The 127245-nt window shown below is 41.1% G+C and overlaps 10 protein-coding genes across 13 annotated transcripts; 7 read left to right on the top strand and 3 right to left on the bottom strand.

Moving 5' to 3' along the window:
• The first annotated feature begins 14323 nt into the window (after positions 1 to 14323).
• tinagl1 (tubulointerstitial nephritis antigen-like 1) lies at positions 14324 to 38604 on the top strand. Its single transcript, XM_026156016.1, has 12 exons — positions 14324 to 14784; positions 17218 to 17528; positions 19258 to 19324; positions 25177 to 25269; positions 25362 to 25476; positions 29017 to 29143; positions 29339 to 29489; positions 29575 to 29761; positions 30671 to 30716; positions 31532 to 31655; positions 34449 to 34494; positions 35503 to 38604. The coding sequence occupies exons 2-12, from the start codon at positions 17225 to 17227 to the stop codon at positions 35668 to 35670; spliced, it is 1428 nt and encodes a 475-aa protein (XP_026011801.1). The 5' UTR covers positions 14324 to 14784; positions 17218 to 17224; the 3' UTR covers positions 35671 to 38604.
• Positions 38605 to 40946: 2342 nt separating this feature from the next.
• LOC113014685 (lens fiber membrane intrinsic protein-like) lies at positions 40947 to 43081 on the bottom strand. Of its 2 annotated transcripts, none has more exons than XM_026156362.1 (5): positions 42772 to 43081; positions 41946 to 42154; positions 41594 to 41743; positions 41361 to 41495; positions 40947 to 41244 (listed from the first exon to the last, which is right to left on the bottom strand). In XM_026156362.1, the coding sequence occupies exons 2-5, from the start codon at positions 42118 to 42120 to the stop codon at positions 41183 to 41185; spliced, it is 522 nt and encodes a 173-aa protein (XP_026012147.1). In that variant the 5' UTR covers positions 42121 to 42154; positions 42772 to 43081; the 3' UTR covers positions 40947 to 41182. The 2 variants fall into 2 exon arrangements, with proteins under 2 accessions (XP_026012147.1, XP_026012146.1); XM_026156361.1 differs by lacking the exon at positions 42772 to 43081 and adding an exon at positions 42587 to 42716.
• A 2109-nt stretch (positions 43082 to 45190) lies between these two features.
• ubqln4 (ubiquilin 4) lies at positions 45191 to 53854 on the top strand. Its single transcript, XM_026156359.1, has 11 exons — positions 45191 to 45489; positions 46906 to 47057; positions 47236 to 47384; positions 47484 to 47746; positions 47904 to 48062; positions 48225 to 48447; positions 48602 to 48741; positions 49173 to 49256; positions 50822 to 50937; positions 51016 to 51181; positions 52402 to 53854. Exons 1-11 carry the CDS (start codon positions 45346 to 45348, stop codon positions 52552 to 52554), a joined length of 1749 nt encoding a protein of 582 aa, XP_026012144.1. The 5' UTR covers positions 45191 to 45345; the 3' UTR covers positions 52555 to 53854.
• A 2241-nt stretch (positions 53855 to 56095) lies between these two features.
• Positions 56096 to 58809, top strand: LOC113015258 (ras-related protein Rab-25-like). Its single transcript, XM_026157206.1, has 5 exons — positions 56096 to 56389; positions 56924 to 57119; positions 57348 to 57541; positions 57720 to 57800; positions 57889 to 58809. The coding sequence occupies exons 1-5, from the start codon at positions 56353 to 56355 to the stop codon at positions 58011 to 58013; spliced, it is 633 nt and encodes a 210-aa protein (XP_026012991.1). The 5' UTR covers positions 56096 to 56352; the 3' UTR covers positions 58014 to 58809.
• Positions 58810 to 64707: 5898 nt separating this feature from the next.
• LOC113015041 (zinc finger protein 385D-like) lies at positions 64708 to 82049 on the top strand. Its single transcript, XM_026156942.1, has 8 exons — positions 64708 to 64864; positions 66987 to 67102; positions 73559 to 73666; positions 74202 to 74364; positions 75836 to 76084; positions 76171 to 76352; positions 78098 to 78199; positions 78541 to 82049. The coding sequence occupies exons 1-8, from the start codon at positions 64855 to 64857 to the stop codon at positions 78781 to 78783; spliced, it is 1173 nt and encodes a 390-aa protein (XP_026012727.1). The 5' UTR covers positions 64708 to 64854; the 3' UTR covers positions 78784 to 82049.
• A 2284-nt stretch (positions 82050 to 84333) lies between these two features.
• sgo1 (shugoshin 1) lies at positions 84334 to 88573 on the top strand. Of its 2 annotated transcripts, none has more exons than XM_026155671.1 (9): positions 84334 to 84838; positions 85379 to 85587; positions 85736 to 85779; positions 85871 to 85932; positions 86158 to 87024; positions 87153 to 87284; positions 87444 to 87614; positions 87904 to 88018; positions 88110 to 88573. In XM_026155671.1, exons 1-9 carry the CDS (start codon positions 84694 to 84696, stop codon positions 88267 to 88269), a joined length of 1905 nt encoding a protein of 634 aa, XP_026011456.1. In that variant the 5' UTR covers positions 84334 to 84693; the 3' UTR covers positions 88270 to 88573. The 2 variants fall into 2 exon arrangements, with proteins under 2 accessions (XP_026011456.1, XP_026011455.1); XM_026155670.1 differs by having other exon boundaries at positions 87835 to 88018.
• A 242-nt stretch (positions 88574 to 88815) lies between these two features.
• Positions 88816 to 97991, bottom strand: kat2b (K(lysine) acetyltransferase 2B). The gene is made up of 18 exons (XM_026155669.1): positions 97324 to 97991; positions 96375 to 96501; positions 96135 to 96280; positions 95957 to 96043; positions 95674 to 95855; positions 95392 to 95583; positions 95121 to 95224; positions 94862 to 94987; positions 93976 to 94109; positions 92829 to 93037; positions 92609 to 92735; positions 92399 to 92509; positions 92162 to 92305; positions 91946 to 92060; positions 90977 to 91007; positions 90708 to 90771; positions 90532 to 90616; positions 88816 to 90269 (listed from the first exon to the last, which is right to left on the bottom strand). Exons 1-18 carry the CDS (start codon positions 97522 to 97524, stop codon positions 90076 to 90078), a joined length of 2379 nt encoding a protein of 792 aa, XP_026011454.1. The 5' UTR covers positions 97525 to 97991; the 3' UTR covers positions 88816 to 90075.
• A 2455-nt stretch (positions 97992 to 100446) lies between these two features.
• LOC113014257 (ras-related protein Rab-5A) lies at positions 100447 to 106071 on the bottom strand. 2 transcript variants are annotated; one of them, XM_026155673.1, is made up of 6 exons: positions 105880 to 106071; positions 102425 to 102645; positions 102041 to 102192; positions 101803 to 101925; positions 101228 to 101321; positions 100447 to 100796 (listed from the first exon to the last, which is right to left on the bottom strand). In XM_026155673.1, exons 2-6 carry the CDS (start codon positions 102588 to 102590, stop codon positions 100681 to 100683), a joined length of 651 nt encoding a protein of 216 aa, XP_026011458.1. In that variant the 5' UTR covers positions 102591 to 102645; positions 105880 to 106071; the 3' UTR covers positions 100447 to 100680. The 2 variants fall into 2 exon arrangements, with proteins under 2 accessions (XP_026011458.1, XP_026011459.1); XM_026155674.1 differs by having other exon boundaries at positions 102425 to 102642.
• An 892-nt stretch (positions 106072 to 106963) lies between these two features.
• Positions 106964 to 112290, top strand: otud6b (OTU deubiquitinase 6B). Its single transcript, XM_026157060.1, has 8 exons — positions 106964 to 107232; positions 108359 to 108507; positions 109868 to 109969; positions 110210 to 110410; positions 110900 to 111020; positions 111112 to 111173; positions 111284 to 111390; positions 111653 to 112290. The coding sequence occupies exons 1-8, from the start codon at positions 107163 to 107165 to the stop codon at positions 111735 to 111737; spliced, it is 897 nt and encodes a 298-aa protein (XP_026012845.1). The 5' UTR covers positions 106964 to 107162; the 3' UTR covers positions 111738 to 112290.
• Positions 112291 to 112366: 76 nt separating this feature from the next.
• On the top strand, positions 112367 to 118840 carry lrrc69 (leucine rich repeat containing 69). The gene is given in 9 exon segments (XM_026157061.1): positions 112367 to 112762; positions 112896 to 113022; positions 113117 to 113186; positions 113323 to 113488; positions 113491 to 113567; positions 113817 to 113910; positions 114000 to 114089; positions 114091 to 114180; positions 118646 to 118840. Coding segments are annotated over 9 exon segments (1131 nt in total). The 5' UTR covers positions 112367 to 112405; the 3' UTR covers positions 118706 to 118840.
• Positions 118841 to 127245: the final 8405 nt, after the last annotated feature.

Below are 127245 nucleotides of genomic sequence, written 5' to 3'. Positions count from 1 at the left end.
ACTTGGGGTAATGGAAAAGATGATCATGCTCCGCATCAAATACGTAACATTAGTTCACGTTAATAATGAAAATAGTTATTTGTACTTTTAAATTTGTACATTTAAAATTAGACTTTTAAAATAATTTATTAAAAAAAAACCACATAATTGTGTAAAAAATGTCGTAAAGCATATTTTTTGTCATATTTTGGCAGGCCATCCTCTCCTATCAGCCACAAGAGGGCGACATTATCCGGCTGCGAAAACGCTCCGCACGCCTGCTGTGCTGCGTCAATCGTGTTCCCACGTCAGTGTTCCTGTGTTACCGTCTCCACGACTGTCTTATTTAGCTTCTGGATTTGTTTCCTCCTTCTCTATCTCCTATAGAAATGGCAAACATGGAACTGTTAGTTTTTCAGGGTAATAAACTCGTGTTACAGTGCAGTGAGATCACAGTTTATTACTGAATGTGGAAACAGCTGTTGACAAACGAATTTAAAGTCTGGTACTTTTGTAACGGGTTTCAAATGATAAGAAACACCAGTGACACTGACATGAATCTATCAGTATGAGGATGAACTCCTGCTGTCGGCTGTTTAATGGGATTTGCTGATGAGGACGCTGTGATGCCGTCCAAAGAGAAAGCAGACTTTATTTCCATGACATTTGTCAACACAAAATGTAAATTCCTCTTTCCTGGTTTTGTTAACTTATTCCTCATTCTGTCATTTTCCTTTCTCAACTTCTCTTTTTTCCTTTCTGCATACTCGGTTAATTCCAAAAAACAACCTTTCAAAATGTTCCCTGTAAATTTCACAATCTGGCAGGAACACCTGGGGCACCACAAAGGCGAGGTGCCATTTAACATTTACCCTACATGCCATTTTTGGACGTCACATTCAAAGAATCTTCTAGGGAAAAAAAGAAAAACAATCCTAGGAAGGTCTTACTAAGAACCCTACAAACTTCTTCCTGGCACCAATACTTAATTCGTTACTAACATTCCCAACATTCCAGGATGTGCTATCCTTTTGGTCCACATTCCAGTGCAGGACACCGTATCCCTCTAAGAGAGGATATGGGGACACCCTTCCTGGAGACAGGATAAGATAATGTTGTGTCTTTATTTTTTATTTGCCACGGTCTCACGAAGCATACAGGGAGACGGCTGATAAATCTGAGGAAGGAAATGAATACCATTTTAAAGAAAACACTTCAACATATCCTAAGGGTTAATGTTTTTAAAAATTATGGTATTTTTGAATTAGTTTCATTTGGTGACACAGTGGTTAAAAACTAGTCCTGTGAGCCTGACCACTCTATGAAACCTCATTAGCCATACAGGTTTAGCTTTAGACCATCCTTAAAAATAATGATGATAAATGGAGCATTAAACTGAGCCATAGTTAAATATCATGTTGTCATAATGAAAACACACAGCCGGGGGATAATTCGGTGTGTCTAGACAGTGACAAGCTCAGAGAACAGGATGCAGGATGGGACCAAAATGGGGCCAAATTACATCCCAATGAATGGATTGGAGGAGACAGAAAATTATGCCAAATTGCTGTTTTGACACTGTACAGCCAGGGAATAACATAACATAACAGGTTACTAAAATAAAAGAATTATTCTCATTTTCACCTGATTGCTTTGTAGTAATTATGCCTGATTTCTGCTCATTAGATCTATCGGGATCAAAACACTGCAGCCTGGCAAACACGAGGCCCAAGCAGGTGAGACGATGTAAGAACTGAGAAATGTTGGGAGGCGAGTTCAGTCTTTCCACGCAGATTCAGAGGCAGATATGAAGGATACGAGGAGATCCCTCACTGTAGTTCTGCTCAGTAAGGACAAGGCTGATACTCTGAAGTCAATTTTTAACACTGTTGTTAATATTTAATGATGATTGATGATTTTACCCACTAAAATCATCATTTGCGTCTACTATACCTTGAGCTTTCTCTTTACCCATGACAGATATTCTAAAATGTTTATGTAATTGTGTAAGAAATTATGTTTCATAAACTATTTTCACTGCTTTTGTGGGCATGCAGTGGCTAAACAATGGAAAGTGAGCTCATTAAATAAACTGAAGTTTTATTAAAAATCAATAATCATAATAATATGTACATACATAGTGATACCACAGCACAGTGAATGAATAAACGAATATGTATTTCCTGCTTTTTGCCTTTTCTTCTTCTTCACTTACACCCATGTCAGGATATAATGAAGACAATCTGCTTTCAATATATCGAGCATTATATAATAGTATTAAATTCTAGCATGCATGTTGCATGTTGATACCTACCGTTAGTGAATAAATCATAAGAAAAATACAATTATCTATTTATTTTATACATTTTCTTTTGATTTTCGGTTTCCCTGATAAGTTGCTTAGTGGGAAGTAGTTTATACTGGAGAAAATCTCATCAGTAACACTAAATCCCTGTGCAGCTTATTGTGATTTTCTCAGCACAGTGTTTCCCTTTAGATCAGATTACCCATTCTTCTGTCTTCTGATTAGCTGTCTCTTGCAGTCAGGTTTAAAAACTAGTTATGTGGGGTTCATGTGCTCAGGATAAGCCCTGTCTTTGACTCAAAGTCAAGCCCTTTAACACTGACCTATGAATCATTCACTCAAGAGATGAATCAGTGTTGAATCTACACATAAAACACAAATTAGCAAAGTGTCCAAAGATACAATTTTAAAGTGGATCTTTAGGCACTTTGTTACTCACAGCCTGTTGGGAAAAAAAACAACACATAATTTGTTCTCATTACTTTAGTTGAATGTACAAAAAATGCTCCAGAAAACAAAGTTCGACAAGCATAACATTTTATTTTTCCATCAGTGAAGTTATTCTCAAGGAGCCATTATCCCAAAACTTAATGGTCTTAACCTGAAAAAAACAAAACAAAAGAGGAAACTGGACAAGTAGAAGAGAAAAGAAGAAAACTATTTACAGCGGATAAACAGTATCTGAAAGTCATGACCTGAAAAAAATAAAAATCCAGCAAAGATCGGACACAAGACCTGAGAGATGCATCCTTTCAGTTTGGTATGTCAAATTATACAAGAGCTGGATTTATGGAGTGATCAATCCAAATGTAATCCCCCCCCCCCCATAAATCTAACAATAATAAGTTTACAGCCATGTGTGAAACATGGTGGAGGCTCTATCATGGTCTGGGCACTGCATTTTCACCAGGGGAGAGCTTGTCAAAACACACTGCCAATGCAGTAAAAGCATATGCATGCTTATGTAACAGTGATAAAGTCTTACATAAGCATAGGAGTGGCTAAAACTTTTGCATGATGCTGCATACACAAGGCAGTAGAGTAAAGAAAGAAAAAAAATCACAATAGGTCCAATTTATTCTGCTTTCACATCAAAAGCATGACAGCAATCCGGTCGTTAAGTCTGATGTCACTAGTCGTGTCTGGGCCTAAACTCCGCTGCAGGTCCATATATCAAACGATCACTGTGGCATTACTGAGAGTTGAAAAACTGTCTAAAGTCTTTCATCTTTAATAAAATGATCAGCGTTCTGCTCTACCAGGTGTAACAATTGAGTCCAGGCATCCATGAAAACGGAATTTATGACATTTAACGGAGTTGGAAGTTAGCAGGAAGTTAGCTCGCTAGCTTCTATCTAAATACAATATAGCATGTCCTGACTGCGGGGTTTTGGAAACAAAGTAAAACGTACAGCTCTGCTATCACTTCCAACATAAATGAAGACGGAAAACTAAACAGCAGTGACGTTTGTAGGGTTACTGAAGTTTGGCTAGCTGGTATATAATAATGTGCTACATGACCGCTAGTGACACAGCTATGTTAGCATAATATAAACAAGCTAACTTTTTTTCCACTGGATAAAAGTTAACGTGAGTGTTCTCGGTGGTCAGGAACAAATATAATCGCATGGCAGGATGCTGTAAAAGGACCAAACTTCAGCCAGGAGAACAACTGAGATAATCCATCCACAATACGAGGTTAGTCATTCATATACTGCTGCATGGGCTGGGCTGTAGTTACATCCTAAGGTTTTAAAAACTGAGCTTAAATAAATGATTAGCGGTAATAAAAGCCGAGGGAGGTCAACAGTGATCACTGACTGTTTTAGGAGCTTTTTGAGATTAAATAGAAGAAAATACAAAACATTAAACATGTTAACAACACAAAAGCCATATTAAACGCAGACTACTTTAGGCCCGGAAGTAGGATTCATCACGTCATCACTTAACGACCGGATAGAAGAATCCCTGAAAAGAGGGACTCTTTCTTATCTGTGCCTTCACAACTGAGCAAGAGGCTACTGTAACACATAGTTATTCACCATGCTCCATGCTCACTGTGCCTGGGAATATGAAAGTGTTGTGGAGCGGGAGATGTTTTGAACGACAGTGACACAAAGCAAACGAAGACAGATACAAAAAGTTAAAGATCAAGTGCTTGAAATGCTAACAACATTTTGAAAGCCAGCGTTGTGTGAAGCCTCTGTGGCAGCAGCGTGCTCAGTCTCCACGTCGTGTGCTGCTGAACTGAGCTAGCCTGATATGGACTCAGTGATGGCCATGTTTCCTATTCCCAAAACATACTGCAAAAGGAAAAAAAAAACTCCAGCTCACAAAGAAAGGCATGAACATTTGCTTTAGTTACAGAATGCTCGTATTGACGAAACAGCACTGTTGAAACAAAGTAATCGAAAGAAAGGGCTGTGCCCAGACTTGGAGAACAATGGAAAAATGCTGCTGGAGTATCTTGATAATAATGAATCACTATCTGAAGCTTTTCCTGATGATGTCATGGCGTAACTGAGCTCTTTTGATTCTGTTCAGGGTCAGTCAGCACAAGTTGGGAGTCCCAAAGGGATCTTAGTTATTCTCAGTCACTCAGCACAGCTGCTGCGTGTGTGCATGGCATATTGTGATGCTGTGGAGCAGCATCGTTCATGTCAACATTAAATACAGCAACTATACCCGCACGCCGTGATTTATCACTGTTAGTTCAGCCGTCATAGATTTAACATTTGTGTCTGGCTCATTCTTTAGTGGCAAAAGTTTGTTTTCCTAAAATCATTTTAAATCATTTCAATTAAAGTTATGAATCTATTCACCATCGGGTTTTTACACAGCTCTGAGCATCTATGGAAAGACACATGCGAGCACAGCTTTTATTTTTATTGCTCTTGCCTCATCGGACAAACCCAGAAACCTGAACTACTTCCGACCATCTTCCTGTGAGAACACTCTCTTCTTTTACTTTCCTTCTTCACTGAGTGCATTTAAGAGATTCTGGGATTCCTAAAGGAGCCATGTAGGGGCATGTCGAGGTGGAGGACTAAATCAGAGAAGAGACAAGAGGGATAGAGGAGGGGTGGGGGGCTACAGACATAAAAATCTTGCTAAGATAAGACCTTCACCAGTGTGCCTGCCCTTTAGCGTGTGTCTGATCATATCTGTGGATTGTCTGTTCTGAGGCTCCTCACCACACTCGCTTTAACTCAGCGCTGTCAGCAACTCAAAACCTACTGATGGATAACAGGTGGAGTCATCAGATAGCGATGGTCCCTGGGGAGCAGTGGCTATGGTCTCTTAACAGGATTAATGTGGTGGTTTAGCAGACAATGAGGTTTCAGCTGTGCAAAGGTGAGAAGTCAGAATCATTAGATGCAGCATAAGTGAACCTTGCAGCTCTGTGAACCTGCAGAGATAATTATCAGTTGATTCCCATTCTGAGGTTCTGAAAGTATAATTTGCTTTCACCTCAGTATGACAAAGGTAATAATCTGCTAATACACCTCTGCTGGTTTCAGCACAGTCCTTCTACAAGTGTCTGGTCTTCACTCGTTACTCTGGCTCAGGAGTTTACTCTGTTTCTCTCTGCCATCCACCTCACATCACCTTTCTTCTGTTTGACAGCCATCCATTGGCCACTTTCACTGATGAAATTCCTCTTAATTTCAGGAACTCTCCAGTATGCGACACCCTTAGTGACACAGACATCAACTTCTTCTTCTTCCAGCTTTTATCTCACGCGATCCCTAGCATCCTCTTCTGTCACACCAACTCTCTGCATGTCCTCCTTTCCTACGTTTCATGAACCTCCTTTGTGGTCTTCCTCTTCTCCTCCTTCAGCACCCTTTGTCCAAATATATCCACCATCCCATGAAACTGCACAACCAGAGGTGTTCCTCTGATATATTCATTTCTTGTACCTCACAATGAAAATCTTAATCTGCAGCTCAACCTCCTGTCTTTTTTTTTTTTTTTTTTACTGTACTTCAGGTCAATATTATAATCCTTGATGGCAAACATTTGAATACCAAGCTGATGTCATTTTCCGTTTACATCATTTGAGTTTCAAGCTGATGACTGAACTTGTTCCTCCTCTCTCTTGACATTTATGAGACTCCCTTCTTATCCCAGTTCTCCACTGTTTGGCCTGTTTGCGCCCGCATCTCCGTGTTTATGCCCCATGTGCAGTTGCCTAACACAGAACATGAAGCTGAATGTTGCAGGAATGTAACCTCGAGTCTTTGCCAACTTGTTGTAGCCTCTGACGGAGACAATCTTGCTTCTGTGACACTGACAACTAATGACAAGCTCGTACTGTACTGCTGCCTGCCTGGCATATGTTGATGTTTGTGTGATTATTTTACATGCTCACTGGAAGTGAAGCTCCATGCCGTCCTGTTGTGCTTTAATACGAAATATGAAAAACTTGCTAAATTCTGAGAAAGGAGTGGGAGACATGTACAGAGATAAAATTACCAGAGAATGTCTAATAATGGCCTAAAATAATACTGACAAAGACACCAAATTATCCTGAACCATGAACTCTTTCCTCCGTCTCAAATCCCTGTTGAGACCTGTGAAAGGCTTGTGTTACACTTACAGGAACAAGATCAGATGAACAGATAACAAACATAAGAGAGCTGAGGAGCACTGCTGATGCTGCTGCCCACATTGTTTGCCCCCTGAACTCTTCTCTGCTCCAAACACAATAAAACTCTTCCTTTGGACCAACCTACCCGATCTTGATGGAACAAATATTTGTGCTGCATACGTGTCATTCTGTGAGTCTTGCAATTCGAAAGCTTTTCACCAAAATTTTAGTCCTTGTAAAAGGTATTTTCTGACTTTTTGACAATTTGTAGGGCTACATTTAGTAATCAAGAAACATTACTACTCACAAATTTGTGTTACTTTTTTCCTGCTCCTTGCAGGGTTTATTCTCATAGACTGTTACTTTGTTTCCAAGACTGTCATTAATAAAGCAACAAATCACAGCAACGGTCATTCCAAAGGACTTTGTTTTGTACTCTATAGTATTTTAGAGAAAACCCCAAGAATGAAGTGACCTTGTATGAGCAGGCACTTTGAGACGGTGGGAAGGAAAAACTCTCTTTTAACAGGAAGAAACCTCCGGCAAAACCAGGCTCAGGGATGGACAGCCATGTGCCGCAACCAGTTGGGGTGAGAGAAAAGAAGAAAGACAAGACAAAAAAAAAGAGCATAGAAAAGGACAGAACAAAACACTGACTAAGGGAAGAAGAGGAAGAGTTAATGATTGCTACAGTGGTATATAAACATGTGGGGAGTGACAAGAGGTGAGTGGGGACGAGATGCTTGATGCATCGCAATGAATCAGAGGAAGTCCCGCAGCTGTCAGGGTTACCTGATATAGCTCTAACTATAGACTTTATCAGAAACAAAAGTTTTAAAGGTTAATCATAAAAGTAGAGGAAGTGTAAACACACAGAACCAAGGCTGGTAGCAAAGTTTTGGTTAATTCACAGAAAATGTCCTATTTTCTCTTTTTTTCCTGCTTTTTTTCTCTGTGGATCCACTAAAATAGAAATTTCTAAAGTAAAAACTATTTGTTTTCTATTTTCCAGTGGGGTGCATTAGAGTCTTTGGTGGGCCCATTCTGGCCCTGGGCCTGTTAGGATAGCCTGTAGCAGCTGGGTTCAAACAGGAGGCTTGAGGCAGAGGTGAGATGATGAGGCGATGACCAGCCATGTGTTTGTTCAGCAACATTAAAATTTCAGACACATAACACAAAATAAAAAAAATGTAGCCCAGTGGTGGGACTTGTTTCCAACAACAGCCTCTGATGTTAACTGGCAGCCCTTTATAAACTGCTGCTATCTGGCCCTGAAGACATACCACTATCTGGGGTTATATACTGAACTAAACTGCACACATGTTGCTTACCTAATAAACTATATTAATATCAAATCAATATTCCAGACAACCATGATAACATCCATTAAATATTGCCCACTTGGCCCAACGACAACAATCCACAATCTTAGTTTAGTAGTTAGTTTATTGTACAATCAACATTAAACTAATGTAGCTGTTCAATCCCTTCTTCACCATTAAGAGCAAACACAGGTAAGATAATCTTATTCAAAAGGTAAGTGTTAAAGTGTTGGCTTCCACCAACTTAACCAAACTCTTCGTACTAATGGAAATTTTCTTTCCTAGGCAGACATTAAACAGTACCAGCTGGAAGACTGCCCACAAGGAAAACCTATAGCCAAATAAGCAAAAAAAAAAAAAACAAAAAAAAAAAACCCCACAAACTTTTATATGAGTGCCCTTTTCTTTAATATAAATATTAAAATCACTCATGTTTATCTGACTAATAAAGACGACCTTCTTTACAGGCCTTATGTTTGACACTGGTGCTGTAGAGGCTCTTGGGTAAATAACAGACAGCATTAAATGGGGTGGGGTGAGTTTTAAAGTGCTTTTCAGTGACAGCTGCCACTGTAGGTAGGCTTAAGTACCCCTAAACACTTCTTCTTTGCGTGCTTTCAGTTTGGTTTGTGATAATTTGGTTTGTGTGAATTTAAGTGTCAAAGTAAAAATGTATTTTGGGCCGGTGAGTGAAGGTACAAACTGAAGTAATTCAAAGGGAATATTGTTTAAAAGCTGGAATTTTCAAAGAGGTCCAGAGAGCAGCCCTGGGATGTATTCTCCATTAGTAGAGATGATTGCCTTCAGATGGATGAACACAGGGATGGGTGACAGGTATTGAGCGAGGGTCAGTCCCTGTGGAGATGCATAGATGGAATATGGCTGGGGGAGGGTTTGGAGGAGAAGGGTGTATAAAGGTCCACCTGAGGCCTCCCTTTTTCTTTTTAAACACCAAAGATGACATCATCAACAAGGGAAAGGGGTGTGTATTCGAGGGTGCGTTTCCTCTCTACTCACAGCGGACACAGATCTATCCAGCTCCTCCTTCGCTATCCCCTGTTTTTTTCCTTACTTTGGTAGGAAAAAAAAATCAGTTTTTATTACATAAGATGTAGCGCTTGCAATACAATGTAACCAATTAATCCATGATATCTGAAAAGCTCCATGAAAACACTTCTCATGCATCAGGATTAATAAAAAGGAAATAAAACGACAAGCCCCTGCATGCAGCCTGCAGTCACCTCCACCTTTTCATGTGGCAAGAAAAATGAAGGAGATTTTTATTTGATTATACAGAAACACCTCGAGGCTACGACTTTGTTCCATAATATGTAACTGTTGGCCCTGAACGCATTTAAAGTGACTGCAGGTCCAGATCTGTCCCATATTTAAGCAGGAAATGTTTGATTCAATAATCTTTTTTTGTTAGCATGTGAACAGTTTCATGATTTTCATGATTCATGATGCATGAGCCACACATTTTCTTGCACTTTGTTCTATAGAAAAGTGATTATCACCGCTGAAATTCTGCTAGACTTGCTTATTCCAGGACATAAAGACATATGCAGTCACTGCTGAATTGTATTAAGCAGAAGTTACTCTGCTGACATTAAAAGAGCTTCTAGATTTTCAGCAGTTTAGTTTTTAGTCTAACTGAATGATTCAGAATCTCTCAATCTCAGTCAGCAATAATCAATATGGAAGTCAGTGTTTTCACAATCAATATGAATCAGAGGTGACAGACATGTGAGGGTAACAGACAGGCTGAACTTTACATCCTTCTGTCGTGCCAGCGGGGGGGTCGCTCCGATTTTCCTGACTGTGAGTCTGAACAGCTATTTGATTTGATATGATTTGTTTTTTCCAGATATCTGTGGTTCTCCTAATTTGGAGACATTTCTTGGTAGCTATCAGATATATTACCAAGAAATTTAGGACAGTGAACAAATTTTATTGGGAAGTTTCTCATTCCCCTCAGGAGAAATTTTTGAGCTGATTGTAAAACTTATATTTACCTCCATTTGTGGAGAAATTATTCTAATTTTAAAAATCTCTGGAAAGAGCTCCTCAGGTAACTCTTAATATGAGTTTTTTTAAAGGGCTTCATATTTGAGTCAAATCAATCTAGTAATGGGAACATGGACAATAGTTGCTGTTCATTTAAAGTCAATCGTTTTCACATCCTCTTTCCACAGTTTACACAGTTAAAAACTTAAATGTCAGTAAATGTCTTCCTTTTTCACCCTTGTTGCTCCAACACCAGCTGACCGTGAGCCAGTGTTTTAGTGCAAATGGAGATATAGATCCCTCCAGATCTGTTTTACACGAGCAGGAATCTGAGACTGAAAGTGACCCGAACCAGTAGAATCATAATCTTCAAGCTCTGTAAGATACGTAGCCACCGAACAAAGATACGTCCAATGCTCCCTGTGCAGCTGCAGAGAAGAACAAACAGTACAGTGAAATTCTTCCAAGCGTCTGTGCTTCTCATCAACACTGACATGTGGGTGATTTTTCCATACACCTACGACTAACTGCCTCAAAAACACCTAGAGACACTGCTGACACACTCTGTACTTCGCTGATGTGTGCTGCCAGCACGCCCATTCTTGTTTACTATCAACCACATGTCCTGCTCCTTCCTGGAACAGGAAATGCTCCAGAGAAATGGAGATGGATACATGTCCACTCCTTCGCAGGGTCAGAAGTGCAGACCTCCACCCCGACACAGTGCAGCTGGTATATCTGGCCTTGCTGCGTAGTGTCATGGGAGGATTATGAGGCAAAGCTCAAGAGGGGGATTGTTCCTCAGGATGAGCATGTGTGCATGCGTCTGTGACTGGCTGCTGTCATGCGCCTGTCAGCTCCAGCATCATTGATTCTTCCTGAAGGTTCTTGTCAGGAAAATACAGAGCAAATCGCTCAAAATGCACACACAACTCCTTTTTGTGAGTGCGTGTTTGATTGTGTGTGTCAGCATGTGTGCAAACGTGCTGCTTTCCCCTTGACTGCGCGCTCTGACAGCTCCGTGAGTATGTATAGCCTCTATTGTTAACACGTGTGGCCTCAGCCTCCACAGTTCAGTCTATTTTTGGGAAATGACCTCACAAACAGAAGCACTGCTGATCGGTTTAGGGTTGCTTTTTTCTGCTTTTTCCTCTGACAGATTATGTGTCACGGTTAAACATCTAGAGGTCTTCTTAAGGCCTGAGTCACTGCAGTCTGGGTCAGGCCTTTGTGTTAAATGTACACGCGTACACGAGGCTTGCAACACACCACCTACAGATCTTGTGAAATACATTTCCAACAACAACCGTCCAAGATGATTTAGTATCCTCGCCTTCACTGATGAATCACACGCAAGCTTCCTCATCTATTGATGCCTGACTCAGGGGTCTTATTTTCAGGGAGGTCCACACACACACACACACACACACACACACACACACACACACACACACACACACACACACACACACACACACACACACACACACACACACACACACACATGCACACCTTCTCTTGGAGATTGCTACAGTCAAGCTTTTGTATGCTACTCTGCAGCTACCAATATGTGTGCAAAACAGCATTCCTTGCATGTTAGCGCCAATGAGTCAGTCATCACTAAAAGGCAAACAGCATGTACAGTAAAGAGGTATGATAATGACTGAGAAGGCGATGACTGTGAAACAGAGGTATACATCGCTCTGAGCACCTTTCTTCAGAAGGTATGAGGTTGTGTAAGAGATGTTATAGCTATAATTACCGAGTTGTCTGGAAAGCAGAAGCAGAACGGCCTCATCTTTGCTCACATCAGTGACAGAAGCCGTCTGAAAGCTTTTCAGATATGATGTGTAATTTAGAGAAGCCGCTTTGAATCTTGGGGATGACTGGCACAGGCTGGACAAAAGACTATGGCGTGCGCATAGACACGCTCCAATCAGGAAGTAAAGGCTGACAAAAATCTCTGAAGTCAGTAAAAAATGTTTTTCAAAGAAACTGTAAAAGCCACGTTTGGCTCACATTCAAAGATGCCCCAAGCTATTTTTCAAAATGCAACATGAATTGCTTTGTTTTAGTGGTGATTAACTTTGTGTTTTATTGCTTTCTAAATTCTTAATTTTTCTTATGACTATAAATGTTAATTTGCCAAGTGAGGTAATCCTACAGCATATTATGTAATAAAGAAAACCATCCCAGTGGGCTTTCTGCTGAGGCTTACCCGGATCATTTTTTTAATTAAATTATTTAAATTAGACAGTAATCACTTTTCTCTACAGTCTAATGTAATAATAATAATAATAATAATAATTTGTTTTAGTAAACCAGTTAATATTTATATTGAGAGAGGATTAGCTTATTTGTCTTATGAAACAGTTATTAAATTATGCTGAAGTTTCCCTTTGGACTGATTATTTGATTAAGTTAACTGTTGCAGCTCAGCAGCTAACCAGTGATGAGTCTAGAGCCCTTTTGGCCATCTAGGCAAAAGTTTACAGTGGCCCCTCGGACCAGCATTCACCACATTTATTTAGTAAGTAACCTGATGCAAACATTACCAAAAACAAGAAGAGTCTTATGAAAAAACATGTAAAAAGTACACTGTAAATGGCAGAGACCATTTATTCTTTATTTTGGTAATAATAATAATAACTTTATTCGTATGGCACTATTAAAAATCATATAGTTACAGTGTTTCACAGTTTGAATAAGACCACAGATTTAACATGTTCCAGCTTGCAGACACACATACAGCCTCACATTCATTCCAACACTCCTCCGTACACGCGAGCGTCTCTCCTCCACAGTAAAGGCTAAACTAGCAGCATTTAGTTATCTAACCTTAAATTTAATCATTATTGTCTCCTTCGCTCCCTCTGTCTTGCTTTTCTCTCCTCTTCCTCTGTTGACCCTCTTTCTTTCTCACTCCCAGATGGATCACTCCTCTTCATTTTCACTGAATAGCTTTTGTTTTTGTCATTGGGTTTGTGTAAACAGAATCGCACATGCCACTTGCAGCTGGAATGACCTCCTTAGGGAGGTCAGGGCTCTCCTATTGTCACAGAAAACTTTACACATGCCACTGCTGTACTTTTAATTATATCAGTCCCAAACCCTTCAAAAATGGCCTGGAGCCCTAAGTAGTTACCTGCTTCATCTGGCAGCAAGCAGCGCCTCTGTAGCTAACAGGCATCATTATCATCATCATCATCATCATCATCATTATTATATTATATATTATATTAGTAGTTGTTATTGTACTAATAGAAGGTTCTTTGATTTATCTTTTCTTACTTACTTAATAAATGGGAAACGATTGTATGTTTTATGAATATTTTTAAGTAATAAAGCAATGTTTTCATTTGTTTTTCTAAATATTCAATAATAAATGTATGCAAAGCAAAGCATAGCCTTTGTGTCTTCAGTGTTTTCTTTCATTTTCTGGGGAAGCCTCACCCACCCTGTCCAACACCATGTGGTGTCACAGTTATTGATTCAGCTTTTAGCTTATTGATCAGCCCAAAAGTGGTCAGCTGGGTCTTTCTGGGCCACAGCAACACTTCAGTAAAACCTTATTCAGTCTTCTTCTGCAGAAGCATTTATGTCATTTATGTACTTTCATAAACTTAAGGAAAGCGGACTTTCAGCACACTGGTTACCAAATATAGAAGAGGGTTAAACATTTGACAGCTGATATTCTCTGTCATTCGCTCACTGCAGCTGTGTAATGTGTCCTGTTTGTGTTCACTGCTCAGGAAACCACACAATATTAAGATTTAAGAAAATAAAGTCAAACTTTGTGTAGACATGAACTTCATTTGTTTAATAAATCAAATTCCTTCACTGAAATGATTTTGTTTGGAAAGGGGGAGATGTTACACAACAAGAGGCTGATGATACAAACAGATTCATCATCTTACAAAAAAACATCCGCAATATTTCTCACATTCCGACAATGCGTACCAAAACCGCATCTCCAGAGACTCCTCTGTAACTTTCTAGAAGATGGGAGGTTTCTCTCTGGCTCCTCCATAATTTCGTGGCTGATAGGTGGAGCTACTCAACCTGCGGCCGCTAGGGGGCGTGCAATGGCGTCCACCTCAAGTGGATTTGGCCCTGTGTGGGGATTGGGGAAAAGTCGCAGATAAAGAAGGGGGAAGTCATGGCTACTGATAGCGACAGTGGGAAGAAAATATGAGAGAAGCAGTGACATGAACAGAGAGCCAGTTCACTATGCAGGCTCCAGTCTGATAAGAAGAGGAAAAGCACGCAGAGATAGTCAACCTGTGGGAGTCACAGGGAAAGGCGTGCGTGAATGTGAGCTGCTGAGGGAGAGGCAGTGAAGCAGGGGACAAGCCAGAGGCTGGAGGGGGGAGTGGTTACGCTTGCTTGTTGCCTGTATATAGAGAAGACCGAGACTGACAGAGCAGATCCTGTGAGAGAGTTTGGAACAGAGAAAAGGAGCCTGACCTTTTACCTAAACTCTCTCTACCTGTGAGGGACTTCCTGAGCAGCACACCAGCAGTAAATAAGCTGTTTCTTACTGGATTACAAAACCAGGATTTCTCTCTAAACTCAAGGTAACAGCAGTTTCTGTTTCTCTGCACTTTTCAGCAGCAGCTCTCAGGCAGGTGCAGCCTGAGCGTCATAGTCTGGCTTACACTATTATCAAGTTACTTTAAACAGAAGAAGAGGAAACTTTTAAGCTCTCTTTCAGAGGATTGTCATCACCTTCCATGTTTTTAGTCTTTCTCTGTATAATTATTTAGATGTATTGTAGAGCATTGGTTAGTCAAGCCTTTGCTGTTATGACATATGTATCTTAAGGGTGTGTTGGGCACATTAGAGCTACATTAATATCAACGGAAGGCTGTTTTGTCTTTTTTTTTTAAATGGAGGGTTGTTGGGTTCAGGTGGAGTGGCCGCTCCAGACACCAGTAATCTCTTCACTCACCTGCTGAGGTGCAGTCCTCACTGGACACCTGTAAGGTGTTATACATGATCCAACCCACTCCCCCTTAAAAATCGAGCTTAATGTTTTTTAGTTTGAGAGAATAGTCAGGACTGTGTAACACAGGAAAAATGGTGCTGAGAGGGCTTTTATAGAGACTCACTGAAGAATGAATTATCTGCTGGGTGTTGCAACAATGTGTCAAAGTTCAGTCTTGGGAAGGAAAGTGATCAAGTCACGTGTGTAAGCAGCTAAAAGTTTGGTTCACCTTAATTACAGTTCAAGATTTGGCCCTTGTTTTTATGTTTTTGTTGTTGTTGTGGGGTTTTTTTGTGTGGGTTTTTTCTTAAAAAATATTTCTAGCCTTGGATGTTCTTTTGCTTCGCTACTGAAAAGGTTGTATGAGTTACTTTAACCACAAATCACTGGATGATAGGTTTTAATTTCTTGTTCATTAGCAGTGAAGCATAAAAATGAAAAGTACGTTGATGCATTAATGTATTTGTGGTTTATAATGTTCCCATTAAAAAAAAAAAAAAAAAAAAAAAAAAAAAGTGCTGCCGTGCAATGAAATACTGCTCAGATTTATGAACTCACTGTTCATAACTGTGGTCCTGAAGCTGCTGACACTGACTCCGCATGTCTCATCTGCCACTGTGTTATGTGTCCATGCGCTATAGTGTGTGTGTTAGAAAGTGAGCGGGTAACCCTTACTGAGGGTTCATCTGTCCTGTAGCTGAAGTGGAGGATCAGTAGCTTGGCTACAGCTGTCTGGAGCCCTGATGGACCATATGCCATCTGTGACATTACTGAAAGCTTTAAGATCTTTTTCTCAGGATCGTATGATTGAAATATTGGGTGTTAACAGGATATTTTACACAGTAATATGGACTAAATCTATAAATACTGTCTCATTTAAGTAAGCAATTGAGCAAAATACTTTCTTATCGCTTAACAATCTAATCTAATATGTGAAAAGAAGCTACAGATGATAAAGAAGAGCCTCTGAAGACAACTGCATTATGATCTCTGCAGAAGTGGGTTTTTTTTAGCTTTAGATTGACCTAAAGACATCACCAGCATGATGAGCACACTGGCTGGTGTTTTATTGCACTGCTGCTCAAAGTCTGACACAACAAAACACTTGTGTAAAGGACAAGACCTGCCCATCCCATGCTGCCATATGTTACTGTGTGTGTGTGTGTGTGTGTGTGTGTGTGTATGCACCAAGTAAAGGCACAGTCATGCAGAAAACAGCAGAGCAAAGGCCTTTTCCAGAGCTGTGCTTTATGTGCACAGGGTCCATTGTGCCGAGAGATCTGATTGGATAATTAATGATGCTGTTTATGTAAGCAGCGGGGGCGAGCCCTCCTCTTGGTCCGACCCTGCAGAGACTCCCCTATCCAGTGACCTGAGACCAACACAAACAAAAAAACAATGCGTGGGATTGTTTGACCTTTAATAATCCCGAGACCTTGAGCAGGGACAAACAAACTAAACGTGGGCATTGAGGATATTACATGTGCATATAGACATGTCAGAGAACCTGCCCATCATGCACCGTTCAACATATTTGATAACATAACTTTTGCCACTGAGACGATGTTCTCCATCACGCTGTGTGTATTTTCATATTTAGCTGCTGTTTGTCTTGGCGGTTTAAAAGGAAAGTTGAGGAAATAAATAGACAATCTCCAAGGATCACATGGGTTTCTATTTAAACCATGTGCTGCCAAGTCTGTTTAAACTTATCTTGTGTGTGTGTGTGTGTGTGTGTGTGTGTGTGTGTGTGTGTGTGTGTGTGTGTGTGTGTGTGTGTGTGTGTGTGTGTGTGTGTGTGTGTGTGTGTGTGTGTGTGTGTGTGCCTCATTGTTTATATGAACTGCTCAGAAGTTGGCAGCAGTAATGCCCAATTCCTCTGCTACACTCTGCTGCTCTTCCCCCTGCAGAGTGGAGCATTTTAAGTGTGTCTTCTTGAGCATCATACAGAGGTATGCCTTGGATAACACTGGCTTTATCCACAACTCTTAAATGTTTAATTTCTGTCGCCTCCCTGTCGCAGGTTTATCATGAAGCTCATCCTGTTGACTGTGACCGTGCTACTCCTGGTGGTGGGAGAAGGCACTGCAGACAGAATCCTTTCCAGAAGGACCAAGAGGGAGCTTGCCAGTCCACTTCATGTTGGCGGCATCAGAGACCCATTCGGCTCCTACTGCCAGAGACGAGGAGGCTGCTGTCCTGGCAGGGACGACCTGTGCACCGTGCCGTACCTGGACACGATCTGCTACTGTGACCTGTTCTGCAACCGCACGGTGTCCGACTGCTGCCCCGACTTCTGGGGTCACTGTCTTGGCGTGCAGCCGCCTTTCATTGGTATGTGAAGGTACAAATGTGTTTTGGGGGGCATCAGAAAGTGTTGCAGCCATGTGTGTGAGCATGTGGGCATGTCTTTGTTAGTTAAACTCTGTCAGAGAGCTGCAGGAAACCCCACTGACAAGCTCCACGCTGGACCACGATGGAAAGCAGCGTGACGCCCCTAATATGCTGAAAATGGATTAGAATTGCATACCTGCTTTTAAAAGCTTCAGCTTGTTACTGCATTTATATGAAGTGATCATACCAATGTTTCTTACTTGGACAGAAACCTTTGATCTTTCTAATGTCTCTTTGATTTCTTCTGTGTGATTAATCACAGAGTTACAGGGTAAACGACAGTATTAATATAATGGATTTAATAATAATAATAATAATAATAGAAAGTCAAACTATATTTCAGCATACATAATGATTATCTGTACGTTCCCTGTCCCTTAAATCATCTACATATAGCATCTGATTGTATTGCAGATTAAACTCCTGTTCGTTCACCTGTGTTACTGGTTGGTTGACTACATTTGGACTCCCTCACAGTTCTAGCACCATCCTCTCTGCCGAAGTGTGAAATGTGCCAGCAAAGGGCTACCTGAGAGCAGCGTAGGGAACAGTAGGCTTCTTATTAACCGAGACGGTGGGAGGAGGGGTGTGTAGAGGGATGAATGGAGGTCAGGAGAAAGAATGTGGGGTATGCGGCCAGACAATGGGTACAGGACTACAAAGTTAGAGAGGTCGATGCAGGTATGTGGGCCGTGCTCGATAAGGTTTGGCACTCAGGAGGTCCGACGTACAAGCATGTGCACGCAAGCATGTTTGATCACATAGTCAGCGGAGGGAAGCCACTGAAAGACAGCTTGTTATGATAGGTCTTTCCTCTTAACTGCTACTGTTTTTTCACTCGGTCTGCGCTGAAGGAATGCTATACAAAAAATGTCACGGTAACCATTGCATATGTTCAGTCTGCACACATTCCTTCTGTATTAATGTGTAACTTGCCACTTGCCGAAGCTCTGCAGTAATTTGAATTACGATAGACCGGGCGAGACAGCTGTGAGAGCATCAGTCATAGATCACACTGTCAGCACGGGGCCTCACACCAGAGGCCGGGAAAACCTGCTCACACTGTAAATTCTCAGCCAGATTATGCCTTAAATTCCACATGGAGTCCCCTCTGACAGCATCTTCCACTTTACGTAAGCTTGTCACCAAAACACCAACGTTTTAACAGTCGAGTAAGATGGGCCACTTTTGGGGTCGTGACAGCGCAGGGTGTGCAACTCACAAATTTTGTAAAATTTTTGATGTTTAATTATAGATGGAAGTGGGGGCTTTCCATGCTATCTCAGTAGAGTTGGTGCAGTGGGGCGTAAGCTGGTTAAAGCATGACGAGAGCCCGGGAAGCCTGGGAAGGCAGGAAAGAAGCTAACGCCACATTCCTACACAGGATTACTGGCTTAGAGCTCCTTAGACCTCACATATTCTGTGTGTTAATACTAAGACTAGTTGCTGTTAACTTTTACTGTGGTTGCAAGTGAAGGAATGTGGTTACTGTGTTATTAATATCAAGTGTGTATGTGTGCTTTTAAGCCTCCGTGTACAGCATGTGTCTCATTTGTGTCTCAGTGATTGAGACTGTGCGTAGCTTTTGTTGAGATTAGCGATAGGATCTTTATTGTTTAGCCACATCAAACCTGCGTATATTAAATTGCCACTCTTTGTCTTTTCTCAGGCACCTGTGAAAGAAATGGAAACACGTTCTTGACGGGGCAAACATACAAAGAAAATTGCAATTTATGGTATGTACACCCCGCCTTTTCCATGCATTCTTTCTGCCTTTTAAATCAAGGGTTTTCCCTTTAATTTCCCCCTGAAGTATCTTTAAGTTCGAACATTTTCAGGTTCCCAGTTTGTTTTTTTTACCTGTGTAAACACTAAGCATTATATAAATATGCATGTAATATTTTTTTATAATTTGGAGGGGAATTTTTTTTTTATGGATTTGGCTTTACAAAAGCTGAAAAATCTGTTTTTACCATCAAGTTTCTCTGACTCCCTCTCTGACGTACAGCGCTTGGTATTCCTAAAAGCTGTGGGGATTTGCACAGTTTAAAATGAAGCTGTAGGTTGCAAAATGTGCCTTTGCACAGCATGTGTTTCTAACTATGCTGGTGGCTTTGTGGAGTAATGTTCATTATTCATTTTTATATCCTTGTTTTGAGTGAAAATCTTTCGCTGATCACATGATCCTTACTCACATATGAGCTTTAGTCACCTGCACCTGAAACTCTGTCTGCCTCCTTCTGCCCAGCTCTGCGTGCATAATTTTGTTGAGTTTTTTAAATGCCTGTAAGAAATGTGCAGGTATAGATAAGATAAGATGACAGATAAGCCGTGTTAGTTTGTCCAAATAGGAGAAATGACTTTAGGCCTGAAAAATAAAATATCTCAGCTCATTATGATATTTTGTTTAGAGATCATTTCCACTTTAGGATTCCTTGTAATAACTTCTGGTGATTCTCCATCACACCTCCATCATAAACTGTATATAAAAGATGGCTGTAGCCTCTGGGGCTGAAATGCGAATCTGTGTTTTAATGCTGCATTCTGTCTAATGGCCAGCAGGGGGTGACTGCTCTGGCTGCAAATCCGGTTGTTCAGTGATGACGCGACGAATCCTACTTCCGGGTCTAAAGTAGTCTGCGTTTAATATGGCTTTTGTGTTGTTAACATGTTTAATGTTATGTATTTTCTTCTATTTGATCTCAAAAAGCTCCTAAAACAGTCAGTGATCCCTGTTGACCTCCCTCGGCTTTTATTACCACTAATCATTTATTTAAGCTCAGTTTTTAAAACCTTAGGATGTAACTACAGCCCAGCCCATGCAACAGTATATGAATGACTAACCTCGTATTGTGGATGGATTATCTCAGTTGTTCTCCTGGCTGAAGTTTGGTCCTTTTACAGCATCCTGCCATGTGATTACATTTGTTTCTGACCACCGAGAACACTCACGTTAACTTTTATCCAGTGGAAAAAAGTTAGCTTGTTTATATTATGCTAACATAGCTGTGTCGCTAGCGGTCACGTAGCACATCATTATATACCAGCTAGCCCAACTTCAGTAACCCTACAAGCGTCACTGCTGTTTAGTTTTCTGTCTTCATTTATGCTGGAAGTGATAACAGAGCTGTACGTTTTAATTTGTTTCCAAAACCACGCAGTCAGGACATGCTATATTGTATTTAGATAGAAGCTAGCGAGCTAACTCCCTGCTAACTTCTAACTCCGTTAAATGTCATAAATTCCGTTTTCATGGATGCCTGGATGTTAAACTCAATTGTTACACCTGGTAGAGCAGAACGCTGATCATTTTATTAAAGATGAAAGACTTTAGACAGTTTTTCAACTCTCAGTAATGCCACAGTGATCGTTTGATATATGGACCTGCAGCGGAGTTTAGACCCAGACACGGCTAGTGACGTCAGACTTAACGACCGGATAGAAGCCCAGTTGTAGAGATGTCTGTCTTGTTGTTCAACTTCAGATTTTACTCTCAATCCCTCGCTTAAAGTGTTACTTGATACCAAAAGCAGTTTATTTTGTAAATTTTGGTCCCATCTGGTGGAAAATAGTAGAAAAAGCAGGGTATTTTTAGGCTACTTGGTCTATTGACACCTCTCAGTCAAACCAAAGGATTTCATGGTGTTCATCTTTTGTATATAGTCTACAAACCACACCTGCTAAGCACTCTGTTACACACTCAGAAATGTATTTATGCCCCAAAATGCTGACTTTAAATAATTTGATAACATGTAAATTTCCCATGTAATTTTGTATGTGAGCACAAAAGATAATTAACTCGATTGCTGTAATTGAGTGTATACCAAGCATTTTTTCCCTTAATGATTAATTATTTGAATAAATACACCTTTGATTTTATATATTTGAGTTGCATTTTACTCAAAATCATTGCTTTATGTCATGTTTTTGAGGTGTAGATCCTTGTTCTCAAACTTTCTACTGCCTGTCCTCCAAAGGCTTTTCTGTTATTATAAATTATAGGATAGCCTAGTGGTAAGCTTAGACGGCCCTTATGCGAATTATTTTTCTCCCTAGGGAAGAAGAGAGGTTTGCATTTACCTTTCTACGTGACTTGATAGACTGAATCTGAACTGAAACAGTTTTCCAGTTGAGTTTGAGTCTACTTCAATAGAGATAGAAAACCACTCTGCTTGAATACATTATAATAAGTCTGTACACTGTAATACAGCTCTCTGTAATTGACTCCTTGAGTAAATCTCCTTGGCAGTCCTGCATTATTTTTCCAATTCAGTGTGTTTCTAATTCACTTTACTACCGTGACATGAAGTCAAGAGCTTCTACAAAGAGCATTGTGGATTAACTCTAAGTGACAGGAAAGTATCTCTGTCTCAGTGATTTTCAGCACCCTGAGGGGAACAGAGCCCGTGTGCGACGGCTGCCATTTTTCTGCATGACATAAGCTGCAGTCAAGGAGCTGTGTAGTAGTTCCCAAGAGTCTGGAGGGAGGTTAAGTGAGTGAAAGCAGGAGCAGCGGAAATTGAATTCCGCATCTGTCCTCCACGCTGGTTTCTCACGTCTGTGTCAATTGTTGCTCTTTAAAGTAAGTGTGTGTGTGTGTGTGTGTGTCACTCAGTCTTATCACGGGAGCAATTAAGAAAGGAATACAGTTGATGGAAGTTGATAAAAGGCGGGGGTCCTATTTTTATCTTGAGGAAAGACTTGTGGAGGTTGTTTAAAAATAGCCTCTGGTGTTCCAGCTCCTAAAAACCAACAATAATGTGCTAACTCCCCCGTTCGCTCTGAAAACAAGAGAGTCTCGGTATCACGTGCTCTCACACGTGCTTATCAAACCAATACACACAGGAGTTTGAAAATTTGCGCCACAACTTAGGCTCGGACGGATACACGCGGACATGCTTCTCCTACTCCCACTCCCTCCACTTATTAATTTCCCAAATGCGTGTCCTCCCAGCGCTTTCAGAAATCGGCTCTCGCCCTTTTCCCCCTCCCGAGGCTCTCATTAGCAGCGCCCCTGCACTCTCTTATCTGTACCGCCTATGTTTCTTTACTGATTTGAACAGGAAAGGGAAACTGTTCTAATGACTAACTGGTTTAACAGCTGCACTTAATGCACTTTGACATCAGCACCACAATCAGTATAAACGTCATCTGTCTGTGCAGCACAAAATTAATCATCCGCAGATTGGTTTTTAGAACAGACTAAGTGTCGTGTATTCAGCCTGCGCTTATATTTACTGTTGTGAGTGTTAACGTGTAATACAGTATGTGTCAGCTTTTTGTCTTGTTAATGGGATTTCTAGCTAATTTGGTTATTTACAGATCTGCTGCCATCCCGATAACATGTTATCTGTCCCGAAAGATCTGAACCTCGGCGACTTCTCCTTTCAAAGATGGTCTCTGGGGTAGCAGTCTGAAGGAACAGTTGATCTCTAATTTGATTTGGCAGCTGCTTTCGTCTGTTGGCTCGTTATGTCAGATGGGACAACAGCCAATGCCAGCATAGACTTTCTAAGTTTATTTATTTGCTCAGATATTGTAGATGCGCCGTATCTTCAGACACACACACACAAACATGGCTCTGCTCCGACTGATCTGGAAGCATCAATGGCCAGATATGGTGAGATACTACACCTTGTGTTGTCTAGCTGTTATCCATGCTCTCTCAGGCGAGTAGATCTTAAATTGGGACTGTGACGGGGAATGTTAAATATGTCCTCACATCCCTTATATTTTATATTCAGTCCCACTCTGTCCCTCAATCTCCATAAATCAAGCCTATCCCTGTGTGTTTATCGCAGACCTACTGGCACTGTGCTGCTGCATGCCTGTATTCCTGCTGGAGGGTGGAAGAGGTGAAAGGTCACAGTTGCTTTGAACCAATCAAAAGCCATCAGATGGTCCCTGTAGGATGCTGAGCAGAAACGCACTGATGTAACCTTTTAATGTAACATGAACGTGGCACATGTGTCCCAGCAGGAAAGTGAGCCATTTGAGAGGGGAATACCGTCCATGGGTTTCTGTGTGACTGAAGAGGTCAAATTCCTCTTCAGTCACACACATCGCATTTGTTTAGTGATGGTCCTGGGTAGTAAAACATTTCATGCACAATTCATGCTAGCTACATAATTATCTGAGAAACACCCCTGTTATTGTTTGGCTCACATCCTCAACACTGCTGCTGATCATGTGACTGTTAAAAACAAAAATATAGTCACTTTATACACAAACTCATTCTTCTTTCTGTTTCAATTTGATTTTTAGATCACATTGTTTCACTTCTGTTGGCTTTACTTACATCCCTCTGTCTTGTTTCACTGTGTCTTATCACCTAATTACCTGTCTGTCTCATACGCTTCCGCTGTTCCCTGCCAGACTAGCAGTTGAACTTTAGCTGCTTTAGCTTTATGTTCCTGGTTTTGTTTTAATGTATATGTCACCTAGGTTTAAATTAAGTGTCTAGATTTTACCGTCTACTCATGTGTGGATCCGTCTGTTTAAAATTGCACAGGCAGTTTATAGTTTTAGCACATTTGATGTATTTTTAAAACTGAGTTTGTCACAAGAACAAAAAACGAGTAAGCTCAATGTGTTGTATGCTACACAGAGCTATTTATAGCATGTATAAAACAAGGTTTGCACAAAACAGGCAATGGTTCTAAGACATATAAAGTGTGTTTAATATTAATAAGTAGCAATAATACATTTATCATTGAAAATCTGCAATACATTTGAGAATGCGTTTCTTTTTTGTGCTTTTCTATGTTTCATAGGGAAATGTGAAGTTGTTTTCTCCGTTTCATTTATGCAGGATTTGTGCGGGGGTTTTCTGTTTAAAATAATAATCTGAAACATGTCATGTGCATGAAAATATATTAGAAATAACTAAAACACCCACTGGTGCATACTGGATGTACAAGTAAAAAGATAATGCAGAGTGGATCTGTTTAGTGTTATCTCAGCTTTGAGGCAAGTGATTGAAGCGATAACCCAGTGAGAAATACTGCTGACTGAGGTATGATTGGGGTGGAGGGGAGCACACATACAGGAGGGCTACCTGTGCATTGCAAATTGTCAACTATAATACGCGTGATAGCGATGGGGACTGCTTGTGTGTATATATATGTGTGTTTGTTTTTTTTGTTTTTTTTAAAGCCTTTCCATTCTGATGTTGTATTACCACACACACAAACACACAAAGGCACACTTCTCGGCAGTGAGTCATCAGAAAGTAAATCCTCTGTTTCTGAGCATCTCCAAAGTAAACATCTGTGTGTCATCGTTAATATCCTGCTCACTTATTTTCCGTTTTGCCGAATAAAAACGGATCTGCATTCTGCAGCCTTAAAAGGCTGAATAATCTAAGCTTTTTATTTTTAACCATCCCACTCCATAATTTCTCCAGCCTTTTCCGGCTGCTAACATTCTTCTTTCAATTTATGTCTTATTTGGGAAATCCACTCAGCCTCTGCTCACTTGCCTTTGTTTAATAGACTTTAGTGACTGTAGCATAAAAATACACATTTTTTTCAGGCACTTGTAGTTTCTTTGAATGTCCCCTACTAACTTTTTTTTCTCTCTCCTGTAGCACATGTGGGACTTCTGGACGTTGGGAGTGTGAGCAGAACGCCTGTCTCATTGAGCCGGACATTATCCAAGCTGTCAACAGAGGAAACTATGGGTAAGAAACAAATAAATATAGACACGTACTTACAATACTCTGTTTGTAGTTAAAAACACATATGATTTCTGCCCCTTTCATATTGTTTTTAGGTGGAGGGCAGCTAACCACAGTGAGTTGTATGGCATGACTTTAAACGAAGGCATCCGCTACCGACTGGGCACACAAAGACCATCAAGAACAGTCATGAACATGAATGAGATTCAGGTACAGGACTCTTTGTTCATTGAATCATCAAATCATCGTTAGAAAATAAATATATGGGTGAACTTTCTAAAGGCTTAGATACAAAACTTCACTGATTGGACTCCTTATTTAAATCTCTCACCTGTAGTCTGGCTCTTGTCCTGCCTCTCTCTGCCCTTTCTTCTTTTTCCTCTCTCCTCCAATTAGTTGCAGCAGATTTCCGCCCCTCCCTGAGCCTGGTTCTGCCAGAGGTTTCTTCCTGTTAAAAGGGAGTTTTTCCTTCCCACTTTCACCTGATGCTTGCTCATAGAAGGTTGTGTGATTGCTAGGATTTCTTTCTAATATTGTAGGATCTTTACTTTGCAATATAAAACACATTGAGCTGTTGGCTGAGTTTTACATAAAATTAAATTAAATTCACTTAGGTGCCCTTGATATATCCATACAGGAAGTGTAAGAATATAACTGTACTGGTCGCCACTAGGTGTAACTTCTTAAACTCTGTTTCCACTTAAAAACGACAAAAGGCATAACATACGGATAACATATCATTCATCTCCTGTTTCCACTAATACTACAACTATGGAGAGAAAACCAAAATGATGTCTTTAGATATTTTCAGAATTGTACGATGGAGTGATTTGATAACCAAGTGGTTGGCGTGCATACTCAGGTTCCCTGAGCAGTGACTCGTTGGATTACCGGTTGGCTGGACCATCATGTCTTTCTTCACTCATGAATAGCAGGAAAAAAGTAACATAGAGATTTACATTCATGGGAAATAATATTCAACAGAAATCATTGGTATTGTATACATCTGCTTTTGCTTATTTTTGTATTTAAACACAGACATTTGAAATATTACATAGAAATAGTTTTTAAAATCAGAGTATATGAAATTTGATCAACGCTGAATTTAAAGAACTATTGTTTCTATTCTGTAGTCACGATAGGAACATATGCTGAATTAGTCACAAACTGTTTCCCACTTGTGTGAGTGTATGACATAAAGAGGAGAGATGTGGGTGGAAGCAGGAAGTTTTACAGACAGGTGAGAATAAAAAGAAAAAGTTACTCATATCTTTACCTTTCAACTTTTCTTTTTTTACAAGCTCTTGCACGCTTGAAACCTATTACAAACAAGTGAGCACTGATCAAAACCTGCTTCACTTAATTATGGTGGCCTGCTGGTATGTAACGGCCTCTCTGTTTGGAGACCTCAGCCTGCTCTGTCTTTGTTTACATTTTTACCCCAGAAAGATTACATAAGACGCAACCAAAACATCACATAGAGAAGACGGAAAGGATGGTGGCGGCTTTGAGAATAAAGACAAGACTTCCTCTTGGGTCTGCGCATCCCCACTTTGCCCTGCGTGCATTCATTCCACCTCGAAATTTTGTAACACCCCCTACTCCTTCCGCCATCAGCGTGTCCCTGCCTGTGCCACAAATCAGATCACAGCCCATTCACAAAACTCTCAGTCTCTCCCCTTTCCTGTTGTTTCTGCAGACTCGTGTCAAATGCACTTAATGCAACATTTTAGATGCCTTTTGGATCAGGTGCTTTTTTTGCACTTTGACCTGCCAGAGCTCCAAATCTCTGAGCAGCAGCACATTCCTTAAGATAAGATAAGATAAGATAAGATAAGATAAGATAACTCTTTATTGTCATTGCACAGTCATACATAGTACAGTAGTACAATGAAATTGGAAAAACTGTCCTACGTCGGCACTACATATAACACAACACGACACGATATGACACATCACAACGTAACAAACAACACAACACAGTATATTAACTTAGTATAAAAAAGAAGAATAAGTGTATGTGTATTGCACACTGTTATTATTGCACATTAATTATTATTGCACCTTGTTATAAATATAAATATTGTTATCGTTTTAAACATTGTTACCTCCCCCTAAAAAGTCCAGGGAGGTATCCAGTCAGGTGAGCTATTTACATTGATCAGGGCTATTGCCCTGTTGTAAAAGCTGTCCTTGAGTCTATTTGTTCGGGACCTCAGCAGCCTGAACCTCCTGCCAGACGGCAGCAGCTTAAACACCCGGTGTCCTGGGTGTGTGCAGTCCCGTAGGATGCTGCGTGCCCTCTTGAGACAGCGAGTGCTGTACAGGTCCTTCAGGGAGGGAAGAGGATGTCCAATGATTTTTTGGGCCATGTTGATGACCCTCTGGAGTGCCTTTCTGTGTGCTGTGGTGCAGCTGGAGAACCACACACCGATGCAATATGTCAGCACACTTTCAATGGAGCAGCGGTAGAAGACGGTCAGCAGCTCCTTCTTCAGGTCCATTTTTCTGAGGATTCTCAGAAAGTGGAGACGCTGTTGGGCCTTCTTTAAGACCGCAGAGGTGTTAGAGCTCCATTGGAGGTCTGTGTCTATGTGCACACCCCGAAACTTGAAACTGGAGACCCTTTCCACGCACTCCCCGTTGATGCTGACAGGCTGCAGCTCGGACTTCCTCCTTCTGAAGTCAACTACCAGTTCTTTTGTTTTGGTGGTATTGAGGTCCAGGTTGTTGTCTGCACACCAATCTGACAGCCTCTGAACTTCAGCTCTGTATGCAGTCTCATCTCCCCCTGAGATGAGCCCCACCACAGTGGTATCATCTGCAAACTTGATGACTGTGTTGTCTGGGTGGGAACTAACACAGTCATGTGTGTACAGAGTGTACAGTAGGGGACTCAGTACACAGCCTTGTGGAGAGCCGGTGTTGAGGCTGAGGGCTGAGGAAAGATGAGGCCCCACTCTAACTCTCTGTACACGGTCTGAGAGGAAGTCTCTGATCTTAGTGATGTATCAGGTGGCCGTCTGTGCTCTGAATGCTTCACTATTAAGCAGTGGAATGCACCGCGGGCAGCCAGAGTCTTTGTCAGAGAGAGAGAGATGAAGCTATCTGTAGTGTATGTTCATCACATAATACCAGGAGATATGAATAGAGTATCCGACAATAGCTGGCGATTAAATGATGGCGCACGTCTGAGTGAAAGCGCCCTATCAGGGAGACAGTTACACTCTATAACAGAAGTTTACCATCATGATAAAACCCTAATATAACCAAAGAGACTTGTTGTTTCACAAAGAGGAGTGGCTTCAGAGGGTCCTGTCTATTCTGCAACGTTAGAAATGGATTCTGGTTCAAATGGTTGTAAAGAAATCCTCTTTTTTTTTTTTTCTTTTTTTTTAAATGTGGCCTTTGATTAGTAGACTTATGTAATCTGCCCATGATCCAAGCTTGTATTACGAAGCTGCCCACAAGTATTTTAATTGCACCCTTCAGTTTGTGTTCTGCTGTGGCCAAACAGTTGCACTACACTACCTGACACCACATTCAAGCAACCCGTGCTGCTGCACGTAAATGTTAGCCTGTTTTTAAATACCGTTTCCTTTCTTTTCCCTATAAATTCATGTCACACATCTTGGACTGTCAGTTGGTAATAATGACTGTTTTTACTGAGAACTATAAATGTTTTCTTCGTGGGTTGCTGCAAAAGATGGAGTTGAAGCAAGAACGAACAAACTTCTTTCCCTCTTGCAGATGAACATGGATCCTCAGACCGACAATCTGCCGCCCTACTTCAATTCAGCAGAGAAGTGGCCGGGGAAGATTCATGAACCGCTGGATCAGGGCAACTGCGCTGCTTCCTGGGCCTTCTCAACAGCAGGTGCTGTCTTAGGGAAAATGACATCTGTAGGGCTAATGGGGGAACTGTAGGGAAATATCCTTAAAATGTGTCACATGCAAACGTGCATGAACTCTAGGAAATAGAAGTTCTTTAGTTCTCAAGTTTCTTCTTGAAGTGAAGCTTCCACCATGAAATTTTAGTTACGTGTTTATGCGTTTGCTTTGTTGCCACCAGCTGTGGCATCAGACAGAATCTCCATCCAGTCTATGGGCCACATGACTCCTCGGCTGTCTCCCCAAAATCTTATTTCCTGTGACACACGCAACCAGGGAGGCTGTGCCGGAGGACGCATAGATGGAGCCTGGTGGTATCTTCGGCGTAGGGGGTAAGCCCCCCTTCATCTCAGACAAAGTTATTACTGCTCGTGAATGAATGATGGGTGACTTACATCTTCCCATCCCTCCCGACAGAGTTGTGACAGAAGACTGTTACCCATATCAACCTCCGCAGCAAACGCCGGCAGAGGTGGGTCGCTGCATGATGCAGAGCCGCTCGGTTGGACGGGGGAAGAGGCAAGCCACGCAGCGATGTCCCAACACGCAAAACTACCACAACGACATCTACCAGTCCACGCCGCCCTACAGGCTCTCATCCAATGTAAGTGAAAGAAAGCTGCACAAAAACGTCCACTCTCGCTCACAAAACTACACTGATCAGCCATGGTGTGCCTGGCTCACCTGGGAATGAGTCTGAGATTGTAGAAGGGCAGTGGGATGTGCTTTTTTTTTTTTTTGTTTTGTTTTTTACCCACTTGTTTTCCATATCTCAGGAGGTAGGATTCAGGACTGAGGAGTTAGCTTTGTGTATAAAACTAAATTATAAACTATTCTAGTACGATGACTTAGAAAGGCTGTCTTTGAGAAACACCGCAGTGAGTGAATTACACCAATTTAAAGACAACACTCATTGTCTGCTATCATTTCAGGACCAGCGGGTTAATCCGAAATGAGATTTCCTCCTCATATTAGTGTTTCTACTTTCTGCTCAGAGACAGAAGTGAGTTACATAAGCCCTCATCCTTCAATCGAACAATAAAAACCGTAAAATATCTCTATTTTGGTTGCTAATATGGGTGGATGAATCTAAATGACTTCATGGAGACATTATCTCCGCCCTCTCTGCAATCCATGCACTAGTATCATGTAACATTTGCACAAACTGCCTCCCGAAGCGGTGTCTCCACGCTGCTGCATGGATCTTCTGCAAATCAGACAACCGCTGAGCAGCAGCCAACATGTGGTTTCACCAGAAGCTATCCGTCAGGGCTAAGTGACGGCTAATGCTTCTCAAAATCATTACAGCCTGTTGTTCCTGTCTCTTGATAGCCTGTGAAGTCAATAAGCCAGGCATTAAGACCAAGGGGCCCTGCTGAACTCAATCTTGTTATCTGGCTTTTAACTTCCAGGGGGTTGTTTTCATCCTCTCCGTTTCACTGACATGTAACGATCATTCTGTCTGTCTCACTCTCCTTTGCCTATAAATCGTTCTCTCTATCGTCTCACTTAGGAAAAGGAGATTATGAAGGAGATTATGGATAATGGCCCCGTGCAAGGTAACGCAATGCCTTTCTGTGTGTGTATGTCTTCCTTAAATATGCTTGTATTTTATTGTCAACATTGCTCCCACGTGGGTGTGACTTTTCACGAATTAAAACACACACAGCTTGAAGTATCTGACCTAGACTGATGTCATATTTAACCTTTTCATCTGAATGGGTTTTAACCAGAGTTTTAACTCTGACCCCAGTCACCCTGTCAGAAATGAGCGGCCTCCGCGGCTTGCTAGGGTTGATCTAACTTTGCTATATTAGCGCGGCTAGCTGCCTGGAGCCCATCTGGAATGCCTTCAAGTACACTTGAATAAAGGAGTCACATGTCGAAGGATGTGTGCATGTGTGTATGGGAGCGTGTGCCAACTTATTGTTCAACAGTCCAGGGAGGAAGAGTTTTGAGAAAGTCGTGGAGAGCTGCATGAGTGTGTGTGGTCCTTTGTGTGTGTCTGCTGAAGAGATTCTAATAAGAGTGAAAGTTTGCATTATATTCTCAACCAGGGAACACTGCATCTAGTGCTGATACAGCTTTAAAAACTTCTTCTATCCATAAACAGCTGCTGGAAAAACAAAGTCACACATAGCTTAGATGTGCAGCTTACACTGACACACGCACACAAACCTGCTCTGATGTTTGGGTGTGTGACTCAGGGGGGAAATCAGAATTTGTTTGGTGAAATTGCTTAATAGTTTTGGGAAATGGCTAATCAAAGTGCGTGCGTGCGTGCGTGCGTGCGTGCGTGCGTGCGTGCGTGCGTGCGTGTACTCATGCAGGTTATTTCCACCTTCTAATTCTCCGTGCTTGTTTGTTCTTGCAGCTATTATGGAGGTCCACGAGGACTTCTTTGTCTATAAGACTGGGATCTACAAACACACAGATGCCAGTTTCACTAAACCACCGCAATACCGTAAACATGGCACACACTCAGTCAGGATCACCGGGTAAGTTACCAGAATACCGAGACAATCCAAAACAGTTCATATTTTTGCCCCCATTTAGTGAACCAACATGCTTTGTCACAACGTGGCTCGGAGACATGCATATACAGACCTGATTGGGCTTAAAATAAACTCACCAGGTTTTAATTTTCTATTTTTATTTTTTTTCTTTACCTGACTCCTGTTTAGACAAAAGCTTTCACCTTATCTTCATCTTTAACCCGAGTGTGTCTGGTTTAACTGTTGCTACATGCTTAGCAGTGGCCCTATCTCTTCAGAAGTTGTTTAATAAGGATGAATCAGGGTTTTAATTGAGTCCTTGTTGGTACTGGGTTTGATTCAAAGCTCCACTTGCACGTGTGTTTGCACACAGCCAGCTGTCTGCTTGTGAATAAGCGTTCCCTCCCTTCCAGACTATTGCTCTCGGAGACACACCTTGGCTCCACTCCTTCATCTGCCCCAGACAGTCCCCCCTGCCCCCCCATCTAGTCACTTTAACAACCGCAAATATGCAGGCAGGTAGACGGCTGACGCACCTGGATTGCCTGCCCACACCCACTGCCGTGCGTTTCTCTGGCTCTGTGATGTCTCCATCATCACTCTTCATCTGGCCGTCAGACTGTCCCACTTCCTTTCTTTTACTCCTCTTAACATTTAAGCCAAAATATTCCTCTTATCATTTTAGACTCCAGACAGACTGATACTGTTTTATGGTTTGTTTGTTTTTTTTGTTTTTTTTAAATATTCTGACCTTTAAGATGAATAAACCGCTCTTTGCTTTTAAATATTTTACAGGCTGTAGTTCATCCAGCTCCCTTTGACATATGTCACTGATATATTTGGCTCAGTTTACATTTTTAAACTGTGACAGTGGTTCTGAGTAATTGGTATTTGGTAACATTTGACTGTCAGAGATGGGTAGTAATTGGAACGTTGTCTGATCGATCCCCGGCTCCTCCAGTTTTTATGTGAGATAATAAAACCCCAATTACCGGCTAATTCATCCAATGACGTGTGGGTTTGTGTCATACTGTAGGTAAACATTTACCTGAGTGTCAAAAAACAGCAAACATGCAAGTCCTGCATTATGACAGAAGCAACTTCTCTGCTTTTATCTGATAAGGATAAAACACAAATCTCTTTATTCGAAGCTTTCACTGTCTGTAGTTTTTCTTTCATGCATAAGCACATGTAGGATAAAAAGCAAACAAACAAACAAAAAAACCCCAAACACTTCTCATCCTCCAACCTGTACTTGGCTTATTTAAATCCTATACAGTTTTCTCAGTTTTCTTCAAGTGCATTCGTGTTTGCTTATCACGCTCGTGTTAGAACCACACCCTCTGGAGTGTAATTACTTCTCTGCAGCTTCATTGTCAGTAAACTGTGGAGGTATGCACAGTGTGAGATGATGGTGAGGATGAAGATACAGCCTCCTTCTACAACTACTGTGATTTCTGACTGCTTTGGATGTGGTTTGGCTGGATGGAGGCTTTAGCTGCGGTGCAGGTTTAGAGATGGATGGAGGCTGTGAAAGGCACTGTTTTGAGCTCCAAACCTGCCAGCCACAGGCTTCAGTATGTTTACATAGGCTAAATCCCATAGCTGTGTATTCATTTAAGCCCAGGGCCTGGGAAAGTTTGTGGAGATAGCATTGAGGTCCACTGTGGCGGAAAGAGCATTGTCTGGGGTGCTGATCCTGACTGCACTGGACAGAGAGAGGGGGATCAGTGCCCGAGAGGAGAGGTCAGAGCTGGGATGAGGGGCGCTGGGCAAGGGCGGGGGTACATGGGCACAGGGGCATGTCCATCATTGTCCCCAAGTGAGCAAGTGAGTTGATTGGAAGACCGATAAGAGATCAGCAGTGGTCCGATTCTGTCTGCCTGTCTCTATACCAATAAATATGCACACAAGTAAACACGGGGTCACACACTTGTATACAGGTGTGAACAATGCTCACAAACACCAGCCAGGGTCTACTTTAGACGCTGGCTGGGATGTTGTATTTACACAGCTGCTTTTAATGTGTCTGCTCCTGGTCAATGTGACGTTATAATCCACTTGGGAGAGTAGTGGCCTAATAAAGTCACTCGCTGAATGAAGCCTGGCACAGTTTGCCAGTGTTTTGGTGGCAGGCTACTGAGTTGGCAGGGCCTGAGGCCGTCCAGTGTATTTCCCAGCATTCCTTTACTTTATAAAAGATAACAACCGATTGCGGACCGGGAGTCTCTTTGGAAATGAAAGGCCGGGTGTGGAAAAACAGGATGGGAATTGGCTTTAGGTCTGTTTTGATCATGACGAGCAGAAACTGCAGGGGTTGGCAGCAGCTATGCTAAGACCAAAGTGTATGGCATGGTGGGAATTTATGGACCTTTGCCAGGGTTTCCTGAGAACAAAGCCACAGCCACCAGAGAAGGTAAAGATAAAGTTCAGTGTCCCTGTGGGCTGCTCGTTTTTTGCAGTGTTGGTGCTCTGACGAAGCTGAGGTGCTGTTCCTCTTCCCTGTGACCTACGCCCGATGAAGAGGGGAACTCCGTTTTTCTTTGTATTGGAATGCAAAAGTGCAACAAAATGATGTCCAGCTATAAATACTCAGGATGTTGTTAACAAGGGGAAAGTTGGTTTTTTTTTTTTTTTTTAAACATTTGAACCCTGCATATCTGCTTTTCACTGAGCACATCTGAGGCAAAGTAATGCATTACATGTCTTAAATTATTTTTACAGCTCTAATAAGACGTAGCTATACTTTAATTTTTATGCGCTTTAATTCACTATCATCTCTGATCTGTGCACTAGGTGGGGAGAAGAGAGAAATGTTGATGGAACATCAAGAAAATATTGGGTAAGTTTTCACTTTACACCTTCTTTACCAGTAGTTCAAGGTGGCCTATTATGCTTATTTCCAGTTCCTTATTTTTGTTTTTTAGACTTAAAATAGGGCGGCACGGTGGTTAGCACTGTTGCCGCACAGCAAGAAGGTCCTGAGTTCAATTCCAACATCAGGCTGGGGTCTTTCTGTGTGGAGTTTGCATGTTCTCCCCGTGCTTGCGTGGGTTCCCTCCGGGTACTCCGGCTTCCTCCCACCGTCCAAAGACATGCAGCTTGTGGGGATAGGTTAATTGGATAATCCAAATTGTCACTAGGTGTGAATGTGCGAATGAATGTGAGTGCGAATGGTTGTCTGTCCCTGTGTGTTGGCCCTGCGACAGACTGGCGACCTGTCCAGGGTGTACCCTGCCTCTCGCCCTATGACAGCTGGGATAGGCTCCAGCGCCCCCCGCGACCCTGAAAAGGACAAGCGGAAGCGAATGGATGGATGGATGGATGGACTTAAAATAAAAATGACTACTTTTAAATCTACTCTCTATCCTCCCACTCTAAAAGGCCGCTGTTTTCTGATTGGCTGCCCCTCTCGTGGCTTCCACAAATTGAGTTCTTATAGTGTTTGCAAGTCCTCATCCCAGCTTGAAATGATCATATAAGGATGTCTGTTTCAGGCTGATGTCAGCTCGACACAAGAGTAGAAAATGAGTTTCAAACTGAGCAGCAGAAAATAAGGAAAAGTGTAATAGGTCCCTTTTAAAAAGATTGACTGAAAAACCCTGCTGCTGTAGCACAGGCAATATGTTTTAACGATTAAACAGTTAAAGCTTCTTTTCAATATGATTAAATTTTAAAAACAGTATCTTAATTACTATAAGTGATTATTCGATATTAAAATAAAAAGTCTGTTGTAAAAAGCTGTTTTTTTTTCCCCCCTGATTGGTGAGGTGTAGGGGAAAGTAAATAAAACCTTGTCATCTTTAAGTCTTATTGTATTTTACAGTTAGTGTGATCTTATTTCCCCCAGATTGCTGCCAACTCCTGGGGAAAGAACTGGGGTGAAAACGGCTACTTCCGGATCGCTCGTGGGGAAAACGAGTGTGAGATTGAAACATTTGTGATCGGCGCGTGGGGCAGAATCTCAATGGAAGACATGCACAACCACCATCACCACCATCACCGCAGGCACATTTAAAGACACTGCAGATCTTAAAACCCTATTAAAACCTGTATTATTGTCCAAACTACAGTTGGTCTTTCTATGCAGCTGCGTCGCAGGCCATCGCATCCCCTCTACTGGCCATAAAGTGAGCCCTAGTCCTCTTTTTTTACACTTTAGTTTATTCTGGGGATCGATACAGAACCTTGTTCTCCATCCTCTGTAGCCTTTTAATAGAACGACTGTGTATCTCAAGATTCATGGCACCAAAAACTAAGACAAACTAAGCTAAAGTTCTTTCACTTTGCCTTGCAATCAGGCAACTCAGGTACCTACTGCTCCAAAGACCACACATCCCAGAATCCCCAGTATAATATCTGGTGATCATGTCATATCATGTCTGGCGACGAAGGATGTGATCTTTTTATTCTTCGGTTTTTTCTAACTCAAAACCTGTATTAACCAGACAGGCTTGGAAAAGAGGGAATCTGAGAGCTAAAATACCAGATGTCAAGACACACCCTTCTAAACCATGTAACTCAATAATATATCACTGATGACCTTACTGACATTTACCTGTCAGCTAAACAGAGGTGTAGCTTGACCCGTTCTCTTGTTTTCAGAGAGGGCACTTGTAAAGAGTTAGTAGCTGGAGGCTGTAGGGTTTCTCACACATTCCAGTAAAAAGGTAGAATCTGACACTGGAAACACAAGGTGACTTAAAAGTGTAAGATTACAAGGAAAGTCACAGTTCCTCCTAAAACTATGAAATCTTTTAAAGAAATATCAATGAAACGGGCACAATCCTGGCTCTTTAGTACGCTACTAGCAAGTGCTTAATTCATCATTTATATATTTTTACTCCTCCTTATTATGTCATTTATAAATACAGATGTGTTAACACCATGCACAGACACTGGTAATAAGCATAATTATACTAATGGTCATATCATATATATCTATTATATTTACTATATAAATGGTGAATCAAGCACTTTCTAATACCTTCTTAATCCTGAATAGTGTAACATTATTAAAAAGCGTGACCAAAATGGCAAGTTTTTGAGTTTTGAGCTACTAAGTCAAACTTTGTGGATAATTTGTCTTTTGGGGTTGTTTTTTTTTTTGTGTGGCAGAGATAAAATTAGGTTAAGTCTCTGTGACAGTTATTAAGATTTAAAAAGCCATGCTGCTTTCCCCAGTCCTAATATTTTACTAAATTAAAAACTGATGTCTGCAGAGTTTAAAGATTGTATTAATTAAAAAAAAACAGACACAAAAATAAAACAGAGTTGATCACTGCAGAAGAAAATAGGAAGTATGTATAATGTTCTTAATGTACTCTGTTCTGTGTACACTGTTACAGTTTGAGCTAAAGATGTCTTTATTCTTTTGCGGCAGTTACATTTACATTTTTTAACTACTTGTTTTACAATGTACTGTATGTAGAAATTCTCTTAACCCCCTCATGATTCTGTTGCTTTTCTTCTTCTGCATTCTTGAAACTGAACACGGTGAGTAGCTTGAGCGACGTGCGATAATGCTGCTAAAGGCCAGTCTGCGCTGCGCTGTTTGTGTTTAGCTTCGTGCATCTGATAGGTAATAAACATATGAAGCCACTTCAGAGTAACACTGTAACACGGATTCAAAGCTGTATGACTTTATGTTCTCATTATTTGTTGTGACTTTTTTTTTTTTTTTTTTTTATTGTTTTCTGCTGGAACTGTAAGATCAAACTGAGCTAGCTCCATTTGAAATATATGTTTTTCTTTTCAGTTTCATTGTTATCATAGGCTCACTTGAAAAGCAAAGCACAGCGTGTTATTACCGCATGCCTGAAATTACACCCTGGTTTGCTTCAGTAACAATTTCAAAAGGATTTTTCATTTTTTACATCGTCACGTCTTGTGATCTTTAAGGCCTTTCCGTTGATTCCTTCAGGCGTGAACTGGCGGATGAATATAAAAGCAAAGAGAAATGTCTGGATGCTCAAGCAATGTGCAATGTGGTGGAGAGGGTAGAGATTAGCAGTCAATTGCGTGTTCCTCGTTCATTGTAAAAAAAACAACAACAAAACAATCCCCCCACAAAGAATCGTTGCTTTCCAGAAAGGATCAAGAGACATGAGCTGCACAGGAGGTTGACAGTAAATAAAAATACACCAAAAACAGTATGAAACTGGGCTTCTTGTCCTGGGGTGGAAGTGATTATGTCATTAACACAAAGAAGGATCAATCAAGTCTACATTTTTGCTTGTGGACAAATCCTTTACACGGGAGGAAGGATTGATTTAATAAAAGCCGCTAGCTGCTAAATTGTTATATATAGGTGTGTTGTAGTCCTCGCTACCTGTCAGTAACAGGTCTCAGTGTGAAAAGGTGCATATCAGTGGCTTGATTTTAAAAAAAGAAACAAAAAAGCAGAGAGAGCAGTGGAATTTGACCAAAGCTAGATTTTTTTTTTTTCTTTTTCTGTTGACCAGAAACCTGTCGTCATGCTCGTTTTCCTGCATTACTTTCACTTAGTGGTTCTTTGGATTAGTTGTTAGCTTTAACCAAAATGCAATAGATGACACTGAATATATAGAAAACATAAAATATTAAAAACCCTCTTATCACATGAAGATGTTCAAAACGTTAACGTTGTGATTTTGTTGATATATTATCAAGGTTCATGTGGGACCAATTACAGTTGCAGAAGGTTCACTGCAAACTCCAAATATGTGCCACAGAAACTGATCCTACTTTTAACCAAAATGCTTTCTCCAATTACACGAGCAGCAGACTTTCACTCAGAAAATGTGTATTTAGTGTAAAATGAACCATTTCATATTCACTGCTGTGTAGACTTTTATTTATACAAGTTGTTTAAATTATATAGTTTTTTCTTCTTTATTTGCCTGTGAAATGTTTCATTATTTCTTTGTCTCGTGTTGTGTTCACTTACATAATAAAGTCTTTCTAAAACCACGTCCATGTAACTTGCCCCTGAAATATCACAGTGTAATAAAAATAGATGCATTCAGGGACCGAGAAGCGATCAAAAACACGTCTCGTTTCATACTTACTGTGCACGCGTGACTATAAGCTGATGGTGAAAGTAATGAGTGAGCAGCAATAGCAGGAACCTGGCACAGGGTGTTTAGGATGAATCTCCACACGATGTGCCGGGGTGGGACGAGGACAGTTTTTATAAGGTCGCGCTGTGTCAGCGTACTCTTCCATCTCCGAGGGCAATAACTAATCAGTCGGTGGACGACCCGGGCAAAGAGACGTTTGGCTCTTGCTCATATGCTCCATCTTGTTTAATTTGAAGCCAAAATCCACAGAACATTAAAAAAAAAAATTCAGAATAATATATGAATGTGTATTTTAATGTTTTGGGTTTTTTGTTATCTAAAAAGCTTTTTTGTCAAATGGCCCAATAAAAACCGGAATGTCTGTTTATACTACATTTGTTTCACATGTTAATATAAAGTTTTACTGTTGGTTAGACAATTGCCATCATTAAAGAGACATGACCATTAATGAATCAATGTTTCTGATCCAATAATCTAATGGATAAGATTTTGCATTAAACCTACATACATTTTGGGTACATATAAAGTACATTTTGATCTTGACCTTCATGCTATATATATATATTTTTTTAAGTATTATGACTTTTAGTTAAGTGGAGGGTCTGAATACTTCTTTCACCACTTAAAAAAATGATGATTCAGTACAAATAGACATTTCAAGCTCTTGTGTAGCATCACTTTTCATGTAATGTGGCTAGACATTAATTTACAAATGTGCTCACTATTTTGCATGCCACTTTTCTGCACTGCTTTTTTAAAAAATCAAATATTCTGATTACCTGTTGGACCCCCTTGCCTTGTTCTTGATACCTCTTTGTGCCAAAACCAAAAAAAAGTCTTCAAAATCCCCCAACAGACTGACAGCACAAGGATGGCGTGTTTGATGTGAGAAAAATAACACGTCTGCAACGTCAGATTTACTAGAGATGTTGTCACATAAATCATCAGGTTGTGTCAGTGAAACCTAAAACCTTCCAGGTGCTCTCAGTGACAGCAGCAAACATTTATGAGCAGACCTCTTAGAAGGGCGACCTCCCCTGCATTTTTGTGTTTCCACCGTGTGTAGTTGCCAGTTAATAACCTTTTCATTTGATAATAAACCTCTCTTGATTCTGGTTACAAATCAAAAACAAAACACTAATGTTAACCTTAAATCTTAAATGTGTGTACAGATAGATGAATAAAAATATGTCAGTACCCTTTACTCTGTTACTTTGTTTCACTCTGCTGCTATAAAAATGTCTTATTGCAGGACTGTATTAAGTCCTTAAAATAAAAACAAAATTGAAAAAATTGCCAAGTCATACCACAGACTGTAAACCCAGACTCTGGTGAAAGGTTCACAGAGGGTTATGAAAGAATCTGGAGAAAAGCACACAATATTACAAAGCTTCTCTCTCTACAGCAGCCACGGGTGACCAAGTATGGAAACTTGGACCAAGGGACCTGTCCACCGACTGTTTACATTTCTCCCATTGTTTCTGCGTCATTGAGTAGCCAAGCATTCATTACCTGAACAGCTCCTGCTCTCTTCCTTTCAGCTGATTCGAGAAGTGGATGAGTACCAAGAAAAAGACGGAAGCAGTTAGTAAAGATAAAGGCAGTAAAACAATCGCTTGCTGTGGACCCTGCCCTGATGTGTGCCCCGGTCTGGGAGCTTGGCGTTCCTCTCAAAATCTATTCTGCTGTTTGTAGCCTGTTTGACACACAAACACAAACAATCTCCCTCTAGTTTTCCATGAGCTGTCAAGCCTTAAGGGGATGTCAAAAATCAAAGGCAAAGCTCTGCCTTTAAACAACAGCCCAAAAAAGATCATATATTTTTCTATTACTTTGGGGAAATCTTTGTCAGCTGTATTGAATCTGATAGCTTCAGGGGGAACCCCGAGACAAGAATATTCCCCACAGAGGTTTGATGTGCTGTTCTTTGCTTTGTGGATTAATATTTTTGCATTACATACATTCCTCCAGTAGAGTTTGCTTATTAATAAAAAGTATTTCCATTAGTCTGCGGTGCTGAAAGTTAAAGGAGTGACTGTATAAAAATCTGATCTACAAAAACGACAACCTTACCAGGTATTTAATCCCTGATTTGATGTTTAATATAGTGGCCCTACATTCCTCATCAAATCTGACTAAGATAGGACTTCCGTGGTGTTTTAGTGCTGCCATCTCCTGGTGAGATTTCCACACAAAACTTAAGCCAGTAACAAATTACACTAGTAAAAACAGCATCAGTCATGTTATAGCTTTATTAGTTTCGTTTGTCCTCTATATTGTTACTGTGACTAAAAGAAAGTCTGTACTGCAGTGACTTTTTAAAAACATGCTAAACAGACCATCAAAGACCTCCAGCATCGGTATAAGACATAATCTCTTCAGTAGATCAGTCAAGGCCACCTTTCTGCCTTTCGTGTATTCGAAGAGGCAGCATGTCTTTATTTTCTCAAACAAGCTGCCTGTCTCGCTCTAGCGTGGTCCGGTTCCTCTCCTGCATTCACACATTCTGTAGGCACATATGTAGAAAATACCTGCAACAGGCCGAGATGAGGCTTTGATCATCAAATATATTCAAATGGTCGGATTTTAGGTATTTAATGGTAACTTAAGCAGTTATTGACTTTTGCAACTGGATGTCCTTTCTCACCTGCAAAGAAGGTCATGAGCATCGCCACCCAGCCGAGTATATATGACCAAGAGAAACGCCAGTCACCGAATCGCTTTCCCAGGAAGTTGATTGTCACCCCAGTGTAGATGGCCATCGCCAGGAGAACAAAGAAAGCTGAGAGGGCGATTGGGATGCACATGTCAGTGATTCTAGTGCCATTATTACTGTTTCTGTTGGTGTGTTTTTGCCGACTCAAAAGAAAGACAACTCACTTGAGACGAAAAACATGATTCCTGCGGCAAAGGAGCGGTTGAACCTTTCAAAGGAGGAAAAGTGCGCAAAGGACATGATGCCAGCAATGATGCCTGCAAAGCACGACATCCCTGAAAGGATCATGAAGGCCCTGGTGGCATTCCAGTAAGCTGGGTGAAAACAGACAGAAATGAACAAGGCATGTATGACAGGATTGTTTTGATTGTTGAGCCAAAGAAATTCAATTGATTTTATTTCACAGCCATGTCAATATCCAAAAATGAAAAACAGACATATAAATGTACACACTCCTTTGATTTGTTACAAATACTGTGGTGGTCCAATGGGCTGAAGACACCCTGGATCTCTTACCTATGCTGTCGGTCTGCATGTAGCACTTGTTGGACATGCAGTACCTCCAGAGACCCTGGTGGGCATAATTTCCAGAGAGTCGATACTGCATCCAGTAGTCCGTGGCAGTGGAGACCACTAACAGGATATTACCCACTATGGCACAGAACAGACCCCCTCCCATGAAGCTGTACATTTTGAGCAGAGATAATGGGGCCGCTGTAGAGCACCTGTAAAAACAGAAAACGATAGACATTTTTCTTACACTGTAAAAGCCCGTTTGATCAAAACCTGCAAAGAAAAGGTTAAATATGTCACAGCTGAAACAAACACCTGCAGTGTGTTTCTGCCTTTGCTCTGTGCATATGTGATAGTAGAACATTACCCAACCTAAAATACGTTAAACAGAAAATTAAATGTTCACGATCATTCAAATTATCCCAAAACTACACAAAGGCGACAGGAAAAAAAGGGGAAAGGGAGCTAATTATGAATTTTTTAGCCCAGTTTGAAAACAGCACATAAAGCCAACCAATCCACAACAAGTACACTGGAACAACATGAATCTGATTGAAAATATTACTCTATATACAATCTTAGAACAATCACATTTTTAGCTGTCTTTTACAGAAATCCAGCATTTGATTAGCAGTTAACATTACCTGTTCTTTAGAGGAAACATTACTGTGACTTGAACAAGCAAAATATGTGTAACAGCTACTCTGTGTGATGCCGCAGTTTGTTTCTCATGTTACGCCGGTTCTTCTTCAGCAGTAAGTGACCATGAACGCAAACGTGACACTGGAGGATAAACACTCAAAAATAGCAGTTAAATCTGATCCCTTACCTCGTTTCTGGAAATGCACCTTTCTCTACTGCCCGCCTTCCAGAGGTAGATAGAGTAAATACGAACAGGCAGAGGGGGAGAAGAGAGAGCAGGCTGGAAAGAGAGCGAGAGAGTCAGAGACAATACTACAACTGTAAAGTTGTCCCCTCTGATTTTTTGTTGAGGAAAGCAAAATCTTTTGCTGCCATGAGTCTCGCTCAGTGAGATACACTTGAATGAAACACCACAGGGGCCACGGTGCAAATGACACGCGTGTGCGTGTGTGTGTGTTTGTGCGTGTGTGTGTGCGCAGTCTCTGGCATTCGTGTGCCCTTAGAGAAGGGGTGTTCCTTTTGGGGGGTTTTGTTTGTTTGTAAATGGCTTGCTCTAGAACTGGGGATGTGCATAGGTATGCAGGACTGTCAGTGTCAATGCAACATGCTGAAGCAAACACTTTTCTTTCAGCTCTTACCCCCTGTGGCAGCATGTACAGACACATATAGAGGCAGCGCTCTATACAAGCCGTATCTCTGTCACAATTTAAACCTGATACAGTATATGTTCAGATCACGAGCTCTACCCTGCAGACAAGGTTATAAAGGAGATTTTTAACTAGTCTGAAACATTTTAAAAACAACTTATATGGTTCACAAAATGAAATAGGAAAAAACACACCACACACTTGGATGTTTGGTCACTGTGAAAATACTCACTGATGTAGGGAATTTCTGTACTCTCACTATAAACCTTATCACACCCACACACCCTTATCCTAAACCTACCTATGACGAACCTATGATGCTTTTTAGAAAATCTGTCCACTTTTTCTAGATACAGTTACATGTATATTGGAAAAGGGGTACATACATGAAAATCATCTATGCTTAGTCGATTGAGATTCAGATCACTTTATTAATGCCAAAAAAGGACTATTTGTTTGCATCTTACGGACACAACCTGCTCACACAACCTAGTCCTTAAACACAAACACTGTTGCATGTCAAGGCAGAGATCAACAAAGAATGAGGTCATGGGAAAAGAATTAAAATAAATACATTAAACATAAAATAAATAAACAGGACAAGTATCTAAAAATGAACAATCATAGAAAAAAATAATCTAAATGGACCCTGTCAGTGTTGAGTAATCTAATAGCCGCGGGAGTGAAGGATTTAAAGTATACATTTGATCCACTCTGGGGTACACAGAAATGGTGACCTAGGAGGAACTTCCTGAAATCAGATGAAAAATATGTTAATAATTTTTATTGCCTGCTTCATTATCTGATTTCCCAAAGAGTGAGCACAGATGTCTCTGCTTGGCCCCTGTGACTTTGAAGCAGGTGTTAACAATACTGCTGACAGAGTTCATATCCTTAATAGACAAAACACTAAACCAACAGATAAAGGAAATGTTAAAGGACTTTACCTAAAATAAATAAATAAAAAACACTGCATAAAGGTTCATCACAAGGGTTAATTAATTAACAAAAACCTATAGTACTGTGCAAAAGTATCGATCACCCTATCGTGTCTTTATATTTTGCTTCCAGAGAGCCAGACCTTCCTGTAAATTTATAAGTGGTCTTGAGCAATAATTCTACAGGCTTTCTGGAGGCCTTTCTAACTTATTCTTTGAACGTTGATGGTTTTTTCTCTCATTTTCAGTCCAGCCATAGTGCCTGGCCATTTTTTAAGCCACCTAACACTGACCTATGAATCATTAAAGCTTAAAGAGGCACCTAAACTCACGAGAGTAATCGCTGTTTTGTCTACACTTAATAGATACCTTACATATTATTTTAGGCACAGGCTATCACAAAAACACATGATTGTTTTACATTTCTATAGCTGAATCTGTGAAAAAGGCCAAAGATGACACAATTTGATCGGCATAAGACAGCAGTTTTGCAATAAAAAGTTGATTACCAAAGAGCTAAACTGCTGAAAACACAGCAGATGATGGATGAAAGTCACGTCCTTAAGGGACAGGAAAAAATCCAGTAAAGCCCTGATACAGAACCTGAGAGATGCATCTGGACCTTCACTTGATTTGTTTACTATTACTTTTCCTATTTACAAAGTTTGTTTTTTTCCGTATATATTGTATTTCCATGGACGAATATGGCTCAGCACTGTACTTTTAAAAACAGAACGTTTTGTTTCTACATGCTTTAAGTTTAAATAAATTTTGTTTTGTTTTTGTAAAGTTTGAATAGAGAAAATCGATAAATGTATGAAAGCTTGGGTGGCTTATCTCTCACCTAATACCTAAATAAATAAATAAGAATACGCCGGTCTAAAATAAAGAATGTATGTAAGATACCCGATGTGCTGCCAAAAGCCTGATTATAGTGCAGACATGTTTTAGAAAATCATTTCCGATTTTGTTTATTTGGGGGGTGGGGATGTTAATCACACGTGTGATGTTTTAGAACATCCGTTTCCTCTGGTGATACATGTGATGACCAATGATGACCAGGCAGAGACAGCGTACATACGGGAGCTTGTGAAATTCGTTCTGGAAAGAGGTTTTGACCTCTCATGATCCGGAAGCCGACGCCAAGACCCGAGCTGTTCCATCGGCGGAGTAAAGATGGCTGACCAAGGCGCCGCAGATCCTGGTAATAACAACAATAATAAACCTGAAGCCTCCGAGGGAACTATTATAAAGGTCACAGTGAAAACTCCTAAAGACAAAGAAGAAATCGCCATCGCAGAAGATGCCTCTGTTACTCAGGTTGGTTGGGTTTTGCTGGTGGGGAGCTAGCTGCTGCGCCTCTAACGTCATGCCTCTGCCCACAAGTTCAGCTAGGAAGCTAACGAGCTAGCCCTGTTAGCATTTGTCGTCACTCTAGCCGGCAACCAGGGGCTTTGTGAAATTAAAGGGGCTGTGTTTAGCGGAAATGTTGCCGCTTAGGGTAACAAATGTTCGGTGATATTAACGTTGGTGACATCCAATCGAGGAATATGACCACACAATAGATGAAATTGCGAACCGGTTAGCCTGCTAAGTGTTAGCACTTAGCAAGTTAGCCAGCCAACTTGCTAGCAGAGCCATTAGCTAACTATGTAGCCAAACAAGTGTCAGCTGACGCTTTAGTTATGCCACTACCACAAGTAGGAACCGATATAACCGATAGTTGATGTAACCACGACAGGGGTTTCGGATTTACAACATACTTTAATTTTCTGTTTCAGCCCGACGGCTTTAGCGAAAGCTAAACTTTGCTTTCCCTCTAGAACATTCTCAGTGCTGCCCCTGAGTCATTGGGCTTTCTTGGGAATATACAGTTTCTCAGTGTTACTGTTGGCTTGGCGACGTGGGGCACTGAAAGCATAACGCAGTCTTTTTAATCACAATAAAAGGATAATCTCTTCAGATGTGTTTGTTATGGCTGCGTTGCCACTGAATGGTTGTGGTTTCACTGTTCATACATGCTAGCCGTGTTCTTTAATCTGTTCATGCACACGGGCCTGTGTTTGTTTGGTGTACATAACATTTAGTGCAATGACCAGGTTACATGTATAAGTATTAAATTGTTTAAGTTGCATTGTATAATCATGCGTATTTACTTGTGTAGATTCTGTGCTGCTTTTACACAGAGGTTGCTAGGCCCCTGTGAACGAAACGATAGTAGTCAACAATTCTGGGCCATTATTAAACCATGGTACTGATTCCTTTTTTAAATTCTTCTTTTACAGAAAGCGGTCTTAAAGCTTTTCATGTTTTATCAAACAGAGAAAAGTTGATGAAAAGTAACAGGTAGACATTGACCATTCTGATTTTCTAAAGGGCTGATTGCAGTCAGGAAGGCCGATTATAGGGTGCTAGTGATTTCTTTTTCCTTTGTCCTTAAAATACTCATCAAAAGTGTACTTTATCAATGTAATTTTCACAAAGTGTTGAAAGACTAGTGGTAATCTGATAGATTTAGAGTGCATGGTCCCAGATAATGGGATATTTAGAAATGGCATCTGTAATGCCAGAGGTTTGCATCAAAACAGAACCAGATAATAGCAGCATGTCACGTGAGTAATCATCTCTTCCTTTATATTGTAATTTTCATTTCCAGTTTCTGTCTCCATCTCTTCTCTTTTTGTAAGACATTTTCTGGTTCACTTCTTATGTTTTTACTTTTTTCTTGTCTTTTAGTTTAAAGAAGAGATCTCGAGGCGATTCAAAGCCAAACAGGACCAGCTGGTTCTGATTTTTGCAGGGAAAATCTTAAAAGATGGCGACAGCCTCAGCCAACATGGCATCAAAGATGGCCTGACAGTGCACTTGGTCATAAAAACAGCACACAAGTAAGTCAACAAACATGCTGATTCAACCAAATGCTTCGTGTCTGTCTTCAAAAAGGATTAATTAGATTTACAGTTCAGTCTTTTTTGTGCATTTGGATTCATGTTTCTCTTCAAAGCACAAGGCGTTCACAGCATTACTAAGTTTGTCTTTTCCCCCCCAAAAAAATCATCTCTGTAGGGCGGCAGATGGTGGTAGCACATCAGCCTCTAGCTCAACATCCACCCAAGCAGGCAGTACCTCCACTTCAAATCCAGGCACCAACCCCTCAACCACAACAGGTTCTACTGGCTCAGCCCCACCACCCACACAGACGCCCAACATACTGAGTAAGTGCAACTTTGTGTAATTTTATACAGGCAAACACCTTTCACTGTTTGAGAAATGCGGTGTGTTTAACCAGCACTCTCCAATCTTTCCTCCTTCAGCTGGCTTCGGTGACCTGGGTGGTCTAGCTGGACTGGGCATGGGCTCGGCTAACTTCATGGAGCTGCAGCAGCAGATGCAGAGGCAGCTTATGTCCAATCCAGAGATGCTTTCTCAAATTATGGAGAACCCGCTGGTGCAGAACATGATGTCAAACCCAGACTTGATGAGACAGATGATTATGGCTAATCCTCAGATGCAACAGTTGATGGAACGCAACCCTGAGATCTCCCACATGCTCAACAACCCTGAGCTTATGAGACAGGTAAACAGAACTAAGAAGGGCTGAATGTGTCATTCAGGTAGCACAATATTAGATTCCCACTATATTATCTGCCTTTTTTTAAAGGATTTTACAAGCTCTGTTTAAAATGATACCTTGATTCAGTTGTTTCCTTTCCTGTTCTTATAACACCTCACAGACCATGGAGCTGGCCAGGAACCCAGCGATGATGCAAGAAATGATGCGCAACCAGGACCGGGCTTTGAGCAACTTGGAGAGCATCCCAGGAGGATACAATGCTTTGCGGAGGATGTACACAGACATCCAGGAGCCCATGTTTAGCGCTGCCAGAGAACAGGTATCTGTGAGGAATACTTGCTGACAAATGTTTTGTTTTTGTGCACTGTTGGTGCTTGTTGAACTTCTCACTCATTCTGTAGTATTTGTTGTCTCTTTTTTGTCAGCATTGCATAGCTAGTAGTATTCTGACAGTTGTGTTTCCAAATGTGCCTCCTTGTAGTTTGGTAGCAACCCATTCTCAGCTCTGGGAGGGAGCTCCGAGTCTGGTGCCCAGCCATCACGGACAGAGAACCGAGAGCCCCTACCAAATCCATGGGGGCCACCAACTTCTTCTAACCCTTCTGAAAGTGGAGGGGGCAGCACGGGGAGCAGTAGTACCACCGCAGGCACCACCCCAAGTGTGTCGAACCCTCTGGGCATCAATCCTGGCAGTCTGGGAAATGGTAAGCCAGAGCGAGCCTGAATTCCTTAAATTTAATATTATCTAACTATCAAATTATTTATTTGTAAATAATACTTTGATGTAGTGAATTATGTATACATTACTTTTTTTTGAATTTCTTGTCTATATTTTCTATTGTTTTCTTTTTATTGTAGGCATGTTTAACAGCCCAGGCATGCAGAGTCTACTGCAGCAGATCTCTGAAAACCCTCAGCTGATGCAGAACATGCTGTCTGCTCCCTACATGCGCAGCATGATGCAGTCACTGGCTCAAAACCCAGAGTTGGCCTCCCAGGTAAGCTTAAAGATGGATACACACACACATTTAAACATACATATAATGCACAGCCATGCAGAAAACAATTAGATTAAAATATTTTTCTGTTCAGAATGTGCATCAGACAGGTGCACATGTTTATACATAGACAAGTGGATCATAATGAACAACTCGGTTTAAATGTACTGTCAGTATCAGGTTAGCCACTGGCATTAAGACAATACAGAGATTGTCTTTTAAGCTCATATTTAGACCAGAGCAGCTTCATGATAAAGTGCTGCTGAGTGATACTAAAGACATATTGATTAGGTTACAGCATCAGTTTGAAAGCTGTGGTGAGGTGCTAAAATGAATTTACTTAAATCTTTCTATTATTTTAGTGAGTAAGCAGCATAGCCTGATGTGGAATGATCATTTTGCTTGACTGTATTTCCCTTTTTCTCTACCAGGTTTTGATGAATAACCCCTTGTTTGCTGGAAACCAACAACTGCAGGAACAGTTCAGAGCTCAGCTGCCTATCTTTCTGCAGCAGGTACAGCATATTTGTTTAGTTTAGTACCGCAGTTCTAGATTTGCATGTTTTCTATAAAAGACTGTAACAAAGAATGGAGCTGATTAGATCTGCAGGGTGGCATAATGAGCCTCAGTCTATGTATCTGCCGAGGGTACATGATGAATTATATCATTAAATAATATCTATTTAATACCTGATTTAGAAGTTAAAATACATTAAACACATTGAAATATGAGGAAATTACGTGTTTCATTTTTAATTAGAAGTGAATTTGGCAGTAGTATATCAAATGATCACCCAGAAGGGTGGAAGTGACTGTCGGTTTCATAGTTAACAGACTCCATCTGGGCAACCAAACCACAAGACAACAGCACACAAACGGCTCCCTCACAGGTGCTGCTGCGCTCACTTAGAGCAGTGCTGGCAAATGTCCCAGGTTCTTTAAATAAAACTGAAATCTGAATATTAGAAGAATCTCCTGAATAGTTGTTATTTGTTAGTTGAGTCGCTTTCCCACTTGAGTCAGTTTTTGGATAATTGCATCAATACAGTTTCTACTGTTCTTCTTTCTCACATGTACCACACAACATGTCACAAATTTACAGCAAAGTGTCAGCTTTCAAACTATTGGCAGTACTTCACAGGGTTCACTTGAGGGAACTACTGGACCTAGCATGCAGGAAATATTTGCTAACAGTAAATGTAGCAGAATATTACCTGTGGTGCTGACACAGCAGCACCATTTGACATAGCATGAACTTTGTACTAGGTAGCTGGAAAATGTTTGATGTAATTGCGTCTGACTTTTAGTCTGTGAAGGTTCTCAGTCATCCAGGTCATCGTAGTCAAAGGGGCTTGCAAAGAAAAGCGTCTGGACTTCTTTAAGTTGCTTGAAGACATTTCACCTGTCATCCGAGAAGCTTCTTCAGTTCTAAGGTCAAATGGTGGGGAGTCCCAGATTTAAACCTAGTGGGAGAATATCCCCCCACAGAGGAACAAAAGGACCCCCTGATGATCCTCTAATCGCCTGAGCTACATCTATGTCCACTGTGAGCGACCATCTTTGAACAGAGGCAGTGGTTTACGACACCAACTGTCTGCCATCTATAATCCAGCTTTGAGTTCCCTCCCCAGACGCCTGAACGCCCACTCACATCCTGGGCCATCTGACCTCAGGAATTCGCATGATAAGGTGGGGCCAGGTTTCACAAAGAGCTCACCCGAAACTCTGGCTGATTGGGACCCACACCCATTTTCACACCTTGGCTCAGGCGATTAGAGGATCATCAGGGGTCCTTTTGTCCCTCTGTGGGGGGATATTCTCCCACTGGGTTTAAATCTGGGACTCCCCACCATTTGACCTTAGAACTGAAGAAGCTTCTCGGATGAGAGGTGAAACGTCTTCAAGCAACAAGAAGTCCAGACGCTTTTCTTTGCAAGCTCCTTTGAGTCTGACTTTTAGGTTGTCCAATGCACCTCTGTCAGCTGAACAAACCTGCAGTGCATGTGTGAAAACAGCTGTAACGCTCACACAATTTAGACTGCTAATCCTGTGACAATTTCAATGAACTGTTGGGTTGCAGATGCAGAACCCAGAAGCTCTGTCAGTGATGACCAATCCACGGGCCATGCAAGCTCTGATGCAGATCCAGCAGGGCCTACAGACACTGCAGACAGAAGCACCAGGCCTCATGCCCAGGTATGCTAACACACATTTAAACATCGTTCATTTTTGAGGTGGATATACTCTCTGCTGTTAATTTTTCTTTCATCCTAGTTTGATGCCAGGTGGAATTCCTGGAATACCCACAGGAGGGGCCATGCCCACAGAGAACCCTGCATCCTCACCCAGCAGTGCTGGAACAAACATTGCCCAGCAGCAGCTGATGCATCAGATGCTCCAGATGTTTGCTGGAGGAGGAGGTGGAGGCGGAAGCGCAACGGTACACATGCATAGGAATTACAGTACTGTGTCTTGAGCCACATTTCTTTTTATATTTTGGTGGTAAAATAGGACATAGTTCCAGTGTTTTATTGAAACATGGAAAAGTATAAAAACTGAGTTTTTTTTTCAGTTTTAACAAGGTTTAAAGTCAACATTTGGGTTCACTATCTTTATTCTTCAACATAGTCTGAACTCTCTTAGGCAGCTGTTTTGTCATGTCTTCGGGAATAGATCTCTAGGCTTCTTGAAGGACATTTAAAGCTCTTCTATGGATGTTTGCTGCCTTTTGTTCCATCCTCTGTCAAGATCATCTCACACTGGATTTTGACATACCTCAGCCTTTTCTCACTGTTTGTCCTCCTTATGAAATGGCTTCTTGACAGCCGCCTTCCGTTTAGACCATATATGATGAGACTTCAGTGAGCGATCCACTGAAGGACCAGATGTACCTTGCTGGTCCTGTGTCAGGTCTTTGCTGGAGTTTTTCCTTTGTCTTAAAGGTAAAGTCTGTAAAATATCACTAGATGTCAGTAGATTGCAAATTGCAGTTAACTGAATTCAATTTTTCTTACCCCTCTTAATTCAAGTGTGTAATCATAGGTACAGTGAGCACTGGGGTACACACTACACTTTAAAATATTTGAATAATGTCAACACTTAGAAATGAATAACGAATAAACTTTGTAAAAGGTGTCCACAGCGTGGTGATGAGTCGCTGAAGCGTACTTCTGGCAAATGACAGCAATAGTGTGATGAGTTGAGGATATCCTGAACTTTTTTGTCATCAAGTGCTGCTTTGTTTCACTGGTCTCTAGCTCTCTAGTCACATACATAAACATAACTAGGTGGAACACTTGAGTTAGGTTGTTATCTTTGGGTGGATGATTTATCAGCCTGTGTTAAGTGGTCAAATAACATTCCTGTGAAAATGGTCAGGTAAAAGGACTGGACTGAAATGAGTGGAAAATCAGCCAAAGAAAAACATTGAAAGGCCTTCAAAAAGCCTTCTTGAGGACGCTTTTTAAAAGGACAGAAAAGTGGCTAAGCAAAATATAAAGAAATGGTGGCTCAAGACTTTTGCACAATACTGTACAATTTGTGAACATGTGTGCTCTCAGATGAAATGACTGCTTTACAGAAAAAAAGGGGGGGGGGAATGGACATGGTCACAGTATGGTACTAGTATAATTTGTCTCGCATCTCATTTTGTCGTTGTAGACCCAGACCCCAGAGGTTCGGTTCCAGTCCCAGCTGGACCAGCTTAATGCTATGGGCTTCATCAACCGCGAGGCCAACCTGCAGGCGCTCATAGCTACTGGAGGAGACATCAATGCTGCAATCGAGAGACTTCTGGGCTCACAGCCCTCGTAAAGACATACAGTACCTAGTGATACACAGACATGCGCATACATACCTAACTCACAAAAACACCCAGCATCTACAGAGAACCAAAATAAATTTCAGTGTATTGTCCCCAACTTAACGGAACGAACGTGGGCAGGATCTATAAGACCTTCACTCTACATCTGTTCTCAGATCATGCCCCATTTCCCATACTTTCACTCTTTGCCACCATCCAACCAGATCTCTGTCAAGAGTGCTGCCGTAGAGTTGGACTGAACCACTCTTACCGTAAAGGGTATTCTGGTGCAGAGAATAAGAGTGAAAATCTCTCCTGGAAAGGGATTCCCTACCATTTTCACTATATATTGTTTTCTTCATGTAAAACTGGAGTAGAGTGCTACAGGTTAACATTTTCATGATACAAATTGAACCCACGTGATGTGATTGGCATCTGGCTCTTTTTCCTACATGGCTACTGTGAGGTTTGCTGGTATTTAACTAGCAAATTGATAAATGAAGATTTTCTGATTACAGGTGGCAAACCTGAGTGTTAGCAGGAAGGTAGCTTGTCCACGCAGATGATCCACCTTATTTCCTCCTTTCCTTGTTCTAAAGATTCTACTTAAATGGCTGTCGTTCCCCAACAGCTTTCACTATTTATTGCAAGCTCTTAATAACATGACATAATACGTCATTCAAGATAAAAGTGCCCACTCACAGGTGCAGTGGCTTTTCCCCACTGAGGCACCATTGCTGTGCCTGCTGTCTTCCACTGCCCTATCATCAGTGAATTGCCTCACTCAGTGGGTTATTGAGGACCCTGCCCCAACTAAGAAAATTTCACGCACCATCCAGAACTTTAGCCATAATCAGATATCACATCGCAGCGTCTCTGAAGCAGAGGGCGCAGTTAGAATGAATAAGAATGAAACAAGTTTTCCTTTCGTTTTAATCTTATTCTTCATTTTAATTTCTCTTTCAAGGTGCAGTTAGTACCTAGAGGTGATTTGTCTCATCAAAATAAAATGGAAATCAAATGATTAACGAAAAATGAACGATGGAATGGCTTTACAAACAACTCTGGTACAGTGGCATCATAAATTTCTCAAATCAAGCCTAGGTTGTTTTATTTTATTTTTTTTATTTTTTTCCTTTTGAAATTCTCAGCAATGTAGTTGTGGTAACCTTGGCAACTGCTGCTATAGCTTTGCTTTGTCTGTTGACCTCAGCTGGAAAAAAAGAAAATCCATCTCCGAATTGAACATGTTGGAACTAACTTTTAACAGTACTGTACTAAAAAAATAAAACATGATTTAAAAACAGCCCACACATGTGTCAGTTGATTATGAAAGTTAATTTGTATGAAGTCATTGAACTTTGTTTCTGTTTTTTTGTTAAATGTGAAATGTTGAAATCTGTAAGATTAAATCTACTTTTGGAGGGTTTTTTTATGTTTTTTTGTTTTTAAACACAGTTGGCCATCCTTTAAGGTTTTAGTTTGGTACCACTAATTGGATGATATTTTAAATATTTTAATTTTAAATACCTTGGAAGCTTGCAGAAAAGTACACAGATTACTATTAATGATGCTTAAAAGTTCCAGGAAGTGTTTTCATCTCTGATATTAATTTAGTCAGTTAAAATCAATATTTTCACTATTTGTAAGGAAATGTCTTGTCAAAAATGAACTTACTGTATATTATTTTTATCTTTTCTATTGATTCAAATATTGTATTTCTTACAAAATAACGTGGTAATTCAGATTTTATACAGTCACAAATAGTCTGTAAGACAAACATGTCACTATAACAATAACACGCTATCTTCTTATAGAGTGCTGAGTTATGAATTACTGTGTGAGCCTGAACTGTGTTTCCTGGTTTGTATTCATATAGGATCGATTGTAGCTGTGTTCTGCTAATCACGATAATTAAAATATACTTTAAAAAAACGTAAAGGAACATTTTGAACACATCAGATCTATGAAGAAAAAAAAGGAAATGCTTGATATCTACATTGATATAGACTGGGTAATTGGTTAGGAATGAAAGGATGCCAGATATTTTAAAGGAAATAGTAATTATTAGCCTACAGGTGGCTAAATTTAAAGACACAAGTGAAAAAAAGATGTGGCAGACTAGTCAATTTGACCAAAGCTTCAGTTTATCAGGTATGCATACTGCAAATGCAATGTCAGGGTAGGCTCCTAATGAGACTGGATGGTCTCCTCTCGGATCTAGATCTGGGCATCCATGATCTGGAGAATGAGGTGCAACCTGATGGTGTCAGACGGACTGAAATAATAATAATAATGATGATAATAATGTCCAAGAGGTGTTTTATTGGATTTGGGTCAAGAAAATGTGGGTGGGGTCACTGATACCAGTTCATACATCCCAGAGGCGATCGTGGCTCAAGAGTTGGGAGTTCGCCTTGTAATTGGAAGGTTGCCGGTTCGAGCCCCGGCTCGGTCGTTGTGTCCTTGGGCAAGACTTCACCTACCGCCTACTGGTGTTGGCCAGAAGGGCCGATGGCGCGATATGGCAGCCTCGCTTCTGTCAGTCTGCCCCAGGGCAGCTGTGGCTACAACTGTAGCTGCCTCCATCAGTGTGTGAATGGGTGGATGACTGGGTGTGTAAAGCGCTTTGGGGTCCCTAGGCGGGACTAGTAAAAAGTGCTATACAAATACAGGCCATTTCCCATTTCCTGTGTACTCTCGCCACATGAGGCCAAGTATTGTGCACCAGGAGAAATCCAGGACCCACTGCATCAGTGTAGGGTCAGATGGCAGGTCCAAGGACTTTCTCCTGATACCTAATGGCAGTCAGCCTTTGTCCCTCCATGAATATGCCTCCCTAGAACATCACTGACCCACCACCAAACTGGTCGTGCTAAACATTGTTACAGGAAACAAAGTTTGTCACAGCTTCTCCAGCTGGTCTGTCAGGGTGAACCTGCTCTGATCGGTGATAAGCACAATTCACGAGTGGTGTACTTGGCAATTCTGGTTTTCTACACTAAATGCCAGCTGGGCTCCGGCTCCGCAGTCCATAGAGAACCCTCAGTCACCCTCATGAAGTCTGTTTCTGATCGTTCGGTCAGAGATATTTACACTGTCAAATACAAAACTAGATGAGGGACAACTGTCACTGTTGCCTCTCTAGTGCATCTGTTGTTAATCTCATCAACACTAAAGCAGCTGAAACTGAATAACAATCCCCGCTGCTACTTAACTGATCAGTTAAATATCCCAGAAGTTTAACTGACTTATTGCTATATGCTTATTAAATTCTGTTTAAGCAGTGTGTTACATAATAGTTAGTACACTATAAAGCACTCTTAACTCCAAGTTTAATGATCAGAAAGGTGGGGAATGATGACGTGTGTTTGCACACAGAAACCACCTTTTAAGTGAGGTCACACCACAAATGATCAGAATCAGTGCGTGAATAGAGCAGCAGAGGGTGGAGACGCTTCATGACTACCTGCCAGTGGTTCTACCTGTTCCACCTGCTCTCCTCCCTCCAGCCCTCCTTTGGGTGTCAGCTGATGAGAGCTCAGGACTGCCTGCCCTCAATCTGAAGCTACCCACTATGCGTAGATAAAGAAGCAAGCGGCTCAACCAGTTCCCTTTTTTCTTTCCATTCTTTTCTTCACCTTTGCTCTCTCTCCACATCGGAGAGAGAGACTCAGGACTGAGGCTGGATTTTTTTTCTTTCTTTCTGTTTTTCTTTCTTTTTTAAACTCTACTTTGGGAGCTAATATTTAAAGTGCCTTCAGGATATTTACTTAGCAAAGCAGGAACCGTTCGCCTCTGAGTGCAGCATGGGGTCTGATGATTCGTACAATTTTGTCTTTAAAGGTGAGTCATGTTTGCTTAAGCTGTGATTGTGTAGGAAGACATGAATGTCTTTTTCTCTGTGTATTATTGCGTATTTGTAGACAATGAAGCTGGCAGGTACAACTCCGGCTGTAGCTGCCTGCTGCTATTTCCAAGGAAGTGAATAGAGCAGGGAAAGTAGGAAGTGATCGCTCTGTATCCATTCGGCTGTAAACCATTTAACCTTTGACCTATTGTAGAAACATATAATCTACACGTTATAATCTTACAAAGAGCCTCATGAGCATGTGCATGTTCCTTATTAAAATAAACTTCCATCCATTCCAAAGTGAAATCAGCCCCAGGGGAGATGTGCCACGTCTGTGTGGTGTCATAGTGTCTAGTATCTTTTGAGGGTGACAGAAAGTCTGGATATAAAAGAATATGTTTCAGCAAGTTACCATGAGATAGGTTTATCCTTGATTTGTTCTAATACTCAGTGTTATTGGTATCTAGTTTTTTAATCAAATAAAGGATTAAGAGCCATTTCAATACCTGTTGTGTGTGTTTGTTTAGTGGTTTTGATCGGAGAGTCTGGCGTAGGAAAGAGCAACCTTCTGTCTCGCTTCACCAAGAATGAGTTCGCCCATGACAGCCGTACCACCATCGGTGTCGAGTTCAGCACACGGACCGTGCAGATTGATAACCTCACCATCAAAGCTCAAATCTGGGACACGGCTGGCCTGGAGCGCTACAGAGCTATCACCTCAGCGTGGGTACACACACATAAGCACACACACCATTTACGAATGAGTAACAGACACAATTGAGGTGGGAATTATGAGATTATCAGTGTTGGCTCACACATGTTTGCCAGTTTAAGTAACACTGATTGCACTGTGTTTAATTAACGGTCACACCTCTTTCATGCACAACACCTACTTAAAGGAATTGTTTCCTGTTTGAATGTAACACCCAGCCCATGTGTGTTCCTCCTCAGGTATTACAGGGGAGCAGTTGGAGCGCTGCTGGTCTATGACATTAGCAAGCACTTGACCTATGAGAGCGCAGAGAGATGGCTGAAGGAGCTGTACGACCACGCAGACCCTCATATTGTGGTCATGCTGGTGGGAAACAAAAGCGATCTGGACACTCTCAGGACTGTACCCACAGATGAGGCCAGAGACTTTGCAGGTAAGTTAAGTAGTGTTGTATAGTTATTTCTTTAATGTTGTTTTGGAATATTTCTAATATATGAGACTGATTTTATTTCTATGTTTTGCAAAAATTCTCATAAATGGTGTTTTCACTGCTAAATACATTTTGCTCTGTATTAATGTTTTTTTGTTTTTCAAACCCCGGTGCGATTCAGAAAAGAAAGGTCTGATGTTCATGGAGACATCAGCGTTGGGCTCCACCAATGTTGAAGCAGCTTTCAGTGAAGTTCTCACAGGTAAAGGTGTCCAGAAAGAGCATTCACACCCTCACTTGGACTTGTGTCTGTGTTGATTGCCAATCTTCTTCGTCTCCGTTTTCTCCAGCGATCCATAAGAAGGTGGCCAGCAGAGAGGTGACCCGTGGCTCCATCAGTGCTGTGACCCTCTCCAGCCCCCTTGGGCCAAGCAGCGAGGCACAGGAGGAGCGCAAAGGCTGCTGCAGGAGCTAATAACAGACTGCGGCACCTCCCCAGAAAGATCTGCTGTGTACATACTGAAGCATCACCATGCTTGACTGTCATTCAAGCGAGGCTTCTGCTTGACACTGAGCTCTCAGTGTTCAGGCGTCTTTCAGTATACCATCTGTACAGTATCTAATTTACTGAATAAGTGTTGCAAATGGTAATTCACTTTCATGTTTTATACATATTTCTTTTGATGGCTGACGGGCAATTTCTGCATTAGATGACATTTTTTCCTTTATGTTTCTAGAAATACTTTGTAATTTTTTATTGCTTTTATAAAGGAATCCAGAGGGAACGTCTTGGAATAAGTTATTTATGCTTCTTCTATTTGCTTGTACTTGCAACAAAAAGTCATGAAACATCTCCATGAGACTCGAGCTATGTGGAAATAGGAGATAAAAGGAGGTGAAATAAATAAAGTTATAGTGTTAACACACTAGCTGAATAAGACTGGTCCAGTTTGAATCAATTCATATGCTGTTAGATAAGTTAATCTTTAAAAAATTGTATTGGTGGAGTTAAATGAGGGATCAGTGAGACCGATGGTATTCCTACATCATCATAGTTAATGCTATTTTAGGACCAATCACATGTGTTGTCAGATATATGACTTTTGGGGGGTGGGACTGAAGTGGGGTAAGTTTGTCTTCACTGCTTTCTGACAAACACTGAAGTAGAAGTAAGGTAATAAAAAGAGCATCAAAATCAATGTAAGGAGCAGGTTGTCCTACTTGAAACCAAAAGTCACTGTTGATTTGTTCAATAAACTGGTGTGAGATGATTAGAGTTTTGTGACATGGTGCATTATCCTGCTGGAGGAAGGCGTCAGACGATGGGTAAGCTGTGGTCATGAAGGGGTGGGCATGGTCAGGAACAGTACTCCTGCAGGCTGTGGTGTTTAAACAATGCTCAGTTGGTGATAAGGGTCTCAAAGTGTGCCAAGAGAATATCCCCCACACCAGAGTTATTAAAGTTTTGTGTTTTCTAAGTAGTTTTATTTAATTTTTTGTTGTTTATTTTAGTTTCAGCTAGGTTACAGAGTGTACTTTCTTGTTTCAGTTTAGATTTTATTGTTGGAAAAGATTTAGTTTTAGTTTAGTTTTCATTAGTTTCAGTGTTAGTTTTAGTCTTTTATGGTTATTATTGTCTGAGGCAAGATATTGGTATTCCAATAACAACACAATGCTTTGAAAGCAGATGACTAACAGTCTTGTAAACATCTCACAAGTCTCAATAAACACATTTATCATGTGTCATCAGGCAGGTTAATAATACATTTTTGCTTAATTAACAGGTACCAAAGGTAAGAACATTTCCTTTCTCTATATATGTGTTATTTTAGTTAGTTAGTTTTCCCAGGTCACAAAATGTTTCAGTTTTTAGCCTATTTTAAATTAACTTTAATAACCTTGCACCACAACATTGCAGGATGGAGCCATGCAAATTTTGATCCTACCATCTGACTGACGCAGCAGAAATCAAGACTTGTCAGATCAGGCAAGGTTTTTCAATTTTCTGTTGTCTAATTTTTGTCTGTGTGAGTTTTAGGCTCAGTTTCCTGTTCTTAGTTGACAGAAGTGGCACCAAGTGTGGTCTTCTGCTGCTGTAGCCCATCTGCTTCAATGTTTTATGCATTTCTGCTTGGTTGTAATGAGTGGTTATTTGAGTTACTATTACATCCTATCAGCTTGAAGCAGTCTGGCCATTCTTCTCTGCCATCAACAAGACATTTGCACCCAGAGACCTGCTGCTCACTGGATATTTTCTCGCTGTAATTCCATTTTCTGTGAATCCTAGAAATGGTTGTGTAGGAAAATCCAGTAGATCAGCATTTTCAGAAATAGACCAGTATGAATTATGTCCATTGATTTTCTAATCATTTCAGGGTGCTCTAGATTATATTAGTTGTCACGAAGCAAGAGGCAGGGTACACCTTGGACAATCTGTCAGCCTGTCCCAGGGTAATGCAGAGATATAGATAAAATAATTCACTCTCACGTTCTATGGTTAATTTAGGACCCCCGGTTAACCTAAACTCATGGATGTCTTTGGACTGCAGGAGGAACCTGGAGTGCTTGGCGAGATTAATATAATATACAAAACTCCAGGTTTGAGGTATAGGTCAAGTAGTAGTTTTTCCCCAAGTGGCAGAGAGATGGTGTCACACCAGCACGATTGGTTTTCAGATCTTGCCCAATGATAGTCCTGAGATGGTCTTTGAAGGTGCTATGTCTCCTCTCAACCTGTAGATGGCACTGCCGATGTTACAAGTTGAAACCACAGCCCGAGGGTACTATAGTGAAATACATTTGTTCCCCCTCTCATTCATTTAGTAACGCCTACATGTCTCATACTCCTGTCTCATCTCTTACTATGCATCACATTTACGTTCATTATATTAAGTTAGCAACCTTTGCTGCCTATGATGTGGGGTATTAATTTACATTTTCCCCAGACTTGGTAATTTTATGTCAACGTGTCCACTCGCAGAAGATCTCCAGACTATGGATGTAATTGTACAAGCTCATATGGCACAACTGAGTGAATATAAATCTACAGCGGTGGTAGTTAATGACATTCTGGACAGATAGTGCTCTATCTCTGGTTCACAGATGTGCATGAGGAGCCTTTGCTGTGGTATGAGCGTGCGTGTGTGCTGCGTGCATGCTGTGTCCCCAAGCAAGACTTCTCTGCCGGAGATGATTTTGCTACAGTGAAATGACCACAAATGCTTTTATTAAGCTTCTCTCGTGAAAATATGATAGGAAGGCTCTGCACCAGGCAGTAAATGTTTAATTATACCTTGTGAATGGGGATATTTTATAGGCTGAGGAAAGACATCTGGTGTAATAATCCACACAGGCTGAGCAAGCTGCACAGGTTGAAAGCCTGGTCACCAAACCTGTAAATTTTGCTTCATCCCATGCCTATAAGGAAGGTTTATACTTACTAAATCTCTTTAAAAAAAGAAATAAAATAAAAAAATACAGGTTCCTTTATTTTTTCTGAATGAAGAGGGCTGAACAGTGAAGCAGCATTTCCTTCTGCTGATTGTTCCAATTTTTTCCTAGTGTGTCAGTGTGTTTCTGACCCAACCTTGAAAGTAAGGCTCTCATCATGGTTGGAAAGAAATGGATTTAGCACAAACATGTGGTGGCTATTACTCGCATGCTACTAGACATGTGTAAGTTGTAAAAAGTGTGTCTTAAACCAGGACTCGTATATATGCTAAAGTGATAAGTGCAATGGCACCTCTGACCCCAACATGGATCTGTTTATCTCCGGCTTACGATGCCCCCCTCTCCATCCCTGCAGCACTTTGTTTCGCAGGGAAATCTTGGAGTTTTAAGTCGGAGCATCAAATCTGTACGGTTTGGGTTGTAAACTATGTTTTTCTTATGACCTTTAACTCTCATTTCTGTTGGCTTGCAGTTTCTCTTCTGCTCTCCAAATCCCGCTTTCGCAAATTGTGTCTCTCACTTGGTTTCTGCCTGTCCAGAGCTCATTTTCACTTGTTTATATCCGCTTCCTGTATTTGTTTGTTTATACGCATGATCAGCAGTGATATAAGTCCTACAATCATAACACAATCCCACTCATATTTACATTTCATCTAAAGAGAAAACAAAACAGAACAAAAACCCCCAGCTGTCCTCTGTAGCCATTTTTAAAAATGGATTTTTTTCACTTCCTCACATCTAAAGTACTCCAAACACACACACGCATGCACATGACTTGAAAAATAAATTGTCAGCTTTTGAATCAAGAAAAGCAGCAATGCTTGCAGTAGAGTGACAGCAGTTTTTTTTTTTTAATGTTTATTCAGCAGGATGTTTAGACTCATTAAGGAAGACTTTTAGTTATCTTTGGGGGGGAGATTCAAATACAGAAATGCATGCTAGTTTGCTGTTGTGCAGGTGGCAGACAAGGTCATGCACTAATCAGAGGTTTAGCCCTTTAGTGCCTCCACATGTACAAGTGCCATTCAGCAAGACTGAACCTGAATGAGCAAAAGAAGAGATAAAGTGGTTTGAATGCATGTCACCCACTTACATGCTTTTCACTGAATAGCAGCATCATGTGGGCATGCTTAAAAACGCATTAAATACATAACTTGCACCTGTTGCAGATTTTTTTTCGCGCCTTACTGTGTGGGTTCACAGCTACAAATGTGCACGACGTGAAAACAACGTCTGGGCGTGAGTGTGTGTGACGGCCTACATTCCTGCATCATCCCGCATCTGTCAGCAAAGAGCACACACTGATATTTCCACATCAGCTGACATCATCGCATAAATAGAATCCAAGTCAATGCCGCTGATTGCCATGGTGATGTTGTTATGGCGACCAATCAAAAAGAGAGGTGAGCTGATGGGTGCCTGTGTGTGCTCTCAAAAAAATATAAAATAAAAAGGCGCAGTGGAGGAAAAGAAAGCTGAAAATGGGCAGAGAGGTGGGTTACTGCCTCGAGTTCATCGCAAGCAAACTGTTAAAGAGTGCTTTCATCGATCTCTGTTGAAGACCGGAGGTGTTTTAGTCTCGGCTCGGCTTATCGTGGAATTAAAACGTCCTATAATTCAGTTCTCTAGATTAGTGTTTGCACATTTGTCTGCCCCCTCGTGCTTGGCTGTATCGCCTCCCCATATACTCGAGTCAATTAACTCCTTTAAAAGCCTCTAATTTCATAACGGAGCCCGTTGTGCTTGGCTGTCTGTGCTCAAGGCCCAGCTGGGGTCACAAGATTCCTTTCCAGCATGCAATTAAACAGGTTGACAGCCACAAACGAGGCTGAAAGCCTCAGCATCGGTCCACTTAACATAATATTACATACCTCAGTTGCCATGACAGCCTCAGTGTTTGTCTGTGAGTCAGTGATGCTAAACAGCTGCAGGTGTAAAGCTATTATTTCTATTATTAATTATTTATCGATCTGCTATTTGTGGGCTGCTTCGAGCTGAGTCCAGAAACAAAGTAAAGTAGGAGTGCCATTAACAGATTAGCTCTGCTGTCACAGGTGAGCTTTCTGCCTGCTCTCAAGTTTGAATTTTTGCTTTAAGTGATGACATCTGGAGAGTGGGAAGCAGGCAAGGCTGTTCTGGCACATTAGCACAATAAAGTCTTCTATCCTCAGTCATAACACCTGACTTTTGTGTAGTTTTGCTGCTCTGACCACAGCTCCACTGATCCATTTTCTTCAAGGTGGCCTGACAAAAGTTTGGCGCCAATATTTCAGAGGTGATTTCTCACCCTGGCACCACTCCTACACTGGAGGAGAAGAAGCCACGTGGCTAAAACTAGAATGTGAAACCACGGGCTTCCAAATGTGTGACACTGAGATGAAGCAAAACTTTTCAGCCATCTCCAGCAAAAGAATGGGACAGGCAATAACAGCTAGCGCACATAGCCCCCTAAAAGCCCTCGGCTCTTTCTCAGGGGAGCACAAAACGCCTGGCAGCGCGGCGAGTGACAAAAGGGGCGTGAAATTGAGTTTATGAGTAGATGTTTCCATGTCTGTATTTTCCTCCTCCTCAGCTTTTGTTCCATGTGGCTCATGAATGGAGGCGCAGTCCACATGAAATGGCTCAGGCTGGAGATACGCCCCGAGTGTAAAGACACCGCATTTATTTGCGAACAAGCACATCACACACTATTTTGTTCCACTGAATAAACACTACTGAATGACTCCGAGTGAGGCCTGTTGCGTGCCACGCTTTTGTATTATTTATGTTCACTTAATGCCTGGTTTGTGTGGCTTCTTTTTGCTTCACTTGTTAATCACACATTTGTGTGTGCCTGTCTGTTTATTACCAATTAAAATAGCCTGTGAGCACACAAAGTCTCTCTCTCTCTCTCTCTCTCTCTCTCTCTCTCTCTCTGTGTGTGTGTGTGTGTGTGTGTAGTTTCAGGACAGCACTTGTTGAACTGACAGCCTTCCTGAGATAAGTCTCCCTAGAGTTTTTGGATTGTGGGAAAACACATGTTGTTGTCCACTTTATTGGCACAGGGAGAAAACATGTTTGGGCTCGAGGACAAGAAAGTCAGTCTGCCAAAAGATACAGTACATCTGAGCTCTCCAAGCATTTGCGGGTGCATGCAAGTCAGAAAGACAGACAGGAGCGATCCATGTTCTTTTTAAGGATGAATGATTATAGAATTTGCAAGCTCACATTAAAGTGTGCTTGCACGTATGTGTGGCAGACTGTGATGTTTTCACCTACTGTATGTGTCCGTGTGCAGTTTCCTCTCCATGGAGCGAAAGGATGCATCTAAAAATACCATAGGCCCGAGAGGAAAAGGAGGATGGGAAAGCACTTACCAAAGCAATAAGTGGAACACAGGTCTCTCCTTTCCTTTCCCGTGCGCACCTTTCCCATGCACTTTTATTGTGGATGTGTCAACTAGAAGTTCAAATTAAACCTAAATAATTTCTGTTGTTCCAACGAGTTAAAAATGTGCCTGTTGGTTTGTGGATGCTGGCACTGAGGGTGCAGTGGTGTGTGTGGGGGTTACGCAAATCCTGGGTGGTAATGTGTACCAATTAAGGTAATTTCCGGGTATTTGCCAAATTAAAACCAGACTTCTGGGAGATGTAGATACACGGACAGATTTCTACACGGATTGTGTAAAGATGAGGAGGAGGGGTGAGTAGTTGAGGAGGAGGAGGAGGAGGAGGGAATCCAGATGGGAAGGAGCAGCATCGGCGCCGCAGGAAAGAAGGAGAGAGAGGGAGAGAGACTGGAGCAGAAGACACGAAGCCTCATCTCTGCTCGGAGATGAAAGACACTTTTATCACACACTGAACAATCGGATCTCACTTGGTGCCGCAATGTATTTTGGTATGTAAACGAAGCTTTTTATTATTATTATTGTTGTTTTACATTAGTTTTTTAATAGGCTGGTAATAAGCGGAGTCACCTGTTGCTATGTTGGATTGGACGTGAGCTTCGTGAAGTCAGTCACCTGCACAGCGGTATAGACAGAGGGACTCAGCGCACAGGTTATATCACGGTGTTTTTGACTTTAAAGTCCGTTTACGCAAAAATAAGTATCGAAAATATTAGTCTATGCATAAAAGAGATGCAAAAATATAGTAACAGCATGCTGAGAGAAGACAGAAGCTACTTTACTGCGTTTCTTAGATTTCATAACTTGCATTTTAAACGGGTTTCACGATTGGGCTGTTTGATTGCTTTTGATCGTTGCCTGCAAGTTATTGATTGTCACTCCGCTGCGCTTAACAGACTGCAGTCTGTCACGTGTTTCTCAAAGGCATAATAACTTCTTTAAAGTAATCCATCCCAAAAGCAAATCAGATCAATCGCGCAACGTTGCGTGCGCGCACTCACACGTGCACCCTGCAAGACTTTAGTCAGTTAATCAGAGTAATGGCAGAGCGGATGGGTGTGTTATGATTGTGATTGCGATGATTACACACGGTCCTAAATCAAACTGTAATCAAGCTGAGAGAACATGCAAACTATAGAAAATAAGGCTCTATAATCACTCAGCACAACAAACAAGACCCTTATCAGCCATGGCCTCAACATACTCGTGCACTGTTTTTCAGGTTGCATGTGCACTTATGTACGTGCTTGGCATATATTTGAGTTTGTTTTTGATTAGACCCCCCCCCCCCCCCCCCGTCACCAAAAAGTGTTTTGAAAGGGCTGATTGCTTGCTCGTATGTGTAAAAAAAAACCCTCTAAAATGATTTATTTGAGTAAATAATTTTAAAAGCAAAAGAACAAAAAAAAAAAACCAAAAAAAAAAAAAAATGACAAAGAAAAATGAAACTGGGAAGGTTGTCAAGAAAATAATAGGCCGCATTTGTACCCAGCATAATTACAGCATACAATGCATCCCCCCAGCAAGAGGTAGAAGAATCCTGCATAGCCTTTATTTAGTCAAAGAAGAAAAGTATGAAAAGTACAGTTTTACTCAAATTCTGCAGTTTTCTCTCTCTCTCTCTTTTTAAATTTCTTTTTGCTACCCAAATTTAAGGCAAGTATCTCAAAATTTTGAATAAGTTAGATAAAGTTAATTTCTCAGTTTTGAGTTATTTTCTTCAGATGGTTAGTTCTTGAAAATTTGAGCTAAATGAGCTAAATTTTTCACTTATGGATGACAAAAACAAAACATGTACAAGGGTTCAGTATCTTACACAAGGACACTTTGACATCCATTTCAATTCAATCTAGCACTAAATCACAACAACAGTTGCCTCAAAGCACATTTCATTGTCAGGACCCAACCATAATACAGAGAAAACTCCAGCAATCAGACCACCCTCTGTGAGCAAGCACTTGGTAACAGTGGGAAGGAAAAACTCCCTTTTAACAGGAAGAAACCTCCGGCAGAACCAGGTTCAGGGACGGGTGGCCATCTGCTGTTGCTAGAATGGAGATACTGACCACTGAGCCACTCTAAGAACTTAGGAAGTTGTACTTGATTACAGTTTACAGCAAAGTGGGTGTTTCAAAGCAACATAAGATGATTTATAGCTGTTCAGACAGAAGCTGTGCCTATTTAAGTAATTTCCAGGATCTGTGAGTGAGAGAAGACCACTAGGATCAAATATTGGTATATTTTTTCCAGTTAGAAAGCCCATGAAAGCAAATTTCATGTTTTGGGCTACAATATAGCTGGACTGATCCCAAATGCACTCAAATTGGCTCAACATCTTATTTGAATTGAAAACATTAACACAAATGATGAAAAGCATTTTATGTAATAAGGTTTAAATTCAAATAAGACAAGACAAAGATGTAAGAAAGCATAAAAAATGTATCAAAACACTGCAACCAGAGAAGTTTTTGAGCACAGAATGGTTCGCTCTGGTCTATTAGCTTTTATCATCATCATCATCATCATCTCAAAGGTACCACCTCATCGCCATCGAGTCATTGCTCCATATGTTTATCTATCTGCCTGTCTCCTTCCTCCTGTGATGTCTCTCAGGTAATGTGTGCCACAGCACTCTGCCGCCGCTGGCTCGTCCCACGCTGGGCAGGACCCAGCCCTCTCCTGACCCGAAAGCCCTCCTCCCCCTCCACCTGCTGCCTGGATTCACTGACGTGAGTACTGTCAGTCATCGTAGCTGTCATGGCAACAAAGCTCTCACCACCTGCACTCTCATGCCTTTTATTATTATTATTATTATTATTATCAAAAGCAAAATTGTTCATTTTACCATACCAATGTTTTGCCTCAAGCGGAGGAGTTAATTTCGTGGAATAGTCTGCCTGCATGAAGTAAAATTTCAATGCACAGATGTATGAGCACGCTGCCTACACCTTTCCAAATATATCATCCTTAATGCAGAGAGCTGTGACATTTCCACACAACCTGGGGGGTGTGGAGCTGAATCCTTGGTATTCCTCCTGCAGAGCTTTTCTTAGAGCTGTCTGCCCCGGTGTTTGTGAAAGGTGAAGGTGGAGAGAACCAAGGCAGGCCAAGTCTAAGCCCAGAGGACTGTAGATGTGTCAGGCTGAGGGTTGATGTATGGTTTACACGGAAATCGTGTGATATCTCTTCGTATAATCCAAGGTGTTAAATGCCTTGGCTGTGTCTATAAGAGTATGCTCATAACTCCATTGAGTCTGACCAAATAACTGCTCGGAAGCAGAGCTGACAATTGTGCTTTTGTTCCTCCCTCGTCTTTACTCTTCTTTCCCATGATATGCTGTCAGATGTTTGGAAGATGTCTCAGAAGAGACACGTGAGGGTTCAAAAAGAGTGTATTTGTCTGCCTTTTGTGGCCTCTCACAGTGTAGCAGTTATTTTGCATGTGTGAGGGATTGTGTGTAGCGTCCGTCTCTTTGTCAAAAAGCCCATCTGCCACCCAGGGAGACACTGCTCTAGGTCTCGGCCCTCTTGCCTCCCATTTCACCTCGCTTTCATCCACCCCTTCCACTTTCTGTGTTGCTTGTGCTCCAACGCCCTCTTCACTTCAGCTCTCTCTTCATATGTATTTTCCACTTTGTCCCCTGCTGTCATCTTTCCTCTCGCTCATCCTCTTGTGCGCTTTTTCTCCCTTTTGCAGCTTTCAGATCCACTTCACCTTCCTTTGAACTCCTCTGTTCACTACTAAATGTAAGGCACATAATAAGAAACTTAATATTACAATATTTGTTGCTATTGCTGGGTGACCTTAATATAGCACGGACAGAAAAATGTTTTTAAATATCTCACTCATACTCTCCCTGCTGTCTTTTCCCTGTTTGTCTCTTTCTGTCATTTCTTTGATTTTACCCCATGTTCAACACATCTCCCAGTTGGCAGCCACAGAAATAGTGTAACACCTGTAAAAAGTGACTGAGCGCTACATTGTTCACTACTCTTAATGCTGAATGAGTAATGTTGGAGATTTAACTCCTTTTTTGGAAAACAAGGTTAGAGAAAGAGTATTGGCTAAAAACTTAAAATCCAGCATATCTCCACACTAAAAGCCCTCTTTGCCACCTCTGTAAACTTGAAATCTGCAATTAGCTACAGGCTATTATCTCAGTTAATTGCTAATCATTATCTCTGTAAAGTTAAAGAAAATAGTGACAGTGTCAAAAACCCACATATAGTAATTTTACTGTCAGAAATGACGAGGAAAGCAGTGAATGCCCTCACTGATGATAAGAGAATTTGATATGTGGTTAAAATATTAGCTTCTCATTACATTTTAGCATTTACATTAGCTAATTAGCTTGCCATTATGTCAACAGTTCAGTCATAACTGGCAGCCAATGTTTTTAATCGCTAATCTATTTAACAGATATTAATAGTGCTTAGTGATGTTTTGACAAAACTCTTGCTTGTTTCTTCGTCCTTGTTTCGCTTATAACTTCAACTGTTTAGCTATTTTTTTAGCTTATAATTGATAACTTTTGATTCATAATGTTAGCTAGCTCCTCAACTGTTTAACTTTTCATTTTGTTTATTCCACTAACAGTTTATTATGTTATGCATTTTTTAATCTATACTGTTAAGTTACTAGAAACATTAAAAGAGAGTAGAAGTTGAGGGACTGTAGTTAGTAGCTAGTAGCTTCAATAGTTCATCCATATTGTGCGCTAACAGTTTCCAGAGTGAGGTCCTTTAAACAAATGTTTTGTTCGTTAGAAATATTTTTCAGACTCATCTATTCTTAATGTAACCATTCACACCGACCATGTAATTTCACTGGATGTTTTGTAGCATTTTTTTTCCAAATCTGACCAATCACTGCATTTGGCAATATGTGCGCTCATAACTCAAATTAATACCAGTACTGAATGTATTTGAGATGGAAATATTAAAATATTCTATTATACCACAGACACACTGCTAGATGCTGCTCCAGGTCAATCATTCTCTGAAATTATTTCTCTCCTTCCTCAAACTCTGCCCCAACTCTGCCAACAAGAGCTCAAATGGCCCCACTGAGATCCTGAAATATGTACGAAAGCAGTCGTGGTAAAGCTTCAACTCCTGGATCAAACCATAAAATTCTCCCTGCTGCTGTCTTTTTGTGAGAATTAGATGAACCCAGAATCTTAGTTTCTTACTTTCCTTGTTTAGAAACATCATGACCAATTCATCATTGCTTGATGGTCACTTCATTTTTTTCACTGTTTTTCGAGGCTGAATTGTGCGTATACGTTACACGGCTTGGATTGGAATTTTGGATTGGAAAATTTTAGCTTTAATTTTAGCTACCTCTACAATCTATTATCATTTGTTATGGAAGCTTGTTTCTGCCACTGGGAAAAAAATAATTGACATACAGAGATAATTTTAAATTTCTGAATATCTCAAAATTTCAACTTGCTCACTATCTCAAAATGTAACAAAAATCGAGATGTTAAGTTGAAATTCGAAGGTACAAACCTTAAATTTTGACTTTGGACAACAAACTAAAATTTTCTTCAGTGGCAGAAACAAACTAACATAATTTATAAATGAAGTTTGGATATCTTTTTCTAATACTTATGTGTTAATTTTAGTTTTTCTTCTCAAATCTGTTCAGATGTACTTAAAAAAAAAAATTCAGAGCATTTTAATTTCTCTTTTGTCATTTTAGTTGAACTAATCCTGCTGTACTCCCTTTGGGTTATGCAGACATAATCTCATTTGTGAATCGCTGAACTCTTTCGGTTTTGCTGTCTTTATTAAATAAATTAAACCTCTGAGGTCCCCATATCCTTCAGTTGCTTTTGAGTGTTTGGAATGAGCTGAACGAAAATAAAATATCGTCTAGAACGTATTTTGTCAGAGAATTGTCTTGCTCCTCTGAATCGAACCTGTGGGTGTGAAGTAAGTGGGCACGCAGCTGAACTCTGACGGCCTGTGTTTTCTTCTGAAATGTGTCTCTTTATGTGTGGGTTCTTCGTGTGTGTGTATTTGTGTGTAAGCAGTGCATTCACTTGTGTGCTTTGGCCTCCATTAAACTCTGCACAGGAGTTTGTTTGGTGCCCACATGTGCGTTGTCATGACTACAGGGTTGCAGGCATGTGTGCGGATGCTTGTCGTGATTCAGGGACCTCTGCTTTTAAAACTTGGACTTCAGAAGCTTGGTTGGCTCGCATTCTTTTTATTTCTTTCGTTTTGGAAACAAAAAAACCCAGATATTGTTTCCAAGAATAAAATAATTGAAATGACAAAGAGCCCAAAAGCAGCAGCTCATTTGTCAGAACTCACTCCCTTTAGGTGTTTGACGTCAGACATTCACACATACCTGTCATGCTGGTACACAGTGTAAATCCAGGAGCATTCATCATTATAAAGTTAGAAGTCTGCTTTACTTCACTTGGCCATATGTTTCTGCCATAACTGACTCCCTGGAGCAGAGCATGTCTGACATGCTGACACCCTGTGTGCGAGGAGGTTTCTGGAGGGAATATGCTGGATATAATTGATGCTGTGTGGTGGATGTGATGCCTTTATTTAGTGTACAATCCACTGAATGTACTGCAGAAATCTTCATGAGCTCACAGTGGCAGATTTGTTTCTGCATGTGATATATGTATTTGTGCGAGTGTTTGTGCAAAACAAAACTGAAGAGGCAATGAGTAAGAAGGGCAAACTGACTTTGCTGCAGGTGCTAGTCCATCGTAGTGCCGAGTGGGAGTGGAGGGTAAGAGGGTGACTCCACGGGGAGCCGGGAAGGTGACTTTGATCAGACGCAGGCGAAGGGAGAGGGTTCAGAGGTAAGCAGATGGAGGGGTGAAGTGAGGAACGTGTGATGGAAGGTCAGGAGGAGATACAGGAACCTTGGGGCTGTGGAGCAAGGAGGGAGCGAGCGGGCTGTTAGCTGATGTTAAACTGTTCGATCTCATTCACAGAAACATAAAAAAGATGTCAAAAATACTCTCACATAAAGATGTTTGTCACACGTTACATGACAGATTTAGTCCTTTGCTTTGTTTCTTAAATTTCTACGACTTTTTGCATTTTACACATGATACACGTGATATATGTTTGTTTTTATGTAAGGTTGCTGGAGTTTTCTATAGACAAACAGCTGCAGGGAAACAGGGAGATAAGAGACTTGCGACTGCACAGATACATTCCAGTGTAGCAGCCCAGAGTGATGATCAAAGAAAAGTAGTGAGAACACACACACACAGACACGCACACCCAATGTTGAGTTTTTCACTTTTGAAGAACGTGTTCAGGTTTGGCTCTAAAGAAACAAGGTACATCTCCACTGCAGTGCTATACTGAGGGTTCTCTGGGGTTAGAGGACTAGCTGGCTGACCCATAAGAATGCATAAATTTTTACTTTTACCACTAACCAGATTTCCATAAAACCCCCACTCCACACTCCCCACTCCCCGCCCACTTTGGCTGCTTATATGGCCTCCTACATTTCATCTCAGGTAATAGTCTTGTTTTGCTCCACAAAGGCCAGTTGGGTTTTATTACACTGAGTAGTTTTGCTCATTACAGTTTCCAGCAATGTCCAGCAGTGCACAGTGTTGTGTGGTCAGATAATGGTATTGTGTTCACGCATATATGCAAAGGCATGGACAGGTTTACTGCCTCTCTCTTACACGCATAAATAAAAGTAGTCTGGGGGGGTGAAAAAGTCTGAAACTTCATTAGCTGATCTGCAATACGAGGCAACACAAACATGATTATGCTGCACGCAATTTAAAGCTATTTAACGTAGTTTTCTTAATATGGTAATGGTTTCTCGCTGTTCAGTTGGAAAGACCATTTGCACGTTTGGTGTTATGAAGTCTTCCTGGAACAGGGCTGTGTGAGTAAAACTCTCACCCCTGCAGGTTTTAAAGGTGCCTGTAAAAGGTTTTGTGTTTTCTCTGTTATGGATAGCAAAGGCTGTGGCACATGGCTTCAAGGTGGTCTGAGTGGACTGCAACAGTGATGTGCAGAAAGAAGGGCAGGGCCATTTTACCACTGTGCAGCATCCCTTTTTATTTTAACAGTCTGTAAATGTCTGGGAACTGAGGAGAGTAGCTGCTGTTCAACAGTCCTCTGTGGGGGTTTTTGTCCATCCATCCATCCATCCATCCATCCATCCATCCATCCATCCATCCATCCATCCATCCTCCCTCCACTTCAGAAATTGTACAGAGATTTCTTCAGATTCTCTGAATCTTTTGATGATATTGTGCAATGTAGATAATGTGGTATTCAATCCCTTCACAATTTTACGTTGAGTAACACTGTTCTGAAATTACTCCTCAATTTGTAGACACATCTTTCAGCAGGTTGGTGCACCGCAGCCCAGTTTTAGAGATTAGAAACTTTGCATCACTAAGATATCTCATGTTACTGCCTTATTGCCAGTTAACCCAATTACTAGCAAAAAGTTCCTCCAGCTGTTTCATTTTAGCACCACCTACTTTTCCAGCCTTTTCTTGCTCCTGTGCCAACTGTTTTGAGATCTGTTGCTATATTTTTCATGAAATACCAAATGTCTCAGTTTAACATTTGATGTGTTTTCTATATTGTGGTGTGAATAAAATACGTTAAACACAGTGCACTGAATTTTTCAGGATTGGCTTTGCTCTTCAGAGTGCTTATGGCCACAAGGGCAAAAAGCTTTACCACACGTGACCATTTGGAACATGTGGAGAAAACCTGTGGGCAGCAGACAAGTGCGTTATGCTGCAGAGTGGTGTGACAGGTTTCATATAAACATTTTGAATCCTGTTCTATCCCATGAAAACAGTTCAGTGTCAGTGTAATTAATCCCAGCTGAAATGACCAAACAGACGGCACTGTGAAAGCTTTTCTAAGTCACGTTACATCATGTCAGTCAAGATGATATGTTGGTATTTGTCTCGGGCAAGCCGAGGCAGCAGAGAGCACGTGGTTTGCTGTGTTGTTGATTTCACTGATAGATGTGTGAACATCAATATTGTTATGTTTATGGGCACCAACACCCTTAGTAGGTCCTAAAAGATAAAATTACCTGCTGATAGCATGACATTTAAAGAGGAGATCACTTTTTACTACCTAACTCAGTCAAGTCTGTTAGAGCATAATCCAAAACCAGTTCAGACATAACTTTTCACTTTTCCTTGTTGCAGATGGATCATATACATAAAGCTCTGATTGGCCCAGGCTTCGGGCTAACGTCACACTTAATAAGAAAGCCCAGTTCCTGCGGCGTCTGTCGTCTTAGATTCAACTCTGAGGTGGGCGATGCTGTGTGGGAAACACATGCTTTGTCAGTAGTTTTTTGTCTTTCAAGGTGCGCTTGTTTTTCTCACACACACCCTTACATGACAGTTGAACCACAGAGAAGACCTGCCCTTACACATGGCTGTCTTACTGGTTTTGAAGGTTTAAAGCTTTCTTACTTAATTACTGGGTCAAATGTGAACTCCCCTGATATTTGATCTTGGTAGAAAATTCTGTATCATTTTGTATTATTTGTGCCATAGCATGACTCATAAGAAAGCAACTCAACAACTGCAAAGTACTGTCACGTATTGTACGGAAATCTTTGTAAAAATGTGGAAAAAGTGCACATAGTGCTGCACTTATTTACTTTAACGACTTACCACTTGATTACTTACTACACTGGCAAAAGTAAGCAAGTCAGAGAATGATAGCTTTCTGCAGTTTTTCCATTCATATTCAAGTCATGCATTGTTGTGTAAAGTAAAGATAGCCACTTTACTGCATGAAGCAAAATCTTTTTTTTTTCTTTTGCTGTTGGGCATCAAGGCTCAGGCGTCCTCCCATTATACCGGCACGAAGCATGCGAAAAAGCTGTTAGCTCTGGACGCCCCAGATTCAAAGATCAGGACCTGTGAACCGGTCTCCAAGGAAACTGCAGTCCTGTTGTCATCGTGCTCACGGCCCTCCAGCTCTGACACAACATCAGGAGGTGAGTGCATTTCTGCAACCATGCATGCACACATGTGCACAGACATCACGCGCATGACACCGTTAGCCATATGAATGCACGGCTCAGACCTTCTTTTTCTAGTCACGACCTTAACTCTTTGATGTGATAAACCACCTGCTGCTTTGGGTTGCACGGTGAAGTGATTAAAGGTTGGGCATTATCCTCTGCTTCTTCTTCGTGTCTACATTTTCTGACCTCATTCAGTGGTCTCCTGAGATCAAAAGAGCATTGAAAATGCGTTGAATATGATCTGTGGGTAGCTCTCCTCCACTATGTATGAGTGTACGTTTGCTCAAGGGCCTTGGGCACATGTGCGTCTGCAGGCATGCAAGTGTGGCGGCGTGTCAAAGCACAGACTGCTTTCCAGCGTTTGTTTATATTTGTGCCAGTGCTGATGTGCTACTTTTGCACATGCGTGGGCGTTTAAGGATTGAAAATAATGCATTTTGCCACAGCTAAAGAAGAAAGAGGTTGAAGAAATATTCTTGACAACGCCGACAGGAGAGTTTGTTTTCGAGAAAGTGAGAGGGTGAATGATCATTTCAAGAGTTTCGAGGAAGTGGATGAGAAGCAGGAGCGCTCTCTGAAGATTACTTTAGTGAGAGAGTGGGGAATCAGTGGTAACAAACAGACACCCACTCAGTGAGGCAGAGCTAATAATCATTGTTATTAACAGAGAGTGAATCCTTAAATCTGCACACGCTCCTCTGTGGGAAAGTGGGCACCACAAAAGATAACAGAGTCAAATCATCTCTATACAAAAGTGTCCGTTTAAGTGCCGCGAGGCAGAAACTCAGGAGAAATCATTGATTATTAGTGTGATTAGAGAGGTTGATGGAGCTCATAATCATGTGTAGCCTGCTGAGCTTTTATCTTTCTCTTATCATAAAGAATTCAGGAATTTCATAGAAGTGGAAAAATCTTCACGTTTGTCTTCCTTAGTGCTCATTCTTGCCAACAGGATTTTCCCTAATGCATTTTTTTTTGGGGGGGGGGGGGGGGGGGGGGGCTTTGAAGCTTCAGCAGTAATCAACAGAAAAAATTCAAAGTTTCCCATCTGAATTTAATACCCCAACACTGTCTGACAAAATCACCACACGCGTAAGTTTAAAAGCTTTAAGGTGCTGCTGCGCTGTGCCGCTCTGTGAACAGAGCACAGAGCGAGGGAGAGCGAGCCGTGGAGAGCAAGACCTCGTAGACTGAGATTCTTCACTGGCCATAAAAGTTGATAAATGTGTACTAAATCTAGAAATTATGTTGCTAAGATGGCTACAGTGTCTTAACTAAATCACCACAAATCCATTTATTTCTTCAGTCTACAGAAAAAAAATACACATTCAAGCAAGCACATTCAAATATCACAGTTAAGAACTGAATATCTACCCAGACGATGAATATCCAAACAGTCAAATATTAAAGTATAACCTTACTTTCCCCTCCTTTGTTTTAGAGCCTTCATCGCTGAACCCTACCTCAGAAATGGCACCATCAACCAGTGGCTCCACTGAAACTGTGAAAGCACCTTCTGACCCTTCCTTGTCACCCATTTCAAGGACAACAGAGAAAGAGGCACCAAAAGATGGAGAGGCAGAAGCTCCAGGAGAGGAGACCGAAGAAGCAAAAGCTATTCGTCTTTTGTACTGCTCTCTCTGCAAGGTGGCTGTCAACTCAGCCTCCCAGCTTCAGGCCCACAACAGTGGTGAGAGGCAGTCGCTGCCACGGCCAGACTTTGCCCACATGAAGCGTGTTTCTATACTTTGTTGATCTGACTTTATATCTGCTCAGGCACCAAGCACAAGACCATGCTCGAGGCCAGAAGTGGCGATGGAGCCATCAAATCCTTCCCCAGGATGGGGGTCAAAGGCAAGATGGCTGCACCATCTGAGTCATCGACAGGACTCCAGAATAAAACTTTCCACTGTGAGATCTGCGACGTGCACGTCAACTCTGAGACTCAGCTCAAACAGGTGATCCGTGCAATAAGTTTTTTATTTCATATTTATATCCTGTTCATAGCCTGTACATAGCTTGTACTCACTACAGCCTGTACATACTTATAGTTATAGAATATTCATAACATACTTCATACCGTGTACATTATAACATACCATAATAGACCTATTTCTGTAATATACTTACATATCTATATTATTGCTAATATATATTGTAATATATCTATATCATGGCTAAAGCACTTCTGTGTTTGACATTATATAGAATCTTAAAAATGTTTTACCATGAAAGGTGGTTTATAGATTTTTAATACAAACATCAATTAATTACAATTACAACATGATTAATACAAAAAACTTTGTATATATATGTTAATATTCCGCTGCATTTGCTTTTACCTAAAAAAGAAAAAACAGAGATGCTTCATGAAAAACTACTCACATGATGAGAAATATACATTCACTTTGCTAGGTACTCCTTGCTAGTACCAGATTAGACTCGCTTTGTGTTTGGACCTGAATTGAATCTTCATGGCATAGATTCATAAAGCTGCAGGAAGCATTTTGGTCAGGTGCACAGTTGCTGCAGATTTTCCAGCTACACATCCATGATGCTAATTTCCCTTTCTACCACATCCCAAAAGTGTGCTTTTAGATTTTGATCTGGTGACTGTGGAGGTTGTTTGAGTACATTAAACTCTTGTCATGTCCAAGAAACCAGTTTGAGATGATTTGAGCTCCGCATACCTAAATGCACTCAGTTGCTGCCATGCGATTGGCTGATTAGATATTTATCTTAACGCACATTGCAATGCACAAGTGTCTGGTGGTCATTACAGGAATCACATGATATAATGTAAAGCAAAACTTCAATTGTATGGTTTAAGGAAGAAAGCAAATTTATTTAATTAGATTTATCCAAGAAGTGATCCCTTGTTTTTCGCAGTCACACCATGCAATGACCTTATTTTATTGCACACTGATTGCCAGTAGTTGTTTTGTTCCTGCCCTCGGGGAGTGACCAATGGAAGGTAACATAAGAAAACTGACTGTTGCACTAACTTACTGGTTAGTTCCTCTTGTGCATGTAAAGTTATTAAAAGGTCAGCTGTCACACAGATTTGCTATTCAAAGAGTTCAGGAAGTACAAAGCCACCGCGATCCATCGTCACTTTATCCATCATGCATTAAAGACGGGAAACTCAGGGCCATGCAAATTTTATTCTCAATCACAGTGTGAACGGCTCACACCTGTCGCTGCAGGTGAGTTAAAATCACAGATCCCTCAAGATAAAGAGCACAAAGCTACTAAGCCTTTGCTATTTCACTGAGCATTTGAATATGATGTTAGCATCTCTGTTCGTGATGTGAATGCATAGCGTTGGTCTTCACCGCCGACTGTTTAAAAGTTAACTTTGGCCAGGTGCTCATGAATATTTAGCAGCTTGCTGCTGATTGTGTGGCGCGTTGGCCACAGCCATCTGTTTGTGCTTGTCAGTCAAATTTTAAAAGATTTCCTAACCCGCCCCTCATAAATATTTGGAGTCTCAAATTCAGAGTCAACAAAATACAAACAGTCTGCCTGAATTGCCAAAAATAGGAGCTTTGATTCCTGCTTGCCTTTAATTTCTTTTTCACATTATTCAGATTACCAAGCATCATCTTCTTCTTTCACCCATGCCATCTTTCTGCTGCAGCCCGTGTCTGTGTGGGTTTATTTTGCTGCGTGCTTATCTACGTGTCTCTTTCCTCGACTCCAGCACATCAGCAGCAGGAGACACAAGGATAGAGCGGCAGGTAAACCAGCCAAGCCTAAATTCAGCCCCTACACCCTCACCCAGCGTCACCAGAGTTTCCAGGCAGTGAGTACCATGTTATTGCTTGACTTACTTTCACCCCCTCATCATTGTGTTTGTGTACATGAGTTGATCCTCATGGGCTTCTTCCAGGAAGCTCCACTCCCTACTGCCAGTGAAACAAATAGTCAGCAATAGCTCAAGGATAATAAATTTTCTGAATTCTAACCCCTTGACATGATGAGTTGGACAAAAGGGCAGGATTTCACTGGAACAGAGAGTGGATTATTAATAAAAATGCCTGGTGATAAATGGAACAGCTTGTACTTTCCTACTTTAAACTGTTTAATTTCCCAGGAAAAACAATCAACTTGATACTACTTTGTCTGCCTGTCTTTCATCCTCAGATAAGGCTGACTTTACAAAAGAACCAAGATCTGACCAAGCCTCTGGCGTCTTGTGTCCTCCAGCGTCAGCTCTCTGTTGCCGCCGCTGCTGCCATGGCATCTTTGCCCCCATTCCCTCTCCCACCTGCATCAAACTCGAACCCCGCCCTGTTTCACAGTCAATCCCTCCCCCAGGCCCTGCTTCATCCGGCACCCGGACCCATCTGCACAACGCACACATCTGTTCTGTTTTCCCCCTACTGACCCGGCCGATGTCTCTATTGCTTCTGAACTACAGCTAAAAGCAGACATGAGGCCCGAACAAGATGTGATATAAGCCAGTGCCCTTTGTACTTCACATGCCAACAGACACCATGGGTGTCACGGACCAGAGTGGGTCAGATTGAGGTAGCAGATGGGCGAAAACAGAGTATTTTGAAATGTGAGAGAGTGTGTGAATGCTACCGGGTGCGTGGACAGACGTATTCATCACAGAAGTGCAAGTTTTTGCTTTATATTGTAGCACTTTTGCTAATAATCTTTGACGCATTAAAGAAATTCCCTCTCTCGAAATATATATATATATATATATGTGTGTGTATATATATATATATAAAACAAAGATGCAGGATAGCGAACTTCCATGATGAATATATCTGTGTGTGTTTGTACGTGCACACGAATGCTATTCAGAGCATGCTTAATTATTACTTTCCAATTTAATAAAAAATTCCTGGGGACGCTCACATCAATTGCACAATGTTCCTACTTTTCTTTCTGTCTGAGGCTTAATGCATTCTCACGAGGTTATTGTGAAAATGCTCCAAAAATGTGCAATTTATCAAATAAATAAGTGCAATAACGATTCAAGTTCATGTCTTTGTCGGATGGAAATTTTAAGCATCAAAAAGATGAGAGCGTACCCAAGACAAAAAACATTTGACTTTCTCATTTCAACTCCTTGTGTACGTGTCTCCGTGTATGTGCCGGAATTGTTGACGCAGCCAGGTGTCGCCTCCTCTCCAGATCATAAATCTCAGTATCTGACTACGACTTAAGCTCAGTTAATCTCCTTTGATACTTAGCAGCACACAGAAAATTTTTCCTAGGTTTTTTTTGTTTCAGGTAAAAAGGACACATCCATGGCAGGATGTCTCCGAAGGCCCCTCCACATATCCTCCAGCTTCAATCTCTGAGATAAATCAGTGCAGGAATGTTACCGATGTTATTGTCTGTCTTTCTGATAAGGTTTACTACACTGCAGCTGCAAGCAATGTGGTCAGTTTGGTGCACTTAGTATGGATACAGTGAGTGTGTGTGTGTGTGCTGCAAGAGTACCCCTCGTCATATTTTCTTTCATCAGACACCAAACTGGATTAATTTGTTAGATGTTTTACTTGTGTCTCCTGCAGTTGCTCCAAAGCAAATAACCTTACCGGCCAGTTCGGAGAGTTATCATCCAATATGTCACTGCCTCCTGATTCTTCCCATTGTCACGGCAGTTAATATTATTATAAATTGCCTGGGTGATGACTGTGAACATCTGTGTGGGGGATGCTCAATTCTCCACACGCTATTGGAATTCAGACCTCCACTGGCCCCCTAACTGCCTGGCTCACTCCCTGGCCAGCCTTCACCGCCTTTTCTCCTTCACCTTTTGCCATCTTTCTTTGGTTATCTCACATGTTCACGTCTATGTTCTCCACCAGCTTTCTGGCAGGTGCACGTGCACACATAAACATATGTCAACAGTACAAAAGCCTGACTTGGCATCCAGGGAATTTTTTATTCTGTGCTACCTGGAACGACTACAAAAGTACAATGCAGAGCTATGCATGCCATGTGAAGGCTGCTTGCTGTTCACGTTCATAAAAAGGCTATAATAAGCTCTTGGCGTGTGAACGCAACCTTTTGACACATTTCAACTCAGTTCAAATAAGTAAGAACAAAGGAGGTTGTGTATACAATGAGTATGAGTGACAGGAATCACCATTCAAGCTTAAAATACTTACGTTTTTCTTATTATTGTATTAGACCAGAGTTTGTTGAAAGAAGAGAAGCATACCTTGGTAAATTCACTGATTTGCTTCATAGCCTTTGAATCATAGAAGAAGACCAATCCTACTCTCATCTCTGTATGGAGGTGCCAGTATAGTTGTGTCTCCATCACACAATTCACCATTTTATGGGGTTATCGTGGATGTTTATCAGGACTCTGTGAAGGGAAATGTCTCACTTGGCAACAAAAACACACCTTGCACACAACACCTATTAAACAAAGTGCAGTTTTGACGCTTGAGCTTTTGCAACTCATTAAACAACTGAGACCAACAAATGGGCTAATTGGTGAAGTTTCGAGACACAAGGATTTATTTGTGTAACAAAACCAACCGCACAGTCTACATGAAAGTGGACCTGTTGTTCTCGTTTCTAGCGCCGTATTTCAATTCTTGCATTCAACCAGAGAAACTTTGATCAAAAAAAATAAAAAATAAAAAATCCTGATTTGTGTTGTAAAAGCTCTGGATGCACACACCTCATTCACCTGCTATGTCAAACAAAACTTTTTAAGTTCTTATTACTTTAAGGCCACAGTTTTAATTGATTGGCTGCCCCTCTCAGTCAGAAGATTTAAACAGCAGGTGAGTGTGGTCTCTCTACTCAGAGGGTTAGTTAGCAGCCCTTCTCTATGACATCATGTAGTGCCAAGAGTAAAACAAGAGATTTAGGGGTGTTGCAGGGAATACTTACACACACACTGATCACATTATTTAAAAGACTGACCCTGTAACACTACAGATATGACTGGCCCACTTGAACATGGCATTTTCAGGGATCTGAATTTTCTTTTTTTCACCTATTATAAAAAAAAGAATTACGACAGGCCTGTTCAGAGACCTCATGGTATTTGACCAGGTGGTTAACAGCAATCTGTGGGCTTTAAATCCAGTCAAAGTATTGCACATCTAAAGGCTGGCACTCCTACACCACAAGACCTTTGCAAGCTGCCCTGTGGGAGCAATGTCTCTCCAGCTCGAGTGGGCAGACAAAAGGTGAGCAGGCTGAGAGGGCGCTGCAGCATAAGCACCATCTGTCTGGGTCAGCATACCTCCATGGCAATCTAGTGAGCACAAGTTAAAAGTTCAGACAAAGCCTTCAATTTGACCTCTTGCTTAAGATGCATCTGTGGCTGTTGCAGCCCCAGACAGGATATGTTAGGTCCCTGCAAGGCTTTCCGGTCCTGTGGAGGCAGTGCAGCAGTATGGCATGGCGCAGCAGATCAGTAAAGGGAACGGATGTTGGCTGTGAAGTTAATGTCTCGGCAGGGTGTTCAAGAGCAGGCTGTAAGGCATAATGGCCAAGGTGCAACCCACTGAGAGCTGATTGTGTGTCTGGGGCCCGGTCCTGCTGTCGTCTGTGTTCAATGGGATGTGAGTGTGAAGGAGTGCTGCTGCAGTTATGTTTGTTAGTAGTGCAGCAGCTGGTTTTGCATCCATAGAAGGAAAACTGCTGGAATCCTTCTGCATTGCTGAAAGAAAGAAAGAAAGAAAGAAAGAAAGAAAGAAAGAAAGAAAGAAAGAAAGAAAGAAAGAAAGAAAGAAAGAAAGAAAGAAAGAAAGAAAGAAAGAAAGAAAGAAAGAAAGAAAGAAAGAAAGAAAGAGGCCACCTACTCCACCAGTATCGGATCAGTCTGAGGCCTATAAAACAACCTCTACTAAACCTCTACAAAGTTTAATTTTAGGCTTTGATTACACAACCTATGTTATGATTTCATTACCATAAATTGTGATTATGGCACCATAAGCACATTTTCCATATTAAAAAATGGGACTTTGTATTTTTGGCCCCAGTAGAGGCGAGCTCACAGATTAGAGTTAATACTTTTCATCTGGTAGAAAGGCAGATGATGGTTTCATTGGCCAGTCAGGATGTCTGGACACGGATGTAGGAGCTAGAGATCTGAGTGGACAGAGATGAGTTTATGATCTCTTTATAACCGTATTACGTCACAAAAGGTTGACAGACTCCTACTGGCTACTGTTATACTAAAAAAGGCAACCTATTCGTGTGTGTTGATGTCTCGTCTTGCTTTTTATTATCTTTATTGTACCCTAATTTCACAGTCAGCCACAGCACTCACTCTATTTTTATTTTAATCACTTCCTCCTATCCCTTTTCCTCTACCTGTGATAATAAGTTTCTCTCCAGGCAGCTGACATGCGGGTAGCGAGGAGCTGCATGAAAAGACTGTGTGATGGATTTGTCCATTAAAGCAAGCTGAGCTAAAACCCGCGGAGTCCCTCTGGCTGTCTATCCGTCTGACTTTATACGTTTCTCTCTCTTTTTCTTTTGCTCTTTAATGCAGTCAGACTCTCTAAAAAAACACACACACGCACAAACACCACTCAGTATTTCCCCTGCTGTGAGGCAACAGCTGTAACATTTGCTTTCTTTTAGCAAGAATAATACACCTTTTAAGTAAACACCAATGAGTCACCACAGGACTGTAAGGCTTACACACACTCACTCAGTTCCACCCCAACACTAAAATGGCATCAGCTACATTCTTTCAAAATAAGTGTAATTTATTTTGTTTGTAATTAAACTTGATTGCTACATGTCCTCATGCAGGTAATGTTGAAATAATCCCGCTTAGAATTCACAAAGAACCAAACATTTGTGAGAAAGGTCAGCTAAACGGAGGACTGTTAATGATCCATGGTCTTGTCCAATATCAGGTGCCTGTTTACAGCTGAGCCAACTTTTCTGAAGTCATTTTTTTTAGTGGGTGACAGTGACAACACCCAAACCTTACCAAACCTTCGCTGTAGTCTCGGTTTGCTTGGCTGGCATCCTCCTCACTTGCAGAAGGTCCAAATGAATTAGCTGCAGTGCAATGCCAGAAAGGTCCAGGTTTCCTCCCCATCCCATGCCAAGCAAGACATCCCCTGTGTGGCTTGGAAAATTAAATCAGCTCATGACTATGTAATACCAAGTAATCCAGTATTTATGGAACATTTATTGAGCAAAACCTGGGTTAATGATGGGTACTTATGGGTGCAGGGTGACTGTGAGAGAGGCAGATCTCTATGTGTGCATGTGTGTGTGAGAGAGAGACAGTGTGCATAAAGGTATGCACTTATTATGGGCCTCATGTCACAGAGAAGAAGACAGGAGTCTGTATACTGGAAGAGACTGTCAAAAGACCTGCTAGCTCAATAAAAAAAATACATTGATCTAATCATTGACTGTCTTTCTTAGCTGCTGTACAATCGTACACTGAAAAAGCCACCGCAGTTTCAGGAAAAACTCAAAATAATATGACTCAAACACTGCTTGCCAGAGGGTTTAGGATGAACACAGTTATCAGCTCCATCCACATGCAGCTGAGCACTCTACTGAGCTCTGAATGCTCTTATCTTCAGCAGTCAATTATGCTATAAATGCTCATTTTGGTTGAATGAGCCTGATCCTTAATGGGTTTTAATCTAATTCCTACTTGTGAAAAAACAGACGTTTACTATGGCTCTATTTCCCAGTTGTGGATGTTTTTTTTTCTTTGCTTTGTTTCCAGCTGACAGGGATGATATGGGTGAAAAGGGACAGCTTGAAGCGGCAGGGATTATAATTAGATAATTGTACTTGTGTGCGGTAGTCTCCTGTTTAGTCTCAATGGAGCAGAATATGCAGACGAATAATGAATACTAAATAAATTACGTCTCCTCTGCGAGGAAACGCGGTTTGTTTTCTATTATACATTAGCGCCATCTAGCGGACGGCCGTTTCATGCGGAGGAAGTGACGTCGTCTGAAATTCTTACCAATCAGCAGTCGAAGTTCTCAATTCGAACGGCAACTCTCGGAGGACGGAGGCTGCGATTAAAAAAATTATTATTTTGTTTCCTCATTTTAAGCGCTAAATGTGTTTTTTGCTCGAGTGGTATCATATAAACGGATTGTGTTGGTGATTTAAATATTTATTCCGGTAGGTTTCATTTGGTGCTGTTTTCGAATACAATGCCAGACTGCAGTTAGTGAAAAGTGCGTTGACAAACGTTAACGGCTAGCTCGCACATTAGCTTCCTCGTTTGTTTTGCTCCGATATACCGTTTTGCTACTGCGTTAAGCTTTTGAACTGCACACTGAACTTCGCCGTAATAACCGATCCCGAGTCATGGTGAGAGAACGGACCCAGAAGAAGTCCTTCCAGCAAAGTCTGGAGGACATCAAGGAGAAAATGAAGGAGAAGAGGAACAAACGTCTGGCCAGTGCCACAGCCCCCAGCGGGGGCCGGTCAAGGATGATGAACAAAACAAGTGGTAAGTAAATAATCTTTTGTCAATTCTGCCCACCCCCCAATAAAGTTACCTAATAGAATAGAAAAAATTTGTTGTTATTGAAATAACGAGATTGGGAATGCCTCTCCAGTTTGCTGCATCCATGTTAAACCCACATTCTTGCATTTATTAATCCATGAAGTTACTGAAACACACTATAAGATTGTTTAAAAAAAGGTAGTTGGAACATAAAGCTCCTGGGTCAGCTGATTTCCAATCTGCAGGTGAAGATTTCTGGCATGGGGGATAAGTATAATAAATAAACAGAATGTAAATATAAATTAATTGTGGTAATAGAAATAGAATCTGTGAAACCCAAGTTTTTAATGAGTGTCTGCCTGAGGGCTGCAACTCAAACAGATTGTGGCCAGGCTGAGAGCTGTCGTTTACAGCTGTGTTAATGGCCTTCAGTAGAGCTTTTTTGTCAGCAGCTGAGCAGCCAGCATACCACACTGTGAGACGGTGTGTTAATATTCTGATAATGATGCTGACATTTACTGGATTCCGTTTTTCTTTTCTCAGGAAGTACCTCCACGCACACCATCCTGATGGGTGTGCAGGTGAACAACAAGGCGCTGGCTGTGGCCTTGCAAGCTGAAAAGGAGAAAGTGAGGCAGGCTAATGCAGTGATCCTGCAGCTGAAAAGAGAGCAGCAGGCACTCTTCCTTCACCTGCTTCTGCTCAAGAGAAAGCTGAAAGAACAGGAGGCTCTGCAGGCGAATGCTTCAGAGGTACGCACTGTCAGCTGTCAGATTTTTTTTTATTTTATTTTTTAAATTAGGAATGTCCTAAGTTATTAGTAGACCATATGAATTATTTTGAGACACTGCACTTTGAATGTAAAAGAAAATGTATGAATTATTTATTTGCTTCGTTTAGACTAAACCTTCTACTGATGCCAAGCACAACATGCATTCAGTTAGGTAAGGTTTTAAAACTTAATGACTTACATAAAAAATGTTATATGCCTTAAACTGAGTGAAATATTGAGATTTGCTTCCTCTTAAATTACAGAAGAAAGCGGACCAGCCAGAACCTGGACCACATCATCTGTGAATCTTCACCAGTTTGTGCAGGTATGCATAAAAATACTTCAATATCCCAGATTTTTTGTTATGTATTATCCATGACTGTTAACTTATTAACCAAATATATTACTTATTGGAGGTCTTTCTTTTAATATAGTAACTTTGGACATTGTCTCAATCTTATTCTTCTGACATTTGCATCTATCTTAATCCTACAGTCAAGACATTGAAATTATTTAATGTGTGTGTGCGTGTTCGTTTGTTTCTTCATAGACCCTCAGCTCTCTAACAAGAATGGGGATCCTCAGTGTGAAAAACAGGTGACCTTGCCATCTACAGTAGGAGTGCGGCGTCAGCGTACAGATAAAAACAGGAGGAGGTCTGAACGTTTGCAAGAACAGAGGATTCTGGGTGAGGAAGGTCCAGTTCCTGGCTTTGGGTCTTGGATCCCAAGTCCTATTCGCAGTGACAGTGAAAATCTCAGTCAAATGCAAAAATTAGAAGAACAAGAGATGGCAGATCCAGGTTTCGCTGAGGAGTTACAGCACTCTACTCCTGAACCAGTGCCACCCAAAAAAAGCAGACAACAGGTCGCCAGGAAGCAGACACAGCAACAGCAGCTGTCCTCCAAACCAGAACAGGTTTCAAGAAAACCCGAGAGAGGGCGCAAACCAGAGCGTGCCCCATTAAAGAAACCATGGGAGAATACCAAACCCAGAACCAGGTCAAAGAGTCGGGACCGATCAGCCACACGGGCCAAAACGGCACCTCCAGCACAGGGCAATAAACTCAACACTTCACTGGGATTTAATGACACATTTGACTTTGACTGTGAAGAGACCGTCCACATCACGCCATTCAGGGCCAAGGCTGAGGATAATCAGCGAATTACACCCTTGAGTGAGGAGGCTCAAGAAACAGGACAGGCCCAGGCTGAAACTTCACCTGTGATTTCCAAGCACAGTGAATCCAGCTCTTCATCTCCATCTTCTGAATCAGAAGACAGCCTTTATGTTCCTCACAAGACCAGACAGAGACCAGCTTCCCCTAACAAGACCAAGGGCATCACCACTCGAAGAGGCCGGCTCTCCAGCGCAGTCAGAAAGACGGAAAACATCCCTCCGAAACCAGAGATCACTGGTAAGCATTTAGATTTGTTTTTAATCTCAGCTTTTGTTTAATTTTTTATTTGTTGTTGGTCTCTTTTTTTCTTTAACATTTGATAATTGAAGACGTTCTGGTATTTTATTGAATTTTGTTTTTTGTAGTCTTCAGAGATGAAGAGGCAAGTCCCAAGACTACAGGCTCTGAAGAGGCAGCAGGTCGCCTCGATCAGTCACCTGATTTTAGCTATTCTAACAGCCCTGACCCTGTAAAGATAGAACATGATAATTATCAAGGTAGGTGTTTAATTTGTGCCATTAAAAAACGAATTAAACAAAAAACATAATAAACATAAACAAAAAAGTATGAAATGGTAATTAAACTGTGTGTGTGTGTGTGTGTGTGTGTGTGTGTGTGTGTGTGTGTGTGTTTGTTTGTTTGTTCTGGTGCTTCAGAGGCTCGTGGAGAAGGAATGGAGAATGATTGTTTGCTTCCTGTCAGCCCTCTGATTGAAGCTGAGATGATGAGAATAGACAATGTCCTGTCCAATTTTGGAGATTCCTCCGGTGAAGCTCCACCACTTTTACCCCACCAAACTCCAAAGAGGCTCAAATCATGCAAGAAACGTAAGCTGTTACAGGATTCAATCCAAAACTGCATGTCCAGTTTACACATCACTGTGAAAGTGTTCTCTTTCTGATAAATAACCTTTTGTTGCCAACATCTTTGAGCACAAGGGGCTGGCTGATTCACCTTTTTGTTGTGTTGCACTGGTGTATGCGTGTGAATTTACCGTTTCCTTTTTCCTCTTTCTCACGGGTCACGTTTTCCTTCACGTTCCTGCAGGTGGGCTTGGTGTAAGGCCAGCAGGGCGGGGCTTGAGTCTGTGTGATGTGACCAATCTGTCCCCTGCAGCCTATCGTAAATTTTCCTGTGGAGGCTCATCTGATTCTCGATGCTCCACCCCCGTTCCTATCCGCAAGCGGCGCTGCACCATGGCGGTCAACTACAAGGAGCCCTCGTTGCACGCGTAAGCTCACAAACGCTCTCTACTGCACGTGGTTTACTGTGTTTTTATTTTCTTTGTTACTGCAAGAAAACTCAACATTTCTCCTCAATAGGAAACTTCGGCGGGGAGATAAGTTCACAGATGTGCAGTTCCTCCGCTCTCCAATTTTCAAGCAGAAGCCTGGCAGGAGGTCTGTGCAGAATCCAAGGAATTCAAGGAGCGTGCATCAGCCGTTTGAAAAGTACAATGAGTCTTTTGTTGGGTGTCGCTGAAAGTTGTTGCCTGACTTTGAAGTGATTTTTAATTTAGTTTTTTTTTCTTGTATTACTGTCAGTGAGATTTCTTTGTGATAAAGAACAACTGTGATGATTTTTATATATTTCTTTATGTTTATGTCTCTTAAGCTTTCATTTCTGTTATTTGTCTTTAGGTGAATGTAGTATTAGCCTTCTCAGATTTCCTAATTTTGCCATTTCCCAATTTTAAATTGTTTATTATGAATTCTTTAAGAAGTTTGTTTGTAATTCTGCTTATGTTTCTTCTACTGTATGATAATAAACTTCATATAAGCGTTTACACATCATTGTGACAGGTTAATATCTGAACACAACAAATTTGGGCTTAACTCAATGAGGTCTGGACATCAGTTTTAGTGTTGTGTAGTTGCAAAGGAACACTGGCCATGCAAACCATTTATAGTCTGGTTCTCATCAAAGCCCTGTTTCGTTTTTTTGGGCCTGAGAAGCTCAGCTGTGTTTGCAGCTGAACCCAATTAAGGCTAGCAAGGTCTTTGTGTAGGAAAAAGTGCACACACGCAATTAGCCTCACTTCTGTTTTATTCAGTCTATAAAATAGGCTAATGCTATGTCACTGTAGAAAGCATGAAATTATCTCTCCAGACATTACAAAAGGTATTTTTTTTTCTAAAGCTTGAAAAGTACAAACACCTTTTTTTACAAAACAGTAAAAGTACATAGTATTGCACAATCTTTTCGTTTATCTCCAAAGTATAAAGTTATCAATCTCCATCTGCCGGACAAAAATAAGAAATAATAAATTAAGAACTTGCCTTAAGTATCATTCTTCTAAATTACAGCACATAAATAAGAATATACTCTAGATAATTAAATTAGTCCTTAGTCAACAGTGTAATTTCTATGTAAAACAAATTCTAAAGGAAAGGAGATGCTCTCATTCATGTTAACTAATACTTGGAAAAATAAAAGTGCATTTTGATAGTCAAATTGCCCTACGTGACACGATAAAAGCAAAAGATTGGGGTTTTTTTTGTTGTCCTTTTTCAGTTCTGGGAAAGAAAATATATGTTATATACACATTTAAAATGTACAGTGGGGTATAAGTGCATTAAAATCTGTACAAATTTAAAGTATGTATTCCTCTTTTGGCAGGATGAACTCTTCACAGACAAACTTTGACTTCATTAACGTCATGCGTGCTCACAAGAGTAGAGTTTTACAGACAGGAAAACTTGGACTCTCAGTCCCTTTTCTCACAGGTAACACTAATCTACCGCGCATGCGGCAATTCCTCATGACATCTCTACCTGAGTCAACTGAGAGGAGGAGGCAGACACAGAAAAGGCAGTATGAAAACAAAGATTAAGTAAGATGGGTGGTTAATCTCTGATCAGCTGTCATGATACAGTGCTTTCAGCACACAAACAACACCTGCTCTGCTTAATGTTTTACTACTGCTCTTCTTTTCTTTCCATGGGCCTCTGAGACACATGGTCAAATACAAAAACTACAATGCTTTTGTCTGGAAACGGAAACAGTCTTACAGTTCTTAAATGAGGCCTTCCCCTTGTGACCCATCTTTCAGGGTATTCTAAGCTACTGATTTATGGTCTAGGCCAGCAAGCATCAAACATTACAAAAGTGTTCATCCAAGACCCGTTTGCACCTTTTACATTAAGATATGTTTCTGAAACCTATCTACTCCAGAATCAGTAGTCGTGTCCTTTGCTTTGCTTGTCTTTTGCATTGTCTAAAACAATAGTTCATTGTCCCAGGACACCCTCATCCTTGTGCAGGTGAAGACAAATCTCTTCCTCTGGTTTACTTCTCAATTAGGCCCGCCTCTTTGATCTTAGTGTAGAAGAACTTCTCCAGTAGGTTCGCACACTTGTAGTACTCGCTCTCTGGAGGGTTGTATTCACGACAGTTTGTGAAAATTCGCTGCATGTCGGCCATAAAAAGCTTCCGTGTCGTGTAGTACCGGCTCTTTAGACGCTCGCTCATTGTCTTGAGGTCTGTAAAAATGTGAAATTTCAATTATGATACCTTTCAGTGGTTGGATGAGTATAGCATTTAACAAATAAACCCCACTTAGTTCATGCTTTAATGCCAGCTGAATAACAACAGTAAAAGATGTGGACTTTAATTAGAAATGATCTGCTGTCGTACCGCAAAACAATGTACAACTATGCAATGACTAGTGCAGACAATTAGTAATACACAAACTGTAACTCATCTCCTCCCCTTTAAGACAACTGTGCTTGTTAACACACGTACCCATGGGGAAGCGTATGACTTGGTAGTACCCAGGTGCTTCTGTTTTTTTCACAGGCTCCATAAAAGGCCAGGCATTCTGGTGACTCTAAAACACATAAAGCAGTCCTTTAAGAAAACTGTTTGTCTGTGTATGTGTGTGTCAGATGTAGACCCCATTATACGTGTCTATCCCTCACCTTCACATGTTGGAGGATAGTTTTCAGAGTGCTATACAGTTGATCGGGGTCTTTCAGTTCTTTCCTGAAGAGTGAAAAATGGTAGAAAAAACGATATAAAACTGAGGCTAGCGAAGTGCTATTTCCAGATGTGCATGCGTGTTATTATTGCCTGCAAATTTTTGTCATAAATGAAGGCCAGAGACAATGTCTGACTGTATCATTGTTGACAAAAATGATCAAATATATAATGTGAATACATTAGCCAAATCATTAGTGGAGCATCTTACCCTTTGCCCACAGGCTTCCAGCCAGTTTCACCTGTTGATATAAATAAACTAATATTACACTCATACACCAGAATGGAGTCATTCTCTAGTCACTAGAGGAAGAATAGGTCAGCAACTTCCGTGTAACCACAAAAAAATGCTGGCTGGCGAATGATTGTGCAGAATTTTTTTTGGAAGTAGTTGGATGACCAATTAGTTACGCAGAGGTTGAGCGTGTTGCACTCTAAACCTGGCAAAAGTCTGCAACGAATTCCCATTTAATTGGAAAAAAGATAGACTCTAAACAACTTGCAGTCAGTCTTTGCAATAGCAGACATGATGCTGACTCAGTCTTATTGCTGATTTCTCACTGTCCTGACACACCAATGTTTCTATAGAGATGTTAGCTGACTGGAAGTGGTTTACAATCTGGTTCCCTTCTTCAAAGCAACCACTTCAAAGGCAGGCACATAGCGAGCTGAGTGCAATAATTTTGGTTGCCCTGCAGTCTCCAACCACTGTTTTTCTTGTGTGACATTGCAATTACTGCTTGTCTTGTTGCCACAAAACAAATTCAAAAAAATTCATCATAATTCTTGCATTCACGTGCAACCTGCTCTAGTCCTTGGCTGGTAGCCATACATACGGAAAATAACCACCCATCCAGATTTCATAGAGAACAGCCTTTAAATCCGAAAAGTATTTGATTAATTAGCTTTTAGTTCTGCCTAACCTGTCACTCCGAGGAAATTAACAAGGTTGATGGTGATTATAGAGGTAGATGTACGATAAAGCCCATAAAAACCCAGTAGATAATATAACCAATAAGTTGGACAGCTTAATTGCACAGGATGTATGTGGTAAGTGGCCTACTTTCCTCAGCATTAATGCTGTAATGGCAATCATTACTTTTTAATGCCAATAATCTTGTAATGTATCAAGCTACTTTTAAAAGCCAAGGTTACCCAACACTGAAAAAGAATAACATACGTATGCCAGGAATGCTCTCAATGGGAATCTGCCGGACTCCATCCTTAAAACAGGACAGCCCTGGATAGACTTTTCTGATCTGAGCCTGTTTCCTCTCAATCAGCTTCTTGATTATCTGAAGGCAACAAATGAGAAAAAAATCTTAGTTGAGGGGACAGAAAGAAGCATTTAGATCAATAAAATATTAAAGAGTTCATTTAAAAGTCACCCACACACCTCTTTCTGCTTCTTGATGATGACAGAGAACTCTGTGTAGGGGATGCTGGGGTTGAGCTCACAGCCCATGAGTGTGGCTCCTTCATAATCCTTGATGTAGCCCACATACTTGGACTTGGGAACCTTTATGTCTTTTGAGAAACCCTGATAAGGAGGAAGTAATAATTTATCCTGGAGCTGCCACGCACTGCCTCTATTTATTATATTATTGTTACTAATGGCCGTTATTAATGTTACCTGTTTCTTAAAGTACCCAATGGCGTATTCATCAGCGTAAGTGAGAAAATTGAGGATTTCATGCTTTATGTGATATTCTTTCAGGTGGTTCATCAAATGTGTTCCATAACCCTGCAACCACACAGTCAGACCAGGAAAGGGTTAGAGCCGGCCATCCAGATATCACTGAATACCCACCAAGCTGAGAAATAAAGCTGGGCACGCTCTCACCTTGACCTGCTCATTGGAGGTGACGGCACAGAAGACAATCTCTGTGAAGCCTTGCGATGGAAACATCCGGAAACAGATCCCTCCGATCACTCTCCCGTCCTTGATCAGGGACAGCGTTTTGTGTTTCCTACCAGAAAAAAAGATGAATTTTACAGAGGGAATCTGCTTCTCTATAACCCTCTGAACTTAAGGTGGGACGATGAGGCAGAGTTACACTCACGGATCGAACACCAGCCGCGTGATGTACTCCTTGGGCATGCGGGGAAGCTGATGGGAGAACACGTTCTGAAGGCCGACGAGCCACATCAAGATCCTCTTGTTGGGCTTCTGGTTTAGGGAGTTCCCAATGACGTGGAATTCAATCACGCCCCTGCGCTCCTCCAGGCGGGCGGCTTCGTCACGTGCAGAGTGAGCTGATAGCAGGCTAGTCTGCACAGACAGGAAGGTATCAAATAAATCATGGTCCAAAATTTGCTGTGATGTGCAGAGGACTTGAACATTTTGTGCAGGGACAATTAACCTACGACTAAAAAAAATAAATGAAGTGCTATACAGACACATTATGGCAGCTTGGAAGGAGATTAAGACCAATTACCATGAGATCTGACACTGACAGGAAAATGATTAGGCTGGAAGGATGAGAAGATTTACAATTATCTAATGACTTTAATTCTTTTTACTCTTGTTATAAAGTGTCAGCCTGGAAAATCTGATAGAGGCTGTGGGTCTGGATGGTATCTGTGAAGATTACATAACTGCCCTTTGCAAATCTGCAGTGCCTTCTTATTTCTCTTAAAAATCCAAGACTTGAGTCAGATTGAAAAGCATCGCAGGTGATGCCAGTTTCAAAATAAACTAGGAGTAACCCCAAAACAACTGAAGAAGAGAGCACGGGCCATTTCCGTTTATCTTCACTTGATTTACAGATGTGAGACGTCTTGACTGACAGAAAGGTTTCAAGAAAACAGCTGTGTATCAGAAGCTGGAGTGATATGCGCTGGTGTGTCTTCTCACTTTTACTTTTTGTCACATACAGCAACAGTGTAAAAAGGGCCGTTATCTTATCCCACTCATAGATGACACCGCGCCGCAGTGATTGGCTCAGATTTCATATGAAGCTCGCAATTAAGTTTTCGACATGGCAAAGATAACATAACAGGGAGCGTTATACAAGAAGAGGAAGTGGAAATCATCAGGCCTCACAAGCACTCGGATACAGTTTCTGACAAACAGCTTATAAGTGGGCTATAATTATAGAAATGATAGAATTTTAGCCCAAATTACTACTTATCATACTTATCATATGAAGATTAAATTCACTTCCAACTAATTGGGCTCCATGCTGTGACTAAACAATAATGGGTTACCTCTGGAATGGCAGCAGGATCAGCGATAGTCGCCATGACTTCATTGATGAGGTCCATGGGGATGTCACCAACCACCCTGGGTCTCTTGTTTTCCTCATGGGAAAGGGGCTCAGAAGGTTTACGCTTTTCTCCAGCTGGGGAGTGTACACAGAGGAAAGCTCTCATTACTCAAGGGGCTTTATGTTGTAAGGTAAAAACAATATTAGAGAAAAAACCCCAACAATCAGACGACCCCCTCTGAGCAAGCACTTGGCAACAGTGGGATAGAAAAACTCCCTTTTAGCAGGAAGAAAGCTCCAACAGAACCAGGCTGTGGGAGAGGCAGCCATCTGTTGTTACTGGCGTTAGAGGGAAAAAGAAGAAAGCAGGTGGAGACAGAAATCCTGGAAACTGGTTCTACAGAATGAGATGTTTGAAAGCTGAAGCCTCTGCCTCCCATTCTACTTTTAAATATCCTAGGACCCACAAGTTAATCTGCAGTCTGAGAGCAAAGTGCTCTGTTGGGGTGATGTGGTACTGTTGGTATGGTTGGTAAACAAGTGACGGACATCTGAAGTCTACTATCTTCAGTCTTCATTTTAAACCTATATGTACTTTGTTTGTTAGAAGCAGCTCTGGGGTTTACTTCACCTTCATGTGATGACAGATCTTAGAGGCAGCATTTAAAACAGGGTTACACTAAAAGCATAAAAATCTCCAAAACTAGAAACGATCTTAAAGGACGGCTGACTTGAGTCATTTCGCTGTAAAGTAGAAACCGTTCCACTTTTAAATGTGTAAAACAAGGCTGACTTTACTCAGGTCCACACTTTTTGTTGTTGTACTGTTACGCAATAAGTTGGCTTAACTGAAACCTCGTGAGTAATAACAGGCTTGTCAGCAATACCTGGGTTTGGCTCCAGTACAGAAGCTGCCTTCCTGGCAGGACTGACACTGCCGCAGGTGGACGGGTCCACTGACACGGGACTGGTGCTGTAGTACAGCGGCCTGGCCACTGAAGCAGCACTTATAACTACACAAAAAAAAAAAAAAAAAACCCACAGAGGAAATTGAATTTATTCAGTCATAGGCTTTAACCTTTTCATAAAAAAACAAGTGTCATCTTGAGAGGCGTTTCGGCGAGGGTGTGTGGGAGGGCGTGTCACCTGTGTGGATAGGAATCTGCCCTCCCGCTGCCCCTGCCAAGAAGTCTTGGCTCCAGATTGGAGAGTTATGACTGTAAACCTCCTCCTCCAGCATTGACAAGAACCTGAGCAGAGAAATCACAACAACTACTTAACTATATTAAAACAAGCAGTCAACTTTACATAAGTGGCTACGGTCTGGTTTCATACTGAGGATGTGAAGCACATCCCAGAGTGTAGCTACTTGAAGGCCTGTGTGGCTAACTGCATGTGAGCCTTCTGTATCTCTTACTTGGGAAAGTGTGTAAGAATGAGTGTGCGTTTCTCAGGAGGGAGCTTGTCCTTCTCCTGTCTGGCCTGCTCCAGCAGCTGTTTCCTCATCACAGTGAAGACAGAACGCAAAAGCGTCCGCCCAAAGATCTGAGTGGTCTCGTAGCGGGGCAGGCTGTCACAGAACTGAGGAACATTGCAGTAGCAGAGCCATCTGGAACAAGCATATCCCATAATTATCTTACAGCTTGTAACTGTACTGGTGCAGGAAAGGCAGGCACAAGATATCTGTCTACTCTGCTACCTAGTGTAGTTGACTTTGTATCCAGCTGCGTCGTCATTGGGCACCCTTTGGCGTCTTTGAGAGGGCGTTTCCAACTGCCAGTAGTTGATCTGGTTGAGAAACATCTTAGCCAGCTCCATAATGGTTTGGCGTTCTTTAGATGGCAGGTGGCTGAATTTGTACTGGACAAAATTGTTCACCCCCTATTTCAGAAACGTGGAGTAAAAGAAAGAACAAATATATCAAAAGTAAGATAAAGATCAGAGGATGAAAGAGTCTGTGCAGTGGAGACTTATTTCTCTACCTGCTCGATGCTGGGCTTTTCAAACGGCGGACTCTCCTGTGCTTCTAACATTGGTTTACCCATCTGTAGGATGGACTTCCTCAGCAGCTGACAATGGAAAAAGATGGCGTTTGTTTAAAGCGAGCGAGATCTGAAAACTCTACCTTGCTTCAAATCGAGTGTAAAGCAATAAAATTACTTTGAAGAGGGAAAAGTAGACTTGTTTAGTGTCAGCATCCTCCTCTTTGTGAATGCACGTGTACAGATACTCCACATCCAGAACAATGCCAAGAAGCCTGTTCATTTCCTCCTCTGAAACATTTTCTAGATGGGTCACATGATCACCTGGAAAGAAGAAATAAGCCAATGAAATTCATCTAGCTTACCCTTCTTGGTATTATTTTCTGATGCAGCTTCTCTGGTGGGCATGCCGACTTACCCAAAGTGTGAGAGCAGCTCCGACAGGGCTCCTGGAGGTTGACTGCGTTGGACTGCTGCTCTGTTTGAGGAGGTGTAGGAGGGGGGTTCTGACTTTTCCAGCCATTACACTTACAGGCTCCTTCAGCCTGCGATAAATAGAGGTTAAATGAGTACAAGCAGGCACAAAGACGATATTAAAAGCAGCAAATGAGCAATAAATGGGGGCAGATTACATAGAACAATTAAGGAAAACCATTCATCTTGTTAAGTTTTGCTTTTTTATTACATAAATATCTTAAAAGCTTTTCCAGGCTCTCTCAGGTTAAACGAGAGATGTTATGCCCGACTTTCTACAGTAACAGGGGGCGGGGACATGATCAGCTGAAGGTGCTGTTCTGAGCATGCGCCCTGAAACAACAACAAACTCCGCCCCCGCCAGCAGCTGTCACCCTGTCAAAACAAAGACCCCGTCCCTCTCTGCGGATCATACGCTGCATAAGCCCAATAAACTCCTCTCTGTTTACCCCCCCTGCTATGACGGTCTCGTGCACGACCACACACACGCACACAAACACACACGCGTATCCAGACCTTGTGCACACAGCCAGCTACTCCCAAAACCAGCGTCAAGCCAATGTTTACGTTCACCAACCCCCCACCTTGACAGAAGCAGTAACACTGTAACAGGCTGCAGCTGCAAGGCCCCTGCTGAAAAGTCCAGATGTAAAAAAAGCCCCTCCAAAACACTTAATGTGTCAGGATTTTATTTTTTTAGTATTACCTCTTTAGTAACTGGTTCATGCATGCAAAAGAAAAAACACAAGAAACTCAAGTGCGGCAATGGCTTCCTTTGCTGTGCTTGCATTTTGAAAACTATTGCAACCAAGCCCAGGAAATGCAGCACACTTTAAGTATGAGCCCCGAAAACTACCCCGCTTTAAAGCCCTGCTTTTGCAGATGTGGCATACTTTGCAGGATGAATACACTCCGAGTTTTTCCAGTTTCTTGGGCCGAGGCGAGGAGCGTAGTTGTGCCTTCTTCACGGCGATACGTGCGGATCCTCTAGCGGCGCCTGAGCCCTCCGTGCCTCCGGCTCCAGGAGCGGCCGGAACCAGGCCCGCGGCTCCGATGGCCGGCGAACCTTGCTGAATCCCAGCGCTGTCGGCCATGATTCCCACCGAAACCCGAAGGGACCGCCAGCCCGGGGAATATTCGCTGCGCCGTCCGCTCTATTCCACAAACGGAGGATCAGACATGGCGCTCATCCTTATTTTCAATTTCTCGCTGTAGGCCCATTTTCCTCCGCTAGGGGACCTTCATGGGATAGGCCAACTCCACAACAATTCAAAGAGGAGAGGTCACAAAATGCAACCATTTATAGCAAAATTTCAAGGTCAAACGTGGTGGGAGCGGAAAAAAAAAGCGGATCCATACTTTCAGTCAGGCACAGGTGACTTCCAAGACTATACTGAAAAATTACTGAAATTAATAGCAACACCATTTAGAAATATATTTATAGACCCTTAAAAATATTTTCACATCATATCAGTGAACATGTGGAAATGTCTTAAGTATGCTCACCCAAACAACAACAATAAAAAAAAGGTTAAAGTTCAGGATTGATGATGATTAGAAGCTTTCATCAGTTTCATGATGAGTATGAGGGAAGTAAAAGTGTGGGTCATAACCTCCAGAGGACAAAACAAACATATAGAGTAGTAGACAAAAAGTAAAAAAAATAAAATAAAAAAAGCTATTGAGGCCCAGAGGTAATAAAGGCACGCACACACATGCACACCGCCTGATTACAATAATAAATGATCAAATTTATTTCAGTATTTATTTGGTCATTACATAACAGTACTGTAAAATGCTTGCATTTAAATGTTTCTGGCTGCAAATAAGTGTTCACTGCAAAACAAAAAAAATTAAAAAAAAATTACAATTTGCATCCTTATGTGTTAAATCATCTATTCATAAACCGCCATTGTGCCAGCTGATAGTTGTTTTACTGTTCCTACAATTATCGTCACAATGTTAGCGAGATGTAGTAGGACAGACAGAGGAAAGCTCAAAAACTGTGCAGCGTGGTGTCCGACTCCTCTGGAGTTTTACAACCTGTGCCTCTGAAAGCTCACGTCTACTTACAGGGAGGAGTAGGAGGAGGAATAGTTCTGGACAAGGCATAGACAAGAAAAAAATGGAGAAGTGTAAAGTAAAGAGATAATCTTAAAAAACAAAAAAACAAAACATGTTTGGATATATTTTTTATGACAGAAATATACAAGACAGATGACTAAATAAATGCAATTTCATTTTTTTGTTGTTGTTAATAAACACTAGATACATTTATAAAGACCACCACTGATTATAATTTAACCATTTATATGTGTAAAAAAAAAAAAAAAAAAAGACAAAGAAAGAAAGGAACAGCAACAAAACTCCAAACCCAGATTGTAGCTGTTTTTTTTCCCCTTCCTGCTAACTGTACACTTTTTTATGATTATCTAGACAACTCCCTAGCAAGCATTAGTCCTGTCACTGGTAAATTGAAAAAGGTAGACTACACTGCAACACCTTATTTACAGTATATTATTTATATATTTATATTTATATATTTATATATATATATATATATATTTATATATCACACTGGCTGAAATCATGACAAGATATATTCATGAACATCATTAGTGCAAGGCATGAGTAAGACAGACCTGTAAAAAGAGTTATTTACTAAAAGTACTCTGTATGTGTGTGTGCATGTGTGTGTAACAATTAGGGGGGTTGTGTGTCGGTGGGACAGAGTGTGTGCTTGACAAAGGTGTGGATGATGTGTAACAGACTGTGTGTATGTTCATGTACAGTGATGTTTAGGTCTTACAGGGAATAGGGGAAGGTGGGGAGGGAGACGACAAGTCAGTGGCGTGTGTGTGTTTAATTGTGGAAATGTGTGTTAAAAAAAAAAGCCAAAAACAACAAAACACACGGATAAATGCGTGTGAATAAGTCGAAGGATGTAATCTGTCACCAGACAGCAAACCCGGGCCGGGCTTTGTACAGAATGACACACCACCGTGTCTAAAGCACTTTCTAATCAAGAGAAGATGTCAAACATTTATGATTCCGATATTAATTAAGAAGCAACTTTACATATTGCAACTCCCCACTCACTGCTATCACCTTCGATTTACCCCCAGTGCAAACCCAGCAGTCGAGCAACATTGACACAATGGAAAAAGTAACCGCACAAGAATAAATCGTTGAAAAACAGAAACCCAAGAGACCGCAGTATGACAACAAAAGGGTGGTCTAACACAAGGTTTATGGACGGACACATCATGAAGTGGGCAGTTGGTGACACTGACGTGTACCGTAGAGGCCTCTGCGCTGTGTTTATAGACACAAGGGGATTTGCTGCGCAGCACTGGTCCTTGCAGACAACTCACAGAGTAAATACTGTGAAACATTGCACAATGCCACGAAGGACAGCTAGGAGCAGGCACGGGCCCAGAATGGAGACAAGGTGGTGTGAGAAGCTATGCACTAGTGCTACGTTGGGTTTAATGGAGGGAGTGGGGTTATAAGGACCAACTATTCTCCCCCCCCTCCCAGCTACGAGATAAAGGGCCCTAGAAACAACAAGAGAGACAGAATCTACAATTTCTCTCTGCCTCCTCCACCTTTCCTCTTTCTGAGATTAACAAGAACACACTCCTCCAACCAACTTTTTCTGCTCTACTGCAGATTGAATGTGTAACTCTTTAACTTTTAGGCCGCCTAAATATGCTAGCATGTGCATCCACAAGTTTGACAAAATTAAAGTAAACAATAATCAACAAAGTTATAAAAAAATTGAACAAAAACAGAAGACTGGTATTAGAAATGCAACATTAAAGACTTAAGCTATCCCAGAAAAGAGAAGTGATCACTTCCTCCAGATGAAACTCATGTCTACACGGTGTAAAGATGATGACAACGCAAGGAAGGGTGCTCTAATGTTTCTAATACCTGCGATCACTGATCTATCAATAATACGATAGATGTAACAAGCTCGATGGCAGAAAGTAAGACAAAGTGGTTAGGAGGCTTCCCCGGGTAGCAGCAGAACCATAATGGAGGAAAAGAGGCAGAACCGCAAAGAAAGATCAGTGTGATGGCAATGAATTTGTTAAAAGTGGACGAGTGGGGTGGCGAGTGCAGGGCATATTTTCTTGTTTCAGAGAGTAGGTGACACATTGCATTAGTAACTGCAGTGGCATTTGGGGCATTGACCACATTAGTTACTGCCATACAGGTTGGTAGGGAGGAGGGTGTTCTTCATGTTAGTTACTGCAGCATGGAGCCTTGGCTGGCTGGGCAGCTTCTGTCAGGTCCACTCCCCGGCTGCGCCCAGTGTTTGCTCCTGCAGTCTGAGGCTCATTTTTTGGCAATCTCTTTGCTGGAAGAAATCAAAACAAACAAACAAACAAACAAACAAACAAATAAATAATACAACGATTTTCAGAAAAGAGAAGCTACAAATGATAAAAAAAAAAATCATTAACAAACACATCAATCATGCTAGTTTGACCTTGTCCTCCAGTTAATTTTTAACTTGCATTTTAAGCAGGAACTGAAACCTCTTAGGAATTTGTGATTGTCCAAGCCTAACAGCAGCTTTGTAAACCTTGTGTACTTTTCAGCAGAAGAAAACTAGAGCTACAGTAGAAAGCCCAGGGTAGCAGAGAACATGCAAACTCCACACAGAAGGAGCCCTAAACTGGGCTTCAAGCCATCACCTTCTTGCTATGAGGGAACAGTTCTAACTCCGAATAATAGAAATATGCAGAAAAACAAATATCTACAAATTGAGTCCTAAAAGTTACCCACCAATGGCCATAAATATCTCATTCACATTCATAGACGTCTTGGCCGATGTCTCCATGAAAAGTAAGCTGTTGTCATCTGCGTATGATTGGGCGTCCTGTTGACACAGTGTAAACAAACAAATTTTTAATACATCCTCCAACACGCATTTCTTCAGGCATAAGAGAAACACAATTAGGGGATAATTAAAAACGGAAGTCATGGCTCTAGAATACAGCGTCTGCTAGGAACGTGATCACCCATCCACCTATTTTCCTCCCCTCATCCAACTCAGTTTTGCGGTGGGATTGGAGACGGGTTGCCAACCTGTCGCAGGGCTAACAGAGAGGTACAGATAGCCATTCACACCATAGTCACACCTATGAGAGATTTAGAATCACCAATTAAATAACTGTACTAACTACATGTGCTCGGACTGTGGGAGGAAGCTGGAGTATACGGAGATAAACCACGCAGACACAGGGAGAACATGCAAACTCCACACATAAAGGTCACAGAAAAATTAGATTAAAAAATAATAATAATAATTGTAAAATCATGAAAGCCTAAGACACAGTCTAAGGTTTGTCTAGACTGACCTGGAAGTCCACAGCTCTTTTGTTAGCCAGGTCAGCTTTGTTTCCTGACAGAGCGATGACTATATTAGGGCTAGCTTGTCGTTGTAGCTCCTTCACCCAGTTCTTGGCCCGTGCAAAGGACTCCTGAAATAAAAATGAAGACACGGTACCACTTGTCAACATCTAATGCTACTTTCATGTTTTAACTTGCTCTACAAGTGCTCTGGAAGGCCTGGGTCTTAGTCGAGGATGAACGTGCCTCGTTTGTGATGTCGTAGACCACAATGGCAGCTTGTGCTCCTCTGTAATACATTGGTGCCAAACTGTGGTAACGCTCCTGGCCTGCAGTGTCCCAGATTTCAAATTTCACTGTTGTATCATCAAGACACACTGTTTGGGTTAGGAAGGCCGCTGTGGAGATAGGAAGAGACGAGTCATTTTTGCGTGATCATTAACGACACCAAAACTATATCTTTACGAGGTCATATAAACAGCTGATAAATGTGTCAACACAAAAGCATCAGTATTCTGAATGGGGACTTCTCAGGAAAACAAACTAACAAAACAAACAACAACAACAAAAAAAAAAACAACAGAACTGCCAGGTTGTCAGAAACATCCTGATTTGATGACATGACCTTACCTCCTATTGTGCTTTCCTGGAATTCATGGAACTGGCCCTTGACAAAGCGAAGCACTAAGCTGGACTTCCCCACAGCCGATTCACCCAACAGCACCAGCTTAAACTGACAGATCTTATTCCCTGCATTTGGTCCATTGGGTCTCGTAGCTCCTCCTCGATTGGCCATGACCTAGTCAGATCCCAGGTGTCCTGTGTGCCGAACCTCACTGTCGGGACTTCTGCTGCAGGAAGCACGAGAACAAACATGTTCACAGAGTAAAAACAGATATTAAACTCTAAGAGATTTGTAATTTCTTTTCCCTTCAAATGCAGTTTAACAAGTCATAACAGGAACGGAACAGTTATTTTTGTATAGATTACAGTCTGACATTTAAGACAAATGAGCATTACTCATATATTCAAATCATGCAACAAATTTATAAATATAAGATCAGCTTCCTCTGAAAATCATTATAAAATTACAAATCTTATGAAAACTAGAATCCGACTAATGAATAGGCTACTAGAAAAAAGTAACTAAATTAGGCAATCTTTTGACATTTTGACTGGGACATAAAGGTCAATGAAAGTTCCTCAGAGCAGACTACATACAAAAAATGATACATCTCTTACTCATACTTGCACACATCAAAGTCAAGCATGCACCCACTGGTATCACTTCAATTTGTTGTGAATTAAGAAGGTTTTCACACACAGAGTGTTTCAAAGAAACAGGTGGTTTTCACACGGCAGTTTAGGCAACATGAAGAAATTTATGTGATCAATAAATTCAAATATAATTCATATACAGTGCATTGAAAATGATAGCCTGTATCAATTAGCTATCTTTTTTATCTGCAAATTATGGCTGTAAATGCAATTTTATAACGCTAATAACTGAATTATTCTGTGAACATTTCAAGTCAGTAAAAATAACATGCGAGCATTTCAAACACACAAAGGCCTGTTCTGAATGCATGTGCAATTTTTGACAGGGGATGCAGAAATTTCAGACACTTCTTCATGAATGTAACTTACAGTAACACCAGGAAAAGGAAGCCTTGTCATGAACTACAACAGTGATTCATGGCAAACTCGAAAGAGAGCCGGGGAAAGACCCACCCACATTACACAAGTGTGGTACAACTGCGAGAACCATTGCATGCATGCATACCATGCGTGCATGTAGTGCTTACTAACTTATTTGGGAATGAACAGCTCAGAATTTCTAAAAAACACAGACGGCTGTTGTAAGGAGATAATCACGGCTTATGTCTGGCCTCACAGGGTGAATTTAGTGGAATCTTGTGCCTGACCAAAAACTGGCCTTTCGCCTCACATCAAACTCACATATATGGTGCAGTGCAATAAAGCACAAAGCAACCTTTGTTAACCACACAAGTCACACTTTGTTGAGGAGAGGCATTAATCTGTGGTGGCTGTAGCCTCAATGGCAGTTTATGAAGATGTTGTACTGAATTATAGTATACTGTAAGGTAGCAGTACGTAATAGCATACGACACATTTGAGTGTCTGTGGCTGTGGCTTGAAAGGTTGATGGATAGATTCCCCGGCTACTCTAGACTGCATGCTGAAGTATCCTTGGGGAAAGCACTGAACCCTGAGTCGCCTGCAATCCATGCATTGTGAGCTAGAGTGCATGCAAATGATAGAAAAGGCGCTATGGTAAAGAAAAAAAAGCACTTGTATGCATTTATGTGTGATGGGATGAACGAGTAGTAGTAGCTGTGACTGCTCCAAGAAGAAAAGTGCTACTTAATTATATAAGTTAAGAGTTAACATGTGCTTATAATCTGCAAGATAACTAAGAGGATACAGCTATGAATGTACTCTGAACAAAATTGCAAAAATAGGCAAGTCAGTCTATAAAGTAACTGTGCCAGGACTGCTTAAATGCAAATGCAACAGAGCAAATAAAAAAAAATGTCTGCCATTACAAATGTGCGATTCACTTTTTATCTCCATATTTTTGCCTCCAAATCACTGTCATCATCACCCTAACTTCTTCTTTCAGTGTCCCCTTCTTGCCTAAAAACTACAGTCGACTGGGACTTTGTGGTTATTGCCCCTAAGCGCATGGGGACTGGTTCAACAACTGATGATTTTAGATCAGCTCTAATGACATACCTGTTTTAGCTGCTTTTAGTTTAGCCTCAGGTCCGTCAGTGTTTGGTCAAACACACTGTAAATGTTTTGTACTACTGTTTTACTTGACTGTTTAGCATTGGTAGAATGCAGCTGTTTTCTGATTTCTTTTCTTAAATATTATATTTTATTATGTTCCCTGTTTATGTAAGCTCCATGTTTGTAATTGGGTTCTTGAGACGTGGATTACAAAATGAGTGTGCCTGTACTGCACTTATGGTCAACTCCAGTCATTTCAAAATGAGCTCTATAAATAGCATTTACTTTTTTCACACACACTATAAACCTGTGCGTCACTAGCCCACATCTGTGGCAAACCGTTCTTACTTGTGTCGCAACACTAAAGGCTGAAGGCATTCATATAACAGAGTTTATTAAGGTAAAGATAACAGCCACCAGATTTCTGGGTCTATTTCAAATAAAGAGCTTTGGGGAAACGAGTCAATAAATTGACCGGCGAGGTCATGCCAAAACATTTCAACCTTATCTCAATCGACTTATCCTTGAGACGAAGTCTTGAAGACGCGCAGCAAGAAAACAAACAAGCTCCAGGAACTGGAATGAGAACAGTGACTGTATTTACCCACACTCATGACACGATTTGTCAACAAACGCTGCGCATTACATGACTACGACGTGCATATTTGGCTTGAACCCTCGATACTTAGTTGACTATAAACACACTCGCTCTATGTTAGCAGTGGCTATCGGTCTGTTTTGATGTTAGAGGGGGCCGCCATTTTCCCCAAAGTGTTTTTGTTCTCTAGCTTGTTAGCGTTTATGCTGTTAGCAAAGCTTAGCATTCCTAGCTGTCTGGTGTCATTAGTCTCCCGACTGCTGTAAGGACATAAAAACAACACGACAGCTATCTGCATAAAACTAACGCCATTGTTTTTTTCTTTCGAATTGAAACCCTGATTGCCGGTGCTGTTTAGCTAATGTTGATTCAAGGGGAATAGCTGAGCCCCTCAATTAACAAACACTAACGTTAGCTTGCTGTCACTGTTAGCATTACACCCACTGAACCCAGTCCACCTATTAGCAAAGTCACTGTAAGCCTGCCATGCTACCTGCTATACAAGACATTATAAGCTTTTTGCTATTGGTATACAAGAGAACAAGCGGACTCGACAGGACAAAGGCCCGCATTTCTGCATCCCCCATGCCACCAAACACCATCGACATTAGCTGCACTTAGCTAGCGACATAGCTAGCTAACGAAGTCACCGATGACAACTAAACAAACGGCGGCGTCATGTCACCGAGCCAGCTGCAAACCACAACTTGTAGATTCGTGACAAGTACGTTACCCGAGAGCCAGGCGATGTACAACTTTAAATAGCACCGCTGCAGTTCGCACACAGAACCCGGGACACTGTGATGAGCTGGTGTCAGGGGAGGGGGGGACCGAGAAAACAATTTCAACAATCCTGTCACGTCTCCTCCTTTCTTTCTTCTCGCAACTTCCCCTTAGAACCAAAACACAAACAAGCTCTTCCGCTCCCCGTGCCACGTCACACGACACGCCCGCTAACAGGCAAAATTTGATTGACTGTATATTATGATCAGCTCTCGATATCTGTTTTTAATGAGATACAAATAAAATCAGACATTAATAATAATAAAAATTACAAATAATATTTTCATGCGTATTGGATCATACTGGATAATTTAACAAAAGGAAATCAGACACAGCTGATATTTAGATAGACAGACTCGGTACAATATAGATACCTTTTTCTATGGGTTAAAGATGACCTTGTCAAGAGGACAAAGGCATTTAAATAGTCACATACATTTTTCCCCCTTTAATTTGAAATTAATATTTACAGACAAGTATTGTTATACCCTTTTGAAAAGAAGCATGCAATCTATTTTAAACCCACTGGATCTTCTTGGCGTTTCTTCTTCTTTCATCTGCTCCCTTTAGTAGATCATCTGCCTCCATTTCACCCTACTTCTAGCATCCTCCTCTGTCACAAAGGCCCTCTGTATTCACTCCTTCACTGCATCCACAAATGTCCTTTCAGGTCTTCCTCTTCTCCTCCCTCCCGGTAGGTCCACATACCTTGTTCAGTATAACCACAAACCCTCATATTCAAAATATTTGTTTTCTTTCTGTCTCAGAGGGTTATTGTTATTCCCCAGGTTGCAAACCAGTGGTAAAGATCTAAAAACAAGATACGAAGAAAGAGGAAACACTTTTTCCTGTCCACTCTTAGATGAAGATGAGATTAAATGAACACGACGTGTCTAGAAAATATATTTATTTAAAATATATTTAATAAAATGTATTAAAATAAAGAACGTAGTCCCGAGACAGCCTGGAAATGTAGTACACAACATACCGAGAGGTGGCGGTATAGAGACAATCTCGGAGTTTATCTTTGGCGAAGAAGAAGAAGCCCCACCCTCTCTTCCGGATAAGGCCATATCAGCACGTTTTATTTATCGTTCACTGTATTTGTGTGCTTTTATCTTGTGCTAATGATGAGCTACATTTTATAACAAGTCATTAATAACACATATGGTAGTCAGGTTCATGTACCTCGTAAGCACTGTTAGTGGTTGACCTTAACAGCAGCATCCAGTCATGGAGGAGGTGGAGACACCAGAGGAGCTCCTGGCAAAGCAGCACCGCAAGGAGAAGAAGGATCTGCAGGGTAGCTACTTTTAACAGTGCTCTTTTGTTTGGTGGGCTAACATCTCAGCCTTTGCTGGTAGCTGGTTAGCGTGCCCGTGTGTTGTTTATGTGTCGGAGTGTTTAGTCTTACTTTAGCCGCTATTAAGTGACCATCAAGTAAATAAATAATGGTCACCGCAGACGTTTCTGTGGTTACTATTGTGAGGCAACTGCCAGCCTTATCGCGTGGTTTGTTTTGCTTTTAGAGTAATAAACCTCTAATACACAGATCACTGTTGGGAGAAACGTTTAAGGATTTGATGACTTTAGCCCAGGGGGTGTCCAACATAAGGCACGAGGGCCGGATTCGGTCTGACAAACACACCAATCCGGCCCCACCGGCTTTGGAAAATGTGATTTGTATTTTAATAAGCTTTATAGTTTTTCCGAATGAAAAAGATCTTCACCATGGCATTTCATACTACATCCAAGTAATTAGGTAATAGATAAGTAATTAAACAACAGAAAAGAAATAAAAATAGAATTTTGTCAATTAACAAAGCTTTCTGTTTTAAAGGAAAAGTCTTGCAAGTTAGCCACCAGAAATGCTTCTGTAATTTTACACCTTTGTTTCCTACGGTTTAAACCCAAAGAGTCATTTTGAAAGATTTATTTCATTTGCTACTGCAGTATTTCTTTATCATGTAGAAAAACTGAGATATTTTTTGAAATTGCACTTCTTTGTCTTATTTTTAGATGTCTCAAGGATTCAATTTGTGGTTTAACTGCTTTACACTGGCTGAAAGAAGGTGTTTCACTGGTCTGGCTCACTTACTATGAAAGTTGGCTGTATGTAGCTCATGATGTGAAATGAGTTGCTGCTTTAGCTGACCACTGATATCAAAACATTTCTTTCACATGCCACATGTTGCAAAATAATTAATAATGTCTGATAATGTAAAATCAGCTGTTTGTGCAGTTGGTGTAGACAGGTGCAGAAACATTTTAATCTTTTTTTTTAGGTGCATTAGTGCTATCTATGACAGTGTATCCTTCACTATGTTGGCAGTTTTGTGCATGTATAACTTTTCTAACCAGTATGCAGCATCATCTGTATTGTTGTGTTGTACTGTTTTGTTTGATGGTCTGCTTTGTGTCATTTTCAGCTAAAGTCCAGGGCATGAAAAATGCAGTCCCCAAAAATGACAAGAAGAGGAGGAAACAGCTGACAGAGGAGATCTCCAAACTTGAGGCTGACCTGAGTCAGAAACATGAGGAGGAATTCAGGCAGCTCAAAGCAACAGCTGACACAAAGGTGACTTATTATGTTTACATGGTCGACAAATCGGGTAGAGTTTGATTAGTAATTAATGTAGAAGCACTCTTTCATAATGGGGTAACAAGTGTAAGATGGAAAGGGAAAGAACACAGCTGTTAAAAGGTTTTTGTATGTGTTCAGTATACATTCAGTATGTAAATGATTCTAGTCTTTGTGCTGTATCAGCTGCAGTTTACAATAGGGCTGGGTATCGTCACTGATTTCTAGGTCAGTGACGATATTGATTCGATCCACGATTCGATTCAATTCGATTTAAATCTGGGAAGTTTTGCCTCAGACAGTTAGAAATATTATAATTCAGATCAGTACATTTACATATTTTTTACATATTTTTGTATCTATAAAAAGGAAGCTGACACACGCAAGACTTTATCAAAGGTGTAAACATCACAGCAGATGCCTTTGTGTCAAAGTAGCTGAAGATAAAACACAGAAAAACATGAAGGTGGTTTTGCTGGCCTGGGATTTTATAAAAATATTCTGCAGTACATCAAAAACGAAAGAAAACCATTAATCAACATATGACAGCGGTTTTATTAGAGACGCGGCTAAACGTTTTGCATTTTGCACAATTTAAAAAAGTTTACATTTGTTCAGAAGTCTGTTGAACAGCAGAAATGAGGCTTTCTTTTCGGAAGTAAGTAAAAGGAAAAAAAACAGCGGCCAACAGCGCTGTAAACAACGGTAGACTTGTGCGTAAAAAGCAAGCGAATAATGCAGAAAACAGATTTTTAGATGGGAAACTGTTCTTGAAGTATACAGAGAGAGTGAGAGTTGTGCATGAAGTGTGATTTTTATCGTGGTGGAAGCAAAACAGCAAAAGTCAGAGGGAATTCATGACGATGTTTATGTGGAGCTTAGTTTGGATCTTCTTTTGCTGCTGGTTCGGTCAATATTGTTTGGAGAGAGATAAAACTAACAGCTTTAGAATCAGCCCAAAAAGGGCGTAAACACAAAGCGTGGACCCGCCGAAACATCGGAATCAGCGAGCTGTCGGCTTTCAGCCCCGACCATGTCCGTGCCGTCGGGTGAGAAAGGCGACATCTCACTGATTCTGATCTGCGGGTCCGCGCTTTGTTTTTACGTCTTTGTGCAGAATCCATGTTCCTGCTCTCATTTACTGTTTTAAATGTTTGGTGGTTGTTGAAATTTTGTGAGGTTTAACCTGAGATTCTGGCGTTTCTGGGAAAAAAAATTAATATAAAAAAATTGATTCAGGATTTTAATGAATCGATATCACGTTATCCAAGCCAGAATCGATTTTAATCGATAAATCGATTATCAAAACCCAACCCTAGTTTACGACATAACCATTTCTCTCTTTACTCAATATTAGAAGGTGGAAGAGGTCATAAATGGAGTGGAGACTGTAAAGGTGGAAGATGGAGAACAAGAGGAGGCGAAACAGCCGCGAGTAACCAAAGCCCAGAAGAGAAGGGTGAGGTGCAACTTTAAAGACTTGTGTGTTGTCGAACCTTTATGCATTTACATTTTAGGTTTTCCTGAAGAAGAACACTTAGAACTCATAGTCAATCGTCCTTGTTTACCACAGTTCACATTCATGATGTCTCTGCTTTAGAGAGGTCTCTGATGATCAGTTCTGCCTGCTAGATATAAGTTGGAGTCTAATAATTCACCCGTATTTATCTGCTTTTGACCTTTAAATGATTTCGTATAGGACAAAAAGGCTGCACAGGAGAAGGAGAGGGAGATCAGGATAGCAGAGGCTGAGGTGCAGAACCTGCAGGGTGTGAGACATCAGGAGGGTTTAAAGCTGGTCCAAAAACTCGCCCAGCAAAAGCTTCAGATCAAGGAGATCTCCTCTGATGGCCACTGCATGTACCGTGCTATTGAAGATCAGCTGACACGGCGATCAAAGGTACATGTTGTTATAGAGGCATCTTCCGCAGCATGTCTTTTGTCCTGTCGTCCTTCTCTCACCCAACTGGTCATGGCAGATGGTCGCCCTTCCTGAGCCCTGGCCCTCTAAAGCCTGGAGGTTTCTTCCTGTTAAAATGGAATTTTTCCTTCCCACTGTCGCCAAAGTGCTTGCTCATAGGGAGTCATATGATTGTTGGGTTCTTCTCTGTATGCGTTATTGTAGGGTCCACCTTACAATATCAATTGTCTTGAGGCGACTGTTGTTGTGATTTGGTGCTGTATAAACAAAATTGAATTGAATAATAACTGTAGCTGTAGTTTATATACTGAGTCAGGAATTACATAAGAAATTGAGCATTGCTGACAATCTTTGACACCTTCCGTGTTTGGAGTCTGTACAGCTTGTCATACAGAAAATGACTCAATGAGAAACTGTCAAGTTTAGACACACAGAACACATTTTCTACTGCATTCTGTTCTGTTTTAGCTCCAATTACCCACAAGTGTGAAGGAACTGCGATCCCGCACTGCCGAGCACATGAGAGGCCATCCTGACGACTTCCTGCCTTTCCTCACCAACCCAAGCACAGGTGACATGTACACAACAGGTGAGACCATCTGTGTTTTTGGTAATGAAAGTAAAACTTTCACTGCTATATTTGTTAATATTCAATTGACATGTTTGTCTTTTGCTTCCAGATGAGTTTGAGAAATACTGCAGTGATGTGGAGCACACATCAGCTTGGGGTGGACAACTGGAAGTGAGTTCCTCCTTAACTGTCATATACTGTACTATACACAGTGAAGTGTTTTGTTGTACTTTTCAATTCATTTTAATAATGGATTTTTTTTAATTTTTCAAATTTTGCAGCTTCGAGCTTTGACGCAAGTTCTTCATTTGCCGATCGAGGTGATCCAGGCGGACTCTCCTACCATAAAAATTGGGGAGGAATATGACGGCGAACCCATCACACTTGTGTAAGAATGTTTCCAAATATGTTTTTTGCTCAGAGTACAACACTGTCAGTAAAAATGTGCAAATGAATGTAGTTGTAGTAAACATTTAAACATTTTAAATTTGCAATCACAAATTTACAAACACATTTTTCACTACTGCCAGTCTAAATCCAATCTGACTGTTTGGATTTTCGTGTAACTGCATGTCAAAGCTAGGAAACTGATATACTGCGTTATTTTTTCCTCCTATACAATAACCTTTTCTCTGTCTCTTTGCTTGTAGCTATATGCGGCATGCTTATGGTCTAGGAGAGCACTACAATTCTGTGGAACAGCTAAAGGACCCAGTCAATGCTGAGGACAGCTGAGAGAGAGTTAACATAAGGCTGTTGGCGTAATGCAGAGAGTGTTCAAACTTCTAACACAAAGCACCCTAAAATATGACATATTTGAAGGGAGACCCCTGGTCAAGCGAGACATTGCTGAGCTCAACAGAGAATGCTTCTGTTTTCACATCGGTTAAATGTCTGTGTTGAAGTCAGATACGGAGAGTGAAACCTAAATGAATACATAACTTCTAATGTATAAACGATAACATTGTGTTAATCATGATAATGATAATAAAAAAACACAATTGAACAGAATGTGTGAAAAGATTTTACATGGGTCACCCCTGGCTAATCCTAATGATTACAGGGTTACCTTTTAGCTCATTTTCAGAGGCATCGCTGAATCTTTTTTTTTTTTTAAAGAAAAAAAATACAGTTCCACTCATGCAGTTGAGGATTCAGGAGCTGCTTATCATGTGTGACTACCAACCAAATGTGGACAACGAGTGGTTGTTTTCAGTGTTGTTTGGCTGAAATGAGCTGTTAAACGTGTAAATGATACCAAGTTACATAAATGCATACAATACCATGAGTGTGTGTGTGTGTGTCACAGCTTTATTCTGAATGTTTCTAATGAGCATCCTTGTATTCCTCATAGGCACCACAATTTATATACCATGCATTAAAAATGAAAAACCCTCACTGTCATGGTAAAACTGGCCATTATAATCAATCCACCCATATTTAACAGTTTAATATCCAGCTGTGTCCACCAGAGGTCGCAGCTGCTCCGGATCAGATCTTTGACTTGTCAAAGAGCGTGCTGTTGCCACGGTAACTCCACAGAACGTTACGATAGGCGTAAAGAAATGGCTAAAAGGGAATCGGCGGCTAGAAAGTGGGTGATAAGGGTTTTATATGCCGGAGCAGCCTCTTTAAATTTAAGCTCGACGCACATAAAGGAAGTTCCCAAGTGCGTTTCCAGACTCACAAACCTGTCAGTCCTCCTGTTAAACAACAACTCCATCACAGGCCTTCCCACTGAGCTGCTCTCCTTACATCAAGTGAGTCTTCTCGCTTCGTTTGTTTGCTCGCAGCTTATCTATTTGCTGGAAAATTGCCAAGGTGCCACTTGAAATGTTTTACACATCACGCAGATTTGTGATTAAATACTTTTCCTCCTGCAACGCCCGAAAGCTGGCTGAGCTGAATTTAGGAAATAATGCCTTGAAGGAGTTTCCCGCTGTTCTGGGCCATCTGGAGTCCTTGAAAAAGCGGTACCTGTTCAGAAACCAAATTACTGTAGTGCCACCTGATGTGATAGGTAGGCTCTTACTGGTTTTGTATGATTAATACAAAGCTCCAGTCATCTGTGTGTGTGTGTGTGTGTGTGTCTGTGCAATATTCATGTTTTACAGGTGGCTTCAAGAACCTTGTCCTCAATCTGAACCACAACCAGATTCACAGACTTCCGCCAGGGATTAAAAGGTGCCTTATGACTCCCTATATCTGCAATTATAGGTTCTGAAGTCAACAAATCATTTAATGACAGTTTAATTCTGATACATGTGTGCACACATTGTGAAAATGCTGCATGTAAACCCCCCCTCCTCTCAAATTCAAGTCTGACTATGCTTGAACACCTCAGCGTGCTGGACAATAAGCTGGAGGAAGTTCCTGCAAAGCTTGGTCATCTCACTCGCTTGTCTGAGATAAACCTAAACTTCAACAAGCTGTCCTGGCTTCCTCGGCAGCTGTACCAGTGCAAAGAGCTGACAAAGCTGTTTTTGCAGCCAGAAACTACTTGACCAGCCTACCAGAGGAGGGTTCTCATAAAATCCCACACCAGTTACCTGTTGAGTTTTCCATGTTTTTTCTTTTCTTTTCTTTTCTTTTCTTTTCTTTTCTTTTCTTTTCTTTTCTTTTCTTTTCTTTTCTTGTTTTAGTCAGCCAATCAAGAGTTTTAGGAAAATCAGTAATTTGATTGGCCACTCACACGATCTAAATTTCCCTGAAGTTAATTTTTGACTGAAAATAGTGTTCCTATACTGATAAGGTAGCTTTTAAGATATTTGTGTCAAGCTGTATCTCTGCTTCTACTTTTGTACTGTGAAATAACTTGGCCGTAACGGAACTGCACTGTGAAGGGAACAGGTTTGTGCAGTGTGAGCTCATGACTTCGGTGCAGTATGCTGAAGTACTTATATTAAAGGTAAATGTCAGTCTTTTAAAAAAAATAGATATTTTGCTCCTTTAATGCTGGCTTTGTTTCCATATCACTGTTTCCTTTTGTACCAGTAGGAAGTGGTTGTTAGGTTTGTATTGCGGGAGGACAGAAACAGGTTCTCTCTAATCCATGTGATGCTTCCCCACTATCCAAATCTAAAGACGTCTGCTGGATACCGCCAGTTCTTGTGCGGTCTGCTGCAGCCCCTTCCTCACCACCTGGTTGCATTGTGTGCATTATGTAAATCTAAAGAAGGTGAATCCATTGTTTTTTTCCCTATTCTAGTTGCATAATTTCAACAACATAATTCTGTGACACCTGCTAAAGCAGATATACATTAGTATGCAATACGGCTGAAAAATGCTACATACATAATGACTGAAGTAGGTAAATGAGCTCTGTTGCCTTTGTGTTACAGGACATGAAAATGAGGAGTATGCTCACTATTCTAGTGCGTGCCCTTCTCTGTTCATACAGGTGCTTTAACACAGAAGGACACGCCTACTTTGGTGTTGCTACAAGATAAATACAAGTTTATTTAAAGATACAGTCTTCTTTTTCATCTCATACATTTTGTTTCATCTCTTAAACTGAAGGCACAAAATGTTTCAATGAATATCAAAGTAATGTGTGTAGGTCTGGAAGCATACATGGATTCATTCCTCAGTGATTTTGTCCTTTAAATTTATTTGACATTTCACTCTGTAGCCACTAGATGGCAGCAAATGAACATTGATGGGACCCTCGTTTCAATGGGGCTCTAAAATGCAGGCTTTATGCCAGCTACAACGATGTAAAATCCTTGAAAACAGATAAAACAACACAATTAAAAAAAAAAACAACTTTATTTACAAATACTTGAACATAAAACCTTTGTGAGAGAATACCTGTCACACCTGTTTTTCTCAGTAAAGAGATAATTCTGTGGAGTCCTTCACTGGGTTTAACCCGCGCAAAATCTATATGAAGACCCGTTTACATTTAGCAATGGAATATTTTATTTTTCTGTCTGTGTCCACCTTGGCACATCCTTTTCCCATCAGCGCTGATCAAACTGCACAGCTATAGCTGCCCCATCTCTATCGGCTTCTACAGAAAGTGGCATCTGTTCCAACCTGCCAGACAAGAGAAAGATAGAGAGAGGGAGGGAGGGCTAGAGAGAACTTCATTTCTAGCAAATTAATTTCCCATCCACGCCTCCAGAGCTTACTAGCTCGTTCGCTAGCTGCTGCGGCCGCTGCTGCGTGTGTCTGCTGAGTCGGAGCCTCATGCATAATGCATCAGGTTTAATTGCAAACCCAGAAACTAATGACTTTGGACTGGTTAACAGCAGGGGAGCCATACATCTCGAGCAAACTGAATGAAAAATCAGCTCAGAGGAGAGAAAAAAAGGAGCCTAGCCCCTAATTGATGAATAATTGAAGCGGCGAGCTACAGGGCATAATTGTGACATTTTGTTTCAATCAATTTCCAAGTGGTGTGGGCGAAAGTGCACTTAAAGGAAAAAAGCAATGACAATGAATGAGAATGAAAGGGAGAGATGGAGAGCGCGGACGGTGATGGAAATGAACGTTGTGTCTTCAGTCATTGTTACGAAATTTGCTGGAGCAAAAAGGCAGGACTGGACCAAACGCTTTTATCTCTCTCCCTCTCTCTCTTTATAGGTTTATCTGTCAGACCCCTGCTTTGCTGTAGTTGGGTTGCTTTTAAAAAAAATCTCAGCTAATGGATCCGTATTCTTGAGTCATTTTCACGTACCACATCCGTTTTTAAAAGAAAGAAAGAAATGTGAAGTTGCTCGAGTGGACATGCTTTTATTTCCTTTTTCAGTCAACCTAATTAGTTTATTGGGAGAGTACGAGGGCCAGGTCACAGAACTGAACACCACGCAAGTCAGTCTTGAACTATCGTGTAAGGCCACAACGCCTCGTGATTTTATTACTGCACACGGGTGCTGTGATCTCAGCTACACTTACATGCAAAATGATCACTCAGAGAGAAAGTTAGGTGCAGCACAAGGTCTTTTACCTTTTCTCTCCCACAGCGCACTGCTGCTCTCTGTCGCTCTCTGAAGCCTTACTGGCCGCTCGACCAGTGGGCGCAATAGAGAGAGGAAGAGTGCTGTTCCTCTTCCAGGAGACACTGCTACTACACTATGGAGCTAGTATTAGGTTAGGGCTACGAAACTAAAACTATTGACCAGCTTTATATCATTATTTACATCTTCACAATGGACAAAAATCTATGTATATATTTGAGTACTTTATAAGGCCACAACTGATAAATAGGTCATTGCAGCTGGCATCATACTAATGGGTGAAAGGGCAACAGTGTGTGCCTTCTTGCAGGCAGCAGATGTTGGGTCCTGCAGCAGTGCAGCAGCAGCCGCACTCGCTCAGTGGCCTCAGGACTTGTCTGTTAGTGGGTCTGGTGTCTGGTCTCTGGTGTCAAGCTTTATGCGTGTCTTTGCACGTACAAACACACACACACACACACACACACATCCCTTTAACGCACTACAGAGGAGCAGACACGCTCACTTCACTCGCTCTGCACCGATGGCACATCATCACAATATTTTTTCCCCACATAGCGTTGTTTTTATCATGTTGTTTCACAAAACGCATAGTCACACACACACCCCCACCCGTGTGCACATGCATTCCTTTTCCATATCACTGAGCTCTTCCTTATGATTGCCACATACAGAGTGTGCTGCATGTTTCTTAACATCACGCGCAGCATGATTGACGTGTATGGAAATGAGGAGGTTACATCCTCAAAGGAGATACCATACGGATGGGAGCAGCACACTGATGAGAGGCATCTACAAAAGGCGCTTGTAAATTCCTGACATGCCTAACATATGTTAATGAGCCATTCTCTCGCTCTGATATAATTACTGCGAGGGGATATTGCCTTTGGTGAAAATATCCGTCTCGCATGGCATGGCTACCTCATGGGGGTGAAAAAAAAAGTAAAGAATGATAAAGTAGCGGGGGCATAAATTCTCATTTACCATGCTTGGAGGTAAAGAGAGTGATGTTGGCAAATTCACTCAGGATGATATATTGGGGACAAGGCACCTTAGGTTCATTACATACTTCCTTTGTTAAAGCACCTTCTGTAGTCTTGCATCGTTTGTTTGGAGGTATTTAGTCTGTCTTGTCATTTGGAGCATTTACTTTGGATGTTTGAGCTTACATTGTATCTTGGGGCCAGAAAGACAAGTGATATGTAAACTGAAATATAAGATTAGATACTAATTGTTTATTTGGTGTTAAAGCTCAATACATCACTACTATTATCCCTTCTGTATATGAATCCCCACCTTTTAGTATCTTAAATATATTATGCTTAAACTGGACATATTGTGCTTTCGCTTAGTTTCTGTCATATTGTTACAATGGTGGATGCTCATATTAAACATAGCCAATAATAAGTGTTTGTACCAGTAATCAGACTCCTTTAAATGCTCAGTTTCAGATTTGTTTTTTCTTCTCTCGGCTCTCTCTGGCTTCAGAGTTTATATCCTTAATCTTATCTTCTCAGGGATAGAAGCCCCTCCCACCTGCCGTTGAAGCCTTCTGTTTGCTAGGGGCAGCCAATCAGAATAAAGTTGGTTTTAAATGGTGCTAAAGTGTGATGCTTTTTTAATTGAGGGGATGCATCTAGGTCCAATGGAATTTAAACAAGACTTTTAACTGTGAGTCATGCAAAGCTACTTTGACAGTGTCCAACATTCAAAATGTGGAACTGGAAATGACCATAATAGCTCCCTTTAAAGCAAAGGATTTCCAGCTCACTCCAGAAACAAACACCACGATGTGATATGCCCTTTCATTCGGTCATTTTCAGAGATCCAGCAAAGCCAAGATTGTGGTCTTTGCCAGAATTATTTGACAATAGCTCACGTGGATTCCTCATCTTCTCTCCTTGGGGCAGCAGCACAGGGTCTATTGAAATGTGTAGCACTGATTGCTGAAGTAGGGGTCTTGTGAATGGAGAGAGGGGAACAACAGGCATTCGATAGCGAGCGGTGGACCGGTGTCATAGCCAGGGGTGTGCACCACTCCAATCACTAGATTCTATTGTTGTGCATTGCTGCCCATGACAGATCTTGGTATCGAGCCACTGGCAGAGTACCAGAGCATTGTCTGGTTGACAGCTGCCCCAACAATCCTGTTGTGTTACTAATGAGTACGGGCACTAGGGGGCAGTGTGATTCTCTGCTGGCTCTCGACCAGATGGGAGAGAGATGCACTGATGCACACAGCACACTGAGATATGCCTGACGAGTCTAAGAGATAGAGCAGTTAATAAAAGCAAGAACAATGAGCTGTTATTGGAATTCAAAGCTTTATTGGAATCTACGCATCAAATCAAAACATTCAAAGACATGTTTGACTTTTAAATCTTATCAGTGCGACCAAAGATTCCTTGGTGAAAAGGGAGAAAGTTTCATTGCATTCATTGTTGCATAGCAATAGGAAAAAAATGGCAAAGACACCAGATGTACAAGACAATAACTGTATAATCTCTTTATCCAAATCGACACAATGCAACAAAAGAAGTTCCCTTATACAGGCGAGAAAGTAAAAAGTAATAATGTAGACGAGCTAGACTTGAAGTGCACCCGACTGTCAAGAAATGCTGCAAAACAAAGCCATCCAGGCTTCTTACTACTCTTTTGTTTTTTCTCTTCTTTCTCTCACCATAGAATATTGTAAATGAACAGAAGCAAGTAAACTGTCTGTCCTTGGAGGTTACAAGGAAGTGATACCATTACTGAACCGTTCCTCATTAGAGGGGGTGTAAGACAAGAACCCAGCCGTCAGGCCAGCTCCCTGTCTCTGGCAGTTCTGGGTCACCACCAGCCACACTGCAAAAAACCCCAAAAACAACCACCATTACCAGACTGCATTTGCTGCAGAAATCAGACAGAAATGCTGCAGCAACATCAAAAGAAAAAATAAATCTTTAATCTTGAGTGTCTTTGAATCTCTTCAAAAGTTTCCTCGGGTTTGGTAACAGGGAGCGTGGAGAGGGACAAAGATTGTGTGTTTCTGTTTGTTCGGGATGGTGATTGTTTTTATGTTTGGGGAGCAAACAACATGGGAAAATGAGGCTGAAAGAGATGTTGATGCTGCATTGTATCTTTTGATCTTACTTACTCAATAGCTATCAGAAGTAGCATCTATGTGATGTGTTTTTATGTTTATTTTGATGCAATTTTCCAAGATTTAATCACCTTATACTTTCTAATGTATTGTCACTATCGGATTTCATTATTCAAAACAAATGAATTCAGCCTGTCAGATCCACCTTGACGAGCATGCTGAGTCGACCCGAGGACATCTATCAGTTCCAGAGCCGCTCCACTTTGTCAACAGTGTGACTGACAGCGCGCAATCTGAAAACCCGGCTTTGAGGTCATGTGATGGCCACTGAAGCATACCCACAAGAGCGGAGCGGCAAGCGGGTGGGACACCAGGTAGAAGCATCTGCTCTGGGTTTTTCTAGAACACACACTGCCTGTGGCGCTGCAGGCTTGGCTGGCCAAACATCTGTCTGCAGTGTGCAGGCCGGCTGGATGAGCAGACCCACAACCCAGCCAGCCAAATGAACGTCCTGCACACATGAACGTCCTTCAGGAATATGTGGGTTAATGTCTTCGTTATCTCAGCCGTACGTTACTCGTTCCTGTCGGGGTATCACTTTTTCCAAAGCTGCTGTTGGTGTTTGTTTTTCGTTCTGCAGCGATCCCTCAAGATAAAGACCACATCCTCTGAAGTTGCTTGTTTGTTAACGCTTCATTTCTTGTGAAGCAAATTTATTCTCCCAACATCACATGGCTCAGAGTACCGTTGCCGCCAGTGAACTCTATCCGTGCCTATTTAAACCAAATATTTGCCTTTGTTTTAACAGTAAGATGCCATGTATATTCTTAACATTGAAGAATTTTACATAGTCATGAAAATGGTTGCTCAGTTTGTATTTTCTATCCCTCTGAACAATATGTTTTGTATTTCCAGCAAACCTGATGTTGTAAATACGGGTATTACATGAATGAATTTTCTCAGCACAGCGAATAGATGCTGACTCTCTGCGCGAAAAAATTCTGGGGATTGTACTGTGTTGTGCAAAAGCTTTAGGCATCAAAGTAAAGTCCGCATTTTTTCAAAAGACATAGCCCTACCGTTAATAGTTATTCATATATTCATACAAATTGCAGTAAATTCTCAAACTAACTTTAAATAACTCGTGTTTTTAAGATAAGCAGGTTCTATACTATCCTAAACTGAGTCAGTGTTTTTGAGGTCTGGGCTAAATGATTCCTTGAATTTAAACTCTTTGTAATTATGCCTGCTTTTAAAATATCCATACAGCACTGAAGATGGCTAAAATTCTGCACGACATCATATTGAACAAGCCTACAGTCCTTCAAGCACATTAGGCACGATGCTGCTTTTGAGCTAAATGCTAGCATCAGAACGCTAATGCTACAGTCACAAAAGGGAAAACAGTTGGGAGACTCAACAAGACCTAAATGACTGTAACTGTGTGCAATGACCTTGAGATCTCATAGCCTTTGAAATGGTCCATTCAGCAATGAGGAACAGGTCTGCAGCCACTCGCAGGAACTTGCCATCTTCAAAGCAACTTTGGTGAGTCGAGATGGTGATAAAACTGCAACAAGGTGGAGTTAGTTTGCTTTCAGTTTGCAGTTGAATGGGGTTAAGATAGCAGTTACTTTTCATCTGTTTTGTTGCCATCTGCGTAGACATAAATTCACATCAGCTACTTACATCCAGAATTCAACCAACCAGTCATTTGCTAATCTCTCTGAGAGTTACTGCAGGCAAGTCTGTTTGCCTTGCAGTCCAAAGAGGTTGCACAGAGCTTTGAGCGTGCAACACTCTCAACCGTCTGCACAAACAACTGGTCATTGCAACTACTCTCCTAGCAAAGCAATTCAACAATTTAACCATGGAATTTCCTAGTCACAGGGAGCCGTCCTATTTTTAGTCCCGTGTGACTTAGTACATGCTCATGATGACAATTAGCATCCTTACATTTGCTTTTTTGTTACTCATTCCATAAACCACAGCTAAAAGGGATGCGATTTCTGATGATTTTATTAAGAATCATAACAAATTACGATTTTGACCTGATGATGCCTCTAAATGGTGAGATAACTGATCATCTGAGTCAGTATAGGATTCCTCTTCCAAGGATCAAAGCTGTAAGAAAAATCATGAAGTCAATCCAGTAGTTATTGATGTACTTTAATATAGACAAAAGTGGACTGAATAGCCTCCAACTGACTGACAAACATCAGCCACCTGTTTTAAATATCAAAATCTTTTTTTAAATGGTTCGAACTCCACGTTTGTCTTTTATATACAATCTCAATGGGCTTGAAATTCATAGGTTACTGAAGTGTAGAGTTTAGTACTTCTGTGCTCAGAATAGGACCTGCTGTGAAACAAGAGGCAGGCATCGTAACCTTGCCAGGATAATTGAAGAAACTTTGCAGTCACTATCATGTCAATCAAGCATTCATGTGCTGTCTCCCTGTGAAGCGGGCTAAACATTTCCAAGATAATTAGGAGGGAGTACAATTTGACAAAAAAGCAACCATTAAATGTGGTTTTAATGAATCCAAAACATTCTTTACAAGACACTGCTTTTGTGTAATTAGCACACATGTTGAATTCCTGGAAAAAAAGGTGGTAATGCCCACAAGAGAAGCTCCGGTTACTTTTAAATTTGCAGCATTTGCAGGGGGAATTGTAGTCTATTTAATAATAATAACAAAAATGATAATAATTTAAAAAGTACATTTTTCTGTTGCTGTATTATTTCACTTTCAAACAACAAACGCCATGTGCCGTCACGGCACAACACTTCACACAGCTCAGACCAACAGAAAAGAGCAGCATGATGCATCTCGCCCCCTTGTCCCCTTCTAATCCAGCCTCGCCGACAACAGATGGCCGTCTCTCCCACAATGCCATGCGGTCGCAGATGTCAACAGAAGAGGTGACAAACACTCTGCAGGTGTCTGTCCCTCTGTGTCCGCGGTGCGCGCGCGCGTTTGTTTGTGTGCGTACATCAGGGGACAAAGAGCATCTTTCTTGCTGGGAGAGGAGTGTGTAATTGATAGCAGAGGACAACCTGCAGGAAGGAAGTGCCATCATATGCTAAATGGATGGGTAGGCACAGTCTGGCACGAACTGTTGGGACAGATGTGATAGAAGTAGACATTTGTCATTATGGAATCTTATAGGAGTGTGTGCAGCGTCTTCTAAAATCACTGAGATCTGTGTGGTCGCTGATATTTAACAGCTCACAGAGAGAGACGTATTCTTTATAAATCCTACATTATACATCAAATTGCAAACATATCCAATATTTCATGCTTTAGTGTTGGAGCACTTTTAACTGCACTGTGCAATCTGTTCCCTTTCCGTGTGCGCTGGCCAGACCAGGTGTGGTGGTTGGCAGGGGCTAGCAGAGCCAGGTGAGCAAGCTGCTGGCCAGGTGCCCTCCAGAAGCTCACTAGACTGACCAGATACCAGATGGCTTTGGAGCACCAGCAAGCTGGCAAGTACAACGATACGCACACACACGAGAGCACGCGTAGGCGCTCATGCAAGCGGACCTTCTCGCACATATTTTACATACGCACGCACACAGGCGCTCTGATGTGTGCTATAAAAAGTCGAGCATTAGGAAACACTGCAGCCCTCCAGCGAGTTTGGATGTGAAATGCTTAATGTGCTTTTACTGTAGTTCTCTCCCAGCGGCCAAGGTGGAACTCATGCACAACAAGGCGATATACAAGTCTCTGCACCTCGGAGCTCACATAAATGTCAATCACAAAGTCTAAAGCTGGACTGCATTAGGAAGAATTTTGTGGTGTATAAAGACTTTTTGGCGTGCGACTTGAGCAACTAATGGAAACTTTTGCTGCACTTTAAAGGGGTATCATATTTTCTAAATACGGGTCTGCTAAGCATTCACATGTTTGTATATAGTACGCTACACTGTGTGAATAATGATCGAACATGGGTTGAGGTTTGCTTTTTTCCTTTGATCTGCTGTACCCACAAAATTCTTTGCAAAAACGAGTCTTTCCAAGCTTCTTGAGGATTATATTTCCACATTGTACTTTCACTTACATCCTTCTACAGAGCCACTTGATCACTTTAGCTACCACGAGACCTGCCCTTTGATCAAGCGATGGTTCCTAAAGAATTAGAGACACTATGCAGGCATTTGTTGCTTAATTTAAAAGTTAACAATTTCATATTGATTTTTTCCCTTCTGCTTTATTATTTAACCTGATTGACACTGCTTATATTTGTATACTTCATCATATATAACTTTGCTTTGGGTTAAAGGGTTGTTTGACTTCCAGATCCAGCCTTATTTTAATTCCTAATTTCTCCTCTCAAACTGTATTGTTTTAACATTTTATAGATGAATAGAATATTTAGAATGTAACAAGGTTTCTCGTCTTATTTTTCCTTTTTTAAAAACTTTTGATGTTAATACCCAGTGATTTCCTGTTATCTGCCTGCTGAGGTGCAATTCAGAATCTACAGTTAACAAAGGGCTCTTACAAAGGTAATTTTACAACAATTTAAATAGTCAGTCAGGGTTAAAGTGACATGTTATTGCAGTAAAGGTCAAGTTAAAACAGATTTCACACCAGGTTGAGTCAGATCATTTCCAGTGTAGAGTTTTAAAACTTTAATATATTCCATTTACTCTTTCACCTTGCCAGTAGGTCCTCCATATCTGACAAGACCTGCCAGCTTTTGAAGCTAATAACACAGCAATGCTTCTATAGGTTAATACAGCCTCAAGAACCTGTTTAAACGACAGATTTCATCCTCATAACAGCTTCTACTTGCATGTGTTAACACAGCAGCGCCTGAGACCTGAATACGGCTGGTTTTAAAACATGCATGCATTTTAATGCTCAGCCTCTGAATAGAAACAATGACAGTAGTTTCTTCTGCATAGCTGACGGTTCATAAGCTGCACTTTTGGGCCTGTGCTGGAGAAGACGAATCGGCCATCTGTAAATATTTATTCAGCATCTCTATAATTAAACAGAGCCAATGCATCATGTCAGGCATACATGTCTGATGATACCGGCTCACACACAGTGCTGAATAATACAGTGGGGAACAGCTTGGTCAAACATTTGTTGTAGATCCAAGAGAGAGACAGCGAGACTGAGACGGACGGAGTGATGAAGTGACGAAGAATAGATGCGTCCAGCCTATTAGACTAGTAAATAGTTGATTGATGAATTCAAGATGACATTTGTGGTGTGATAGTGAAAAGGAAATAAACAGATGAAGTCATAGATACAAGACGTTACAGTGGAGAATAGCTGGGTGGTAGCAAGAAAATATGATGTCAGAGGAGGAAGACAGACAGGCAGAGTGGGGAGGTCAAGGAAATAAGCTCACAGTGGTCTGTCAGTAGCTGTTCAAACTATTTGAACCAAAATTTTGGATTCATCACTCCATTAGATCTGTTGCCACTGATTTTAAGCCCAGGACTTGTGTAATTTGGCCTGCTTCAGCCTTTTCTCCCACTTTCCATTCATCAGAAATAGTCTCTTGACAGCCACCCATCCACTGAGACCATTTCTGATGAAGCTTCTGTGAACAGTAGATCAACTGAAGGGTCAGATGCATCTCTCAGATCGTGTGTCAGGTTGTTACTGGATTTTTTTCCTCTTATTTCTTCAAGAGAAGACTTTCAGATACTGTTCACATGCTGGAGATACCTTTTTAGGGCTGCCACATTTTCTTTTCCACTTGTCCAGTTTCCTCACATTTTTTATGGAAACATTGCACACATATACCATGTTTTTGGCTACTACCTCTTTGGGAATCACATTGTTGGTGCAAAAACACTATTTTACATCTGCCAAAGTGTGTTATCTTTGGCATTTTTCACAGATTGGGCTAAAAAAATTGGGATATGTGTGTGTTTTTGTGAAGCCTGCTTGCAACAAAGTGCCTAAAGGTCCAGTATCTGGACCTTATTAAAGTATCTGTTATGTGTAGCACAGCAATGGTTCATCCTTTGACTTAGATGCTTTTTTTTTATGCTGGAATGATTTACAGGTGAGTGTTAAGTGGTCTAACAAACAAAAAGACATTCTGCTAAAATGGTCAAGTGAAAGGACTTATATCACCTTTAATGTTTTTAAAGATATTTTTATTTCTTTTTGGTGACTTTTGGTAAAAAGCCCAAATCTTAGCAACAGGCAATGATGATTTTAGACATTAGCAGATCCTTAAATTTAATATTCTCACAGAGACATTTGTATAAAAGCTGTGTCCTCCTCCAAAATGCAAACAGTGCTCAGAACCCAGTGACAGTAAAAGAGGAACTTGTCCTTGGTCACACGAGCAGGAGACAGTCACCTTCAGCTGTGCTTTCAGTAGTGGAAGTACTGGAGGTTGAGGTGAGGGTGCTGCTGGATAGAGCATGCAGGAGGTAGCACACATGCTCCACCACTTAAGCGCTTTTAATTCACCAGACAGCTCTCAGGTATCCTTACATGGGCACAATCAGACATCGCGTCGACTATACCATCACTAAACTACTTAGTGTCTGATTAAATCACACAGACATTCGCATTCTCACACACACCTCTACTGGATGATGTCCAAAGTTTAGGGCTGTAAGGCACGTGTGAAAACAGCTTCAAGTAGCTCATTAAATCCCCTTAACTCGATTTCTCACTGAGCTAAGTAAAAAAAAAACCAGTCTCTGCAGCTTAACAGACATGGACCTGTTAAGCTGCAAACGCCTTACATTGCTTACTCATTCAACAAAAAAAGAGTGACACAAGCCACAGGAGTCCTTTTGCTTGCTTTCTATCAAATACAAGGCCAGCTCTGGTTTGACTTCACATCTCCTGAGAAAAAAATATGAATAAAGACTCTTTGGTGTACGTAGGAGTGATGTTCCTGTTTTTTTTAAGTGATGTTCTTCATTACTGAGTGTTGCTTGTTGACTCTCAGTACAACTGGAAGTCAACTGATTACAAATTGATATATAAAATAAAGAAACAGTATTTCATATAACATTAAGAAATCATAGGAAGAATACAGTTTAGTATCATTTGCTTTATTCTGTACTACCAACTGCAGACCTATGGGGAATCTGGTGCAAACAGCACACACAGACTAGGGAGCACTGTAAAGCCAGATCTATGAAAATTAGTTTTATAAACAATTTAGTAACATTAATGTAAGATGTAGATTAATAGAGGGGAAATCAAAAGTTGGGTTTTGCTGCACACGGGCTCAGCTTTTAGCTATAGTCTTTCTAGTAGATCCATAGCACATCAAAAGCATGATTTACTGGCATAATAAGATATAACCTCAGTACAGGTATATAAATGGTTTAATTCACAATTTTAAAGAAAAAAATTGGTGTTTTTTTTCCATAAAACTAAATATGCAAATAAGCATAGATTCAAATTGACCATGCCACAAATCTAAGACCCCATTAGAAGATGTTTAGTTTCTTTCAGCCGACTGTGTTTCTCCTCCATTTGTTGCCTGTGCAAGCCTCTAAGTACGTCCCTGCCTGTGTGCAGTTTGTTTATTAGTATGCCAGTTGTGCCTGGATTCAAATCCATATGGGAGCTGCCATTTCTGATCATAGACATTTCACGCAGATATAGAGCAACGTTTCAACCTCTCCGGGTCCCTTGACAACAAACCACGGACAATCTTCATCCATCTTCCTTCCGTCTCAAACCAATCAAATTTGTGTGCCATGGGAGAGCAAAGAAGTCCCATGTACATTTCAACAAAATATCTCAGCCAATCTGCATTGCAAAACTTGGAGGAATGTGACATTTAGAATGAAAAATTGATTTTGCAAACAAGCCGTTCAGGAATAAATTGCTTTTAATTAAGATGTTGGCTTGACATTCCTGCAGTGCCGCTATCACATTTTAATATTTTTATTAATACATGGCATTGGAAATAATTAATTTTGTATTGTCCACAGAGACAGCCTCATTAAGTATTTCACTATTAGTACTCTATTGGCTCTGTTATGGTTTTTCAACTTTTTGTCAACTTTGGAACAATTTTATGATATCCTAAAATCTTAAAAGAGCCTCTGTCAACTTTAAATTGTATTTAATCAACAACATCTTCCTTTTTTAGTTTTCTTTTGGTTCAGGTTTATAACATTCTCCGTTGAGTCACAGCAAAGTCGGCCTGACTGCATTTCAGATGCATTGTTTGATAGCCTGAAGCT

This window comes from Astatotilapia calliptera, chromosome 22 (genome assembly GCF_900246225.1).
Source record: "Astatotilapia calliptera chromosome 22, fAstCal1.2, whole genome shotgun sequence".
In the NCBI taxonomy this organism is placed as follows: Eukaryota; Metazoa; Chordata; class Actinopteri; order Cichliformes; family Cichlidae; genus Astatotilapia; species Astatotilapia calliptera.
This window is presented reverse-complemented; position numbering and strand designations above follow the sequence as displayed.

Coding starts and splice junctions, on each gene's coding strand:
- tinagl1 (XM_026156016.1), top strand. CDS start 17,225: ATGAAGCTCATCCTGTTGACTGTGACCGTGCTACTCCTGGTGGTGGGA. Junction 25,270..25,361: donor GTCAACAGAGGAAACTATGG/GTAAGAAACAAA, acceptor TATTGTTTTTAG/GTGGAGGGCAGCTAACCACA. Junction 29,144..29,338: donor CTGGGCCTTCTCAACAGCAG/GTGCTGTCTTAG, acceptor TGTTGCCACCAG/CTGTGGCATCAGACAGAATC.
- LOC113015258 (XM_026157206.1), top strand. CDS start 56,353: ATGGGGTCTGATGATTCGTACAATTTTGTCTTTAAAG. Junction 56,390..56,923: donor GTACAATTTTGTCTTTAAAG/GTGAGTCATGTT, acceptor GTGTTTGTTTAG/TGGTTTTGATCGGAGAGTCT. Junction 57,801..57,888: donor TTTCAGTGAAGTTCTCACAG/GTAAAGGTGTCC, acceptor CGTTTTCTCCAG/CGATCCATAAGAAGGTGGCC.
- sgo1 (XM_026155670.1), top strand. CDS start 84,694: ATGGTGAGAGAACGGACCCAGAAGAAGTCCTTCCAGCAAAGTCTGGAG. Junction 85,933..86,157: donor ATCTTCACCAGTTTGTGCAG/GTATGCATAAAA, acceptor GTTTCTTCATAG/ACCCTCAGCTCTCTAACAAG. Junction 87,025..87,152: donor TCCGAAACCAGAGATCACTG/GTAAGCATTTAG, acceptor TGTTTTTTGTAG/TCTTCAGAGATGAAGAGGCA.
- LOC113014685 (XM_026156361.1), bottom strand. CDS start 42,606: ATGTTTCCTCTAAAGAACAG. Junction 41,496..41,593: donor AATCATGTTTTTCGTCTCAA/GTGAGTTGTCTT, acceptor TCGCCCTCTCAG/CTTTCTTTGTTCTCCTGGCG. Junction 41,245..41,360: donor GCTCATGACCTTCTTTGCAG/GTGAGAAAGGAC, acceptor GGCCTGTTGCAG/GTATTTTCTACATATGTGCC.
- ubqln4 (XM_026156359.1), top strand. CDS start 45,346: ATGGCTGACCAAGGCGCCGCAGATCCTGGTAATAACAACAATAATAAA. Junction 47,747..47,903: donor ACCCTGAGCTTATGAGACAG/GTAAACAGAACT, acceptor AACACCTCACAG/ACCATGGAGCTGGCCAGGAA. Junction 49,257..50,821: donor TGCCTATCTTTCTGCAGCAG/GTACAGCATATT, acceptor GTTGGGTTGCAG/ATGCAGAACCCAGAAGCTCT.
- LOC113014257 (XM_026155673.1), bottom strand. CDS start 102,590: ATGGCCAATCGAGGAGGAGCTACGAGACCCAATGGACCAAATGCAGGG. Junction 101,322..101,802: donor AAAGAGCTGTGGACTTCCAG/GTCAGTCTAGAC, acceptor CTGTGTCAACAG/GACGCCCAATCATACGCAGA. Junction 100,797..101,227: donor TGAGATATTTATGGCCATTG/GTGGGTAACTTT, acceptor GATTTCTTCCAG/CAAAGAGATTGCCAAAAAAT.
- LOC113015041 (XM_026156942.1), top strand. Junction 73,667..74,201: donor GTCTTAGATTCAACTCTGAG/GTGGGCGATGCT, acceptor TTGGGCATCAAG/GCTCAGGCGTCCTCCCATTA. Junction 76,353..78,097: donor CTGAGACTCAGCTCAAACAG/GTGATCCGTGCA, acceptor CCTCGACTCCAG/CACATCAGCAGCAGGAGACA.
- otud6b (XM_026157060.1), top strand. CDS start 107,163: ATGGAGGAGGTGGAGACACCAGAGGAGCTCCTGGCAAAGCAGCACCGC. Junction 111,021..111,111: donor AGGTGACATGTACACAACAG/GTGAGACCATCT, acceptor TTTTGCTTCCAG/ATGAGTTTGAGAAATACTGC. Junction 111,174..111,283: donor CTTGGGGTGGACAACTGGAA/GTGAGTTCCTCC, acceptor CAAATTTTGCAG/CTTCGAGCTTTGACGCAAGT.
- kat2b (XM_026155669.1), bottom strand. CDS start 97,524: ATGGCCGACAGCGCTGGGATTCAGCAAGGTTCGCCGGCCATCGGAGCC. Junction 95,225..95,391: donor ATTCTTACACACTTTCCCAA/GTAAGAGATACA, acceptor TTCTCTGCTCAG/GTTCTTGTCAATGCTGGAGG. Junction 92,306..92,398: donor TTGGGTACTTTAAGAAACAG/GTAACATTAATA, acceptor CCTCCTTATCAG/GGTTTCTCAAAAGACATAAA.